At 39.1% G+C, this 124,758-nt stretch overlaps 2 protein-coding genes and 1 long non-coding RNA gene across 3 annotated transcripts; 1 reads left to right on the top strand and 2 right to left on the bottom strand.

The window, feature by feature from the left end:
- Positions 1-4,784: 4,784 nt before the first annotated feature.
- On the top strand, positions 4,785-104,034 carry hmcn2 (hemicentin 2). Its single transcript, XM_052094072.1, has 81 exons — positions 4,785-5,054; positions 9,017-9,087; positions 11,136-11,294; positions 12,298-12,420; positions 26,417-26,588; positions 26,732-26,838; positions 26,972-27,092; positions 27,273-27,536; positions 28,318-28,462; positions 31,490-31,611; positions 32,810-33,082; positions 34,634-34,775; positions 35,085-35,212; positions 37,052-37,165; positions 37,742-37,900; positions 40,049-40,243; positions 42,655-42,750; positions 42,860-42,987; positions 43,252-43,396; positions 43,802-43,914; positions 44,434-44,593; positions 44,761-44,920; positions 48,112-48,239; positions 48,685-48,930; positions 49,569-49,652; positions 57,049-57,246; positions 60,223-60,353; positions 60,653-60,800; positions 61,827-61,953; positions 62,031-62,188; positions 62,331-62,609; positions 63,247-63,389; positions 64,587-64,737; positions 65,031-65,264; positions 66,131-66,244; positions 66,408-66,595; positions 71,229-71,325; positions 71,489-71,650; positions 72,206-72,319; positions 72,916-73,112; positions 73,252-73,333; positions 73,497-73,628; positions 73,729-73,872; positions 73,967-74,126; positions 74,378-74,502; positions 75,501-75,684; positions 75,764-75,861; positions 76,456-76,734; positions 79,580-79,773; positions 79,926-80,007; positions 80,338-80,474; positions 80,578-80,719; positions 81,409-81,553; positions 81,648-81,775; positions 82,137-82,293; positions 82,721-82,842; positions 84,046-84,210; positions 84,321-84,428; positions 84,656-84,790; positions 85,439-85,573; positions 85,771-86,040; positions 86,692-86,882; positions 88,419-88,632; positions 88,755-88,889; positions 89,550-89,740; positions 89,830-89,911; positions 90,067-90,237; positions 92,966-93,118; positions 94,325-94,462; positions 94,754-94,875; positions 95,180-95,420; positions 95,535-95,594; positions 95,727-95,846; positions 96,144-96,278; positions 96,966-97,085; positions 97,337-97,462; positions 97,736-97,864; positions 98,213-98,524; positions 99,879-99,998; positions 101,711-101,837; positions 103,649-104,034. Exons 1-81 carry the CDS (start codon positions 4,796-4,798, stop codon positions 104,025-104,027), a joined length of 12,645 nt encoding a protein of 4,214 aa, XP_051950032.1. The 5' UTR covers positions 4,785-4,795; the 3' UTR covers positions 104,028-104,034.
- LOC127620820 (uncharacterized) lies at positions 93,010-96,113 on the bottom strand. The gene is made up of 3 exons (XR_007967815.1): positions 95,918-96,113; positions 95,722-95,838; positions 93,010-93,126 (listed from the first exon to the last, which is right to left on the bottom strand). It is a non-coding gene; the product is annotated as an uncharacterized LOC127620820 (long non-coding RNA).
- A 1,115-nt stretch (positions 104,035-105,149) lies between the features above and the next one.
- On the bottom strand, positions 105,150-119,928 carry LOC127620819 (beta-1,4-galactosyltransferase galt-1-like). The gene is made up of 4 exons (XM_052094073.1): positions 119,843-119,928; positions 118,641-119,555; positions 106,145-106,519; positions 105,150-105,283 (listed from the first exon to the last, which is right to left on the bottom strand). Exons 2-4 carry the CDS (start codon positions 119,539-119,541, stop codon positions 105,201-105,203), a joined length of 1,359 nt encoding a protein of 452 aa, XP_051950033.1. The 5' UTR covers positions 119,542-119,555; positions 119,843-119,928; the 3' UTR covers positions 105,150-105,200.
- Positions 119,929-124,758: the final 4,830 nt, after the last annotated feature.

Below are 124,758 nucleotides of genomic sequence, written 5' to 3'. Positions count from 1 at the left end.
TTTATCCAACATTGTTAGGAGTAAAGAGGTGATGAAAGGGCTGCTTGAAAAAATGAGAAGACAAACAATGTGTTTGAGAAATTCATTTTAACAGATGCATTGTATTTATAGGTAAACTGACATGAAAATATGTCAAACTTAAGCATTGCAAATGTAATTGTTTTAAAAATAAGTTTTTGATTTGAGTATAAATAGCACTTTAAATAAAACTCAAATGTCAGTGTTCCCAGATTCCTAATCAAATCCTTATATAAAACTAGGTTAAAAAAGGTCAAATTTGTTTTAAGAAATACATGCTCATGCACCCAGATGATGAAATCTTTCCCTGAACCTTGTATTTTACAAGGTAAACTGATATGAATATATGATAAACTTGAGCATTGAAAATGTACTTGTCTTAAAGTAACGTTTTTGCATTGGATATTGGGATGATTCCATTATCTGAAAGTATTGTAAATTAATCGAACCATAAAATTTGGTAAAAACTTTTGCATCTGCCAAATTGTTTTTGAAACATCATGCCCTAAACCTTATGAAGAAATCTTTCCATAAGTTCAATAAGTTTCAATGGCATTATGGCATTTGTCAAGGCTATTTGGGCGAGTCTCAGTTGACAAACCATGTGCTGACCTGAGTGCAAATTTCTTGTTGGTTTTAGTTTAAATTATCTAAAGAACAACATCTGTATACTCTCAAAAAATCCTATGCCATTTCTCTTTATTTTGGCTATAGAAAAACTAACGACGGCCACCATGCAGATAGGACCGGCTGCTGTTTTGGGGGTTACTGGGTCATTGACATCCTCAAAGAACCCCTTTCCTTCCTTTTTTGTGTAATGTTCTCTTATCAGTTTGACAGCATTTGCTGCCCTGCTATCAAATTAGAGCAACAATAAATGACATTATGACCAAAGTTCCAGGAGGTTTGATTGATGTATCTGTGTTACTGATAGAAGCATAATTTATCAGGATATACATGGAGGTCGCAGTGTATCCAGAGTTTTTCCTTCAAAAAGCATCTGGGATTCCTCTACTGTAGCCTTGTCATTTATGCCACTCATTAAACCATGTCCAGCAAATAGCATATGTATTATTAGATGCATGGCAGCTGAGTATAAACTCACTCTATTAATAAACCAAAAATAATTTAAACCTCATCCATGCCCTGAGACTAAATATTACTTCCACTAAGAAGAACACATATGTATATGGTTTGGTCAAACTTTACATAATTGTCCTTGTATACAATGTACAGTTTTACAGCTGGTTGTAATTAAACAATGTTCACTAATCAATAGATAGGTCAAGTTTGTCAAGACAAACTATGATGTTGCCTTGACAACGTCTTGTTTGAAATAGTTTTAAAAGTTTGAGGTTTAAACCTTAAATGCATGGGGGTTTCAACAAACATTATTATGTACTCGGTTCTTTAGAGACCCGGCACGTATATCTATACAAATAGATCTAAAAATAAAAAAGCAATGGAATAGAATATATTCTGATTCATTTTGATTCTTTATTTTTTCTAAATCAAAGAGATGATCCGTATAAATATTGAACAGGATTAATACTTTCACACTGAAAATCCACGAGACACCACTGGCTGTCAAACACATATTGAGCTACACATAACACATAATATACACATAAGGTAAACAAAAGCTATGCATAAGCTACACATATGTATTTTCTTAGGCACTTTTTGAGTCTAAATAGATGCACAACTTACATTTTTTCAGTAGAAAAAACTACTACTAACAATAGCCAAATCATTCTGTTGATGTCAAAAACAAAAACAAAATATTCCAAGGCACTCGATTTGTGTAGAAAAAAGTTAAAAAGCCTTTATTAAATCATGGCTTTTATCAGTGAAATTGGTGATAGATACACCTACGCGTTGCGGCTTAAGCCTTCGTCCACCCTGACGAATGCGGAATTATAGCCGCATTAGCGCTCAAACGTTAGCCGCCTGTCAATCAAACAACACGCAGCTACAGATGTCAGGAAATAAAAAGTAAATCTCATATAATTAATCTAGATCAACCAACCAGTGGTGCTCTTGCTATCGTCATCGTTGTAATGAACACCCCTGTTCTAGATGTACAGTATAACATAGGCTAAATATAGAAAACTACTCAAAAGTTTGATCGAGGTCATCTCTCTTTTTTCCGATAAACATCTAGATAATTTTATTGCCCAGCCCTATTGATAACATTGCATTAATCTCTCACATCAGCCCAATAATCTCAGTGAAACATAATTAAATTACAGGCTACATTATAGACACAGAATCTAGTAAGCAGAAATATGAAATTTACCTCGATATGTTTCTTCAAATTAGAAGCAGGATTAATGCTGATATCTGGCTTGAGCAAGTTAAACTCACATGACACGATCAAGTAATTGGTATTTTTCACTGTGAAAACCCCTTCCAGGTGCAGCCGTGATTTTCAGCTGTAAACTATGCTTGAGGAATTCTCCACATCCATAAGAGATGGCGCCAGATCTGCAGCTGCCATTCAAGTTTTTTACGTGTGATTTGATTTGACGGCAGTCACGAGACTCTCCCTAGCCAATCATGTTGATAGATACAAATAAAATCAGGACAGGGAAGTAGCGAACACAGACGGTTGTAAAATAGCGCAGTAAAAGTACAGTTACAGCACTTAACATATACTCAAGTAAAAGTATACAATTTTAAAACTACTTAAAAAAGTACAATTCTTGGGAAAAAAGTAGTTCATTACAGTAAAGTGAGTATTTGTAATTCGTTACTTTACACCCCTGATGACGTCACACCTGAGTTGACCACGTTCCAGTGCACAAGTCGGAAAACCAAGACGGACGCATCCAGGCAAACCTTTGTTGTGCTTGCTCTTTCGGAATACAAACGGGGTGGGGAAATAGCCATTGTCAGCAATACCAGTCGATAAAAACACATAAAAAAGCAGTATTTTGCACAGATAATGCTGAAGTTTCATGTCCACAGATAGAGGTTGGATAGTACTGTGTGCGCCACTGAGTTTATTGAGGCACAGACAAACAGAAGTGCTCATAAACAATATATTACTACTGTTTCACTTACTGTTGATGCACTGAGCAGCAATTTTGGATTCTGAAGTCTGGGATGTTGTGGTTCTCGAGTCAGAACTCCGACTTGAAGGGGCGTTCCAGTTAAAAGTTCCTACTGGGAACTCAGAATTTCAGAATTCCGAGTGCAAATAGAATGCCCTATTAGATCCTGTTTAGCCCTGTATTTAGGGCTGACCACATGTTATGGGATCATCATCTTAATACCAGGTGGAAACGGGGTCTTACACTGAGACCTAGCGGCTTGGATGTACAATCATTTAAAATCGATTGCTTTCAGTTTCAGGTGCCAGTTCACAGTCAAATTCACAGTCTGTCATGATTTCTTTAATCAATGAGTGAAACTGTCAAATAACAGGACGGTTACTGAGATTAAGCGTGTATTATTCAGCTGGTCATGTGATTCTAACATTGCAGCCCCCATGTGCGGACCCTCTCCTTGTAGAATAAAAAAATGTTACTTGACTGGAGTCTTAATTTTAATGTAAGTGGTCATGATTTTCTACATATATTGCAAAATTACAATTCCTGTCTTTAAGAGTTATTTAGATAAATATTACTGAGTGCACCTTAAATGCCCCTATAAACTTTTGTTAGTAGCAATACATTTTTTTTTTTATTATTTCTTTAGCAATTTTGCCATTTTGTTTTGTTTTTTTGTTAAACTATTCAGAAGAGAAAGTTTGAGGAATACTAAAGAGGTGTGAGGGAAACACAAAAAAATGGATGAGGTTTATGCACAGGTTCTTTATGTCTTGTGGCTATACTTTTGAAAAAGTTAGTATTTTAATGTAAAAACAAAATTGGCCCCAATCACTTCCATTGTAAGTGCCTCACTGGAACCAAGATTTTTGCTTTTGTTTTTAAAGAAAAGGAAGGAACAGGTCTAAATTAATTTATGTGGTAATCAACATTTGCTACAAATGCTTTCGATTGAGCTTGACTTTTATTGAACCTGGAATATTCCTTTAAAGTTCTAGATGCATTGAGTTTGCTGAGTTTAGTGGATTGCAGTTGAGAAATTTGGTCTTGGTTTAGGGATTTTAGAAAACCCCTAAACCAAATTCTGTAACATAACAGGATGCTGGCTTTGTCAAGTCATCATAATAATAAGAGCATGTAGGCTATTGTGTGTAACATGAACATTACAATGTAAAGTGTTACAATTTCTGACCCCTCTCATGGAAGTTGGCATGTGTTTCTTGAGTTGCTCGGAGAATCCCCTGTTAAACTGGAGCAAGCCATGTGGGATGGGGTTAACTTGGGAGTCACTGTCGGGTCAAGTTACACACAAAAAAATAAGGTTGTAAGGACTCATCACACCCCTCCCTGGTACTATTTTCAGTGTTCAGCGCTCCAGAGGGTGAATACACGCTGCAAGATTCTTCAAAGGTTTGCTCCGAAACTCAGCCAAGGATGTGACAAGACATAAAGAATTTATCGCAGATAACGTTTATCAAACTCGAGTAGGATTACTTACACCGGAACTCTCTAGGAAACCAGTGGTTGGACATTTTAGGGACAATTTACCTTTTTCCCCTTTGGAAATTAACTGATGAAATAATTTTCTCTAGCACTTTAACTAGGTTATAAAGTTTTAAACATACTATAATTATTATTTGTTGCTGTGATTTATGAGACTAGTTCTTCATACTTTTTGACTGACTTTTTTTTTTAAATCAGTGGTCAAATGCATTAAATTAAGAATGAAGACGTTTTCCGTTCAAATCCTCATTTTGGCGCTGAGTATCACAGCGCGCTCCGTTTCATCCATACCGCCGGTGAAGAGAACCTCCGGCACGGATGACAGCGCTTCAACACTGGCCTTTGTCTTCGATGTTACCGGCTCCATGTACGACGATCTCAAACAGGTGATAGATGGTGCGTCTCGAATATTGGAGAGGACCCTGAGCCGCAGAACAAGACCCATCAAGAATTTTGTGCTGGTTCCTTTCCATGATCCAGGTAGAATCAAAATGTTATGGTTTCATTACAAATGTAAAAGCCAGAAGGGCATGCTCACGGGTCTGTCCGTTCTTGGAGATACAAGCCTCCATAACATTGGATTATGTCCCAAACTAGCCTATAAATCAGTGTGTCAATTAATTTATGTCTTATAAAACTGATTTCATAAAGTGAATAACTGTATGATGATGGAATATAGACCTATAATACACATGATGTAGTTCTTAAGTTATTGTGGCCAAGCAATGTCAATGAACTAATATTGGAACAAAGGTGTTTGGATTACAAGGGACATTTTGACCACCAGGGACCGCTGATAGGTAGGTGTTCATGCCTTGGAGATGTATGCTCAGCTAGTCATAACAGAGATAGAGATGTTTCAAACATAAATGAATTTAACTAAAATTAAAAAGATGATTGAGATCAATTCAAGTCATGGCTTCAACTAAACTATGGTTACTTTTTAAGTGTTACAAATACATATTACTTAGCCAAAATGTAATCAGAAACATAATCCAATTATACACAATAATAAAGTAATGTAATCAGATTGCATTTTAAATTACTGTGGTGATGGGGCCGTGGCCGAGCGACGTTTGCAGAGAGTGAGGCCAGGAGAGATTGACACCTGTGGGAAATCACCTTTAACAGCTGTTTTGAGTTTGCAGTGAGAGTGGAGAGGGATTAAAGGGCAATCCAGACTGCCGGGGTGTGACGCACGCAGCAGTCCTGTGTGTTCATTGGTGTGCTGAAAAGAAAGAAAAGTGTAAAATAAAGATGTACGTGGACCATTTACCTGGCCCCCTGCTTTCTCCTTCAAGACTAAGCAAGAAACATTGTCACAGTGGCTGACTTGTTGCAGGCTGGTAATTCTCAAGTCTTCATACACCAGAAGGTTGGCTGCAGGAAGTTGTTGAGGCACAAGCCGGGCTTCCCTGGACAACAGCGGCAGTAGGCGGATCGCCCACTGGATACTCAGCCACTTCCACGCGAAGAGCTCGATAAAAGCCTCCGGGTCATCCCGTGGTCCCATTGTGGTCATCGTGACATGCTGCATGGCCATGGGTTGGTCCAAGGTCACGGCCGAAGACCACTTCTGGTGAACAAAGCTCACTGCCTGGAACAGCACCTGGAACCGCTGCTCCTGTTCCACGCATGTTGGGCATGATGTTGGGCTCGGTGGATGTCGTAGAGGGTTTTGATTACTTCGGCCAGTGGCGAGGACTCCATGACGGCATTTCTTCCTCCTAATTCTTGGGTTTCGGCACCACTGTGACAATGTCTCTTGCTTAGTCTTGAAGGAGGAAGCAGGGGCCAGGTAAACTGCCCACGTAAATCTTTATTTAACACACTTTTCTTTCTAACACACAAAAGATTGCTTTTCAGAACACCAATGAACACACACTGGACTGCTGTGTGCATCTCTCTCTCCCCCCTCCGATGGTCTGGATTTCCCTTATATCCCTATCCACTCTCACAAAACAGCTGTTTGAGGTGATTTCCCACAGGTGTCAATCCTTAACAGCCTGTCTCTCCCGGCCTCGCTCTCTGCAAACGTTGTGAAGAAGTGAAATGCATAAAATCATGCAGATACAGGTCAGGAGCTTCAGTTAATGTTCACATCAACCATCAGAATGGGTAAACAAATCTGATCCCAGTGATTTAGATGGTGGCATGATTGTTGGTGCCAGATGGGCTGGTTTGAGTATTTCGGTAATTGCTGGTCTCCTGGGATTTTCATACACAACAGTCTCTAGAGTTTCCTCAGAGTTGTATTATTTTGTTCTAAATTTAAAAATTGTATCCTGCTTGTAATCCCAATTTTTTCATGTAACTGTAATGGATTAGAGTTACACAATGTTTTATTAAATAATGCTGTTACAAGTATTCCGTTACTCCCCAAGTTTGAATATAAACTATGAATAATTACTGCATGTTTGTCACACTCGTTAAATACAGTATGTCTTTAAATTCCACATCTGGAGACTGCAAGAGAGTAGTATATTCTCAGTTAAACTTCCACAATCTTTTCTGGTTCAGACCAACTATCCATTCACCTAGCGGGGTAGGGTGCCCATGGAGCTGATGAGAAGCACATGTTGTCTGGTAGAATGTAATTAACACAATCACCCCCAGTTCTCCATCCAACTCTCCGGAAGAGCCAACCCAGCCCCCCGGTTAGAGGAGAGACGTAAGTCCTAGACTGGTAGGGGGATGGTGCCAGTCCTTCCCACACCTTTTAATGTGACATTCCCTTGGGGACCTTGTAAAACTGCTGAGATTATAAAGACAGCCAGTGACAAACAGAAAGATGTGATTGCACTATACAGCTTGATGCCCTTTCACCGTTTAGAGAGGGAAAGAGAAAGTACAAAAAAAAAAAGGAATGCGAAGATAATTGCATTGCTGTTGCATGAGATTTAAATTCATTATGTAGATGCACGTATTGTTGTTTAGAGTCATTTGATGTAACGGGTTCCTATTCAAGTTTGATAAGGTATTTTAAGTGTGCTTTTGTCAGACTAAAATATTTTAGGGATATAATGTGGTAAAAGGATTAGTTCACACAGAAATATTTTTCCACCCTCATATTGTTTCAAACTTACAAAATGAGATGTTAAGCAATGTATGGAAAAAGATGCAGTGAATGGTGACTGAGACATTCTTTGTTACACAGGAGTCATATTTGTTTGGATCAGTGTTAGAAATGTTGAAATGTTATTAGATCGCAGTGTGCCATCTCAAGCTAAATTAAAAATGTTTAATCAATTGTGGGACATCATTATGCCTTCATCAAGGTATAGACAGTTTCATAAACATGTTTATATCAACACAAATATTAGTAAAAGTCTATTTTTTTTATTAACATTAAAATATTAGCAATCAACAATCATCAACAATTCATCATTAAAGTAATATTTTTACACATACTGTAGGCATATATGGGACACAAATGAAAGTGAAATATAAGTTCATGTTGATGAATGAAAGAAGCTGGATTTTGTTTGGTGTCTGTGCTCTATTGTTTCAAAGATATAATTGAATTCAGTACAAACTTTTGCTGGCATCCAAGGCTGAAGATCATAACTTCAATTGTTTTTATTATTTAATTGTGTATTGATCAATCTTTCCCAGTCACTCTCAGAAAAGGATAGATTTCCCCCTCAAAAGTGAGCCAAATATTCCTCTTCTGTCCATTCTCCCGAAGCACTGTCAAAATTATAATCCTCCTGTTTGTCTTCCATTTTTTTAATAACTATTAAAATTATAGTTTTTGTCAGAGTAATAAAAAAAACCATCTGGGATACCCAGACCAAAAACAATGGATCTTTCATATGCCGGTTCATCCGTGTGTTGTATATTCAGCGCTGTAATCAATCAGCTTTTGAGAGAGTCCAAATAAGTGCCAAATTCAAGGTGGACCCAATTCATCCTGAGACATCCTAAGAAAAGAGAAACAGAGACAAGAGAGATAGTATGGAGAGGTAAGCTTGGTGGATGATGGCAGTCCTAAACAATAATGAGATCAGGTTATACACCCTGCAGTCACATTTACATGAGCACTGCTGGAATCGGGTCCTTCATTTATTGTCTCAGCTGTCAAAAGTTTCAGGATAGTCTTTTGTAACCACTGAGACAAACATGTTTCATGAATTGATGTTGGCTTAGATTATAGCCCGTTTGTCAGTCTGGTCTAGAAACGAGCGAGAGATAGTCATTATTGGGGCAGTATCTGTGGAAGAGGCTTTGTACCCAGGCCTAATCCTCACTGTTTAAAATCCATTAATGAGGGTGAAGAAGGTTAATCATTTCAAAACACCCACTCCCCAAGGATTTGTTTGTTGAATTAAAGTGTTGTGATAGACTTTCTTAACACTCAATGAAGGGTTCAGAGTCAGACTGAATGTAGAGACAGATAGATGTTTCTTGATGGTTACTGATTCTTTGTTTTTCCTCATCAGATATTGGCCCCGTTTCCATCACTACTGACCCCAAAAAGTTCCAGAAGGATCTTCAGGAGCTGTTTGTTCAGGTGGTCACCAGTCTGCAAAAGAGCTAATTTTTCTGAATAGAAATAATCAGTGTTTGATAAATTTTTAATTGATTAACAATGACTGGTTATTTGATTAATATCTCATTGGTTGGATGACATCAAATGATCTTTATTTGCATATTCGTGTCATCTTCAAACAATTTGTGCTCAATAGAAATAATAGTTTGATTTTGTCCAAAATGTTTGAGGTTTCAACAATTGAGTTTGTAGTTTTGATTTTGTGGGTATAGTTTTAGTTTTGAGAAATGTATTATAGGTTTCACGAAATGTGTCTTAGCCATTAAGAAAAAAATCATGGACATTTTTATAGTGAATTTATGTTATGGTTAATTTTTTGGTAGAGATCGCTCTTTGTACGTGCAATGGGTTTTATTCAAGAAACATAAGCAGAATAAATTGTGTAAATTGATGTCTCTCCCGTCTGGCGTTCCGAAGTTGTAGTATTTGGAACCGTCATATCCTGCCGGAGATAGGAGGCTGGGACGAGGAGCCTACTCCTATGCAGGACGGGACTGAACTGGTGGTGGTGGAGTGGTGGAGGTTGCCGCATTAGCACACTGAAACAGCAATGTGATGGATTGTGAGCAGACTTTTAAAGCAATGGCTTACATGTAATTGGCTGGGAATTATCCAGCTAATGGTACGATGATGTACAGCTGCTAGTCTTCCCGCTAGAACTACGTGGCGCTTACATTTCTTGCATAATTACCCATTGACTCAGACAATTTAGGTAAGGCTTGTTTTACTAACAATTAACACAACCATTTCTTCTACCCATGTTTTCATTAATTAATAATGACTGGAAACATCTTGAAAAAGTCATTAAAAATCATTGGTCAAAAGGTGTGGGAAGCCTGTATTATTGTTAATGCAAATGTGATGTCAACATTTATGCAATATATCCTTCTGCGACCCCACCTACACATACGTGTACGTTTTATTTCGGCCTAGCTATACACAATGCATAATTTAAATTCAGTTAACCTGACTGATCTCAGTTCAGGAGAATCTGTGTTGTCAGTAAAGGGTTACATTTTCGACATACGGAGACATGTGACAAAACAACATGGCGCCGACCACAGAGTTTTTCTTTGGGAGAAACACCAACAAAACTACATTTGGTAAGAAAATTAATTAGGTTTTTACATTGAAACTTGATTTAGTCAAAAGATAAGAGTCTCTAGTTTCGTCCAACATGCCATTTTTAAAATTGGAGGGATTTATTGCTGCGAAACGCCATGCTGCTGTCTGTAACGTCTCAAAAGCATGAATAACCAACACTCCTGGAAGCATAATAAACAAGTCTTTCTATAGCTTGGTGTTATTTAAAATTCCACAACTTACAGTATATTACCATCAATTTATAGGAAACATTTTTGCTCTAGAATGTATTATTATTTTTTTTTTTTGGCATGTTTTTTAGGTGCTACAAGTTACAAATCAAAAGGGAAATGGAAAATTCACACAGCAGTCACTTTTGGGTCTCAGCAGGTTATAGGGAAAAACAGCCCCTGTCTTGACCTCTGTTCCACCCACGTCCTTGCCCAGACATTGTTTATGCCACAACTTGTTTCTTACAACTCATTTCTATTGTTTTGCCTGACACACACCTCCTCAAACACATCAAAAATGTTCCTGCTCCACCCATGCACCTTTATTCAAGTGTCTACACTTATATTCTTTAACAACCACAGGCACATTTTTTTTTTGGCAGACTAATAAGCCAGTGGCATCTCTCTTTATTAGCTACCAGTATCAAATTCTTAGCTACCATTATCAAATCATATTCTGTACTCTGTGTTCTTATTTTCACTCTGTGGCTTCATCTGATTCTCTTGGCTCATCTTAACACTTGATATGTCTCCAGCACTACAATTTTATTAGTACTGTGTTCCTATTGTCCTTTTGGGGTTTGGAGTAAATACTATAAAAACACAATATGTCCTTTTTTATACTTTGGATAGCAAGAGTTTGTCTAGTGCATACATGTAGATGTTAATGCTGAATACCATGTTTTTCTCTCTCAGGGTGGAGGGGATTGCCCAGAGATGAGCATTGGGGCCATCAAGAAGGCTCTGGAGGTTTCTCTGCCTGGATCTTTTATATATGTCTTTACAGATGCCCGAGCTAAAGATTATCGCCTGAAAAGAGATGTTCTTCAGCTAGTACAACTCCGACAGTCTCAAGTAAGCAAGTCCATGCAATAGTGATTCATAAATACATATTTTTGTAATTTTACATGTCCTACAGCAAACTGATAGTTCCACCCAAAATTCAATAGCCACTTTTTCCACAATCAGGCCAGTGTGAGCCAGGACTATCAATTGGCCAGCCAGGGCCAATAGCCTCAGACCTCAAGCCGCCAAACCAAAATCAATTTGCATTCCCACCATCGGGCCAATAACCCAGCAGCGTTGCCCTAAAACCCACCTTTTACACTCCGCCCTGATGCCAATGTCACACCCCCCGCCCATATCACAAATAAGAGGGAAGCTCAAGCTGAGGTTTTCTAGTTTTCTAGAATATCGAGTTTATGTCATTTGTATACATTAGCAAGCTAGCAAGATAAGTTAGCATTGACAACTCACTAACTGTTACTTCCATGCATCCCGAGTGGTCTCTCCACTAACAGCGGGATGATGTCCCAGTTTGTGCAGTGCTTTGTCCATTGTGTGTTTCATTTTTCCCAAATCTGTACACTGGATACACAACCTGGCAAGTTCGGTGAAACTCCGACACTGACACCGCCTTACTCCCCAGTTGGTCTTGTTTGACCTAAGGGTAATCGGTGGGCCAAAGGTCATTGGCTGTTGGCCCTTTGAAAGCCCTGAGGCAGCACGATGAAGCATATTACATAAACCTGGGGAAAGAAGAACACATTTTAAAATGTAAAAAATGTGGACACTTCATCTTTAAGTTTGTACAAAGAAAGAGGATATTTAAATCTATACCATATCATTTTTTTATATTAAGCCATGCTTCTCAAAGTGCAAGTGGTCAGTCAAACCCTAAGCCTGTGAAGTTGTAAACCATAAATCGAAATATCTCAGCCCATTTAAAAAATCCATCTGCTTTTCATGGAATTTACCCCACTGTTGACGTTTATCCCCAACACCCAACCCCCTATACAAACACTCACACACTCATAAACATCTCTTGCGATGTTTTCCCCACCCCCTCTAAATTCAGGTTGTGTTTGTGTTGACGGGGGACTGCGGGGATCGGTCCCAGCCAGGATACAGAGCTTATGAAGAGATCGCTGCCACCAGCTCCGGTCAAATTTTTCACCTAGACAAGCAGCAAGTCAATGAGGTGAGACGCATGAACCCACATGACATTCACATAAAAAAATTGGAGACACACTCAAACCGTGTTGAAAAAACACACGTTGGAAACGCACTTTTAAAGGAAGCAGAAAAATAGAGAATGTTTTCAGCTGTGTGTCCCAACTCTCAGCAATAATCATTTTTCAGTTACTATAATGTGTTGCAGTTTGTGCACTATGCGAAATAAGGGGAAAAAAGGAGTAACACTTTAGAATAAGGTTCTCTTACATTAGTAAATCCTTTTTTATATCATTAGGTATCATGAACTAACATTTAACTATATTTTTACAGTATTTAATGTACATTTTTAGCAGCTTTGACTTCTTGATAATAACTCCTTTTGTGTTCAACGGGAGAACATTTTTGAGCTACTACTTGTGGGTCGATGATGACATAATTTCCAGTTTAAAGAAAATTATCTGAAAAAGGTGTGACTTGAGTAGACTGATCAAATTTTCACATGTGAATGTGTGATAATTTCTGCCTCAGAGTAAGCTATACAACTTAAATATTAATAATACAAATAATATTTTTACTGGAAGTTGCTTTCAAAACCCATTTGTCTCAAAAAACTGAGGGGAAACGTGCACGCTTCTGTCTGTGCTCCATAGTACGTAAGCTAAAATCATGCATGCTCAGTCATAGCCAGACATGAAAAAGAGCAGACCTTCCTCTATGTGAGACACTGGTATCATGCATGTCAACACAGGACATGAAGGAGTCTGAGTCATCAAAAACAACCAAAGAAAAAGTAATCCACAAGAAAGCAAGATGTATAAAAAAAATCTGCCTTCTACTACATGAGTCCTAAAATGTGAAGACAAGCATGTCTGAATATTCGTATTTGTAACCGGATATGTGTGTGTTATTGATTTATGGTTGGATTGGGTGGGTAGTTGATGGTAGTCATGGTTGAGAGCTTTACCACATGTACCTGTTGGTGAGAGTGTGAGTGAGTGTGTCTGCATTGGGATGACTGAGCAACCTTAAGCTGTTAACACTCTCCATCAGCCCTGTCACTCTGTGAGAATTGTCTCAAGGTCAGGGTCACACAGTTGCTCTTACAGCTGACATTTTCAGTCTTCTTCCCCCTGACATTCATTCTAACACAGTCATCCAAAAACCACATAGCAGAATGTACTTCATCCCTAGTTTAAGCCTGTTGCTACATTTCACACTCATTCCATTATCAGGATCTCCATCCTTTCAGGTCCAAGTATGAAAAAACAACCCCGTGGCAAATGCATTTTCCGGTTGGGTGGCATTTTTAACATTCAAGTTCTGTTTGCAGTCTGAGAGACAACAAGGCCCTTTTAAAAAAACATAAAAGATATACTTAACCCTTGAATGCATGGGAATTTCACCAAACACTCATGCATATTCCGGTCTTTAGAGACCCGGCACTCATATCTATAGCAAATGGATTTACAAAATGCCCAGACAGTGTCAAATACTCAATTTTTTTTCAAGACAATTAGAAAATAGTATATTAAAATAATTTTTAATATATTTTGATGTTTTATTTTTCATATATCAAAGAGAAAATGCAACAAATCATGACAAATCTTGAACAGGATTCATTACTTTCGCACTGAAATTACATGAGATGCAATTGGCTGTCAAACACATATTGAGCAACACATAACAAAAGATACACATAAGTTACACATAAGTATTTTCTCAGGCACATACCGAGTCTAAATAGATAGACAATTACAGAATTTCAGTAGTACACCCAAATGACAATAGTCATTTTCATAATTTTCAATCATACATTTCATAATGTGTTACACCTGCTATAGTTTACATCCATGTTGTTTCTTCATCCTATAACAATGTCAAATGTAAATCAAGTCAATCACTGAAACATCAGTGCCACCTTGATTAAGTAATATGTATGTGTACACGCATATAGAATACTGCTAAACCACCGTTGTTGTTAATTCATTGTTGCACAGAAAATGTGATATAGTATTTATTTGTATGAATATAGTACTCATTCTGCTTGAAATAAACAAAGAAATAAATATCCTGTGATAGATATGAAAACATCATAAAAATAGACTTAATGGAAGTGCAACAAAACAAAAACAATAAAACACCCATACATTTCTAGGGTCTCTAATAACCCTATAAACTTTTTTCTAATGACCCTATACACTTTTATATATATATATACTGTATATGTATATCTGTGTTAAACAATTTATAAGAGAGAGATTGAGGAATACTAAAGAGGTGTGGGCACAACTCCATAAAATTACAGAGGGAGGTCCCTGGTCACTCAAGACCCAAGGTAGGTGTTTAAGGTTTAAAGGGATAGTTCATCCAAAAATGAAAATTCTGTCATCATGTGATCAACCTCATGTTGTTCCAAACCCATATATCATGGAATTCAAAAGGAAATGTTTTGCAAAGTCCAAAACGTTATCCTCAGTCACTATTCACTGTCATTGCATCTTTTTTCCATAAGAAGGAAGTGAATGGTGACTGATGTCTAACAGAAAGCTAACTCATATGAAATATCATACGGGTTTGGAAAAACAGGAGTAAATGCCATAATTTTCATCTTTGGGTGAACTATTCCTTTGACACAGAAATATCAGGTTGATATGATATGTTGTTTCCTAATCTTATATCTAATTAAAATCCAAAGTTCTTTAAAAGTTTGAACTTGATAATATATTTATACGTAAATGTATCCATCCATCCATCCATCCATCCATCGTCAACCGCTTATCCTGTGTACAGGGTCGCGGGGGGCTGGAGCCTATCCCAGCTAACATTGGGCGAAAGGCGGGGGACACCCTGGACAGGTCGCCAGTCCATCGCAGGGCCACACATAGACAGACATACACTCACACTCACCTCCACATCCACATCCACACCTAGGGCAATTTTTTTGGAGACACCAATTAACCTAGCCTGCATGTCTTTTGGATGGTGAGAGGAAGCCGGAGTACCCGGAGAGAACCCACGCAGACACGGGGAGAACATGCAAACTCCACACAGAAAGGCCGGGGCATGTAAATGTATCCTCCTTGAAAAATTTTAAACTATGTATTTCTGGGTCCTCAGAGACCCAGATATATAAACACAATTTTATATGATTATACATTGCTATTGTCTGATACAACTGAGGGTTAATGTTGTACATTTATCGTCAGATCAGCTAGGAATGACGACGCGAGACCTTGCTTCTTTTTAGACGTTTAATGAAAAGAAACGAAAGTAAATACAACGTGCTTGTTCAGCAAATCTTTCACCGGCCACCCGTTACCCAAAAAAATCACCAACAAAACCTACGTAAATCACGTACGCCTTTTTTCTCTATGCATCTTGGGAAATTAAGTCAATTCACCAATAATAATAACATATGTGCATCTGAAACATGAACTGTTAAATCTTAGTCTTGTGCATTAAATGTTAACTTATTAATTTTAACTTTCATGACTATTCTATAAGAAATAGTCTTCTATCAAATAAATTCTCAACATCCTCCCCCCCATAAACTACAGTTTATATAATTTCCAAAGGATACAGAAGCTGGATGGGTCTCCGCAGAACAGTCCCTGAACTCGTACGAACTGCACATGACCTAACAAGGCCATCTCGACCTGGAAACACTTCCTCAATTCTTCCTAGCCTCCAGCTCTGTCTTGGGGTGTTGTTTTCTTCGATGAGTGCAACATCTCCGACCTTCAGCAGAGAAGACTTTGGGGTGTCGCAGCAATGAGCAGACTTCAAATCCAGCAAATATTCTCTCCGCCATCGGTTCCAGATGTTGGTCATAAGTCTTTGTCTGTAGCGCCACCTCTTGTTCATCTCCTCCTTGTTTGCTGTTGGATGTTTAGTCTCAGCTGTATATGGCTTAGGAGGCAAACAGGTTAGTCTCTGTCCCACCAAGAAGTGAGCAGGTGATAGCGGCTCTGACACGTCCACATCATTGTGCACATAAGTGAGCGGTCTCGAGTTTATTATGGCTTCAGCTTTAGTCAAAATGGTACACATCTCTTCAAAGTTGAGTTTAGCTCTGCCTAACACCTTTCTAAGAATAATTTTGACTGACCTGACCATCCGCTCCCAGAATCCGCCCCACCAGGCTGCTCTTTCAGCGATGAACCGCCAGGTGATGCACTTTTCTGAGAAGAACTCCTGTAGCTGAGGAGTTTCAATACCTTTCCAGAGCTCCTTCAAATCTTGATCAGCTCTCTTGAACGTCTTAGCGTTATCTGAATAAATCACCTTGCATAATCCTCTTCTTGAGATGAATCTTTTCAACGCTAGCAGGAAGTTCTCTGTAGACATATCTGAGACCAGCTCTAAGTGCACCGCTCTGGTTACAGCGCAAGTGAACAGTGCTATATACGCATTTGTCATGCTGTACTGTGTCTTCACATAGAGTGGACCTGCAAAATCCACACCAGTGATCTCAAATGGTGGAGACTCTGTTATTCTATCTCTTGGCAGTGGCGCGGTAGTCTGCTGCCCGGCCTTTGCATTGAATTTTTTGCAGAATACACATCTGGACACAACTTTCTTCACTATCTGTCGTCCCCTCAAAACCCAATATTTCTCTCTTGTTTGCACTAAAGTGTCTCGTACACCCGCATGCATTATCTTCTCATGTTCATACTGCACTAACATTTCTGTGTATCTGTGGTTGTTGGGCAAAATCCATGGGTGCTTTTCTCTGTAAGAGACATCAGAATACTGGAGCCTTCCTCCCACACTGAGCAGCTCATCTTCATCCAGAAATGGTTTTAGCTCTCGGATTCTGGAGTCAGTGTTGGGACATTTCCCTGCTTTCAGCAGATCAATTTCGGAGCTGAAATTGTGATTCTGAATCATCTTTAGCCAGTTTTTCTCTGCTGCATTCAGCTCTTCTGCTGTCAGTTCACCACTGAATTTTGTGCTTGAGCGGGTGTTGGAGATAAACCTCGTTATCCAGGCTGTCACCCGGAGCACTGTTTTTAGTTTGCTGGACCTTTCCAGACATAAAACAGGGCTCAAGAAAGCTTGGTCTTGCTTAACAAACTGTACAGTAATCTGACATTTGGATCTGAGTTCAGACTTTACTTCATCTTCCTGAACTTCTTCCTGAGTGCTCTCTGACTGAACAGGTGACATCAAAACACAAGGACCATTCCACCACAATGTGCTATGCTTCAGGCCTTGTACAGTTAGTCCTCTGGTGGGGAGGTCAGCTGGATTCATTTCCTCTTTGCAGTGAGACCAGGACTGTGGGTCAGTTAGAGACTGGATTTCTGTGACTCTATTTGCTACGAACTGCTTCCACTTATGAGCAGAACCACAAATCCAATGCAGCACTATCATTGAGTCTGTCCATAGTCTGAGCTGTGTTTTGCCTAGCTGCAGTGCTTTCATGAGAGTGTTCCCCAGCCTGGCTGCTATTACAGCACCCATTAGCTCCAGACGTGGCAGTGTCATCCTTTTGAGCGGAGCCACTCTGGACTTGGATGCAACCAGGCTTATAGTTACTTCTCCTTCCCTTGTTTCTCCTTGAAGATAAGCAACTGCACTATACGCCCTTTCACTCGAGTCACAGAAAACATGTAACTTTAATTCTTGACTGTCCTGCTGCAGTAGGCGTGTTTGGTACCATCGGGGAATTGAGACCTGATGCAGTTGAGGGAGCTCTGAGCACCACTGCTGCCATTTCATCGTCAGATCAGGTGGCAGTTCCTCGTCCCACTTGAGCCCTCTCTCCCACATCTCTTGGAACAAACACTTAATCCTGATTGTGAAAGGAGTCAGGAATCCTAGAGGGTCAAAAATGCGAGCAGAAGACTGCAGAACACTTCATTTTGTGTTTTCTTTTTCTTTCAAAATATCAAGCAGCCCCCTGAGGTCAAACACAAAATCATCAGTGGCCGGTCTCCACACCATACCAAGCACCTTCAGCACAGACCCATGTGATTCTGCTTGCACAGCACAATCCATCAAGCCTTTCTGCCATTTTTCATTGAGCTCAGGAGAGTTTGTCATCCATTTACATAACTCCATGCCTGCATCAGACATAATGCTCCTGGCTGTCATTATCACTGTATGTGCCTCTGTCACCTCACTTGCACTTGAAATAAAATCATCGACATAGAGTGAGGAGCTGAGGACTTCTACCACTTGTGGATGTTCTAGCTCATACTGTCTTAAATGTTTCCTAATGGTGGCTGCGAGTAAGAAAGGGCTTGATGAAGCTCCAAACACCACTCTCGTCATTCTGAGCATACGCAGCGTCACATCCTTCTCTGTCGGTGGTCCTATGAACCACAGAAATCTTACAGCATCCCGATCTTTTTCTGCGAGTGAAATCTGCAAAAATGCTTTCTTGATATCTGCCATGTATGCAATTTCATGCAGTTTAAATTTTATCAAAATACTCATCAGAGCTGGATTCAGATTGGGTCCTGTTAAGAGACAGTCATTTAGTGAGGGATTTTTATCTTCTTGGGAGGACGCATCAAACACAATCTGCAGTTTCGTTGTCGCCTTATCCTCTCTTAATACCGCATGATGAGGTAAGTAATATGTCTGACTGCCTTGTGATGACGCATGTTCCCTTGGCACATCCTCAGCCATTCCTTGTTTTAAGTAGTCCTCCACAACTTCATTGTATCTGCTGTAGAGTGTGACATCCTTGCTTAGTTTCCTTTTCAAACTCTCAAGTCTCTTTTTTGCTATGCGGTAATTGTCTTGAAATGGAGGATGATGTTGTCGCCATGGCAACTCCACTTGGTAACGCCCATCCTTGAAGATGGAGGTTTCCTCAAACCGTTGCATCGCTTCTACATCCTCTTTGCTCTCAGATTTCTCACTTGTGATGCCCAGGGACTCAAGCTCCCAGAATGCATGCAGCTGTTTATCAATCTGTGCATCCTCATTGAGTTGAATATGCATACAGGTTGTCTCTGTTATGCTAGACACTGCTACTGGGCCTTGCAATGCCCATCCAAAAGTGCTCTCCAGTGCCACTAAGCCTTTTGTCAGTCTCTCTACTCTGCCTGATACTATCTGCCAGTAATAATCAGAGCCAATTAACACTGAAAGTTCAGGTTTATCATCTCCAGCACAGTCTGCTAATTGAAAACCTCTGCTTTTCATTTCTCTTTGTATATGTTCACCAGGCACTTTCATCAGCGCTGTGCACACTTTGGGGGTGACAACTGCCTCAATTTCAATTCCCTGATTATTATCCCATACATTCTCCAATCTGAGCTTCACTATATTGCGACTCACCGTTGTTGGAGCAGAGGAGCCAAATGTGTGAAGAGTAAGTGTCCCTTGCCTAGTAACAGGTAGCTTCAGCGCCGTCACCACCTTCTCATGCACAAAACTCCCCTGACTGCCTCCATCTAACAAACAGTGAACCATCTTCCTGCTTGTGGGTCCTACGACCCATGCCATGGCAGTTTGTAGCAGCACAGTGTTCTCACTGTCAGATTTTCTATTCTCTACTTTGGGAATTACTGAGGAAATAACAGTATCAATGTTGGCAGCTGCAGCAGGTGGGGGTGCCTCATTTTTCTCACAAATAGCTGCATTATGCCTACCTCCACATGTGACACATGACATGCCCTTTGATCTGCAAAACCTGGCTATGTGTTTGGACCCCAGACACACAAAACACCTGCCAAGCCTTTTCAGCTTTTCTTTGCGTGCTGACACTGAGTAGTCTGGACATTTTTCAGATTTGTGTTCAGTGCTATCACAGAACAAGCAGTTTTGCATTTTCTGGTCAGCAATGTGTAGTGCAGCTGCAGATGTCATGCTTGGTTTCTTTAATTTCACATCACTGGCTGGATATGATTTGCTGCAAGTTTTATTAGCAGACTGGTTTTTTCTCTGATTGTATGATTTCATCATTTGTAAAGCTCTCTCTCGGCTCTGAACCTCTTTCTGCAGGAACTTCAACACATTAGGCACATTCCACTCATCATCATCCCCTCTGTGGCGGCTGTATTCAAGAGCCATGTCGTCTGGCAACATCTGGAGTAATATTGGGCACAACATACCACCATAGGTGTCTGATACCACTCCCAATGACTCAAGGCTTCTGATTTGAATTTCACAGTCATCATATAACTGCCTTAATGCACTGACATCAGATGATTTCTTTACAGGAGTGAGATTAAGAAGCTTTGACATGTGAGCATTTACAATGAGATCTTTCCTTCCAAATCTGCTTTGGAGAATATGAACTGCAGCATCATAGTTACTGTCTGTCAATGTGAGACCTGCTACTGCCTTTGCAGCTGTTCCAATAAGGTAAGTTTTCAGGTAGGTAAACTTTTCTTTCTTGCAAAGTGCATTGTTGCTATGAATAGCAATCTCATACTGGCTCCAAAATTCCTGCCATACACTAACCTCTCCACTGAATTTATCAATTTGTAGCTTAGGCAGTCTCACTGTTGGTTTGTTTGCGCTACTATCACTTGACTGAGCAGGCCGTAGGTTACTCACAGTCTCATATTCTCTGATCACTCGGTGAGCCCGCGCTTTCATTTCGATGACGCGGTCTCTGTATTCCTCTGCGAGTTCAATCTCTGTTTCCACGTCCTCCAGTGAAGTGTGTTCCTCCACTATGCTGTCTAGCTCGCGCAAACTGTCCTCCTTTGTTGACAATACGGCTAACATATCCCGCACACGATCGATATCTCTTTCTTCCTTTATTAATTCAGCGTCTATCTGATTTAGCAGTCTCGTTGTAGAACTCCGTATCGTCCGACGCTTTCTTTTGGACCTTTCATGTTGTTCCATACCGACCGATCTCTCTTCGTCACTCATAGTTGTCTGTTCCCGGGGTTTCGGCACCAAAAATGTTGTACATTTATCGTCAGATCAGCTAGGAATGACGACGCGAGACCTTGCTTCTTTTTAGACGTTTAATGAAAAGAAACGAAAGTAAATACAACGTGCTTGTTCAGCAAATCTTTCACCGGCCACCCGTTACCCCAAAAAATCACCAACAAAACCTACGTAAATCACGTACGCCTTTTTTCTCTATGCATCTTGGGAAATTAAGTCAATTCACCAATAATAATAACATATGTGCATCTGAAACATGAACTGTTAAATCTTAGTCTTGTGCATTAAATGTTAACTTATTAATTTTAACTTTCATGACTATTCTATAAGAAATAGTCTTCTATCAAATAAATTCTCAACAGTTAATGCTTCAATAATAACTGTCAAATGGGTTTTTTTGGTCAGAGGAACATATTAAAAGTATTAGAAGAGAAAATAAGAGGTTCATTTTTAAATTACTACTAATATTTTTACACATAAATCATTAGTGTCTCTTGAACCGCTAACAACGGCAGTAAAGTCAAACTCAACAGGACATGAATGGTATAACTGAATAACGACAAATCCCTAAATCTGCAGTAAGCACATGATTGCTCTCCAAATCTAACCAGAACTCTACTTCACTGATAGGGGTTAAATAAGCTGCAGCCAAATCAAATACACACAGCACTTTGTAATTTCTTAGGAGGGGAAGAGGGCAAGGAGAGTTAGAAGGGCTTATTTTACTTTGTAATCCGGATATGATCTATCATGCCTGCCTTCTTCAGCACAGATGCCTGTCCAGGGCCGGCTCAAGGTTGGATGACTCCAACAGACAGCTCTTTGTGGAGTTGATGGAGTAGACACTCCTTAAACAAAGGACAGGTCTCGGCTTAATCACTGGAGTGATTTGCAGATAAAGCTTTATTAAAGAGAGTCGGGCGCTTTAAAGAGACTAATGCTTTGGCTGAAACCTCAGGCTGGCCAAACTCAAGGTAGTTGGAGATTTCAGCTGTGCTGGACAGAAGAGTTTAGTATTGATAGTAGAATACAGTATATAATGTATACTGAATATTATATCAACCTATCTAGCATATAATTAAAAAATTCCATCTAATTTTACACATTCACAGCTTTAACAATTGCAATTGAACCATTAAACAGACATCCATCAGATAGACATTAGAGCATTGTGCAAAGAGTGTCTGAGCTGTATTTAGCAAGTGTAACTAGACTCACTCTAGTATGGATCTCCATCTCTGTTTTGCCATAGGTGAACAAAGTCTAGTCTCTATGGAGAACCTTTATGAGCCACCTTTGAGAGAGAAAGGTGCATTAACCGCTTGCTTTGGTGTTATAGTAAAATACTGTGGCAGGTGTGTAGACTTTCTTTAGTGAAAAGATGAAGGGAAAACCATCTGAATTTAGTTAGGGACGTAATTGTTTTGGTTCCTATTGTGTCTTTTCTCCTTCCATTTGGGTCAAGTTAACCAGTCAACTGTCAGTGGTATTCAGTGAAGCATTAAAAGGATAGTTCCCATAAAAAGGAAAATTCTGTCAGCATTTACTCTGCATTTATTCTGTCTTGCCATTCAAAACCTCCAGGACTTTATTTCTTCCACTAAGCACAAAAAGGAGATTTTAGGCAGATTGACTAAATGTTTGGTCACTCTCTTCCATATACTAGAAGTGAATAGGGATTTGGGCTGTCAAGCATCAACTGAACTTTTTTGAGCTACAAAAAAGTTATTTAAATTTTGGTCTGTTTCTCAAACAAAGCTATCATATGGCTTCAGAAGATTTGAAATATAGTGCAAAAGTTGTACGGAACACTTTTATGATACTGTATGGTGCTTTTCTTGTCTTTTTGGAGCTCGACAGACCGAATTTCCACTCACGGTGATTCTTTTTTAAAAAGAGTCGCCAGTAAATTCTTCAACATTTCAACAAGAGAAGGTCATACAGGTTTGGAATGACACGAGAATGCGTAAATGATGACAAAACGTTCTTTTTTTACATTTACATTTAGTCATTTAGCAGATGCTTTTATCCAATGTGACTTACAAATAAGGAGCACAGCAAGCAATCTTTCGTACAAAATATCACCAATATCTGCAGTAAAGGCCTGCCAATTTCTCAAAGATATATGATAAATATTGTTAAATATTAAGTGCATTTAGTGTTGATTGGATTAGTACTCTCTAAACAAATGTGTTTTCAGCTTGTTCTTGAATATTGAGATGGTTTCAGCAGATCATTTGGAGGTTGTAATCTCATTCCACCACAGAGGAACAGAGAAAGTGAATGATCTTGAAATAGATTTTGTGCCTCTATGTGACGGGGCCACCAGGTGCCGCTCATTCATTGACTGCAGAGAGCGAGTTAGGACATAGAACTGAAGGAGTGAATTGAAGAAAGAGGGTTCTGTTCCATTGGCTGTCCTGAAGGCCAGAGTCAAAGCCTTGAATTTAATGCCGACAGCTACAGGTAACCAGTGAGTTAAATCAAGAGAAGGGTGATGTGAGCCCTCTGTGGCTGATTGAAGACCAGACGTGCTGCTGCGTTCTGGACCATCTGCAATGGCTTAATTGAGCTAGCTGGGCTAGCCAAAAGAGCATTACTGTAGTCCAGTCTTGAGATGTCCAGAGCTTGGGCTAGGAGCTTTGCAGCATATTCAGACAGGAACTCCTGATGCTGTAAAGAGCAAACCTGCAATACCGGGCAGTTGATGAGATGTGAGCAGTGAAGTTAATCTGGTCATCTACCACCACTCCCAGGTTCTGAGTTGTCCTGGTTGGTATTATCTGAACCAAGATGAATAGTGAGGTTGTGGTCAATAGACGGGTTGGCTGGGACCACGAAGAGTTCTGTTTTGGCCAGATTTTGGGTTAGGTTTACTGAGATTCAGTTATCGTAACAAAGTGTGGGTTTTAATTTGGAATTTTCCTCAGCTGACTTCTCACATCCTTTCCATCTCTGCCTTTTTTCTTCCCTACTATACTCCTCCACAGCTAATCTCTGAAACATGACAGTTCAACTCACAAAAGAAAGCCAGTCAGTTAAGGTTCATCATGCTGGATCCTTTTGGTTTGATGATCCTTTCAGTCCTTCAATCTTTAGATCAGGGGATACCTTTAAAAGATATAAGAGACACTCACAGGCCCTATATGTTCTTGGTTGACCACATATCACTCTGCTGTAGCCTCTTTGTCGATTATCTATCACAAGGCTAATCTCCCTGGCTCCCACGAGGCATTCACTGAAACAGACACTGGTTTGAGGCAGATGTAGGTCATTGGCGAGCACTTTGCTGCTTTGTGGGGGATAACTGCACATGTGGCACTAATTACAGCTGTTTCCAGTTGTAAACTCCAAAAGGAACCAGCTGCCGTCTGCAGCCAGAGAGAGAGACTGAGAGAGATAGAAAGAGAAAGAGTGAGAGAAATAGGGGAGAATGTGAGTAATGAAATTATCAAAGGCTATGTTTGCTCCAATTTTCTCTCTCATTCCTAAATGTATAAAGATGTGTTAAATAAGCATCATTCTCGAGGGCTTACTGAAGTGATGTTTTCGTTCATTGTTATGGACACAGTGCAGCCGTTATGTCTGTAATCAATATTAGGACGTCATAACAGATACACACAGCTGCCTCTTAAGGAGTTAATGGCTGAAATCTAGAAATACGAACTGTGAAATTTAACCTCACGAGTTAACACTCTTTGTTTCCTTAATTGTTGGGCTTACGTTCCTCTTGTGCTAATAAACTGCTGACCCTGCTTACAAAAAACATGTTAAATCAGCCCAAACTGGTTTGCTGGTTTTAGCCCAGCCTGGTCAGTGTGGTCTATTTCCTGGTTTTAGAGAGGTTTTGGGTACTTGTAAACTGGCCAGGCTGGAAGACCAGCTAAATAATCTTACAGTAAACCAGCTAAGACCAGTAAACCACCTTAATTTGATTTATGGTGGGGTTTTTTTCCTGCAGTGGAAAAAAAAACATGTTTATCTCCATTTTCTTTGTTATCTATTAAATTACCATAACCCTAATCAACCTAAACTGGTTTGTTGTCTTAGCTAGTCTCCCAGTCTGGCCAAGATAGCCTATTTGCTGATTTTAAAGGGGTTTTAGGCACTTGTCAACTGGTCTGGTAGGGAGACCGGCCAGCTGACCAGCTAAGCCAGCTGCACACCAGCTTGACTAGGCATTTAAATAACCTAAATAACAGCTTGGTCAGGCTAGGAGACCAGCTAGACCTGCTTAAACCAGCTAAGCCAATGATCCAACTTTTTTTTCTACAGTGAAAAAAAAAACAGGTGTATCTCTATTTCATTTGTTATCTCCAAAATGCTCCAAAGGATAGTGATCTTTAAATATTATTGTATATTGTAAAACCCCATCATGAATTATCTACTGAGGGGCGTAATCTTGATGTTGAAAATAACTGAGTTCTCTCAGGTCATTGAAGTATGTTCAGTCAGCCATTGGCACATTGTTGTTCATATAATTCACAATAAATGAGGTTAAGCCATCCATGTCCATCTTTGATGCTGCTTGTTTAATTTGCTAATCATCTGGAATACTTTTCAGAATGACTAAAGTGTTTAACATTTTACCATGTCAGTCTGTGTCTTCTAATCTGGTCTATGAGTTTCTAGAGGGAACAGCAGTCCTTTACTTTTTGAGCTGCTCTCTGAGAAATGTCTTGCTTGTAGCCCAGATATACTGTGCATTCTCCCTCTGACAGCTAATCTGATCTCATTTCCTCACTGTTTAATAAAGGGCCTGCTTGTGACACTGTACCTCTGTTATGAGGCAGTCTACATGAAAAGTTTACATGAACAGAGACACTGTCAGTGGGAGAGCCTGGCCTGCCTTTCACCTCTTTGAATGGGTTCTTGTCAAAGTGAATCTGAGCTCCAACAGGCTTACCTCTTTTAATATTTTCATCACAGTCTGGGTCATGCAGAACAACTGAAATTAAAGCTGAATTGTGTATTGTTTCAGTGTTAAAATAAATTATTGCAAATTAAGTTGAAGTGCTTACCTAATTATAGGTAAACCTGAACATGCTAATAGATATTCAAAGAAACTCAAAGGATTTATTTTGAAGTCTATAAATATTGTATTATCATGTTACATTAAGAACTTGTTAATCCATTAGACCTATCTATTTATTTAGGTCCTTAAATGGGTTGAGGAAACTGTCCAGGCCATGAAGGTCCAGCTTCTCTCATCCGACCATGAGAATGCCCAGGAGACCCAGTGGGAGGTGCCTTTTGATCCCAGCCTAAAAGAGGTCACTGTGTCATTGAGTGGTCCAGCACCACAAATTGAGCTCAAGGACCCTCTAGGTATGATCAAGTTCTCATTGCTTTTATTTTAAATGGTTGAATATGACTAATTTTCAATGAAATAATATTTTTAATTCTATTATTTTTGGGTTACAATATTTACAGTCGAGCAAACCTTTTTGATCTGCCCCCTGAAAAATAAGGTCGCACTGTTGGAGACAGGCAGGGTCTAACAGAACTGCTCAATATCCCAAACTCAGCACGGGTGGTCAGCCTGAAGAACCCTCGACCTGGACCATGGACACTAAAGGTACCTCCTAAGAGCATTGATCAGTGTCTACCGTGATAGTCATAACTAACATTTATTATTCAATATAATATCCTTAAGATCCTCTTGAAACATTTTAGCCTCAGTGATTGAGACATGCTTTTCCCTTATTCAGGTGGGCTGCATGGGGCGACACACACTCAGAGTAACAGGGGTTAGCAACCTGGACTTCAAGGCAGGTTTCTCTAGTGTACCGGTAACAGAGTTTAACAGGACCAGAGAGAGGCCTATTAAAGGTAAATTTTGCCAAACTATATGCACTACATGGTACTAATATCAATATTTTCAGATGTATATGACAGAATCAGATGTATATGAGATGTACATGACAGAACCTAATCCTACCATTGTGCACATGACTTCCAATAACTGTATTTCTGTAAGAAGTATAGATTCAACATCTCATTTTTCTCCAGGTATTCCAGCCCATGTGATTCTAAAGTGTTCAGGTCTTAAGCCTCCTGGACTTATTACCAATATGGAGTTAGTAACTCTAGGTGGCCGCTCTCTGCGTACCATTCCTGTGCCTTTGCCTTCTGATAGAGGCTCAGGAGGTATCTGGAGCATCCCAGAGTTTCGAACCCCCTCTCAAAGTTTCTTCATCAAAGTGTCTGGAAAAGATAGAGATGGCTACAACTTCCAGAGACTGTCTAGCGTCTCTTACACCAGCATCATCCCAGGTGAGAGTCCACCCACACTGGTCAAGTTTACATGCACCTAAGAAAACGCTTTATTCTTGGGTTTTTGCAGAAAGCGGCATTCTGAAACGTCACATAAAGGAGAATGCAGTCTTCCTCGGATGCCATGTTTGTTATTACTTTGAAATTACGTTGCTGTGGAGAAAGCTGCTTTCTGACCAAATTGCACATATATGGGAGTAAACATTACGCCATTTATACAGTGCATGTAATCCGGAATGCTGCTCTCTCGCAATAACCTGCTTTCTGGTGTCCATGTAAATGTTGTCACTGTCTATTTTACTGCTGTTTTTTGTTTTGTTTTATGTTATGTTATGCGTAAGGGGGTTAAGATGGGCAAGGAGGAGGAGAGAACCGGCTTGTCAATATAAATAATATTTTAATTAAACTCAAACCGAAAGCACAAACATAAACACACACATGACGGACATGCCCGTAATTATCTCTCTCTCGAACCGTCGTCACCGGCCACCTTTATCCCTCGCGCGCCCCATCAGGCCGATTGGGGACTGGCCGTGCGACATTCTAGCCACATATGTTATGTTATGTTTTGTTTTGTTTTATGTTATATTTGTTTTGTTTTACGTTATGTTATGCTATTTTTTTATGTTATGTTACAGTAATTGTAAATACGATGTGTTGACAGACTGTTCTATTTTCTTTAGTTTGTTAATATGATATTGTTTATGTTGTGTTGGATGTACCCCAGCTATGATCAAACAATTCCTTGTCCTTTAACCACTCACCTCCATGCCCTCCACAGAGCCTCCATTGGTTAGCATGCCTACTGTGGTAAGAGGGTTCTACATGCAGCCTGCACAGATTGACTGCTCTGTGGAGAGCGACCTACCCTATACACTAAGATTCACAAAAGGTGGAATCACAGTAGGAGAGGAAAGAACATTTGAGTGAGTCCTTCCTACAATATTTCCTTTTTTCATTTAATTTGATCTACTTTATTTAACCAGCCTGGTAAGAGATAATGTCCTTTTAAAAGAGGGCAGGTGAATAATTAGAAATAAATTAAATTAATACATTTAACCAATTACATCAAAAGGAAAAAAATAAACATAATAAAAGTGATAACATGCAATACAATCTACAAAGAGTAGAGGTTAATTAAGAACAGGCTAGCTAAATTAAAATAATGGACAAAGAATATACAGCTGCCAAAACTGTTTACACACAACTGTTACCCATTTTGTCCAAAGAATTTGCTATTCTATGCAGTCCCTCTTCTCTACATCTCTCTAGATCTACTTTTGTGCCTTCTGCCCTGCCACTCTTCCATTCTATGCATTTCTTCCCCTCTCCCTTTCTTCTCTCTTTAATGCTTCTTTCTTCTTTGTCTCCAAACCCAAACATGTACAAACACTTTTGCAGGCATTCTCTCCAGTGATGTGGCCTTAAGTAAACATAATGGAGCAGATGTTAAAGTGAACATCTGCTGGACAATTTTTTGCTCCGTTTGATGCAGTGTGCTGACACGGGGCATTCATTTACAGACAAAACTCAAACCTTAACCCAAAAAGGATCTGTGGGCTTTCACGAACATATCAATCATAGTATGGATATGAACAGCAGGGATTGTGTGCATTGCACAGAAGAAAGAGCTATCATGAAAAATGAATACAAGGCGTAGTTGTGTTTTCTGAGAGCCCTGTGTTTTGAATTACTAACATGAAATAATGTTGACTTATAGTGAAAGTTATTCTGTGCAAGCTAGTTGCTAATGACTTAAGACTATCTTTTTCCTTTTCTTCCTTTTAGCTGATGCCATGTGTGTGTACATGTGTGTGTGTGTGTGTGTACATGTGTGTGTGTTTGTGTGTGTGTGTGTGTGCTTGAATATGTACATATATCATTTGTGAAGTGTAACACTATATTTTCAGTCTAGAGGTGCGGTCGAGAAAGACTTTAATGTAAAATTACTTTGAACTCCACAGCAAGTATAGGTAACAGTATATGATGACAGATGATTCTATTTTTAATATAATATGATATGATACTGATACGATTACAATTAGTGCTGTCATTTGATTAATTTTTAATCGCATAATTTATTTGTAGTTTATCACAATTAATCACAGATTGTATAGTGCTAAAATGTGACACTAGATATACTTTTCTTGTAAAACATTTTTTATTTCCATCTTAGGAAAGAAAACAATATGTAGCAATATAATGCTTTATTAACATTTTCCAAACAAAGCCTTCCACAATATAAAGATAGAACTGCACTATAATATAACCACTCAAGTAGCATTAAATGTTTCTCAAAGTCTAAATGGGAGGTTGACTAATTGAAAGAATTAATCATAGGTTGCATATTCAATGCAATGGGCATTAAATCCCTTAAACTGTCATCCTCCACAATATTAATTTGCCATTAGACTGTGGCTATCTGCTAATTTACAGCAATCGTGAAGCTGCTATTATGATTCAGCTTTGAACTCACCATGAAAAGCTCTTGCAAACAAAAACGTCACAATCAGCGTTTTGGTGATAGTTAAGATTTTATGTGCATCTGTGGTAATAGAAACATGCCTTACATAGGCTGAAAAATACTTGATTTCTATTACAAGTCCCATCTGGGCTTGTTTTATAAATCAGAGCGCCTCTCACCATCATTTTATCACTGACAGGGAAACGTTAGTGAAATGACTCCGGGCGGATACATTACAAGGCGCCGCCCTTCAGACCAGTGTTTATGCTGTATTATTGGTGCTATATGTAAGATTGACAACAAGCCTTTGAAATGGGTACTGCAGTCCAAATTCAAAATATTGGAGAGTTGCCTGCCCCGCCCCAGACATGAAGCTCATGCGGGTTGCCAGAATATTGACATGCAAATTAGCCAACTCAGCATCCGTTTTAAAAGATTTCTGAGCTTTAAGCTGTCTCCATCTTCCAAAGGCATCAACAACATTTATCCTTGTTTTACTACGCCTCTGGTCTTGGTGGTTTTTAGATGGATGGAGAGGATTTTTAGGTCGGGTGGAATCTGTTATCTCTGATTCAGTTCGTTTGTTGGCTTCCATGGGTGCAGTAGGCAGTGTTGTTTGCCTACAAACTTGCTCAAATTTAGCAACCCGGTGGTCGAAATACTATTGGTGAGTGGGCAGTGGATGGGATCACACAGGCTAAAACATAAACAGAATTTCCGGCCCGGAATGGAAACTTCGAAGTAGAATACACTGGCTGTAGCATTGTTATTGGAGAAGCCAGTATTTCAACTTAGCAGTTTCCTAATTCTCTAATGACTTATTATGGTCATTTTTATGATTTAATATAGTACAAATATTACAAATAGCACCATTAACGGTGCATTTAAGAAAAATGTACACATTAAACTTTTTTAATTAATTGTATGCGTTAACTCGTTAATTCTGACAGATCTAAATATAATATAATATTATATAACATAATATAAAGGAGGAGCTCTCCTGCATTCTCATGCATATAAATGAAACTTAATTAATAGACCACAACATCTAGTATGAGTGCACCTTAAAGGGATATTTGACATAAAAATTTGTTATAATTTACTCACCCTTATGTAGTTCCAAACCCATAAGACTTTTTTCTTTCATGCAACACAAAGTGGTATGACAGCCTCAGTCACCATTCAGAAAGACAGCCTCAGTCAACATTCACTTTTATTACATATTTTATCCATGCAATGAATCCGTAGCATTCTGCCTGCAATCTCCTTTAGTTTTCTAAGGAAACTTGTCCAAGTCAACACAAGGGTGAATAAATGATGACAGAATTAAAATTTTTGGGTGTACTATCCCTTTAATCTTGCTTTTTCTTGACCTCACTTTTCTGCATAAAGTAATTATATGTGTAGGCTAATAAGGCGTACATGTCTGTGATCAAAGACTGCCGATTTTGACTCATCACTTATACCTTCTAATTTTTTGTAATTAAAGGTCTTCCGCTGAAGCATCATGGAAAATTCCCCATGCCTCAGGCAATGATGAGGGAGCATATGAATGTGTGGCCCAGAGCACTGCAGGCACAGGACGAGCTCTCACACAACTCACTGTCAGAGGTATTAAACAAACATAGATACACACTCGACATAGTTTTATTTCCACACCATTCACACTGTTGCATTTATAGTACACCCACACCCTCATGTTCCTAAGTAGGTTGTAATCTCCAGAATGAAAGGAAATTTTAAATGTGAAAAACATTTGGCAAAGTAATTATAAATTGTAGCTGGAAAGCTTGTATTTGACTGCTATAACAACATCACACTTATAGATTTGCTATATTACACACACTGCAGGTTTATGTCTCTTTAAAAGTACAGAGGGGTTCGAAATTGGGAAAATGCTTCTATTTTATAATTGAATACAGATTTTCATTACAGATGATATTATCAATACAACAATTTGAATGAAAAGTTTTTCATTTAAATGTACATGAGTTTTAGAATGTTATAGTACAGTATTTGATATGCACTGTTTTTGCTTTAATGACAACTTACACTCGAGCTTGCATGGACATAATTCATCCATTTTATCCAAGCATTATTTGAGAATGTTCCAAAGAACATCTTGTGTGCTTCAATGGAAGCAAGGAAACCTGACCTATTGCACAAAGGAGTTAACAAGGTTATCATGTCAAAAATGTGCTTATTTGATTAGTGAACTAGAAATAGTGCAGAATCTTGAAGGGATAGTTCTCTCATCATTTACTCACCCTCATACCATCCCAGTATTTTTTCTGCTGAACACAAACAAAGATTTTTAGAGAAATATTTCAGCTCTGTAGGTCCATACAATGTAAGTAAATGGTGATCAGACCTTTGAAGTTCCAAAAATCACATAAAGACAGCATAAAAGTAATCCATAAGACTCCAGTGGTTAAATATGTGTCTTCAGAAGCGATATGATAGGTGTGGGTGAGAAACAGATCAATATTTAAGTCCTTTTTTACTGTAAATATCCAATTTCACTTTCACATTCTTTCCCATTTTGAAAGTGAAAGTGAAAATGGAGATTTATGGCATGAGGGTGAGTAAATGATGAGATAATTATCATTTTTGGGTGAACAATCCCTTTAAAGATTTCATATTTATGTAATTTTATCTGTCTTTTTTTTACATGTCAAAAACCTCTATTTTTAACATCCTGTTTATTTACAAGTTAAAATGAGATCCCAGATTTTCAGTTTGAACTCAGTGTGACTTTTGAGCTCCACTGTATTTCATCATCATTATATGTTAATTCCTCTTCATATAGAGCCCCCTCCTATTCTGCAGCCCCCAGTGAATGTGACATTGTCCCCGGGAGCAGTAGCAGTGCTGTCATGCCAGGTTCAAGGCTCTGTGCGGCACAATCTGACCTGGTACCGTTCAGGCTCTGTCTTATCATCTCGCTTGGGGAGGGTGAAAGTACTGACCAATTCGTCTCTGGAGATCAGCTGGGTTCGCATTCAGGATGCGGGACCCTACCAGTGCAGAGCCACTAATGCCCATGGAGAGAGTCAGTCTGTCGTATGGCTGGTGGTCTTAGGTACTGTACACCACCTGGTCAAACACTCAGTCCCGGGCCTCATGAGTCCTGCAGTCATGTGTTTTCTATTACAAGACTCCAAAAGCCACAGCACTTCTACACAGCCAGCAAGATGGAGGCCAGCATGTTTCAAATAAGCAAGATTAATGAGAGCTTAGATTGACAGTTCCTTTTTGAGTCACAATTTCATCATGCTGTACAAATAGCGGAACAAATTGGAGATGTGTTTGTCATCAATGTGAGCAATGCACATGCATTCTAACACTATCATTATAACATCTTTCATGTTATAAGACAATAAGCCTGGAAAGGCTGTGCATTACATTGATTTGACAACAAATAAGAGATATACTTATACCCCTATACCCTCTTAAAAACCCCTTTCACATGGTAAAAACAGAGTAACGCACATACTTTAGTGACTTATTTCTTTTATATAATGTTGGCAACTGCAATATGTGCCTTAAAAAGCCAAAAGACAGTAATTAAGACAACAAATAAATATGGTTACAGCATCGTATTATTGTTCAGCCAAATGTGGATTATAAAATATTTTCATAACTTTTCTGCCAAATTTGACCTTTGTTGACACAAACACATCTGTCACAGGATGGTTTTAACACTATTTGGATATTATGCATATTTGTTGAATTTTGCCTTTGCTGGAAAGTATGATAAAAGACTCATAGTTCATTCAAAAGTGAAAATTCTCTAATCAATTGCTCACTTTCATGTCATCCCAGATGTGTATGACTTTCTTTCTTCTGAAGAACAGCAATTAAGCTCTGTAGGTTCATACAATGCAAGTGAATGGTGGCCAGAACTCTGAAGCTCCAAAAATCACATAAAGGCAGCATAAAAGTAATCCACACGGCTCCAGTATTTTAATATATTTCTTCTGAAGCGATGCAATCACTTTGGGTGAAAAACAGATCAATATTTCAATCATTTTTACAATAAATCTCCACTTTTACTTTTGGAATGCGAAAGTGAAAGTAGAGACTATTAATTACCCATGCCTATTATATAACTTCTGAACACAATATGATTTAATTACTCGCATCCTTTACTTTTATGCTGCCTTTATTTGATTATTGGAGCTTGAAAGGTCTGGTCACCATTCAATTCCATTGTATGGACCTACAGAGCTGAAAAGTGCTTCTTAAAAATCTTTGTTTGTGTTCTGAAGAAGAAAGAAAGTCATACACATCTGGGATGGCATGAGGGTGAGTAAATGATGAGAGAATTTACATTTTTGGGTGAACTTTCTTTTTAAATGCATTATTACTAATTATCAGAATAAACTGATGAAGCTTGTGCGGTCACATGTGTGCAATTGCAGTTCATTTACAATGGTTTTGATCCCGCTCATCCAAACCGAATTAAGAGTTGAAATGATTCATTTTTTTAATTCTTGCTTTGGTGTGGCAGAGTTTCTATTTTCCATTTGTGTTCTCTGAAATTGGAAATGTTCTTTGACAATGAAATGAAATGCAAAATCTAAAGGAGCTACAGGATGATTAACCATGTATTTCCATATTTCCTTTACAGAGGCCCCATTTGTGGTTGTATCTCCTCAGACTCAAAGCTTCTCTAGGGGGGCAGGGGTCCACATCTCCTGTTCGGTGTCTGGATCCCCTCCTCCTAAGCTTTTCTGGAGCCATGACAACATCTTTCTCTCCAACCATGATCGGTAGGCGACCAGCTCCCCCTCCCTTCTCAAACTATACTTCTGTCTCTTTAACATCCACAAAGAATTTGAGATGATTATCTTTTTATACATTTCTGTTTGAAAATACTGCCCGCAAACCATCAGCAGTCTGAGATGTGGTCAACACATTAGAATTAATCTGGCATTGACGCTGTATTTTATTCAATTAGATGTCAGTTTGATGTAAATAAAAAACGTTGAAAATCATCCCACGCAAAGTTTGCTGTAATGTAATCATTATATCAACACTCAAAATCTTGTGGCTAATATAACTCTTTTGTGTGGTTTCAGAATCAGTATATCTGAGTCAGGCACTCTTACAATCAGAGGAGCTGTTCCTGAGGATGCTGGAAACTATACGTGCCTGGCCACCAACGAGGCGGGCACTGCCTCCCAGTCTGTCACTCTTAGTTATGCAGGTGGGTGCAGGAATAATTGGTTCCGTTTGATGAAAATGCTTTTATATTGTAAACCAGGCTTCCGCAATGTTGCCATTTTTTAGATATAGTTTTGAATATAAAACTGAAAATAGCTCTTAGAGTGACTTGACAGCATACGTTGTAAAGAATTGTGATTAAGGTGCTCTAAATCTAGGCTTTAAGGGTTTTGTCAGACTTGTCAAATGGAATATGCCAGAGCTTTAATATACCAGATTATGGTTGCTTTTGCCACTAAAACATTTGCAGCTGGCATCTTTTAGTGAAAATTCCTCTGAATGTCATACTACTGTAAGTCCAACAGATAGAAGAGCAAAAGAGAAGCAAAACTGCACAAGACAATAAGAACATTTTCAAAGACTATAGCTATTGTTTTTTTCTCTCTCTCTGCCCATTGGCTATTTTTTATAGTTTTAAGCATAAATCAAGATTACTTTACTATCGTTTATGCATACAACTAGAAAAAACATATTTGCTTATGGGATTCATTTGTGCATGTACTTAAATTGTAACTCTAAAATGTACACTGTTGATTTTCTACAACCAGAACAAATCAGAAATTGTTTTAATATACAATAGTTAAGATATTATAAAATGCCAAAAGTTATTGGAATAAATGTAAATTGAGACATCCTTGGCCAATGTTTGGCAAGTTTTTCAACTTTTTTTAATATATATATTTAAAAAGAAATCTTTAAAAATGATGTTACTCTATTAAAATTCAGTATATATAATTTTTTATCAATCATTATACTTACACTTTGGGACCACAATAAAAAACTGATTTTCGTTAAAGGTGCACTCAGTGATTCCTGAGAAACACTGTTGATATTCAACCTCATCTCTGCCCCCATATTCATGCACGCAAGACGGTTTTACCCACACCAGCTCCAGACACTCACATCTCTCCTGCTACTAAATCTAACATCACAACAACAACATATATGGGTTTTGTGAAACATAGCAAAATGTATGTTACCCACCTATCAAGAAGAAAAAGAGCAACTTGTTTGACTTGTTTTGTATTGTAAAGTGTTTTGGATTAGAATTACTGAGTGCACCTTTAAGGTGGGCCTTTAGTTCCATTGTACATTAATCCAAAATGTATGCATTTTCAAGTGTTTTCAATGTGGGTCAAAAATGACCAGAAGGACAAATGGAGGGTTAAGAAAATTACATAACCTATACAATCTGTCACATATTAGGTTAAATTCACTTGACAAAATAGTTCTTAAAGGTACTTTAAGCCATTTCAGCCATTTTTCTAATGTCCACTAGTTAACTGAACAACACAGAGAATTTTTTAGGAAATCTATTTCAACAATAGGCCACGTATGTCAGGTAGTAGGTTGGGGTGTAGTGGGGACGAAAGAGGTGGCAATACATATATATATATATATATATATATATATATATATATATATATATATATATAGAATGGGAAAAATGTGATCTCAGTGATTTTAACCATGACATGATTGTTGGTGCCAGACTGGTTTGAGTACCGGTATTTATGTAATTGTTGATGTCCTGGGATTTTCACGCACAACCGAAAAGCATTCAGTGTGTGGCAGTTCTGTGAATGGAAACACATTGTTGATGAGAGAGATCAACGGAGAATGGCCAGACTGGTTCGAGCTGACAGAAAGGCTACAGTAACTCAGATAACCACCCTGTAAAATTGTAGTGAGCAGAATATCATCTCAGAATGCACAACACGTCTAATTACACTAATACTTGAGGGCCTCTACAGGCATTCTAATGCTGAACAATAATGTTGAGTTGTAGATTTATTTCCTTTCTCTCTTGTTGCTGTCTCAGAGTCTCCGAGAATCTCATTGGCACAGCAGGTGGTGATGGTTGTTTCTGGTGGAGATGCCACTCTTGAATGTCATGCCTCTGGCACTCCCCTTCCATTAGTAACATGGCATAAAGGTAAATACTGTCTCAAAGGATACTACTTGGGCCTTTAAGACACATAACTTTGATTCTTTATGTTCTTGATTAGTATTTCTTATGCAGCCAAACAGTATTAGATTATGATAAGAATGCAGATGTGAGATTACTCCCTTCAACAGAATGTTTCTCATGAAGTGAGAATATGAAATAAAAATAAAAAATAAAATTTGGAAGATTTTTGTTTAAAAAAATATTAAGATAATTTATACAAATATACAAGTTGTAGAAAAACTGACATAAGTAAATCACAAAGCCACATGAGAATGGGTGTTCACTGGTGAGTCACTAGTTACGTTTCTATAGTAACAGTGACTTCTCTGAATATTTGGATAGTGTAGTTCTTCACTGGGATTTCAGCATTTAATGAAATCACACTGACTTATTATTTTCTGTCTTATTTATTGTTATATTATTGGAAGGCATATAGTAGGTCTGTCTTGAAATGTCTTTTACATTATTGTTAAAAATCTATTTCTCTATGGAGAAAATGGAAGGGATTTTTACTTCTAGAACCTCTGTTTATCTGTTGATTCTGTCACCATCCCTATTCAGGGGATCTGGATCTTGGCACAGTGCCATTTGCAGAGCTGGATGTCCATCGTGGAACACTGCAGATCCGTGGAGTTCAGGAACTGGATGCTGGAGAGTATACCTGTGTGGCCACAAATACTGCTGGCTCCACCTCTGCAGTGGTCACGCTACAGGTGGGAGGTGAGAACATAAGACCACAACTGATTTATATGTTACATCACTGTACGTTTTAAATGGAACTGTTTGTTTTACATGGGGGTTTATTTATTGAGTTTAATGTCTTTGTATTTCTATAAACATTCCAGAACTTTGAACCACATTTAGTTCATAGCATAAATAACAAAATATTATCAAAATGGTTTGATTTTAAGTAGAACACACCCATAAGCCCATGAGATTCCAAAACACAAGTGGTTCCTGTATCCAATGATACCCCGCATTGTTGCAGTGTATGAAATTTGGTTTCAATAACTTTGGAAAGGTTTCTTTAACACATCCGAACAGCATTCTCAGACTCTCATGGCCAGTTTATGAGCTGGCTTGAAAGACCCAGAGCCAGATCATGATATTTATAACGAGCTTTCCTTAAGTAATAATGGCCACCCAACATAATGTGTAGTGTAATCCTGAATGTGTAGCTTTCACACATTTTGATATATATGTTTACAGGAAAGTGTAGCCTATATCTCATGCACTTCCAATAACTGGTAACCATTTCTTAGGTTTCTCACTGGCTCATTTTAAATAGTCCAGCAGTGTGCGTTTTTGTTTTATTTATTAATTTAAGTACAGATATTCCATTTATTCTCACAATTAATATGTAGACATAAAAACTACAGGGAGCCTATAATAGTAATAGAATTAAAAAAAAGGTAAAATAACTTTAGAATAGTTATATTGCATTATAAAGCAAATGGCTTTACATTTCATGTCAATCATATAGTAAATTAAACCATCACAGCACACATCCACAAATGCACGTGCAGACTATAGTTGCAGGAATATTGTGCGATTGGGTTGCGGAAGTAAAAATCCAATATATTTTTACCAAAAGGGAATTGATTGTTAATGATAACTTAGACTTACCTACCATGAGCTCCGATGTTGATAATGCTCCTGTAAAAGCCATCAGTCCAAGTTATTTCACCTTAACTTAAAAAAAAATCATTTTTAAAAGCAGAATTTCTGGCGAAGAACTACACTGCCCATGAATCCTGAAGAGAACGATATATGAATCAAAGAATCATTGCCAACAAATGAGCTGTGTAGATACTGCCCACTCCCATGAAGCATTGTAAATAACACAATTGAGTCGGTTCCCCTTCACTTTCGAAGTACTTATCCAAATATATTGCAGTAAATTTAAAAGTATTGTTTATATTCTTATAATTAACAATTTTAAATCAATAGTTTTATATATTTCCATGGTTTTAATTTGATTTCGTCATTTGCAAGATTTCATAGGATTGTAGTTCATCCCCTCATTAAAAACATTAAGTTCACAGTCTTTTACCTTCATCTTTTTGACTGATTTACAAATACTTTTTTGCTTCAAACTATATCTTAATCCACCTCAGTGCTGGTTGATTTGATTCATGGCCTGTATCTCTTTTATGAAGAATTTTATGAAAACCCCATGGAAGAAAAGAACAAGAAAAAACCTCAAAGTGGGTGGGCTATGTTGCACTCCATTACAAAATTCAAAATTTGTTTCAGTCCGCATGTCTGTGTTTGCGGTTTTCAGTATAGTGGTGGGGATTTTGATGCATCTTCATTTTGATCACTGCAGGTTCAGAGACCGTTTCTGCAGATTACATATTTATGCCAGCAGGTGCAGACAAATGAATGTATTTTATGGTATGAGTGCGTCATTGAATCATTGACTCAATGGGTTCATTAAAAAACACAGTCCTTCACAACTGAAACAATGGAAGTAAACGAGAATGATTCATTTGAAATTATTCTGATTAATTCAAAAACACTGATTTGTTAACTAACGGCACTAGTTTGAAAGCAGATTAGCATCTCAAAGACAGTTGAGCATGACGCCATGGCTTCTTTTGGGACTATTTTTACTGGTGAGAAATGAGGGGGCTAACTGGCAATATTTTATCTGAGAAGTTATTCAAAATCTTTTAATTGAACTGTTGTTTAAAACATGCAATCATGTTGTTTTTAAGAGCAGCATGTGATATTCAGAACAGCAGCACTCTTGCTCATGTTATATAAATGTCTCGCCCCTCAGAATAGTAAAAGAATGCATGAAAAAGCTCATTATCTTTGTGAAACATTTGATGACTATTGTGCAACCCTCTCTATTTTTTGCAGCTGCTCCAGGGTTCTCAGAGTTCCCTGATGACATATTGGCCAGCGTAGGTGATAACATTACTCTGCCGTGCATCGCCCATGGTTTCCCCACACCTTCTCTTACATGGCGACGCCAGGATGGGCGGCCCATTTTTGGCAAGTTGTCTGGCCACATAGGCAACTCACAACTGCCTTCTGGTGCCCTACAGATCCAGAGTGAGTCACCATATCTGTCTTTTGAAAAATATGTTTTGTGAGGTCAACCGTTAGTATAACCCCTTCCAGAGATTTAACTCCTAGTTAACAAATATACGTATGTTTTTAAAGTGTTTCCCTTTTAAAGTGTTAGTAACAATGTCTGTGGGAACGTGAAAATGTCCAGTTTTCTTAACATGAGTTGAATGCTATTTTTATATATTGAGTACTAATAACATCAAAAGGATGTCCGTTGACTGTATTTTTATGTTTGTTTTGTAGCATTCACATAATGTTAGCCAAAGTTGAACTGTTAGGTGGGCTGAAACAGACCACCACGCAGGCCCTGTTCCATCCACATGAGAATATTAAAGATGTTATTTTAGGTGTTGATATGCAGGGGAGTTGGTTCTGTATGGTGGTTCTGAGATAGAGGATATAGAAACTGATAGCTTCTTCTCTTAGAGAGTGGGATGCGAGACCCTGATCTCTTCACCCTAGGCCCACTCAGGGGTTGGGTGGGGTAAGATGTCAAACCGCAGGCCACTCGGGCTAGCACCAGAGCTTCTGGCAAAACAAGGAGCTACATATGGACAAAGTAGACTTCTAAATGTTTAGAGGCTACAATGTATTTATTGGACGGCAGTTACAGTATTAATGTTGAGCTGCATGTGTGCTGTTGGCTGACTTGGCTACTAAAAGCATAAGGAGCATATGGCTCTGTTCCTACATGCCAATGAGTGTGTGTGTGTGTGTGTGTGTGTGTGTGTGTGTGTGTGTGTGTGTGTGTGTTTATACTGTATAGTCTGTATGTGTGAAAATACATTTAGAGATGGAGACATTTTGGCTAATGCTTTAAATTTTCACAGACACAATGGATGCACAATTACAATTAAAGTGATTATTCCTTCACATATAGCCATAGGAAAGAAAAATCTCAAATTAAATCTCTTGAATATCACAGCTGTTTCTCATCAAATAGCCATGTGCTATATGTTAGCGAGTAATATGTCTTTGACAATTAAGTTTCATGTAAACAGGTATTGCTTATTTGCCATGTTTTAGCTTATAACTTCACGAAAAATAAACAGACCAGAAAATATCACATACCCTTACTTATAGGAGGCGATTATCTTTAAAACGAGCCCACATACAAGGTAATCGGATGCATAGATCATTAGATAATCCACACAAAGCACATTGTTAAATATGGCCAACAGGAGATGCCACCAAGTAAATTACACAGACTCAATGATGCAGAATCATTGAGTCAAAAGGCACTCATTCTGTGAAATATCATTACTAAAATCGTGTCTGCATGCTATCCAAACCTTTAGTCATTGTTGTGTTTGCATGTGCAATTAGTTCTTATGTACAATTATTATGTTTTATTTGTTTGGAGAGGCTTTTGGGTACTTGGAGATGTTTTAGTACACTAGACTATTAGTTTTGTAATGACTTTTGATTGCTTTGTCATATCAACACAAAATTTTTCTAAGTGACAATTGACATGATTGTGGAAATTAGGTTAGTTTTCGGAGCCCACTTATTTACACAGAGATATATATTATCAAATCAGAAAAATAAGAAAAAAGTAGGGCTGTCGATTCAACGCGTTCATTCAGTGCGATTAATTTGACTAAAAATAACTTGTTAAAAAATGTACGTAATTAATCGGAATGTCCCCGGACCGTCATATGGAAGATTCCTGAGAAATGCTAGCTTGTAGTACCACCTGTTTACCCCAGAGGGCAGAAAGTGAAACTTCACCTGTGTGGCAATGCGCAGTTTATACAGTGAAGAAAAACACCCTTGAGCAGCAGAACAACACAAACATGCGTTACATTCTTGCGTTCAAAACACTTGATGGAGCGCAAATTCGAACTAATGGATCTCAATATGTGTTCTAAGTATTAAAATATATTTAACTTGACACAGTGACCTAATAAAATGATTTTTATTACGCACGCACTCGAGATGCTACACAAGCATGTCTGACGCAGGTTTAAATTGACAATTGACGGGTCCTTAAACAAGCCCTCATAATAAATCTCGAACTGATTGACAAATTCACTTGTGAAATGGATTGCTGTGAACTGTATGCCAATGATTGACTTATGATCAATAATATGGTAGTAAACAATACATTGTATTCTAAAGCTGCTTTTTGTATTGTCTTATCAATGATTAACTCTTCTGCTTATTTGTTACTGCTTAATTATTATAATTTTTTTTTCTTCTCTTTACTCATTGTGTGTATTAATGCAGACAGCCTTGCCAATAAAGTACTTTAAAATTGGAATTGAATGGAATTATTAAGCTTAATACTATGTTAATGACTTATGTGTGAAATTCTATGGCATGTTTATGAGTGTCATAACACAAGAGTCCTGTACATTATAAACAGCATGTCCCTGATTTTCCCTCTCCAGGTGTTTGGGTTGATGATGAGGGCGTGTATGTTTGTGAAGCCAAAAACCAGTTTGGATCCCTCAAGGCACACACCAGGGTCACTGTTACTGGCTTAGGTACATATATGTTTTGTTCTCCTCACAGATTTGACAAATATTGTCACCATAAATTCCAGAAACATGGACTTTGTTGTGATTTCACTTTAACACATTTTTATTTAAACAGAACCACCATTATTAGCTGAAGGTGCACCAATTGTCACAACTACAACCGGTCAGCCTTTGGACATTCCCTGTATGTTATTAGACGGAATTCCTCTTCCTGAAAGAGTCTGGACACACAATGGAAAACAAGTGAGTGACAAAGGAAACAAACAGAATCTGTAACAAATGCAGGTGTCATTAAAGGAGCACTCAGTATTTTTTTCATATTAAAGGTTTTTCCCCTTAAAAAAATAAGTAGTCCTTTTGAAAATATATGTATTAAAATCACATACACTCACATCATGAGATGAAAATTCCTGTCATATCAGTATAGTAAAATCAGTTTTATTTTACATGGACCTGGGGCTGCCATGTTGTTTATTGTGTTTATTGTCTTCTTAATCTTGTCTTTAGGTGCGTATGGGTGGGAGAATCTTTCTAAGGAGTGACGGCAGTCTACATGTGGATAGAGCCGTACCAGAAGATGCTGGGACATACGTTTGCACTGCTATAAATGTAGCAGGATCTGCCAATATTACAGTCAAAGTGGAAATTCATGGTTTGTGGACAGGATCTAATTATGACTGAGAATAACTGAAAATCATGTTTGTCATGCTATGGTAAGCTGCACTGTGAGAACTGGTCAATAGTGAGATAATAGAGGAAGAATGATGGACAGCTTTATGCTTGCACCATTATTTATCCTATAGCTGATCTCAAAATACACAGTAAAACAGTTTCAAACAATCCCTAGAGATTTTTATGTTTAGTTACTCAATGTTTATCTACTCATATAGCTCAAAATAAAGTCGGCTCATCTAGTCCGCAATGCAGCTAATATTAGAGTTATATTTAGGAGTGGTACATTTCTGGATTCCTTGAGAAGTATCTTTGGCAAAGATCTAATTGTGAACTGCAGGTTGTTAAGGAAGTGAGCAGCTGTTATTTTGACCTACTTTTGCAGCCCCTCCCAATATCAAGACTGGTCCACTGCATTACATAGCCAATGAGGGCACGTCCATCTCCATGTCCTGTGAAGCAAGTGGGGTGCCCACACCCACCATTGCCTGGTCTAAGGTACATTATCCTGATTCCCTTACTTTACTCCCTCTTTTACATAACAGTGCTTTTGGCTGTCACCATACAGGTAGTGAAAGATAGCAGTAGCACTGTGTTAAACTGGAATAATTTAGGATAATGGAGTTTAAGTGATGTGCTGAAGCAGCCCATTTATTTTATGATGCATCACAAATGCAAGCTCACATCTGCCTGCCCCTGTAACGGCAAGTAAATTTTTCCACCACCTTGTTTCAGAACATGATAGATTGTTGGTGTATTGTCTGCAGAATCCACTTGAACCATGTACATTGCTATTCTGGTCACATGAAACAAGGTCTGCTAAAGCCATCTTGTTTTCACCTAAACGAGGTGGGCGATACGCATAGGAAATTTCTGATTCCTGGTAACTTGAGAAGCATCTTCAGAGATTTTGCTGCTCTGTTGAGATTTGCATGGATATGCATTCCAGTCTCCCCCTCCAAACAACATGCTTGTTTCAGGGCTTTTAGGTTGTTTGCCATCTCCTTTTCTCCCCAGGGTCGAGATCCCTCAACCAGGACTGTGTCAGCACCTCTTGCAGAAGCTGATGGAAGTCTATACATCCCCAGTCCAACAGCTAAAGATGCGGGGATCTACGTCTGCACTGCTACAAGTGCAGTGGGCTACACTAGCAGAGAGATGCATCTAAGTGTTAACAGTAAGGAATGCCACAAATGACTTTAAACTTTCCACTCAACTCACATCTACAAGAGTGATGCTTATAATGTTCCTTAAATGTAAATAGAGAAATAATTTTTTATAATTTAAAACGCAATAGTATTACATATTTTCTACCTGTATTCCTAAAATCACTAATTTCAATAGCCAAACCAAAAATTGTTGGTGCCAATGGGACACAGACGATGGTTAAAATAGCAGCTGAGGTTGGATCTGAGGTCATCCTTCCATGTGAAGTTCATGGAAGTCCTACCCCTCTGGTGACTTGGAGCAGAAATGGGCAACCCATCCATTCTGTCACAGCTTGGTAAGAAATTTGTTATCAATCCTTTCGACAAGCCATTGATTACATACATTCAATAAGACAACTATAAAACATACCTTACTCATTTACACTACCATTCGGACACACTATAATATAGTTCAGTCATCAAAACTATGAAATAGAAGTATGGGAATTGAATGTAATGTAAATGTAGTGACCAAAATGTTGAACAAATCAAACCTATCTTATTTTTTTGCTATTTCAGAGTAGTATCCTTTTGCCTATATTACAGCTGTGCACACTTTGAGCATTCTCTCAACCAATTTCATGAGTTGCCACCTGGGATGCTTTTGAAACAGTATTGTTCCCATCTAGCTTCGCACTTGTTGGCTGCTTTTCTTTTACTATCCAGCCTAACTTGTCCACCCACCTGTCCATCCATCCGAGCTAGCTAGTTACTAAGTGAGCTAGCTAGCTAGCTTGTTAGAAAATGAGCGAGATAGCTTGCTAGCTTGTTAGAATGTGAATGACATAGCTAGCTAGCTAGTTAATAAGTTCAGTCAAGTGCACTTTAAAATGTTTTTTGATGTAACCTAAAAATATTGGCTTGCTATGGTAACATCTACAGTAAATTAACTGGGTTTATTCCGTTAGAAAGCATTATTTAATATGACATTAATCTACATTTACCCAACAAAGGAGTCCAAACTTCACGATAATTGTTGAAACATGATAGAGAAGGATGCTATTCTTCTTTGTCTAAATATTTAAAATCGTTTGCACAGCCTTTGTTTGTAGAATGATTTTAATATAGTACATAATAGATTGCACAAATATGTTCTTGATGAGTGATGAAGTTTTCTTGCTGTGAAGGAATGGGCCCTGATGACGTTATATAGTCATCTATAAAAGGCTTCAGCTGTGTTAAAATTCACCCCAGTTGACTTGCCTTACCTCATACCAACTCTGACTCTGTCCACAACAGTGCCATTAGTGCACTGATATGAAGCATTCACATTAAATTCAGAAGTACAGTGATGTAACATGGCAACGTATCTGGAGCTGAGACTTCCTCAAACTACAATTGTGTTACCATTAATCCACCCTCATGTCGTTCCATTTTGTTGAGGCATAGCATAATGTTTTTTAACCCCAGTCATTATGAAAGTATTTTTGAGTCATGCCTACCTGTACTAATCACTTGAGGTGCAACATTTAGAATCACATCTGGTTGAGTGGAAAAGATATGTTGAGTTCATTATATTGCGGTTGACACATTTGCTAAGCTTGGTTGGCTCTAGATACTTTCACTCTTACTTACAGTCCTGGTCAGGGTGAAGTCACAATACACTGGTAAACGGATGATGGTGGTTGGAGAGGAGGTGAGGATCAGAGCAAGCATACTGGGTTTTTGTAGATGCCGGAACACTGATGGAATTAGTCAGAGGGATGCAGTAATTAAGTATTGCAGGGATGTAAGGATGACAGCTGTAGGATTAGGTAATGTGGGTTGTCTGTAAAAGTGGAGAATTACTGGAATGGTGAGGCAGTATTTTTCCTAATAAGTCAAGGACTTATGCGAGAACTGTGAAAGTGTGTGCATGTCTGTGACTGCGTCCGAAACCGAAAGCAGCTGCTTGCTCACTCAAAAAAATATTATAAAAATGTAGGCATTTACAATTGATTAAGCTTTACGCAAATGTCATTGTGTAATCTTTAATAAAATACATTTTTAAAAATTTACAGATCTGAAGTTTTATTAATTTAATTTGGTTAAAGAATACACAATTTAATTTGCTGGAAAAAAAATTATGAAGTTGAAATGTGTAAATCTTTAAAATAGGCTAATATATACTATATAAATCATTATTGCCTTGTTGCAGTATTCTTCAAATACTGCCTGTGAAAGAAGCATTTAACAGCTTTCGGACAGACTTTGTGTATGTGTTTTGAGTGATAGTCACAGAGGAAGAAGTGTAGCCTGTGTAATGTTTACATCTCAAGGAGCTTCCTGTCTCATAAAACAGCATGTCGACATCTCTGTCGTCTTGCCTGACGAGAATAACACACCACAGCAGAGACATCTGCTGCACAGGAAATTAGATTGTGTGTGGAAAGTGTGTATAATCTAGATAAAGAATGGCTTTACAGATGTTGGGGGGCACCAATGCTTCCTATAACCTTCATATGTTTTGAGATTTAACAAAGCATGAAAAATTTTGTTGTACATGACAGAGTTTCTTGCTGAGGCTAAATAAATGCATGTAAAGTGGGGTCCATAAGTCTAAGACCACTTTTGAAAAGGCTTCTATTTTGCATTTTTCTAATTAAATAGATTTGTTTTATTATTTATTACAAATTATTGTATTACCATAACAATGTTAGTGAAAAGAATTTCAGAAATTCTTATTTGCTGTGTCACCCTTTTGCTTTCAAGCTGGCACGGAATCCACATGATTTAAGAATGTTCCAAGTAAATTCAAATAAATTTGCTTATTTGATTTGTGACCTTGGAATTATTTATTATTGCTCTTCCTTCTTTCTTTCTTTCTTTCTTTCTTTCTTTCTTTCTTTCTTTCTTTCTTTCCCTCTAATCACCTAATTATCCAAACTCCAAACATGTAGGTTCTCTTCCCAGCAAAGGTGCAAACAATCAGGTCTTACCCTGTTTAGTAGCCAGTATGATATATAGCAAATACAGGTATGCTGCTTCAGATGCATATGCTGCTCAGCTTCCTTTGAAGATGGTTTAGCTTTTTCCATGCGCAGAAAAAACCCCAGCATGTTTTTATTTTTATAATTTATTTTAGCCCATGTGCAAACCACTATTGGGTCCTGATCTGGATATTGGACAGCTAATTGGTGACCTCTGGGATAAGCCACATGAGACTTATAAGGGTTATCTATGGTTGGTAGAGGTTGAGTCCCAAATGGGGTCTGGTGAATACAGTAACTTTTGTAGCTACTATCTGTTTCCCCTTAGATTTATTAGTTTTATTTGTGTTTCTGATTAGTTTTCATAATAATGTTGCTAAGGAAATATTCCAGATAGAATTAATCTAACAGGAATTTATCAAGTGGAAGTTAGAAACCTGTTTGCTAAGACTACAGGGTGGATATTATCCACACTATTTAATCTTATTTCTTAAAGTAACACAACTCAAAACATATACTCATTTGAAATCATGCACTTATTGACTTCACAGCCTAACCTTTGACCTTTTCCTGCACAGGTTCACCGTTCTACCGTCTGGTTCTCTGAAGATGAGCAATGTAAGAGTGATAGACAGTGTATTCTACACCTGTTCTGCTGCTAACCCAGCTGGCAATGTCTCGCTCACCTACAATTTGCAAGTACAAGGTACAATTTAAACACTGTGCAAAAATGTGCAAAAACTCCCCAGTAGAAATAATGAATGGAATGTGTTTATGAGCATTCTTTCTCTTTGTTTCAAATTATTTTATAAAAAGGAAATGTAAAAATTTGAATAAAAAATTTGAATCAAATTATTTGAATTAAAAATTGTAATGCAATCTGCCCTTACAAAATAGTACTGTGGTGGTACCAGATACATTGATCATATCAGATAGTTATACCATGGTACTAAAGATTACTCTAATTATATACCATGGTACTCTCATGGTACATGCCCAAAAACCATGGTACTTTTATGTACTTTTTCATTTAGTGTGCCATTTGTAAACATTAAATTTTTTTAATCTAAGTAGTGACTTCAGTACCCTGTAACAAACAAATGATTAAGCAATAAAGAAACCAAACTACTATTTCTAACCTATTTGAACAGCTAAACCAAGAATTCAGCCCGCACCTACATCTCTTAAGGCTCTGATTGGCCAGACGGTGGTGTTGCCGTGTGTGGTGCAAGGAGAACCAACCCCTCAGATTGACTGGCTTCACAATGGACTTCTTGTGAGCAATGAACAAATGTTGAAGATCCAAGCAGTCCAGCACTCAGACAGCGGCAGTTACAGTTGTGTGGCCAGAAATAGTGCTGGAGAAGATACCAAAGAGATTGTTCTGGAAGTGTTAGGTAGAGTATGTCTGTTGTGTATAGAAGTTTGAAAATACTGCATGGTATTTTGTATTTTGGTATTTTGTTCATCCTTGATCAATTTGTTTTTGCACAAAGGACTTTTTACAAACCACCTCTTTGCAAAATCAAATAAGTATTAGGAAGGCAACGAAGTATTATTCTCAGCCCATTTTAAATTCCAAGGCATTTGGAACATAATTTGTCACACTTGTGGTAGACATTAGCGTCTGACTGCTTCCACGACAACACATCAACCACTGCTTTACCTTATCATGTCCGTAGCCCCACCAGCAGGGGTGAGCAGTGAGATGGCAAGTAGAGAGCAGGTCAGTCAAGAGAAGAGAGCCAATCATAACAGTAGGCGTAGCAGCACAAAAAATTATAATTTACAGAGGGTCCGAATGAGGGTGGAAAATGATCATGTTTTACAAATTAATGACTGTTTACTTTACTTATATAATACGTTAATCTCAAAGAACATATTAAAATAATAAAAAGGCATGTCATGTCCCCTTTAAACACCTCCGGTGGAAATGGTCACAAATCACACCACTCTCTACTCTGGCCCGAGAACTGACCTTCAGCCTTGGACCTTTAATTTGAACCCTGTGATCTTTCTGTATGTGTGTTTGCAGAGGCCCCCTACTTTGAGACAAATGGAGAGACCATCATTGAGAGTGTGGCTAACAACAGAGTGGTCATTCCTTGCCCTGCACGAGGTAGGTCACTGAGGGATGGGTGAAGAGAAGTGCCCTGGTGTAAAGGCCAGCATACTGTAGCTGGTCACCAGCATATGTTGTGTTTTGAATGGGTACTGGTGTGCTGGTATCCCCACCAGACTTATAAACTTGTTTAAAGGAGTAGTTTACCTAAAAGTGAAAATGTTGTCATTAATTACTCTCCTTTTTGAATAATCTTAACATAGCTCTTCTGTTCAATGACAGTTCTAAGTGAACATAGCTCCCCTGCTCCAAAAAGATTCAAAATATAACATAAAAGTATCAAAATGTATCATTATGCAAGACGTCCTTTGTCAACCAGCTCAGCACTAGCAAAGTTTTTCTGGTAAACAGTATGACTATGCTTGTCTACCAGCAATACCAGTACCAAACCAGTACTAACCAGCATAAACCATCTTCAACCAACAAGGAAATTCATGCTAGGCTTTCAGCAGGCTGATTAAAATGAAAATGTTCCCTAAAATTTCTCTAAAATGTAAGGGAAAAAATATACATAGTCATCCAATCATTATTGCAAAATATTCGGCGATCAGGTCTTTATTTTGTCTTGGGATTTATTTTGTCTTTTATCATCAAATAAGTGAATAAATGGACTTTGAACATCTTTCACATAGCACTTAAATAGACAAGTCATATATATATATATATATATATATATATATATATATATATATATATATATATATATATATATATATCTCATGAATGTGACTGTAGAGTTTTTTTTCACCCTTACACCACAGTTCAAATGATTATCAAAAGATTCACAAAATGAAATATGATCTCTGAAAAGACAGCATACATAAATGTCTCATGTTTGCTATTATCACTGCTTCTGTAAGCCCCAAGTCCTTAGCAGCATTTACCTTAGGTTGTTCTCTTTAAAATGAGCCACATTGTATTGTCTCTGAGCTGCCTTAGTAAAATAAACCAGTGTGATATCCTGGAAAACATTTCATTCCAGCAAAAAAAGCATTATAAACAAATCATTGGCAAAATATGTTATCAACTATTGATAATAAAATGAGGATCTCAGCTTTAGACCCCAATCAGACAGCAATCAGACCCCAAGATTGAGCTTCTAGTCCATTCAGAGGTCGAGATATATGACGAAACAATGGGAAACATGCATGTGATTCAAAACTGACTGGATGTCTATGGTGTGAGTGCTCAGCTGCGTTAGAGCGCCACCTACATTTCAGATCTGTATATTGTGATGGAAGGTAATAAATGAAAATGTATTTTTCCTAGTACTTGCTGCCATCTAGTGGAATGAAAAAATATTTTTAGCAAACAGAACCAGCATTGCATGCTTATGCAGTTAGGGAAAAAAATGAATAAAAATAAAATTTAAATTAAAAAATAAAAGTAAAAAGTAAATGATGTTCATCATAAGATTGTAAACATATACAATATTATTTACGAATGACTGGAATATTTTCTGAAAATTTGGCGGGTTGTCTGTAAAAAGAGAAACATTTTGTGCAATTACTGTCCACTGTATTTGTGTATGGTGAACTTTTAAATTTGGGTGTTAAAAAATGCACCAGAGTTGAAGAGGTTAATCAAAAATATTTTACCACAGAATGTTGTGATTGACCAATCACAATCAAGTATTCCAGATTGCATGTAATAAACTGCTAAATGAGATTATAATTTGTTCAGACAAATACAGTTCCAACACCTTTATGAATAATGTTGCTCATCCTCCCATGAAAAGAATTCCAACTGTGCATCTGTGTTTTATATTTGTGTGTGTGTGTGTGTGTGTGTGTGTGTGTGTGAGTGAGAGAGAGAGAGAGAGTGTGTACAAGTGCTGTGATAAAAGCAGTACAGAAAGTGTCTTTTGGGATCCCTGTTTTCTGTTTCTTGGCATCTTTCACCAGATGGTCTCTTTTCTCATCCCAATCTGATCCTGGTGACTGTATTTGCCTGATTCTCTACAGGTTATGTAACACTTTGCTCAGGTTGAATCAACAGCTTATGTCACAGAAACCACAAAATCCCCTCACTTGCCAGCAGGGAAAGGTGTTTAGTGTGATTTAGTGTGAATGTGCTGGTGTCTGTTTATGAAATACTGATGTAATGCTGCCAATGTGTACCAACATGGGTAGTTGACAGATTGACATGAACTTTTGGAATTGAAGATTTTAGGTTAAAATGTATATATCTTTATAAGGGGTGTACAGTATGTAGTTAGATGCTGTAACTGGTCCCCATTTCTTTTTAAGTTGTTTTTCATCACTTTCAGTCAACTTGGCTTGGTCCCAAGTCAAATTTGAACATATTTTTCTTCATTACAAATTTCAAAAATTCCTTTTAACTATTTGAACATCTCTTTTATGAAGGCACAGTGACAACATGTCACATAAACTACCAACTCCAAATCGTACTATTTATACTCATCTCTCTTCTCCTACACACTGTAGCACAAGGTGCTGTTTTGATGGAAACATGCCATGGCAACCCTGCATGTGTTGAGGATATAAAAATATGTGTGTGTTTCATGAGTGTGTGTATGTGTAAACTGCTATGCTGTAGCTGGTAGATTACTCTTCTCCTGTGTCTCTGAGGTCCACATCTGCTTTCCTGCACAAGAGGGCCCCACTGGGACAGGAATCCTATTTAGAGACTGCTCGAGGTGAAGATGAGGAGGCTAAGAGTGAGAGTAAAGGGAAGAAAGTGTTTGATGGGTCTTTTTTCGGTGCAAGTAAAGACATAGTCATCAGTCTGTTTTGAATCAGAGATAAGGAAGAGAGTGTCAAGTCATCTTTACTATTAAGATGAATTTGTGCTGAATTGATGAATTTCTTTTTCGGTTGTTGACTTAGACTGCTTCAGTCTGGCTAAGACATCTGTGCTGCACTTAATGAGAGGTATTTAAATTGGATGTGACAGTAAATGAAGTTGAAGTCTGAAGTTTACATACAAATTAGCCAAATACATATAAACTCAGTTTTTCACAATTCCTGACATTTAATCGTAGAAAACATTCCCTGTCTTAGGTCAGTTAGGATCACTACTTTATTTTAAGAGTGGGAAATATCTGAATAATAGTAGAGAAAATTATTTATTTCAGCTTTTATTCCTTTCATCACATTCCCAGTGGGTCTGAAGTTTACATACTCTTTGTTAGTATTTGGTAGCATTGCCTTTAAATAGTTTAACTTGGGTCAAACATTTTGGGTAGCCTTCCACAAGATTCTCACAATAAATTGCTGGAATGTTGGCCCATTCCTCCAGACAGAACTGGTGTAACCGAGTCAGGTTTGTAGGCCTCCTTGCTCGTACATGCTTTTTCAATTCTGAACCCAACATTTTTATATTGGATTGAGGTCAGGGCTTTGTGATGGCCACTCCAGTACCTTAACTTTGTTGTCCCCTTCATTAATTTTGCCAAATATTTGGAGGTAAGCTTGGGGTCATTGTCCATTAGAAAGACCCATTTGCAACCAAGCTTTAACTACCTGGCTGAAATTTGTTGCTTCAATATATCTACGTATTTTTTCTTCCTCATGATGCCATCTATTTTTTGAAGTGCACCAGTCCCTCCTGCAGCAAAGCATCCTCGTTACATGATGCTGCCACCCCCATGCTTCACGGTTGGGATGGTGTTCTTCGGCTTGCAAGCCCCACCCTTTTTCCTCAAAACATAACGATGGTCATATGGCCAAATAGTTACATTCTTGTTTCATTAGACCAGAGGGCATTTCTCCAGAAAGTAAGATCTTTGTCCTTATGTGCACTTGCAATCTGTAATCTGTTTTTTATGGCAGTTTTGGAGCATTGGCTTCTTCCTTGCTTAACAGCCTTTCGGGTTATGTCGATATATGAATATTTATACATTATACAGATACAGTGTCTACCTTTTTCCTCCAGCATCTTCACAATGTGCTTTGCTGTTGTTCTGGGATTGATTTGCACTTTTCTCACCAAACTGCGGTCATCTCTAGGAGACAGAACGCATCTCATGGTGTTCCCATGATGTTTATACTTGCATACTATTGTGTGTGCAGATGAACGTGGTACCTTCAGGTGTTTGAAAATTGCTCCCAAGGATGAACCAGACTTGTGGAGGTCCACAATTTATTTTCTGAGGTCTTGGATGATTTCTTTTGATTTTCCCATGTCAAGCAAAGAGGAACTTAAAATACATCCACAGGTACACCTCCAATTCAGTACTCACCTCCTATCAGAAGCTAATTGGCTAATTGTCTATAGGCTTGACATCATTTTCTGGACTTTTCCAAGCTGATTAAAGGGACAGTTAAATTCTGACCCACTGGAATTGTGATATAGTCAATTAAAAGTGATACAATCTGTATCTAAACAATTGTTTGAAAAATTACTCGTGTCATTACAGTAGATGTCCTAAATGACTTGCCAAAACTAGTTTGGTAATATTAAATCTGTGGACTGATTAAAAAATGAATTTTAATGACTTCAACCTAAGTGCATGCAAACTTCTGACTTCGACTGTAAGTGCAAATACATTTTATGTTTTGTTTTGGTGGAGGTGATATTAATGATTAGGCTTAAGAGAAAGTGCTTGTCTGTAAAATAAGAAGAAAAAAATTATTATAGGATTACATTGAAGAAGGAACCTGAGGAGTATCTAGAGACCACAATATCATAGGGACTTGGAATGGACTATTTCAATTTGAGCCATTAAGCAACCACCTAGCAACCACCCAGAACATTATAGCAACTGCACAGCAATAAGCTTAAAACTAATAAGAACACTGTAGCAGCCTCCCACAAACCCTAGCATTGTGGTGGCGAGTTTAAACACTGTGGCTCTGTGGCACTTTTGAAAACATTGCACTTTGTTTGAGCTATCTGACGTGTCAACTTCTGGCTCAACCAGTGGCGTGAGTTTGTGGTGGAACTACCTGTGAACTGATGGTAGAAGGTTTGTTCTAAACAGTGACATCTTTGCCTAGCAGACAAAAAGCAACAACATCGACGTAAAAAACAGGTGAAGAAATTTCATAGATGTACATTTAATGAGGGACCCGAGTCATATCTACAGACCAAAATATCACAAAGACTTGGGAATAGACTTTTTTTTTACTTGGGCCACTAAGCATCCTAGCAACCACATTTCAATTGCCTTGCAACCACTCACTTTTCTTCATAAAATGTAAAAATCTAGTTATTTTTGCTATTGCATTTGGGGTCGTTAGTGGCACACAAAGGACACACTTTTAACTTTAAGCATCTGTATGCAACACACAGCTACTGCTCCTCCTATACCAGTGTTCCTTTAGCTGCATTCACACTGCCAGTTACTTTGTCACTGCATGTCGCCAGTGGCTGGCGGTTAGGTCGCTAGTGGTGTGTATGGAGAGTATAAACAGCACTGTTTCTTTACAATTAATATTATTATTAAAATATTAGGATCACGTGAGCTCTACCATCATCTCTCATATTGGCTGTCACTCCCAAAAGTTGCTCTTCATTTGCATAAAGTTAAACATTTCTCAACTTAACATCCGGTCTCCAACGGTCGCCGTCACTTGTGTTGCCGGAAGTCGCCAGCTCTCATTGAAAATGAATGAGATGAGGTTGTTTTGTCGCTGCGTGTCTCTGGCAGTGTGAACGCAGCTTTAGTCCTACTTCTTGAGACATCCCAGCACTTCACATTTAAGACACTTCATCTGACACATTCAATCCGGTTTATGTACCACTCTAGTAATGAACTGATTTGTTAAATCAGGAGACATCCAAAATGTGCAGTGTTAGGGAGGCCCCCAGGAGCAGAATTGAGAAACACTCTTCTTAAAAGCAATCCATTTTAATAACCCTCACTTACATTGGCCCCACTCAAGAAAGTTATAATGCTTATAAACAGTGAATTCCTGTGCTTTATGCATCATATGAAGGATTGTTAGTAGGATCAGTTGATTTCTGTCAAATAAACTACTCCTAATATAAATCCTCTTATGTCAACATTGGCAGCTGTGCACATCGTTCTTTAGGTCACAAAAGCAATACATCCAAACATTATGACTGTAAACATCTGTGCTAAGAGTTCTCTTCTCTCTAATTCTCACTATCATGTGATTTTAAATTAGCAGATAAAAAGCCTACTTAAAGATACAGTTTACCCAATAATGAAAATTCTCTCATCACTCACCCTCATGCCATCCCAGATATCTATGACTTTCTTTCTTCTGCAGAACACAAACAACGAGAATTTTGTTAGAAGAATATCTCAGCTCTGTGATTCTTACAATGCAAGTGGCCAGAACTTTGAAGCTCAAAAAAACATATAAATGCTGCATAAAAGTAATCCATAAGACTCCAGTGGTTAAGTGCATATCTTCAGAAGCTATATGTTAGGTGTGAGTGAGAAACAATATTTAAGTCCTTTGTTATTATAAATAACCACTTTCACTTCAACATTCTTTTTTTTTTTTTTTTTTTTGGACTATTCGCATTCTTTGTGCATATCACCACCTACTGGGCAGGGAGGAGAATCTACTGTTACATATTTAAAGACAATATGGAAATTCTGCCAACATTTACAAGCCCTGTGTTGTTCCAAAAACCTTGCGACTTGTGGAACACAGAAGGAGGTGTTAGCCAGAATGTTAGTCACAGTCACCATTTACCTTCATTTCACATTTATCTCCCTGTTTCTAGACAATTAATGTGAATGGTGACTCAGGCTATCATCGCTCCTGTTTTATACAACATGAGGGTGATTAAATGATGACAGAATTTAAATTTTTGTGTAAACTATCACTTTAAGCATTGTTTGTGTCTTTTTTCTGTGTTATACCCCTTCCTCCTTTATTCAGATTGGAGAGTAGTTTCATCCACAGTGCTTTTGGTGAAACCGAAGACAAATAAACACTTCTCAACATCCGTCCCTTTGAGGAGGTTTGAGAGTTGTAAAACATGTAAAAGGTTGCCCCCCGCCCCCATCATTTAAAGCTAACCTGACCTAGTAAAGTTCATAAGACATCTGCTAAAGAGGTCAGCAGGTGGCAGATAGGAAAAGTCCCCTGTTTGAAAAGTCCCCTTATTGCTACTCTGAAGTCTCTAGACTCTCAGCTTTGTCTCTGCACTATAAATCTAGAACTCTGTTTCTGCAGTGGATCAGCATTTTTATTCAGTGTGTTTCACCTTGAAGTATTGTTTAATTTACACTGGTTGATCCATTTCTGAGATGAGACTTTTGCTGGCATCCTCTTTGTTGTCTCGCTGTCGGATGGATAGATGTCTGGTCTGCTCTTAAATCCCTGCCGAGCTTTGTATTCAGTGTAAACTGGGAATTCTGATTGTGTCAGGTCTGATTGATGTTTGCTCTTTCACACATTCTTTTGCTCTCTCTTTCTTTCTTGTTCTATTTTCGTCTCCTGACAAGGATCTCCTCCACCTTGGGTGCGATGGTTCAAAAATGGCCTGGAGATCCATATGGAGCGATCAGAGCATGGGGTGTCTGCAACTGAGGATGGCTCTCTAGTGATTGGCACAGCTTCAGCCAGTCACAGTGGAGACTTTAAGTGTGTGGCCACCAATGAAGCAGGCTCAGTGGAAAGGAAGACCAGGCTAAAGGTCAATGGTGAGACATTTGTATAATTTCTAAGTGGCTAAAAACTTTAGAATAATAAAGCATTCTGATAAAGTTTAAATTCATGTCAAATCAAACGTGTCTAGAGCAGTATTTCCCAACCCGGGTTATTTGGTACTTTGCGTTTGCGTTGTTAAACAGAGAATTTATAAATACAAATAAATCTGTTTTATTTCTTAAAGGAATAGATCACCCACAAATTCTGTCTTATTTACTGACCCTCATGTCATTCCATCCAAACCCATATAATTTACCAAAGTTCAGCTATGCAACTCTGTGGCGCAAGCTGATAGGTTCTTTTACTTGTTATTGTTAGCCAGTTGGCTCGCTCACATGTGACATGTTAAGCCAGTCGGCTCACATGTTGTAAGCTAATTGGTCACCAATCAACTCTTTGTCTAACATTTAAATGGCTCAATTTTGAAGATAAGCTGATTTCTCTGCAGCGCTCTGCAAGAGATTTGAAAAGTTGTCATGACTGAACTCTCTTTCTTATGTGGAATACAAAAGGAGATGTTTTAATGAATATCTCGGTCCATCTAATCAACACATTGATTACATTTACATGGACACTAGAAAACGGCTTATCGCGAGAAAGCAGCATTACCGTTTACATGCTCTGTTTAAGCGGTGTACTACTTAATCCCTTACACATGTGACTCTGTCAGTAAGCAGCTTTTTCCACAATAATATAATTTCCCAGGGACAGTTGTGTAAATAACAAACATGGTATCCGAGGAAGACTTCACTATTTTATTTTCTGTTGCTTCGCTTTATTTCCAGTGTAAAGGGATTTAATGGAAAAGGAGGAGGCGAGAACTGGCTTGACAATATAAATAATAATTTAATATAAAGCTTAAACAAAAAGACAAACACACAAAGGTGTCATACAGCTGTCCGTATATCTCTGTCCTACTGCAGTCTCCAGTCGGCCTTAATAACACACTGAGGCTTGATTAGCCTGATTAGGGGCCGGGTGTGTGGAATCACATCCAGATATTCCAGAGTTGTTGCAGTGTTTGCTTTCTTAACTTTCCATCAACAGTGTAAATTCACTTCAACAGGGAGGCTTCCCTCTTCCCTCTTTGGGAATCCCCCACTGTACCAGGAGGGATGTGCTTTTCACACTGTACTCCCAGAAATGTTTTGTTGACTTGTTGTTGGGATCCATAGTAAAACTGCCATTTGTTATCCGGTCTGTTCACGCAAATGCACACTCCTCAAAGACATGTTAGAATGTTGCTTATGTGTTTACATGGCCAGTGCCACACTAAGCCGTGTTCTTCAGGAGAAACCTGGATATGGTTAAACTGATTTCTCTTTATCACTTAAAAGGTAGTCCATTTGGCTTGCGCATCATATTTATTAGTGTTCTGAAGGCATACGTTTTGGTGAGAAACAACAGGAAATATAAGTAATTTTTCAGTGAAAAACTTGACATCCATTGGACGAGAACTTGCTTTGTTTTTAGTTGCAACACTTTTAACATATATGGGCTGTATATATATAATATCATATTTGCATACTGGTGAGTCTGTCTTTTACTCACAGTATCAATGTTTTTTTTTTTAATTGACTTTTACAGTATTTAATAAAAATGCTAAATGTTTTCAACTATTACGAGAGTGTGGCAGGGCGGAGGGCGGGGGCCGGGTCGTGATCCTACACACCCGGTCCCGTATTAGGCTAATTATGCCTCCGTGAAGGTTAAAGGTCGACTTCAGAGGATCGTGCGGGAGGGAGAGATTAAGAGATTTACGGACATGTCTGTCATGTGTGTGTTTATGTTGTCTTTTAAGTTTATCATTAAACTATTATTTATATCGTAAAGCCGGTTCTCCGATACGTCGCAACTTGTTCCTCGGCCACTCCTCCACCCTCTATCGGACGACAGCCGCGCCTCTCCGGGCGGATCGGAGGCAGTCCGGAACACCCCGCAGCGTTCTCGGGGAACAGAAGGGGTCTCCCTCGCCCCTGGCAGCGGTTCTCCAGCTCCAGGCGATCGCCAGTGAGCCCCTCCCCGCTCGCGGTCGGCGGTCTTAAACCCCGGCGCATTTCAGGGGCCGGTAGGCGACTCATACTCCCCTGGCAGCGGCCCTGACTGCTCCAGGTGGTCAGTTAGGAGCCCCTTCTCCCCTTGCGGTTGGTGGCCATCGTCCTCTTTCAGACGGCTGGGCTCCTCGTCCCCCGGCAGATGGCCGCGGCTGCTCCATTGGGGTGGACGGTAGTGGCGAGAACTCTACTACGGCGTATCCCTCCTCCTTCCCGGGCTTCGGCACCAGTGTAACGGTTCAATGGAAAGGACGAGGCGAGAACCGGCTTTACGATATAAATAATAGTTTAATGATAAACTTAAAAGACAACATAAACACACATGACGGATATATCCGTAAACGATCTCTCTCTCCCTTACGATCCTCTGCAGTCGACCTTTAACCCTCATGGATGCATAATTAGCCTAATACGGGACCGGGTGTGTAGGATCACGACCCAGCCCCCGCCCTCCGGCCTGCCACAGAGAGTTAATAAGCAGAGGCGTAGCTTCAGTGAGGGCAGCTGCCCTAGGGCCCGGGGTGAGAGGGGGCCCACAACAGTTGTCCAAAAGGAACCATGAAAATGTCCGTGGGCCTGACTTGATGACTATGAACAACACAGGCTCCCCAAGGAATGGGCCTGGAACCTGTAAGATCCAAGTTACGCCACAAGTTAATAGGAACACATTTCTGGTTTGGTGTCAATGAAGGGGTACTTGAGCCTTATTCATGAGACTGTTGGGGTACAGGTTGGGAAACGTTGATCTAGAACAATATTTTTAAGGCAGACATTTAATTTATTTGAAGACCATTCATTGCTTGTTTGCATGCCTTTAATTAAGGAAACCTCTGATTTACAATCAGAACCCAACATAATAAACCTGGAAAGCATAATGAATTATGCTGAATGATTTCTGTGTCTTCACAAATTTAGTTCCACCAGAAATCCAGGATGATGGGCAGCCTTTGAATCTGACTGTTACCCTGAAACAGCCCCTCACACTGGGATGTGATGCTTTCGGCACCCCAACCCCTACCATTACCTGGTCTAAAGACAACAGACCTGTATGTTGCCTCAAGTTTTTCTACTAAGCATTTTGATATTGTGGTCACGTAGCTTTTAAGAATGTATTCAACAACATCTAAAAATGACCTATATGAAAAGCTGTCAAACATGTTTATGTATCAAAGGTTTATTTAGGGTTATTATTATATTTTTATACAAATGAACAATAGGCTTACATTTTAGACCTGAATGCAACTCCTCCATAGTATTGGTAACATAGTGCTCCCTAGTGGCCATGAAATTTACCACAAGTGTTGGCAAGTACTCCTGTAAATCAATTATCCTTCTTTGCTTCTAGGTAGTGGAGACCCCAGGGGTTTATCTACAAAATGGAAAGAGGCTTTTAAAGATTTACCGTGTTCAGAATCATCACGCTGGCCATTTTTCCTGCACTGCTCAGAACTCTGCAGGGGAAGCCATTAGGGAGTATACTATTGAAGTGCAAGGTGAAATATAAGCTGACAAGCTTTGTCATTTAAAGTAGCCTTTGGGTATACAGACCAAAGTGTATTAAACGTACTGTGGTGGTACTATGTTACCACCACATCAAATTGGGATACCATGGTACTGAAAAATTACATGATATTTACATGGTACTCAAAGAACACTATGGTACTACCATGTCCAAAAATCATTGGTTAAAACATGGTGCTTTTTTTTTGTGGGAAATGAAAATATTAGCTTTTGGAGTCATTCACACAGACATGTTCTTGTGTTCCGCGGCACTATTTTTCAATTGTTGTCCATGTGCTAGATGTCTCCTAGCTGGATGTCTTTGACCTTTGCGATGCATCTCACTGCTTTTCAACATCTTATACCATTTTAATGATGCTGTGCCATGCTAAATTGGACCTATTATGCAAAATTCACTTTTACATGGTGTTTGAACATAAATGTGTGTTGGCAGTGTGTGTACACAACCACCCTATCATGATAAAAATCCACCCAGTCTTTTTTTTTAAATCCCCATTAATCATAATTTGTGTCTCAGAACAAGCCGTTTGCAGGTTTTGTACAAAGTGACATCACTTTGTCAGTCATTTTGTTTATGATGTCAAGTTATCTGAAGCACAGATGTCAAAACTCCGCCTTATTCTGTACATGGGGCAGGGAACACCAGCTCATTTGCATTGAAAGACACACACACAAAAACGGATTGTTTACATTCCCACCAAAAAAATTGCCATTTTCAACATGGTATATGAAATTATCTGTAGGGTATTTTGAGCTGAAACTACACAGACACATTCTAGGGACACCAAAGGTTTAAATTAGATCTTGTGAAAAGGGGCATAATAGGTGCCCTTTAAAAATAGTTCAAAATGAGACCTCTGTATTCTGTTCCATTCCACTGTGCCGTGTATAGCTGTTTTTGAACCCAAGAACATATTCTGTGTGAACGGACCTTAATCTATCCTAAGGTTTCTTTCTCAAGTATTTATTTCAGTTTTCTGGTATGTATTTTTGTGTAGCTCCACCAGTGATTTCAGGCTCCTCAGGAGTGCAAGAACTGACTGTCATGGCAGGACAGGAAGTGGATATGCAGTGTAGAGTTAGCGGCCGTCCAGTGCCTGAAGTAGAATGGAGTCATGATGGAAAGTGAGTAAATGACACACACAAGCAAATGATTCATCTTTTCTGCATATGCGTGCCCTTCATTCCCTCTCCTCTCTTAGGGCTTTATCTCATAACGGAGATCCTCATGTGGAGTTTTTAGAGAAGGGGCAGGTGTTGAGAGTGAAGTCCGTCATGTTGAGGGATCAGGGCCTGTATCGGTGTGTGGCCAGTAACAATGCTGGCACTCAGACACGCCAATTTAGGCTCATTGTGCAAGGTAAACTGTTCTCAAAACAGCCACTTTGACTAGAACGGTCATTAGCCATAATATATATACAAAAACTTACTTCTAATCTGCTTTATCTATCACCTAAATTTTCTTTGTCCATGTTTTCATCCTGCTCTCTGTCTTTGCACAGCTGCCCCCATCATTCGTGATTCCAGTGGGACATCTGAGGTGACTGTGGTTCTTGGGTTCCCTGTTGTTCTGTACTGTGATGTAGAGGGGATCCCACTTCCCACAATCACCTGGCTAAAGGACAACCAGCCCATTGTGTCCAGTCCACAGCTCACATACACACAAGGTGGACAGGCTTTGCGTGTGTCTGCGGCACATGGGGAAGATGCAGGTACCTACACCTGCCGAGCAACCAACCCGGCTGGAACAGCATACAGGCACAACACGCTAAGAATTCTAGGTAAGCGACTCTGGGATAAAAGCTGAATGTACTACAGGACTTGAAAGAAAGCACTGTAGTAATATTCCTAAAATATTTGGGTATTAAACATCTAAAATTAATTCAGCTCAAATAATTTAATGTACAGATAACACAATTCTTGTGCTTGGTAGCCTGAAACGAAGCATTCTAAGTGTCATGACATCTGCAAAGTGGCTCTGATGCAACATTTTATTTATGCTGAACCAAAGCCTAAAACCTAATTTACTTACAACTACTGGATAACACTATTCTTACAACTATAACACTTTATGAGGTTGTGGGTCCTATTTTATGGAATAGTTTTCTATCAGTATCAGATTGTCACCTTCATTATCTGTCTTTAAATCTTCTCTTAAAACTCATCTCTTTTCACTGGCTTTTAATAGCATGTAATGTCCTGGTCTTAAATTGTTGTGTGTTTTTATAATTTGTATTGTACAGCACTTTGGTCAGCCTTGATGCTGTTTTTAAATATGCTATATAAAAAAAAGAACTTGAACATGAACTTTATTCACTATGTGCTGCTTGGAAGCATTGGTATCTTTTGGAAATGCAAATCTCGATTGTTAGTTTTTGTGAAATGTTAGATTTCTTTTAAGCTATACCATTTGCTCAGTTCCTCCACAGATAGAAGGGGATTCTACAACTCTCAACTTTGGCAGAAAAGAAGAGAAAGTAAGAATTAACGGGACATTGACATTGTCATGCCTGGCTAAAGGCTTTCCAGAACCTCTCACACAGTGGTTTAAAGATGGACAGGTCAGTTTTTTGTCAGTTAAAGGGATATTTCACACAAAAAGAAAAATTCTCTCATTTACTCACCTTCATGCCATCTTGATGTGTATGACTTTCTTCTGCTGAACACAAACAAAGATTTATATAAGAAAATCTCTGCTCTTTAAGTCCATACAATGCAAGTGAATGGTGGACACATTTACATTTACATTTACATTTATGCATTTGGCAGACGCTTTTATCCAAAACGACTTACATAGCCCTTATTACAGGGACAATCCCCCCGGAGCAACCTGGAGTTAAGTGTCTTGCTCAAGGACACAATGGTGGTGGCTGTGGGGATCGAACCAGCGACCTTCTGATTACCAGATTGGACCTTTACAGAACTGTGAAGGTCCAAAAGCATATAATGGCTGCATATAAGTTATCCATAATACTCCAGTGGTTAAATCCATATCTTCAGGAGCGACATGATAAATGTGTGGGTGAGAAATGGATCAATATTTAAGTTCTCATGTACCATACATTTTCCTCCCAGCCCAGTAGATGGCGAAATGCACAAAGAATGCAAATCAGCCAAAACAAAAGTAGAAGAATGTGGAAGTGAAAGTGGAGATTTATAGTAAATTTAAATTTAGACTTAAATATTGATCTGTTTCTCACCCACACCTATCATATCACTTGTGAAGACATGGATTTAGCCACTGGAGTAGTATGGATTACTTTTATGCTGTCTGTATGTGCTTTTAGGATTTTCAAAGTTCTGGTCACCATTCACTTGAATTGCATGGACCAATAGAGCTGAGATATCTAAAAAATAAATTGTGTTTAGCAGAAGAAAACATGTTTCGGTAACACTATACAATAAGATTCTATTAGTTAACATTTGTTAATGCATTAGCTATCATGAACAAACAATTAACAATGTATTTTTTTCAGCATTTATTCATATTTTTTAATGTGTGATAATAAAAATGCAATTGTTTATTGTTAGATAATGTTAGTTCATAATGCATTAACAAATATATATTTTTGTCAGTTCATGTTAACTAAAGTTGTTAACTAATGTTTACGAATGGAACATTATTGTTAAGTGTTACCAAATTTAAATGACAATTTTTGAGGAAACTATCTGTTTAAATTTCCCAGGCTCTTCTAATCAGCTTATCTAGAGTGATTAATGAAATGCTTATATTAAAAAAACATTTGCATGTTTTACAGTTGTTAAATGGGAATACACACACTGGTCTGAGAGTGGAAACCCACATGCTCCATATCGAGAATGCTATGCTGTCTCATGAGGGCCAATACACATGTTTGGTTTCCAACACTGCTGGAGAAGATAAAAGAGACTTTCACCTCATTATACAAGGTCAGTTCAAATCATACATGCCATAAACCATAAACTTTATGTTCACAACTTTTTTAAGTAATCAATCAATAGTATCTGTTTATTATATATATTTGAACAAAAATAAATGTCATTGTTTAAATATATTCATTTAAGGCACATGGCATACAAATGGAAGTCGCTCACCAATTGCTAGAATATTTTTTTAAAAAAAGCCTTATGTGGTAAACATGAATGACTGAAATAGTCATTGAAATTAATTCATTTAATAATTAAGATTTTTATGTTTTCTTGAATTTCATCTCATTCCTCAGTTCCTCCAATCTTCCACCGAGTGGTAAATGGTGCTGCTGGTTTTACACTGGGAGAGAGAGATAGTGATGAAGAGGACCCTGACAGCAATGAAGGAATGATTGAAAGAAGAGAGGTGGTACTGGGACACTCCATCAGTTTGTCCTGTGAGAGCAATGCCATTCCTCCTCCTCGACTGAGCTGGTACAGACAGGGCAGACTACTCACCAGCTCAGATGGAGTTGTGCTCTTACCTGGTGAGTGGAGATAAAGCTTTCTGTTTAGTACCATAAGTCAGTAGTGTGGAATGAAAGATATTTGTTTTTATTTGAGCCAGAGAGGACATGTTTAGATTATTATTTTAATTAATACTTTATTTTATAAAGTATGAATAAAACTCTTGCTGAGTCTTACTTTCACAAAAATGTACATTGGTGGCATCTTGGATTGTATCAGAAGGTATTACCATTGTATTTTGATTATATATATATATATATATATATATATATATACCATAGTACTGAAGGATTACTACTATATTTATGTACACTGGGATTGTCACAGTACTCAAATGTACAAATAAATGTATTTCATTTTATACTAGTACAAAAACAAAACATGGTAATACTTTGATACGTGTTTAAAAAACTCTTTAAGTGCTTTTTGTTTGTGACGAGGCAGGCGAGGAATAAGGAACTAAACGCAGCTTTTATTAACAAAGAATAAACAAACTAACTCTGAATATAATGGAAACAAAAACACAGGGAACCAAGCACAGAGCACCCAACAATACATGCAAAGACTGACAAACTAACCAGGGGAAACAAAGGCTTAAATACAAAAGGGAAAACAGGAAACACCTGGGTAAACAATCAGGGAACGAGGAACACAATCAAGGGAAAACAATCATAAAATGAAGCTACAAAAGAACTACAAAAATTAACAGGAAACAAAACAAGAATTACAACTTAAAAGACAAGACCAAAAACAACAGGGAATATGACAGTGTAGTTAGAGCCAAAGGATCATACACAACATGGGGAATATAAACTGTTGCAAGTGCAAAAATGTATGCACAGGATATACATTATAATATTTTTATTGAATTTTTTTCATTTGTAAGGAGGGCAAGTCCTGCAGATCCCACGGGTACAGCTGGAGGATGGAGGGAAATACACATGCCAGGCTGTGAATGAAGCTGGGGAAGACAGAATGCACTTTGACCTGGAGGTGCTTGGTAAGAAAGCCAAAATAACAATTAAGAAGGCATTAAAGGCATTAATTCAAATTAATATAATTATTTGTCAGATTTTATGAGCCATGCAATTTATAAGCCATCTAAATATACTGCTGGTGTTTAAAGTAAAAAGGAGTGTGAGCACTATTTGTGTCTTATGCAGTTCCTCCGGTGATTGATGGCCAGACTGATGAGTTCATGGAGGATGTTTCTTCTGTGGTCAATTCCACTGTATCACTGCGCTGTGATATCACAGGACACCCTGCCCCATCTGTATCTTGGCTTAAGGATGGTCTGCCCCTTTACAGTGGTCCTCACCATCAGATACTGGAGGATGGCAAATTGCTGGAGGTGATGCTTATGCTTTTTGCTGTCCATGAGTCCAGCAACATAAAACAATTTGGCCATTGCAAAACACTTTTCACACAAATTAATCACACAATATATCATTGAATTATATTGGTATATTTGATATTTGATCGATTTATATCAGGGGAGTTTTCACCAAAGAGGTGAAAGAGAAACGTTCTCAAGAACATTTAGATAGGTAATTGATAGTACAAAATTTAAACAAAGCAACATTACAAAATAAAATAATGTGTGAAATAAACTCAACTTCATTTAATCTCATTGAGGTCATATTGCACAGCTTGAAAGTGAGGGGTTAACGTCTAGGTTACGGATGTAACCTCCATTCCCTGATGGAGGGAACGAGACGTTGTGTCGAAGAAGCGACACTAGGGGTCTCTCTTGAGCGATGTGGCCGGGAGGACACAACATCTCGTTCCCTCCATCAGGGAACAGAGGTTACATTTGTAACCTAGATGTTCCCCATCTGTCGCTCACTTCGATGTTGTGTCGAAGAAGCGGCACTAGGGGTCCAATTTAAATCACGCTATGCGCAGAGCCGTGTACGTGTACTGCTAACACAGGAGCGGGCAGGTATTTTACATGCCAAAGCGACCAGCTGTGCCAGGCTGCACGTACCCTTCCCCAATGCCCCATAAAATCGTCAAAGACTTCTGGTTCTTTACCTCCGACGGGGGTGGGGGGGCAAGGCAATGTGCCAAGCATGGGTGTAGGCCGCGCCAGCTGCGCCTTGTCTCTCTCTATGTTTCTCGCATAGAGTTAAAGCGGCTGGGGCCATCTTAACGCTATCATACACACTCGGGCAAGGCGATCTTTCCCAGTTTTCCTATTCTTTCAGGGGGGAAAGACCCTGCGGAGACCACACCTGCCCAGACTGGGGGAGGTAAAGAGTGGTGAAATACATCACATGGGCTTTTAGGTCACATGTGGAGAATGGCATGGTGGTAGATCCTACCTCATTGGGAGGGAGGAGTTGCTACAAACACGGCGACCGAGGGTCCGTGAGAACTGCCCAAGGGAGACGCGTCATCCAGGTTAATGGCCGAGTTTGTGGGATCTCCTGGGGTAAAGGCGCACTGTATTTCCTCAGCGGAGGGAAAGGGCACTATGTGTGAGCGGTCCATCTGGTCAGTTTGTCAGAGTGTACAGAGTTCTACAGGCTCGGACCTGAGAAAACAGGACGAAACTGACTCAATCCTGAGATAATAAAATCTCGCAAAGGTATTGGCCATCTTCAAGGAGAGGGCCCTGAGTCCGACTGATTCTAGCGGCTCAAAGGGGTTCTCTGAAGGCCCGAGAGGACCACTGAGAGATCCCAGGAGGGGAACAGGCTTGGCCGGGATGGATTTAACCTCCGGGCGCCTCTTAGGAACCTGATAACTATGTCGTGCTTACCCAAAGACTTGCGGTCTATTGTGTTGTGGTAGGCTGCGATAGCAGCTACATACACCTTCAAGGTGGAAGGGGACAGCCTCCCCTCCAACCTCTCCTGCAGGAATGAAAGCACTGACCTAACTGCGCACCTCTGTGGGTCTTCAGCCTGGGAAGAACACCAATTTGCGAACAAGTGTCATTTCAGGGCGTAAAGTTGCCTGGTAGAAGGGGCTCTGGCTTGGTTGATCGTGTCTACGACAGCAGGTGGTAAATCAGCTAGATCTCCCACATCCTGTCCAGGGGCCAGACATGGAGGTTCCAGAGGTCTGTGTGCGGATGCCAGAGTGTGCGCCGTCCCTGAGAAAGGTCCTTCCTCAGGGGGATTAGCCAGGGAGGGGCTGTCGTGAGGAGAACGAGATCCGAGAACCAAGTGCGAGTGGGCCAATAGGGAGCCACTAGAATGACTTGTTCCCCGTCCTCCCTGACCTTGCACAGCACCTGTGCAAGTAGGCTCACTGGGGGGGAAATGCGTACTTGCGCAAGTACGTTTGGCAGCAGGCGGGGGTGATGAACACACGTTGCGTGCTGTGGCACCATGCTCATCTCGGGACACGAGACTGGAGCCAGTGCTGAAGCGGTCTCATATGCATCAACCCCGCGGAGGATGCCATATGCCCCAGGAACCTCTGGAATTGTTATATGGTGACCGCCGTGCCCTGCCTGAACACTGTGAGGCATTTCAGCACTGACTGCGTGCACTCGTTGTTGAGGCGTGCTAACATTGAGACTGAGTCTAACTCCATGCAGATAAAAGAGATGCTCTGAACTGGGGTGAGCTTGCTCTTTTCCCAGTTGACCTGAAGCCCTAAACGGCTGAGGTGCCTGAGCACCTGGTACCTGTGGGCGCATAGTAACTCTCGGGAGTGGGCCAGAATGAGCCAGTCGTCGAGGTAGTTGAGAATGCGGATGCATGCTTCCTGAAGCGTGCAAGGGCTGCCTCTGCAACCTTCGTGAAGACACGAGGGGACAGGGACATGCCGAAGGGGAGTAACTGGTACTGATACGCTTGGCCGTCGAACGCGAACCGTAGAGAGGGTCGATGTCGAGGCAATATTGAGACGTAGAAGTATGCGTCCTTCAGGTCTACCACTGCGAAACCAATCTAGATGCTAGACGCAAGTTAGAATGTGTCTTTGCATGAGCATTTTGAACGGGAGTTTGTGCAAAGCCTGGTTGAAAACTTGCAAGTCCAAGATCGATCGTAAGCCACCGCCTTTCTTTGGTACGATGAAGTAAGGGCTGTAGAAACCCTTCATCATCTTGGTTGGAGGGACAGGCTCTATCGCATTCTTGAGTAAGAGAGTAGCGAATTCCACACGCAGGGATTTGCATATTCGTCGTGTACTGTGGTAAAGCGGACGCCCCCGAAGGGGGGTGGGGGGGCTGGCAAACTAAATTGCATAACCGAGTCGAATAGTCCTGGCCAGCCAGCATGAAGGATTGGGAAGCGAGAACCATGCGTCCAATCTCCGTGCTAGGGGCACTAAGGGGACGATTACCCGGTGGGGCTTCGCAGCGGGGTGGAGTAGGTAATGCGGCGTTGGGGGCACGGAGTGGTCTACTTACCAGCTCCGGAGCAAAGATCTTGGTCCCTGGGTCGTCCGTCTCAGGAACGCTTGGGAGCCTTCCGGGTCCTCGAAGGGGTTCGTGAGACAGGCGGCGTGCTCGATGCTGGGGCTGAGAGCTGGGCCTGGGTTGAGGCAGAGCTGTGTTCTTAGGTGCCACAGGGAGACGCCCTCGGCGGGCAGATGGGGCACGGCCCGCGCTGGAGGTGCGGCGGGGCATGATGTGTGATTTGGCCTCTGTCTGCTTTTTCACCACTGAGAACTGCTGGGTGAAGTCCTCTACAGTGTCGCCGATAAGGCCAAACTGGGAGACGGGTGCGTCAAGGAAGCGTGTCTTGTCCACTTTGCGCATCTCGACCATGTTCCACAGATGTCGTTCCTGAACCACGAGAGTGGCCATCGCCTGCCCGAGTGACCGCGCTGTGACCTTCGTGGCCCTGAGGGCGAGGTCGGTCGCTGAGCACAGTTCCTGCAGCACGTCGGGACTACCCAAGTGCAGATCTTTAAGAGCCATGGCCTGGTGGACTTGCAGGAGGGCCATGGCATGCAGGGCGGAAGTGGCCTCTCCGGTGGCGCTGTAGGCTTTGGAGGCACGGCTGTGAGTGGCGCGCAGACCCGAGGAACCAATCATCCATCCGCGAAGGCTGTGGGGAGGCTGGAGTGGTGGCTGGAGGGGCGTTCCTTCTGAGGATGGAAAGCCGCGACCGCAACGTTGCCATGGACATGTTCTTGCAGTGAGAACATGAGCCATCCACATACGCTGCTTCGGTGTGATCGCTGCCCAGACACATGAGACATGACACATGGCCGTCAGGAGCGGAGAGCACTCTACCGCATCCAGGAACTACACAGGGGCGGAAGGGCATCTTTCTAAAGATGCATCCTGAAAAGGACGTTCAACGCTGCTGTTTATTTGCTCTTTTAGAGAAAATAACTCTTAAGAGAAATAACTCTTTTAACTGCGCTGTCGAAGCTCCCAGGTGCAAAGATGCACTGCCGTGCAAAGAATGAGAAAGCCACTGATATGCGCCGTAGATCCAACAGCTATCGCACTCAGAGATTGAAGGAACATTGTGTGACTCGCAGCTTGCTGCATACACAACCGATCGACTCCGAAGAAAATTTCTGAATGAAACAGACGCATTTCCCTCCCTTTATACCTGTATGTCCGGGACGGGACATGCAAATTCTGTCTGACAATTTCTCATTGGCCTTTTCTCATAGATCAGAGATGCAAAAGGTGCTCAAGAGAGACCCCTAGTGTCGCTTCTTCGACACAACGTCGTAGTGAGCGACAGACGGGGAACAGTGAAATACAGAACAAAATCATATGAGCACTATGATTGTGCTGGTTATTATGTTCACAACCAGTGGACAAATCATCCTGGATGGGTCAAACTGGTGGACTGCCAACATCAGTATACCTAATATTTTTTAACTTATAGTCAGAAAAGAATGTGACCCTTAATAATAACAGTCCTCCACTCACAAATGATTTATATGGAACCTAAATTAATTTTACGAAATTGATACAAAGGACCTTTTTCTTTTTTTTTTCCTCTCAGAGAGAAAATGAAAAGTTTAACAGCTTATATATCCTATGTGGTTCTCTGTAGATCCTGAATGTACAGGTGTCTGACACTGCCAATTATCAGTGTGTTGCTGAGAATAAGGCTGGAGCTGTCGAGAGACTCTACAGCTTGTCTGTTCAAGGTAAGAGCAACTGAAAAAATGTTTGCTTTATAAATGATTACATTTTTTATTTTTACAATTGATTTGCTGTTTGACTAACACCTAAAAAGACCATAGTACTGCATCATTACAATCTATGTTTAAAATATTAATAAAGATATATTTTTTTCTTCATTTATCTTAGTTCCACCAAGGATTATGGGTCAACGGGAGGAGGATGTGAGTGTTCTAGAGGGTCACATGATCTCTCTGCTCTGTGATGTGCAGGCATATCCCCCTGCTGACATAATTTGGACAAAAGATGGACAAGTGCTAGAGTTTTCCACTGGTATCCATTTACTGCCAGGTGATTTGCAGTTTAAATATAACTCATCTTAATGTTTTTAAATAATGCTTCATGAAACATGTATGTACAGTACTGTGCAAAATTTTTAGGCATATGAAATCTTTCACAAAAAAAACATTTGTATTAAGTTGGTTATTTATATCTTCAGCTTTAGTGTGTCAATAGGAAATATACATTTTAGACTCCCACTCATTCCTTTTGCAAATGAAATAGAATAGAAGAACAGGGAGCCCTGCAACAGATGGCATGACCCCCACAGAGCCCCCCACTGAACAACGAGTCAGTCTGGGATTACATGAAGAGACAGAAGCAATGTCTAGGTGTACTTAGGATAATTGGTGCTTTTTTGAAGGCAAAGGTGGTCACACCAAATATTGATTTAGCTTTTTTTAATGGACTTTTTACTGGACTTTGTATGATGTTAATTGATAAATGAAAAATATTTATGGCATTATTTTTGAAAACATCCTCACTATGCAACATTTTTCACAAGTGCCTACAAGTTTTGCACTGTACTCTTTGTATGGTTGTAAGTTTGCTATCATCCTTCAAAAGGTGGTCAGATGGTGCAGATGCACAGGGCTGGACAGCAGGATGCCGGCCAGTATGTCTGTACAGCCACGAACTCAGCTGGTCAGGACCAGAAGAGCATTATCCTTACTGTCTATGGTCAGTGTTCTATGGGCTCTAAGCAGCTCTCATATTTTGGCCATTACTTTGATGGTGACAATAATTTTATTCTAAAAGTAACTGTTATTGTATTCTAGTATTAGTTTTAGTCTGGTCTAGTCTAGGAGTAGTTTTATGATTTGAGATTGGTAGTTTTATTTTATATTGTTGTAATAAAACACAATTTTAGTTCATTATCAATTAGAGTCTATTGATGGATAACTTTTTTGTTAAATGTTTCTATTAGTTGAAGACACCACCACTCATCTGAGCAAGTTAATCATCATCATTAACATTTTCATGAACCTATGAAGCCACTCAAATGAGTAGCAAAAATGTAGCTGCATATGAATAAACTCCAACTGAAATGTGTCATATTTTTTTTTTATTTGTTAATTGATTAAATAGATAAATTTCGCAAATAACATTTTTATATAATTTAGAAAGTAACACTTTGTTCCTGTAGCTCAATAGGTCAGAGGATCAATTCCAGAGAAAATACATATAGATAAGATATATAACTTGAATTCACTGACTTGTTTGGAAAAAACCAGCTCCCAAATGCAAAAAATATAATGACTTTTGCCACCTTCTAGCACTGCCTACACTGGTGCCACGTCTTGACTCAGAGTCAGAGGTCATGACACCTCAGGTTGGGTCATCACTTATTCTGCGTTGTGAGGCCCATGGCATCCCTGAACCAGAGGTCACATGGTATCGTAATGGACTACAGCTGGCAGCTGGGAATGGTTTGAGGATAGACCGCCAGCAACTGGAGATAGTTGGGGTGCAGGTAAGAAAGTACTTGCTTTTAAACTCATGATGTTCTTGGTGATCTGCCTTAGCAAAAATGTAAACACCTTTACAATTTACTTAGTTTTTACATGGTATCTCATTATGTGCATTGGCCAAGTTTTGGATTTCTCCCTTAGGTGGCTGATGCTGGGGTGTATACCTGCAAGGTGTCCAATATTGCAGGCCAAGTGGATCGCACATTTAGAGTAACAGTCCATGGTGAGGATTTTCTAGCTCTAAAGACACATAACTGCAACATTTATACAACTGACTATCCATTTTTAAGAGTCCAAAAATGGTAATGAAAGTGCATTGGTCAAAGGGTACGGGAACCAGTTCATTAACTGCACATGATTTATATGAGTATTCTGTATCTTTTTAGTGCCTCCCTTGATGGAGGGGCCTCTTCATGATACCCTCACTCAGAACCTGGGCTCCCACATCACCCTCATCTGTGAGGCTTCTGGTGTACCTGTTCCCAGCATTGCTTGGCTGAAAGATGGCTCTCCTGTTGGTCAGTAAAACACTGAACACTGTCCTGAACCTCCGGTTGCTAGTGTGTATATTGTCTTTTGTGTTTAGGAGTCCCTGATTGTTGTACTTTTTATGTGTAGAAGGCAGTTTGCATTGGAACTGGTCAGTGAAAGGAAACAGACTGGAATTAGGCCCTCTACAGCTCTCTCATGCGGGTACTTATACCTGCATAGCCAAAAACAATGAAGGGCAGACCCAGAAAGACTACTTGCTTATTATACATGGTAAAACTGCCTTAATTACTCAGTTCTTAAATCTCTGTTTACTCACTGTGTGGTTTGTGGAGTCCTAATAACTAAATGTGTATGGTGCCATTAGCATCTCCCACTATTTTGGACTCTGGCCACCCATCAGAGGTCAGCTCACCTGTGGGGGAGGAGGTCACTCTTGAATGTCGGGTGATGGGCACACCCACGCCCAAAGTGAGCTGGCTGAAGAATGGAATGACTCTAGAGAATGGCATCACAGAGCATATTAAGTAAGACTCTCTCACACAGAATAATTCGTACTTTATTGTTTTTTATTATAAATCAAATATATAAAAATATACTAAAATATAAATATCATATTTTCATGAATAATATAATGTATAAAATATTATTTTTAACTAATTATAATTTTTCCCAGTTCTTAAAAGATTTTCTTCATTTTGTGCTTGACAGAAAAAAGCTTGTTTTTAGTTCACAGTTTCACTAAGTGATAGTGTATACATTTATGGGTGTGTTACAGTATCTCTCCAGATGGGAGTAGTCTAACCATTCTAAATATAAGACCTGAGGACTCCGGCACATACACCTGTCTGGCTGTCAGCTCAGCTGGCCAAGAGAGCAAGATCTATACCTTGTTTGTATTGGGTAAGTTAAGCTTTCTTATTTTTTTTACATAAAGCACAATACAAATTCATTTTATTATCATGTTTTTTTTTAATGTTTTCATGGCTATGATAACAGTTGAAAAGGCCAATATTGTTGTTTCTTGCATATGTTATGTTTTGGAGACTGTTGTCCCTATAAGACTTAATAATTACATCTCAGATATGTATGACTTTCAGGAGAACATTAAGTTAAGATTTTTAGAAGAAAATCTCACCTCCGTAGGTCCATACAATGCAAGAAAATGGTGACCAAATTTTTGAAGCTCCAAAAAGCACATAAAGGTAGCATAAAGTAATCAATTTGACTACAATGTTTAAATCCATGTCTTCTGAAGTGATCCAATTGGTTTTGGATGAGAACAGACCAAAATATATCTCCCTTTCCATTATAAATCTTGACATTAGCAGTCTCCTTGGTGATCATAAATTTCAAGCTCACTTACACTTCCTATAGAGTCATCAAGCGCTCTACTTGAAATCCTGATCATGCCTAGAGACTGTAATGGCAAGATGTATAGTGAAAAATTTTGTATTTTGGTCTGTTCTTACCCAAATTCGATAAGAGAGCTTAAAAAGACATGGATTAAACCACTGGAGTCACATCAATTACTTTTATGTTGCCTTTATTTGTTTTTTGGAGTTTCAAAGTTCTGGTCACCATTTACTTGCATTGTATGGATCTACAGAGCTGAGATCATCTTTCAAAAATCTTAATTTGTGTACTGCAGAAGAAAGAAAGTCAAACACATCTGGGATGGCGTGAAGGTGAGTAAATTATGAAATTATTTTCATTTTTGGGTGAACTATTCCTTTAATTAGACCACCATGGTAATTTCTTGCTGGTGAACAAAAGCATGGAAATTCAGCTCAATATGCTGGTCTTTTCAGCAAGGATAGATTCAATTGTCAATTTTAAAAAAAACATTGCATAACTTCTGTTGGCACCTAGTTAAAATTTTAAAATGTATGACCCTACAGTTCCTCCCTCCATCAGTGGGGAGACCAACGTTCCCCGTGAGGTGTACACCACTCAGCACAGTGTGGTCACACTGGAGTGCAAAGTGACTGGAAACCCCCAGCCTCAAATCAGCTGGCTGAGGGATGGCCATCCTTTGCTCCTGTCGCCCCGCCTCCGCCTACTTTCTGCAGATTCTTTTCTCAGGTCAGTTGCACACAGAACAAACAAAAGTCTGATATTATAGATTTAATAGATTAATGGTATCCTGTTTGTGTTCATTCAGGATCTCACCAGTACAGCTGTCTGATTCTGGGATTTACACCTGTGTGGCACGTAGCCGAGCTGGATTAGCCAAACTCAACTTTGACCTCCAAGTGCAATGTACAGCAGAAACCATATCAATCTCATTTAACTCATTTAAAAGTTGATTTCATCATTCTCTCACACTCATGTCACTCCAAACCTGTATGATTTTCTAATGTGGAAAACAAAAGAAGTTTAGCAGAATGTCTGAGCTGCTCTTTTTCATAACATGAAAGTGGTTGGGGACCAGAGGCTGTCAAGCTCAAGTAGGACATAAAAAAAAAAACACCATAAAAATCTAATTAAAAAAAATCCAAATTTAATAATAATAATAATAAAAAATAATAACAATAACATAAAAAATAATAATAAAAGAATATATATATTATTATTATTTTTACTCAATTAACTGGAGAATCTTGCTTGACATTCATAGTCACAATTGGCTTTCAGTATACAGAAAAGATATATTTTATATCCTGCTTTAAATTACACCTTTTGTTTTCCACGGAACAAATAGACTATGGGTTTCTAAACACATGAGGTTGAGTAAATAATGGCAGAATTTCCATTTTTGAATGAACTATTAATTTACTATAATAAAAGAATAATCCCAAAAATAGCGTGTGATAAATTGCAATTTTTGATCATTTCTGTTTGCCCCATCATCAGCTCCCCCTGCTGTGGAGCGCACAGAACCGACAGAGCAGGTGACTGTGGTCCAGGGCTCTTCGGTGACACTCTCCTGTGAAGCCCGTGGCATGCCTCCTCCCACCCTCTCTTGGCTGAAAGATGGTCAGCCGCTCTCACTGCACCGGAATCTGCTGCTGGATGGACAGGAAACACGTTTTCTGCTCTCTGATGTGGGTACCAGCGATGGAGGTCTCTATAGCTGTGTGGCAAGTAACCAAGCAGGAAGCAGTACCAAGACCTTCAACCTGACCATCCTAGGTATTTCAGTTTATAGGATTTAAAGTTTATTTTGCTTATGGCAGCAAGCAAAGTACATATAACCACTACAGATGACCAGATGAAAGCTAATGAACTTAATGACTTTTACCTCAGATTTCAAACTCAGGATTTTAGCAATGAATGCATTAGTATCCTAAACTCCATCAGCACGGACTTGAACATAGGGCATGAGATAGACTGGTTACAGATACAGTCACTGTTCAGGCATCAGTGTACTAGGAAGGCTAAGGGTCCAGATGGAATCTCTGCCCGCTTACTGAAAACATGTGCGGATGAGCTTGTTCCAGCATGGTGCCCTATCTTTCAGCGATCACTTGACTCCCACAACATTCCAGCTCTATGGAAAAAGACTGTTATCATTCCAGTCCCAAAGAAACCTTGTCCCAAGGAGAACAATGATTTTAGACCAGTAGCTTTGACATCCATTGTAATGAAATGTTTTGAGAAATATATGGGGTCTCTTTTAAAAACTGAGGTCAATAAGAGGTTAGATCCCTGGCAGTTTGCCTATAAACGGGGTAGGAGTACAGATGACGCTATAAGTAGCATCACCCATTTAGTCCTAAAGCATTTGGAGGACCCGAAGGCCTACGCACGCGTACTTTTTATAGATTTTAGTTCGGCCTTCAACACGATTCAGCCAGTTATTTTACTAGAGACACTTAAAAATATGGGTGTAAGCTCTTTTATCGTTGAATGGTATTACTCATTTTTAACTAATAGGACACAATATGTTAAAGTACACCAGGCAGTCTCAGACCCCAAATCCATCAGCACAGGGGCACCACAGGGTTGTGTGAGCTCCCCTGTCCTTTTTAATATTTATACCAATCAATGTGTGAGTAAATATCCACACAATTACATTGTCAAATGCTCTGATGATACTGCTATCCTTAACTTATTGTATCGAGACCAAGACACAGTCTCCTACCATTCAGAAATAAAACAGTTTGTGGACTGGTGTGATGCTCACCATTTGATGGTTAACATCACTAAAACAGAGGAGATGATATTTGACCCAAGATCAATCAGTGAACATAATCCTGTACTTATTCACAATACACCAATACATCAGGTTACGTCATATAAGTATCTGGGTGTTTTTATTGATTGTTCCCTTACCTGGCACATTCATGTTGAAAATCTTTGCGCCAGGTTGCAACAAAGGATGTACTTTTTAAGAAGGCTAAGATTGTAATGTGTCAATAGCAAACTCCTGTTTCTGTTTTTTAAAATGATTTTAGAGAGTGTGATACGTTATAGCATGCAGACCTGGTATGGTAATCTTTCAGTTCAGTTTAAATCCAAGTTGGGGCGTCTGATCAGTACAGCTTTTAGAATTGTAGGTTACCAAGAACAGTGCTACCTACAGTCATTGTACGAAAAATCTGTGCTCAGGGAGGCACATAAGATTCTGGATGACCCAACCCACATTCTCAATAAGGAACTAGAGTTGTTACCCTCAGGTAAACGATATAGGATGCCGAAATGCAGGTTAAAGAGGTATAAAATCTCATTCATGCCAGCTGCCATTAAGATGCTAAACAGTAACAAATAACTGCTACCTACTAGTACACTTTTTATTCCCACTGTGTGTTTTCACGGTACAGTGTAATGAAGCATGTTTGTATTGTCTATACTCAGTGTATATTTTATGTGGTTTGTTGTAAGTGTGTGTCGCAGTGACTGTAGCCCAAGACAAATTCCCCCCCCCCACCCCGGGGGACATTAAAGTATATTGTATCTTATCTTATCTTATGGCTTAGTAGAATAGTAGTTAAAATAAAATATGTTTATAATATTGTACACTCACCTGAGATGAAGACCCTAGTTATATCAGTATATTATTCACCATATGGTGCTGGGTGGGTGCACATTCATAAGCACTGCCATGTTGAGATCAAATGACCAGCTGCATCTCAATAATCCTTTTGTAATTGGATGCTTTCACTTGCAGAATTCATTAATTATGACTACATTTTTACAATGACATTGTAAACTGAGAACTTCTATTTTTACATGATACTGCATCAATGCTGCTAGATGTCTGCACAACATTAACATAAATATTACTGAATGCACCTTTAAAGGGATAGTTCACCCAAAAATTCTCTCATAATTTACTCACCCACATGCCATTCCAAAATGTGTGTGACATTTTTATCTTCTGCAGAACACAAACACAGAACCTCAGATTAATTTTGAAGCCCCACAAATCACAAAAAGGCCACATAAAAGTAATCCAAATGACTCCAGTGGTTTAATCCATGTCTTTAGAAGTGATATGATAGGTGTGAGTTAGAAATAGATCAGCATTTAAGTCCTTTTTTATGTAAATCTCTACTTTCACTTTCACATTTTGAAAGTGAAATTGAGTGATATTAAGATTTTTATAGTAAAATAATGACTTACATATTGATCTGTTTCTCACTCACATCGAACTTCTGAAGATATGGATTTAAACACTGGAGTCTTCTGGATTACCTTTATGTGGCCTTTTTGTGATTTTTGGAGCTTCAAATGTCTGGTCACCATTCACTTTCATTGTATGAACCAACAGAGCTGAGATATTCTTATAAAATTCTTAATTTATGTTCTGCTGAAGAAAGAAAGTCACACACATTTGGGATGCATGAGGGTGAGTAAATGATGAGATCATTTTCATTTGTGGGTGAACTCTCCATTTAAGGCAGATGTATCAATGTAAAAATGCCAGGAGCTTAGTGTGTTGTGTGGGTTTCATCCTGGGCCTTCATGGAAATTGATGCTTTTTAAGCAGGGAGATCTTGTTACTCAAATCTGATGATGCATTTCCCTATGTCAGAGCCCCCCAAAATCTCTGGCTCTTCATCCCCTGAGGAGCTGCTGGTTGCTGTGGACAGTGTCATAGAGTTAGAGTGCATTACTACGGGTTTCCCCCCTCCTACTCTCAGCTGGCTAAAAGATGGGCGCCCCCTACAGGACAGCACTGCAATAATACAGAAAGATGGACAGCTTCTCAGTATCAATAAAGTTCAGGTGGTTAGAATTCTTAATATAAAACAATGCAACAAAGTCCAAAAAGACATTGCAAACCATTCTTATCCAATTTAACTTTTGTCTTTTTGAGATGTATATAAGTTTTCCATTTGTGTGAAACTTTGTTATTGTGCCAATGTGCTGTTATGAAGGTGGAGGATGCAGGTCTTTATACCTGTCTTGCCAGTAGTCCAGCAGGAGAAGATGGTAGGAACCACTGGGTGCGCGTTCAACGTGAGTAAACCTAGAGCCATTCGTCCTGTTACAAAGACCAACATATCAGGTCACCAGTATATGTGGTGTTTTGAATGCTAGTGTTCTCGTGTCCCGACTACTTTTTTTATACCTCAACAAGCAGACGTATTTTGTTCAATCATCTTGCTCAATTAATTTTGCTGGTCCATGGGCTAGACCAGCTCCAGACCAGCACTCACCAGTATAAACCAGTATGGTTTCTAAATTGGTTACCAAATTGGTTACCAAATTCATGCTGATCTTTTTAGCAGAATAATTTTAACCCACAGTTTTAATAGTTGTGTCTGCTTTTTTTCTTATCCCTTTTAGTTCCACCCACTTTGCTTGGCTCCAGCGACATCAGAACTTTGTCAGTGCCTGCCAAAGGTCACTTGACACTGGAGTGTCAAACCGACAGTGACCCTCTACCAGATATTGAGTGGTACAAGGATGATGTCAAAATACAGGTGAAGACAGGTTCATGTACTTCAGGACAAAACAAAGAATATTAAAACCATCATGCCACTTTTACATTAAATTAATCTTGTTTTTCTGTTTGCTCTCCCTTAGCTGGATGGTCGAATTCAGACAGTTGCTGGTGGACAGTACCTGGAAATTGAAGATGTCAGGACCCATGATCGTGGACAATACAGCTGTGTGGCCACCAATATTGCTGGCAGCAATAGTCTATTCTTTTCTGTAGAGATTCTCTGTAAGTTTGTGTATATAACAGAATCAGTGGCTTTAAAATGAAAATTCTGTTATTATTTACTCACCCTTGTGTTGTTCCAAACCTTTATGAATTTAGTTGCATCCATACAAAAGGAGATGTCTTAAATAATGTTCATGTTGCTCTTTCCACAAAACAAAAGCAAATAAGGATCCAAAATGGACCATAAGGCACAAAAAAGGACCATAAATGTACCATAAAAATAGTCCTTATGACTCTTGCACAATATTCCATGTTTTTTAAAGCCATTTGATAGCTTTATATGAGGAACAGACTGAAATTAAGTAGTTAATTGCTGAAAATCTTGCCAGTTTAAACATTTGTGCATGTGCATATTAAAATTTGGCATGTGAAGATGCATTATGCTAGATTTTACATAAATGATGCCAAATAACATTGGTTCTTGCATGTCTTATGGTGCTTTTTTTATCCTTTTCGGAGCTTGACTGCCCCTGGTCACTATATGCTTTTTGTTGTATGGAAAAGAATTGTGTGAACATTCTCCAAAAGATTTTTGTGTCCCACTGAAAAAAATATTGTATTTTTTGGTGAACTGTCCCTTAAATTCATATGATTTTTTGTAAGCTAAGCATACAGTAATGTTGTCAGTTCTTAAACAAAGACTTTAACCTCTTACGTAGAAAAAACAGCTTATTGTTATGTTCACCCAGTACCGCCAGTCATCAGAGAGGGCAGCTCACTGATCGTAGCGCATGTCAATCAGGATGCAGTGCTGCCATGTGAGGTGGAAGGAGGGCCTTCCTCATCTGTCTTATGGAGGAAAGATGGTGGCCCAATCCCACTTCACAATAAAAGGTAAGCTTCAAACCTCAAGCAAATATTCTCAGCTGGCTCAATTGATTTTTCTTTAAAGGTGCTCACCAACTGAATTCAATCTCTCTGCATGCAGATTCACTTTGATGTCAGAGGGCTCTTTGCATATAGAGGCAGTGCAGTTGTTTGATGCTGGACGTTACTTTTGCAGTGTATCTAACCAAGCAGGATCAGACCATCGTGGCATGGACTTGAGAGTCTATGGTACTGCAAAACACTAAAGGCGAGTTCGAAATGGCATACTACCCATACTACGCCTACTACTTATTCCATGTCTGTCTATGGGAGAAATAGGATGAGTAGTATGGTAGTATGCCATTCCTAACTTGGCTTAACACTTTTTATCTCTGTACTAAAGAGGAATGATGCCATTTTGACTAACCTCATTACTGAGTTATTTAGGCAGCAACTTTTCTTTTTATCATGCATAAAAGATAAGAGTGTATTTGTAATGTTGCTATTAATCCAAAAACATTTAAAAACAATCAATGAAATGAAGATGTCTTATACTGGCAGTATCACCAGGGCTAATTTGTGTCTTTACTGTTTTCATTTAACCTTCCAGTGGGACCCTCGATCAGACCCGGCCCATTTAATGTAACAGTAGTCACAGGTCAGAGAGCAGTGTTAAGTTGTGAGAGCACAGGCATACCTGCCCCTCAGGTAAGCTGGAAGAGGAATGGCACACCCCTCAATGTGGATCTTCAGTCTGGCACTTACAGGTGTGCACTGCTACAGTACAACACTGATTTTACAGTTGATTTGATTCCTTAATAGATGTAGTGTTTTGGCTAATTACATTTATTAAAAATGTCAGTAATCTAGATGTTATGCCTTCCTTGGTGTTGCCGGTTATAATTTGTACAAACAGGATTTATTTGAATAAATACCCATCTGCCAAGCATATTTATTTCATTATTACAGTGAATGCAAAAACATACTTTGCATGCAGTAACAATGTTTGGAATTATTCTAGAGGAATCTGTGCCAGACTTACTTTTACAGTTTTTATATACACATACATGTACCACTAAGAGATGTTCCATTATTTGTGTATGGTTTGATCTGAACACAACAGACTTTAAAATACAATTATATTTTTTACTATTGTAAGGTTGACAAATCTTTCCAAATGGTTTTGTTTTGAAGATTAATGTCCTCTGGCTCTCTGGTCATCCCCACCCCATCTAAAGAAGATGAGGGTTACTTTGAGTGCACAGTGACCAATGAAGTTGGAGAAGAGCGAAGGGTCATTGAGGTCATTCTTCAAGGTTTGAGTTGGAGATTTCAATCCTGTCTTTTCATTTATTGTGTAACATATTTAATGATGATTGTGTTTATTGATGTAAAATACATACTCATAAGCAGTGTTGGGGAGTAACGGAATACATGTAATGGGATTATGTATTTAAAATACAAAATATAAGTAACTGTATTCCACTACAGTTACAATTTAAATAATTGTTAATTAGAATAGCTACATTCAAAAAGTATTTTGATTACTGAAGAGATTACTTTGCATTTAATTGTCATTTGTTTCATTTAATATTTAGTCCTTTCAGATGGAAAACATTTATCCATATAAATGATGAAACACTTTCTTATGATGTGTAGAAGAAATTGAAATAAACCTTGTGTAAATTCTCAGTTTTATGCTAAGCTAAAATGCTATGTCTAGCCATTTTACATGCACGTTACCAGGCACGTTCATATTTATTTTATTTTTTAAGAAAATTCACGTTGGATCATAATTTCTTTTTTACTAGTAAGACCTTTGATATTAGGGCACAAATCATATTCTTGATAATCATTTTTGTATTGTTTTCCTGTAAAAATATCGAAATCATTAAAACAAGGTCAGTTTGATTTATCTTGTTTTAGGAACAACACTGCTTAAGATAATTAGGTTTTTCAGTGAATGTATTTTTATCATGTGTATTTTGTCTTACTGTACTGCAGAGTTTTTATAGTCAAAACAAATGAAAAAACAAGTGCTGAAGAAGTAATTTCAAAAGTAACCCTCCCAACCCTGCTCATAAGTCGCTTCAACAAGTATTTGGACAATGAAGCCACACTTAATGCATTAAACCAAAATATCAATCCAAGTGCAATTTATTTGAAATAAATATGACAAAAACACACTTTCCAGTGTAGTATTAGTTTGTAATTTTCAACATGAAAACAAAACATATTTTGTACTTTCGGGTTGTCAGACATAAGTGGAATATGTCCATAGTTAATGTGATAAACTAATCCTGTTGTTATTCTGCTAGAATACCTGTGTATCCTTGAGGGGAACTGACTTCAGACATACACTAAAAATTCCCTTGACTGCACTTGGTAAATTAATTGCAATCCTGGCTCATAAAATTTAGTTCTGAGAAAAGCTCTACCGTCATTTTTATGCAGATTACGCTTGACTGAATATTTTGAAGCATATAGTGAACTCGTATTGTTTTCTCCATATTTTTCAGTTCCTCCTGTAATTAAAGATGATGTTAGCAGTGTTACAGCTGTTAAAATGTCCCCTGTCGTGTTGCCATGTCATGCTACGGGGCGGCCAGAGCCAGTTATAAGCTGGAACAAGAACTGGATGCAGCTGGGCGCTCGAGGGGGCAGTTACAGAGTACTGCCCACAGGTGAATCTTAAACAAACACTGTCTGCATACTTTTTAAGACTTCCAGTTGTCATTTGGGTATTTCTATATTCTTATGCTGTGGTAATCATAGTTTTTCCATTGTGATGTAGGTGCTCTTGAGATCCTGGCTGTAACACCTAGCCATGCAGGCAAATATACCTGCTCAGCCCGCAACTCAGTTGGAGTGGCTTACAAACACATTACTCTTACTGTGCAGGGTAAGATCCACATGATATAGTAACATAGTTAACCTAGGCTTTAAAAGTGATTATTCAATAAATTGAAAACTTCTTCATAATGAAAAGCAACCTTCCCTGTTGAAAATACCAGCATATTTTGAATGGAAATCCATGCTTGTGTAAACTGGTCTTTTCTGTAGGTAATTCAGGTTTTAATTACTAAAAATATCTGTTTACTTTTGTTGTTTGTGCATTTGTGTTTTTAGAGCCTCCAGAGATTAGGCCCATGCCAGAGGATGTTCAGGTTGTGTTACACCACTCTGTGGTTTTACCCTGTGAAGTACATGGATTCCCTAGGCCCACCATTACATGGCAACGAGAAGGTGTTCCTATTACAGCAGGTTGGTTTGGTGGTAGCTTAGTGTTTAAAAGTACTGGACAGGTGACACAAAGATTGCTGGTCTGAAATGATCATGGGAAACCTGGAGATGTGACATTTTTTAAATGTTTTCCAGGCCCGGAAAAGTCATGGAAGCTAGAATGCTCTTTAAAGTTATGGAAAAGCCAGGGAGATTTCAATGTTGAATATATATTTCTGTAGTTATGCTCTGCTTTAAAATATTCCATAGGCTACATATTGCTCTTTAGTAGAGTAAACTTTACTTGCAAGCAATTGTAGTGTCTGATTTGTGAGCAAATCGTTCTCATGGATCAGTTCATTTCAATGAATCAGCCAAACTGGTTCACAGATCTGAACACTCACAAATTGAATGCTTCATTAGCAAATCAATATGTATTTGAATGATTTTTAAAAATCCTTATTCAGTAATTGTTCTAGTTTGGAATGTTAGCACTCTCTTGCATCTATACAATGAAAATGTCATCTAGCATTATAAAACAGGAAAAATGTATGAACGTTCTGGAACATTCAATCTTTAAATTCAATATACACCTTTTAAATTCAGCTTTGTGTTTACACTGTTAAATGTGCCAAGCATCATAATTGTCCAGCATACAGTATTTACCATGGAAATGGGTACTTTTTTCAGGTCATAGACTCACATTACTCTCCAATGGAGCTTTGAAGTTCTCACGGGTAACTCTTGGAGATGCTGGAACATACCAGTGCCTGGCACAGAATGAAGCAGGCACTGCTTTGGGACGGACTCATCTAGTTTTGCAAGGTATGTCATGTTTAGTGTACTAAGTCTGCCTTTATGCAACCGTTCAATTGTATGTTTTTTGTCATAAAAGAATGTAATCAAATAAGACAATCTAAGCTCAGTAATCTGAATAGTGATCTGAAAAGTGACTTCAAACAATCAACAAAATAAAATGACTACTGAGTGATCACTGAGTTATCTCACTGTTTTAATGACAGTTCCTCCAGTGCTGTCTGTGCCTCGTCTGGAGTACACCGCAGTTCTTGGCCAGCCAGTCAGCCTGGAGTGCACTGCAGATGGCCAGCCAAAGCCAGAGGTGACCTGGCACAGGGAGCGTAGGCCTGTGGTGGAGGGTACACACCAGAGATTGTTCTCCAACGGCACCATACACATTACCGCCACTCAACGTAGCGATGCAGGAATCTATACCTGCTCAGCCCAAAATAATGTTGGAAAAGCTAGCCAAGACGTTAGACTGTTTCTGCAAAGTGAGTTCTATTCAAAACATAGAGAACAACTGTTTTATGTTTGTTATAAATCTTTGTGAGCATCATCTGATGTTCATGATAGTTTTGAGGATTTTATTAACTTTTATTTTGCTCACTGGGAGTATCAAGTGAACTTTTTTCTGTAAAGCTGCTATAAAACATGTGTAGGTAGCCGACATGAACTACTTTTGAGAAGTAGACATGTCCTACAGGATACTCCATCTAAATATTTTGCTAATTTATAGTTATTACACACAGTTTTTATTACCATATTAATTGAGAGACTACTTTGAATAGTTGTATTTTTGTCCCACCGCAGGACATTTAAAATGAACTAGTGAAGAAAAAAGACGAAAATGCTGAAAAACTTAAAAGAAATGGTGACAAGATACAGCACTAAAAATGTACACTTTCCCAAATACATTCTCATACATTTAAACGAAAAACCTTGAAATTGATTTACAAAATGTTTGGACATTTCAAGGATTGTAAAAAGTGCCATTCAAATAAAACTGACTTCACAGGACTTATCCATAGCATTCAGTTTGTACATAAAGGAAACTGTGGTTTTGAGGATAAGCAATATTAGTACCTATTAACGGAATCGACATAGAATTTTACCTACATTTTGTATTTGTTTCTCCTCCTTAGTCCCACCCCAGATTTCTGTTGGCCAGACAGAGATGTCAGTTATCCAGGGTTTTCAAGCACTGTTGCCATGTGCAGCTCAGGGGCTTCCAGAGCCCAGAGTTAGCTGGGAGAAACAAGGAGTCCCAGTGCCAAACCTGTCAGGCAAATTCACTCTACTGAGGTCAGGAGAACTGATTATCGAAAGGGCAGAGGTCAGTATGTGCATGTGTGTATACTTTATATGTCCTTAGGGCTGTGCACAAACTGTTATTTAACATTATGCAGTTAAATTCCATAGTTACTTAATTGTTGTTATCACTGGCTTAACTGTAATCTATATATATAGGACTGACATAGGCTTTATATATGCATATACAGTATACTTTAATACACTGTTAATTATTGCAGACAGAATGCTTCATACTGGATTTTCAGTTCAGCAACAGTTCAATGGCTCACTTTATCTTTATCATTTATATGATTACTTCATGATTTAGCTCTGCAGCAATTGCAGTAATTGGTCAGCCCACATTTACATTTAAATAACAACAAAATTAAAGAAAACTATTAGCCTAATTTTTAGAGACATATGTTAGCTCTGCGATCTGATCATTCATCTTATCAACTAATGCATGTATTAAATGCATTTGGGCCCACTCAAGAAATGTCATTACTAATTAATGCATATCAAGCGTTAAGTGGACACCACTTTCCTCCTCCCGCTGTCTCTCCTGATCCACTGCCTGCAAAACAGAGATGTGATGTAACAGCCGAAGACGTCCGTTTAACGCATGCTTACATAAAAAGTGTGTGTGTGTGTGTGTGTGTGTGTGTGTGTGTGTGTGTGTGTGTGTGTGTGTTTTACTTTATAGAATATATTTGATACATATAACGGTACATAAAATAAGATACATTTAAATTCAAATATTATGCGTTTCATAATATTCTATTCTAGGCCTGATCTAGTGCGTTATGTATAGCTAATTTTATATTTGGTGTTGATTTGATTTTATGAGTAATAACCATAATTCCTCAGATAAATAATAAAAAAAAATATATATATTTCAACTGAAATATTTGACATAAATGGGTATCATGTTGCGTGTTTTTATATAGCTTAAAAAAAAGTGTCCACATAATCTTAAAAAATGCAAATAATTACCTCTTAATAATTGCCTCAAAGTTAATTTTTAATACTTACACGCAGTAAGTACACTTACTAAGCACTTTATTAGGAACACTATGGTCCTTATAAAGTGCCCGACATGGTCTTCTGCTGTTGTAGACCATCTGCCTCAAGATTCAACATTTTGTGCATTCTGAGATGCTATTCTGCTCACTAAAATTGTACAGAGTGATTATCTGAGTTGCCGTAGCTTTTCTGTTAGCTCAAACCAGTCTAGCCAATCTCCGTTGAACTGTTGTGTGTGAAAATCCCAGAAGATCAGCAGTTACAGAAATACTCAAACCAGCCTGTCTGGCACCAACAATCATGCCACGGTCAAAATCACTGAGATAAAAAATGTTCCCCATTCTGATGGTTGTTGTTAACATTAACTGATGCTCCTGACCCATATCTGCATGTTTTATGCACCGTACTGCTGCCACACGATTGGCTGATTAGATAATTGCATGAATAAGTAGGTGTACACGTGTTTCTAATGAAGTGCTAAGTAAGTGTATTAGTTAAAATAATCTGTTAAAATAACCTGTGTATGCTTTTATGATGTTATTTTGTCTATCTGCAGGCTGGTGATGCAGGTCTGTTCACCTGTGTAGCTACCAACACTGCTGGAACAACTCGAAGGGACATTCGCCTGTCAGTCAACATGAGACCTGCTTTTAAAGAGTTACCTGGTGATGTGACTGTGAATAAAGGTCACAGTCTCACTCTTTCCTGCCATGCCCAGGGTACTCCAACCCCCACAATAACCTGGACAGCCAACAACAGGCCCTATACAGGTATGAGAGCATCTATCTTGGATTATTTTGTTTACCTTGATTTCTGCTGAGAGCTGGCAGCTGTATGACTTCATATTGTCATCAGAGCCACAACAATGCTCTTTTTTTGTGTTTACCTGCAGGTGCAGGTGTTGATGGATCTGGTAGAAGCTCAGTAATTATTGAGAATGTCACTTTAAGTGATGGCGGCACCTATGTCTGCAATGCAGAGAACACTGTTGGCTCTATACGGGCTCTCTCATTTGTACGTGTCAGAGGTAAGCGTTCTTTGACTTTTTGGAAAGTCTATAAACAAGTATCCATAATGTATAATAGTGGTTGATATCAGTTATTCAATGGCTGATGCCAATAACTTTGGAGCAAAGTATCCAATTGCCAATATAATGGCAAGATGTGATATAGGCAACAAAAATGAAATTATAACAGTTAAGATGCTGAAATTTAGACAAGAAACTTTTTAAGCAATATTTACTTACACAAAGATACTTGAAAAGTATTGAAATTTTTTTCAAAAAATGGTTTTTGCTTCTGTTAATCAGCCAATAATGCCATCATTTCAAAATGGCCAAATATCAGCCAATTTAACAGCCTACCCGATATATTGGTGTACCACTTTATACTGCCCTAACGCTTAAAGCCAAAACACTGTAATTATGCCAACATACAAACTGTGTTAAATGGCTTAAGTTTTAAGATTGCCAAGCCAGTTATCAAATAGTCTCATTCTACATGTCACATGACATGCATTTTACATTTTGACATAACAGTTTGAACTTTTTCAGTGCAGTAAAATAATGTCTTCAAAACTGGCTGAACTGTCCAAGTAGTAGTTTTTGCTATGTTCTATATGATGTTGTGGCATCAATATTATTGCTATTGATGTACCATCAACAGTATAACCGCACCTGTCTTTGCAGTACCTCCAGTGTTGAGAGGGGAGGCTCACACCACTCAGACTGTAGTGCAGGGTAAAGTAGCCAGGCTGGACTGTGCTGTTAGTGGAGACCCAGTCCCTTCCCTACACTGGCACAAAGATGGCCAGCCCGTACTTGGCTCTCTTCGGTTTCATACCCTCCGCAATGGCTCTCTTGCTCTCTATAGTGCCACGGTAAACACTTCATCATTAGGTTTATTAGTGTAAGTTGCAGTATTTAGTACTTTTAGTTTGCTGGAAAAAGATTTTTGCATGTTCTCCAGATTGGGGACTCAGGAGAGTACAGATGTGTTGCAGAAAGTGAGGCAGGTGTTGCAGAAAGAACCATATCTCTAAAAGTACAAGGTAAATTATTAAATCAGTGCTTTTATCAGATCTCAGTCATTTGTCACCAGAATTTCCATTTCATTGGTTTTATTAAAGCCATTTTATACCTTTTTGTATTCCCAATTGTATGTGTAAACTAATTGTTACTTTCTCTTTATATACTGTGGTTGTAGTCCCAGGGGGCTACTCAAACTGGGAAGCATGGGGCCCATGTAGTGCCACCTGTGGGCAAGGTATCCACGAACGAATAAGATTTTGTAACAACCCACCACCAGCCAATGGGGGCCCATTGTGTGAGGGTCCAAATGTGGATTCAAGGAAATGTCAGGCCTCACTGTGTCCAGGTACATCTCCATTTATTCAAATATAGTTTTCTTAAAAACAAAAACAAATCATGCCGTTTAAAATCTTAATTGAACACCATTTCATTTCTGACCTCTAGAGTGAGAACGCTAGTCTCAAAGAGACAGACATTTGAGTGTCAGCAGTCTGTTCCCTATCAAAAGCTACACTTTGATGCTGTGCTGATTTAGCGCTTTGGGAACATCTTTTAGGAGTGACCAGCTGTGAATATGTGTGCTACACGTCAATTAAATTGACTAGAATTTATAACCTCTACCGGTGACATCATCAGGATGCGCTGGTACCAGGGGCTATAAATAGATGCGCCACAGGTGCATTGTCAGGTCTTTTGTCTTCAGACCATTCTGTGTGTGTTGTGCTTCTCAACCCTGTCAAAACTTTCTACTTTCCTCTGTTAGGAGTTAGAATTGAGCTGAGGAGCGAGAGACGGGTCCGTCCCTTTCGCTCGCTCGCTCTCTCTTCAGATCCAGCTGCACCTTCTCGTGATCTTGAAGGGTGCCCCGGCGCCTCTTTGTTTCATGAGGGGGACGTTGAATCTCTTTAGTCTGCGGACTTCAAGCTACCCAACTCTGAGCATTCCTCGCACGATAGTAAAGCGGCTGAGGAATTGCTTAAGGTGGTTACTCGAGCGGTGGACAGACTACAGTTAGACCAGACTACAGTTAGACTCTCAAGATGGTTTTTCTTATGGCAATTACTTCTTTAAAAAGAATTTGGGATTTGCAGGCTCTGTCTGTCCTGCCATCCTGCTTAGATTTTGCCCCAGTAATGGCTAAAGCAATTTTGCACCTGCCTAAGTTTCCTTTCTCGGCTGTTCATCTGGTCACTCTTCTGTTCCCCGCCATTTACAACGCCGGATCAGGAGAAACTTCACGGACTGTGTCCAGTCCTTTCCCTTCAGGCTTACGTCCACCACACTAGCCAGTCGCTTAAGTCAGGGCAACTATTCGTTTGCCATTGCGGTCGCCACCAAACAAACAATGTCACATTGGGTGAGGGATGCTATTGCCCTGGCCTATGAGGTGCTCGGTCAAGCTTCGCCAGTTGGTGTCAGGGCTCATTCTACGAGGGGGTTGCTTCCTCTAAAGCTTTGGCTAGAGGTGTCCCTCTGCAGCATGTTTGTAATGCGGCTGGCTGGTCCTAACTACATACATTCATAAGATTTTATAGTTTGGATGTTCATGCCACACCGGGCTCTTATACGTACATCCTTGAGTCAACATCACAAGCTCATGTCTGAGACCTCTCACACTCTTGTGAGCACAACTACACAACCGTAAGGGGTCCAGATATCCACAGTGCGGCGGCGTGGGTATTCTCGTTCCCAAAGCGCTAAATCAGCACAGCATCAAAGTGTAACTTTTGATAGGGAACTTTTCGGGTTATTTAACTGTAACCCCTGTTCCCTGAAAAAGCGGAACCCTGGTACCGGCGCATCCTGATGATGTCATCGGCAGAGGCTATAAATTCTAGTTAATTTCATTGACGTGTTGCACACATTCACAGCTGGTCACTCCTAAAAGATGTTCCCAAAGCGCTAAATCAGCGCAGCATCTCGTTCCGCTTTTTCGGGGAACAGGTGTTACAGTTAAGTAACCCGAGACGTTACTCTTTGTAACTTATTTTGGCCAAGAACACCAAAATTAGACAGGAAGGGCTGATAAAATGGTAAACCACAGTTTGTTTGTTTTTATCTGAAATCAAAGATACCAGAGTAATAGACTTTTTAATAGACAACATTATTGTGACTTTATGGTCACAATTTCCTTCCGTCCTAATGTACCAACTATTTCAAGAGCTAACTCCTCAAAAAAGGGTCATTTTGCTCATCTACACACCACTGTTGTGGGCTAACTGTATGTCTCATGATGTCACATGACACGTGCTTGAAGAAATGCACTATTATATATTGAAAAACTGATGGAAGAAAAGCCATCGATGTGGGTTTTTATTCACTGTTTGTTGAAAGGTGTGCAGTCTCGTGGAACACAAGCATGTAAAGAGTTCTCACTCTTTTTGTTTCAGTCGTCTAAAAACTGTTTGCAAGTATAGTGTCTATGAGAATGCTGCAAATTACCTCAGACCATCTCAGGAGGTGCTCAAACTTTAGTTTTCTTTATTTAGATGGAGCAGTTCTCTCTTGACATGCAAGGTGAACACAACTATGCAGGTTCACCTATAGCCTATACATGTGTATACCACCTAAACAAGCTCACCTTGAACCTAAAATTGTTTTTTATTTGTTTAATGTGCAATTTGAATTTAGTAATATCTTTGGTTTAAGTTTTTCATATTTAACATTTTTTATTTCATTTTAAAAACAAGAATATTCACCAATCCCTTGGCCGTGGGGTTGACGATGTATTGCGAACATTTATTCATTAAAATATTTCTTGCACTTTGCCCAGCCATAGTGTGCTCAAGATGTCTTGATTACTTGCTACAGATTGCCTTAGTCAAAACTCTTATCAGAACCTCAGGAGCTTTGAAAAATCCAGCAACTACTTAATATTCAAAAGCACTCATTGTTGTAGCCTAACAAACAGAATTCGGAAACTTTTCTGACTCTCTAAAGTTGCATAACCACCAGGCAATTACTATAGATTTGAACTCTTAATCTAAAAAAATTTGCATCATACAGTTTGTGATGGTACAGACTACAAGAACCCTGACATAATGTCTCTTTCTTGCTTATTGTCTGTTGTGTAGGGGAGTCTCCACGGCGTGCTCGAGGCAGTCTGATAGGCATGATTAATGAGAAGGAGTTTGGAGTGGCCTTTCTGGAGGCCAATATCACAGAGAATGCAGAGGAGGGCACCAGCACACTGGAGGCCCATGTTGACAACATTCCACCAAGTGTTGGTAAGTGCCTACAGGAAAAACATAAAATATATAATGCATTTGCTTACACAGGGTTATTTATTTCACCATGTGCCAGAGTTTACTCAACCATTATGTCACACCACTGTCTAATCAGAACAGTACTTACAAGAACAGAAGAAGTGATCATTCAAGCTTAGAGGTGAAAAGTAAAAACATTATATTGTCATTGTTGTAACAGATCCTAGGGGGTCAAGAAAATAAATAATTAGCCCTAGTTAATAGATTAATTTCCTGAACAAAGCCACTGTGTTTGCCCAAGCAAATATTGTTCCTTGTTAACATGAATATGTGCTGTTTGTCATCTGACATTCCCATTTCCCAAGTGTATCTGACAGCATCAAGGAACACCCATTCCATGAAGTAACACCTCCTTGGATCACAGTGATTCTATTGGCTGAAAGAATCCTGTGCAATCTCTGTGTAATTCATACTGTCTCAACAATGTGACTATGAGAAATAATAACTTAATATATAATAACCAAATATATAAATGGTGAAATTAATTGTTTTTCTGTTCTCTCCGGTTAGCCTGTTAGCTTAGCATAGCATTCTCCTCTTCATTTTCATAACATTTCGCATCACTGTCGCAACCTATTGATTCAGCTGTATGATTCTTTTAATATAACTTTTAAATTGCTGTATAGTTAATTTTACAAACTTTACATTTTTTAATCTTTGTGGTTAGGATTTGTGTAAGGGTAGGGATAGGTGTAGGTGTAAGGAAGCGACCGTGGCTTCCCAGTCTGATATACCGGCATCATCCGCTCGAGTACCACCAGGACTACCATCGACCTGAGTTTGTGGCTGATCTGACCTCGCTCGGCCGAGTTATGCATCGATATGTGTCCTTGTTGGACGTTTGGCCATGGGGGGGGCACGCCCGCGGCTCCCCTGCCTTATGTACCACCATCTTCCGCTAGGGTACCACTAGGCCTACCATCGACCTGAGTTTGGGGCCGATTCGACCTCGGTCGGCCGAGAATGCATCAATACGTGTCCGTTTTGGACCCTTTTTCATGTGTTCAGTATGTACCATATAAATCTGGGAAACCTAGGACCTTGGGAACATAGGACACTGGGAACATAGATACGTACCCTTTAAACATACTCATATTGCATTGATTCAATTAAGCACTTTTGTTTGGATTTTGATGTACTGAAGTGTGAATCTTGCTTGCTTTACAGGTCCTTTGTTGCGAGTGCTTGTGTCTGTATTTGCCCCAATTTACTGGACAACTGTGTATCAATCACCGGAGACACAAAATGGCTTCTCCCTTACACAGGGACAGTTCAGACAGGAATCTCAACTGGAGTTTGAGACAGGTAAGAGCCTTTCATGGATTGTAAATTAGAGCATGCCCAATTGAAGAGCTACAGTAAATTGATTGGTATTATTGCAGCAAAGGAATTAACAGTTTTGAAGTACACAGGACAGAAATAACTTCCCTGTGAATAAAAACCCTTTTCATTTCCTGGGGAGAAACCCAAACTCAAATATTCAGTTGTATATATTTAAATGTAGATAGTCTTTGTTCAAAATGGTTTAAACTCATGAAGTGCATGCTCTGAGGGTCAGTTTTCCAGCTGAATGTGTCTTTTGTGTTGTAATCACAGGAGAGATCTTGAAGCTGACTCATGTGGCCAGAGGTCTCGATACGGAGGGAGCTCTGCTGGTGGACGTTGTGATCAACGGCTTTGTTCCTCCTAGGCTTTTGTCATCTACTCTCAATTTACTGGTTAGTGTTTTAAACTCAAACTTAAAACTAAAGTGTGTAATTTCTGCACCACTAGCCTCACCAAACAGATTGCAGAATTATTTATATACACAGACCATTGATCAGGTCAACAAATAGTCCGTCTCCAAACTCACAGAATAGGTTGAGCCAATGTTGCTATGTATGGCTGTTTGGGATGCTCAAACAAACACTAGTACTACAGAGCCACAGTGTTAGAACATTTGGGGAAATCAAACTACAATTGTAGCAAACAGTGCAGGATGGATGTGGTATCAACATTTTCCTTTATTTGCTTATTTCTCAGGAGTTTGACGAGTCGTATGTGCAGACAGGCTCCGGACAGCTTTATTCCTGGGCCTCACAGAATCACATGTGGGATGGGGCTCCTATGACACTGCGCTGCAATCATTCTGTGGTGTTTGAGGGGCCAGAGAGTCGTCAGGGGCCCCTGCTGCAACTCCTCAGACTGACAGGAATAACCAGCACCTATAGCCTTTTCACTCTCAGCTTAGATTTCAGGATGACTGCAAGCTTACTCATACCAGGTCAGTTATTACTTTAATTTAGTTTCTTCATTTACAAAAATATACAGCGTTAATATGTTTCACAAATGATATCTCAAATCAAACGTGCTTAATCAGTGTTCCATTTCTGTCTAGAGGGGGATGGGGAAACATGTCCAAAAGGTTTTGTCTTGGACACAGCATCTTACTGTGCTGGTATGTCAGTAATCTTTAAAACAGTTAAGATTAGTTAATTAGCTATAAAAGACCTCAATATATTATTAAATATGAAAATCTTTTTATAGAATGTATTGTTGTGAATTATTTTGATTTTGTTTGATACCTTAGATGAGGATGAATGTGCAGTCAGTTCTCCTTGCTCCCACTCATGTAATAATATCATGGGTGGTTTCTCCTGTGTGTGTCCATCTGGATTCACTATCTCCACTGAGTCAAACACCTGCCAAGGTCAGAACTAAATCAGTCATTAATCCTACCCTTCTATATTTTGTGTCAGAGGTTTAATAAAATTCACCTACCTGTATTACTTTTTGTGCAGTAAATTATATCTTTAAAAGATTTTGGCTTGATCCATAATAGAGGTTGAGTATAAGGTCCCAAGAAGATATCAGCACAATAAATTGAAAAACAAAAGGAAAAAAGTAAACTCACTTTGTTGGCAAAAGATCACTTTTGCAGTTCTAAATGTCTTTTGCTTGGAAATGAAACAGATCTGTTCTAAACTTTGATTTTGTTGTGTCACAGATATTGACGAGTGCACCCAAGGTTCACATTTGTGTCATCCCAACCAGCTGTGTGTGAACACTGTGGGGACGTATCGTTGTCAAGCCAAGTGTGGCTCAGGCTTCAAACCCAGTGTGGTGGGCACCAGCTGTGAAGGTTAATTTGACCACTATACAAGAAAAATTAAGATTTTCTTATTGTCATGCCATCTCAGATGTGTATGTCTTTCTTTCATCTGCTGAACACAAACAAAGATCTTTACAAGAATATCTCTGTTGTTTGTCCTTTGTGAATGGGTACCAAAATGTAATGCTCAGCCCACTAGGTGGGGATATGCATGAAGCATGTGAATTGTTAGAATGATAAAGTGGGTATTGATAGAAAAAAGCTTACATATTGATCTGTTTCACACCAAAACTTATTTAGCTTCTAAAGATATGGATTTAACCATTGGAGTCTTATGGATTACTTTTACACTGCCATTATGTGATTTTTGGAGCTTGAATGGTCTGTTCACCATTCACTTGCATTGCATGATCCTACAGAGCTGAGATATTTTTCAAAATCTTTGTTTGTCTTCTGCAGAAGAAAGAAAGTTATACACATCAGGCATGGCATGATGGTGAGTAAATGAAGAGAGAATTTTTACTTTTGGTGAACTATCCCGTTAATATTGCACCATTCATACAGTACAGTAGATTAAAGTTAGGTGGATATCTTACTCTATATTTAGACCATTTTGAAAACCTGCAAGGGATTATTCAGAATAAAGAAACCTACTAGAACATTCACAATCTAAATTAGAACAAAGAGGCAATTAAACTGTCAGATATTGTCTTTCAGATGTGGATGAATGTCAAGAATCAGCAATCTCTCCATGCCAGCAGCAGTGTTTCAATACTCTGGGTTCCTACCGCTGCACGTGCCACCCAGGATACCAGCTGGTGGGGCATCGCTGCCTAGGTCAGTGTCACTTTATAATATTGCATCAAACTTCAGAGGTTAATGGCTACATTTTGTACAATGTAATATGTCTGTGGCTGTTATCAAACCAGTTAGGAATGACCAAAGCCACATACTTTATGGAATCTAGGAATGATCCATGTATTGCCTTCATTTAGCACACAGGCAATATTAAGCTACTATAAATAAAATCAACACTTCACTCAAGCTTGAAGTATTACCTAACATAATTTATATTTGTGTGTAATCAGATGTCAATGAGTGTTTGAGGAACGTCTGTCCAGCTCATCAGCAGTGCAGAAACATGGATGGAGGGTATCAGTGTTTCGACAGCTGCCCAGCAGGCATGACCACAGCAGAAAATGGAGTATGTGTAGGTAAGGTGTCATACATTCATTGAATTTGTATGTGTTTTAGGTGGAACAAATTATACTCCAAGGAACGTTTGCTTGTATAAATGTTAAAAAGCCTTTGTTAGTTTGGCTCGAGAACTATAGGATGAGGTCCTTCTAGCAAGTAGCGCTTTCAAATCTATTTTTCCATATATATGTTTCCATTAGAAGCTGTTATCTATAGTGCATGATTTATTTTTCCTTAGAAATAACAAATAATTGTATTTGACATGAGACTTGTCTTTCTGTCACTTGCAGACATAGATGAATGCCAGGATGGCAGTCACATGTGTCGCTACAGTCAAATCTGCCAGAACACTATTGGTGGTTATGGATGTGTTTGTCCTCGAGGATACCGCTCTCAAGGCATGGGTCGACCTTGCTTAGGTGAGATTCATCAACACAGTCAAGCAATGCCACTCATATATAAAAGGTGCTGTATGCTATTTTTATATTCTGAATATGATGCATTACATTTCCTTACTATCTGGCAGATATGATTAAAATAGTTGTCCTGACAAATCACACCTGTCTCTGTATCTGTCACCTGTAATTGGGTGGTTGACTGACCAAGGGCATGGTGAAAATGTAATATGTACTACCAAATTAAATATATAAAACTGTATAACTTTCTGTTTAAGTATAAGTTTTCAGAATAACTGTATAAGTATAAGTTTTCAGAATAACTGTATAAGTTCAGCTTCGGTCAAGTAAAATACATTTTTTACATTGCAGATATTGACGAGTGTGCGCAAGTGCCCAGCCCTTGTGCTTTTCAGTGCCGTAATGTTCCGGGCAGTTTTCGCTGCATGTGCCCACCTGGAACTGTCCTCCTGGGTGACGGTCGCTCTTGTGCTGGGCTTGAGAAAGGGCAAATCTTTACCAATACTACCCGGATACAAGCGAGGCTGCGCCCCCAGCTTGTCTCTACCTTAGAGCGACCCTACCTCACTCGCCTCTCAGTTCATCCAGAGCACTTAGGATCTTCACGTCGTCCCAGGCATGAATGCCCAGTTGGGTATACTAGCAAGGATGGCACTTGCGTAGGTGTGTAACATTAAACTGTCTTGTAGCTTCATACCATTAAGTCTGCATGTGCTGTTGTAATATTTGCTGGTGAAAAGATAATTATATATAATTTTGTACAGTGTATATATACTGTATATATACACTCACCTAGAACTTTATTAGGAACAGTATGGTCCTAAAAATAGTTCCCAATATGGTCTTCTGCTGTCGTAGCCCATTCGCCTCAAGGTTCAATGTGTTTGCATTCTTAGATGCTATTCTGCACACTACAAATGTACAGAGTGGTTGTCTGAGTTACTGTAGCCTTTCTGTCAGCTCAAACCTGTCTGGCCATTCTCCGTTGACCTTTTTCATCAACAATGTGTTTCTGTCCACAGAACTGCCGCTGACTGTATGTTTTTTGTTTTTGGCACCATTCTGAGTAAACTCTAGAGACTATAGTGTCTGTTGTGCATGAAAATCCAAGGAGATCAGCAGTTATACCAGTCAAACCAGCCTGTCTGGCACCAACAATCATGCCACCAATTTTCCCTATTGTGATGGTTGATGTGAACATTAACTGAAGCTCCTGACCCATATTTTCATGATTTTATGCAGTGCATTGCTGCCACATGATTGGCTGATTAGATAATCAAATGAATAAGTAGGTGTACAGGTGTTCCTAATAAAGTTCTAGGTGAGTGTATATATATATATATATATATATATATATATATATATATATAAAATGTATTAACTAGAGTGGTTAAAATTAACACGATCATTTAGTACAATGAATGATAAAAAGAATATAGAGCATTTAATCATGCCAGCTGACCCATACGTACATTCGGTAATGATACATTTTGTTTCTAACCATCGGAGCAATACAACTTTGAATCAGCTAAATGCAAAGCATGTTTTTCTAGGTCTCCAAAAATAGCTCACACCTAAACCACAACAGCAAGCAAAGAATAAACAAGAACCCACTTATACAGGATGCTGATGAAACAACAAAGTGACACAACAGCAAAGCAGCTTCTGCATGTCAACAGATAACAATTATAAAAATAGTGCAGATGGAATGCAAGAATGCATTCAGTGTGAATGCACTTACGTGTACCCCAGAGAGATTGACAAACTCAATTGTAAAATGAATTGCTAAGGACTGCAGACCAGTGATAAGCTTATGTTCAATGATATTGAAATAATATGAATAAAACATTGACATCTAAAGTCACTTTTTTGTAATGTCTATTCAATGCTGCCACAATAAGTAGTATCATCATTTGGGGGCATTTTTATATGGACTGAAAGCCCAAAGAATTACATTCAAATCTGTTGTTTAAGCTTAACTAACATTTAAACAAAACATTATTTTTCTTCTTCAAAGATATCGACGAGTGTGCATTTAGAAAGCCTTGCCAACATGAGTGCAAAAACACTATAGGAAGCTACCACTGCACCTGTCCTCCAGGTTACCAACTATCATCCAACGGCCGAACCTGCAAAGGTGAATCTTCTCTCCATTTTATACTACAGTTATTGATAAACAGATGGTCACACTAGTCACTAGTAACACACTAGTAACACACAATGTTTTCAGACAACGCAAAGGACAAGAATATGTTGTCACGTGGGAGGGCTTCTGGTTTAACACAAATAAAAATATTATATATATATATATATATATATATATATATATATATACACACACAGAGTATACACACACTGGTGAGCCAAAACATCATGAGCCTAATATGCTGTTGGTAATGTGCGTGCCGACCCGCCAAGGCATGGACTCTACAAAACCCCTGAAGGTGTCCTGTGGTATCTGGCACCAAGACATTAGCAGCAGATCCTTCAAATCCTGTAAGTTGCAAGGTGGAGCCACAGTGGATCAGACTTGTTGGTCCAGCACATCCCACAAATGCTCAATCGGATTGAGATCTGGGGAATTTGGAAGCCAGGGCTACACCATGAACTCATCATGTTCCTCAAACCATTCACAAAACAGTGTGGCAGGGTGCATTATCCTGTTGAAAGAGGCCACTGCCATTAGGGAATAACATTGCCATGAAAGGGTCTACAGGGTCTCCAACGATTGATCTTTAGGTAGGTGCCACGTGTCAAATTGACGTCCACGTGAATGGCTTGACCCAGGGTTTCCTTGCAAAACATTGCCAGAGAATCACACTCCCTCCACCAGCTTGTTGTCTTCCCACAGTGCATCCTGATGCCATCACTTCCCCAGGTAAACGGTGCACACATACAGGGCCATCCACATGATGTAAAAGAAAATGACAAATCGGACCAGGTGAACTTCTTCCATTGCTCCAAGGACTAGTTCCGTCTTTCGGTGGTGGACAGTGGTCATCATGGGCACTCTGACCAGTCTGCAGCTACGCAGCCCCATACGCAGTAGGGTGCGATGCACTGTGTGTTGTGACACATTCCTCCCGTAACCGTCATTCAAATATTCTATGACTTTTGGCACAATAGACCTTCTGTCAGTTCGGACCAGACGGTATAGCCTTCGTAGCCATCACTGATCCTTGTGTGCCCAACACCCTGTCACTGGTTTGTGGTTTGTATCTCTCCTCAGACCACTGTCAGTAGGTACTCACCACTGCAATTTCAGAGATGCTCTGTCCCAGTCATCTTGCCATAATAATTTGGCCCTTTTCAAAGTCACTCACGTCTTTAGCCCATTTCTCCTGCATTCAACACGTTGACTATGAGAACTGATTGTTAGCTTACATCTTTGTCTAACCAGACCTTGACATGTGGCCTTGTTAGGAGATTATCAACATTATTCACGTCACCTGTGAGTGATCATAATGTGTTGCTCATCAGTGTAAATATATTGTATAAATGCGGATATTGTCTGCTTGCTTTCCTGGATCAATAAAAAAAATTCATCTTTGAAATATATTTCTTTGTATTAAGCCAAGAGGCCAGTGTGTGTTTTGATCTTCTATTGATCACGTGCCCTAGTCATCTGGATTCGCAGGTCAGAATTCACCAAACTTGAACTTTCGCCCACTGGGGACCATGGTATTTATTTTCTTTTCCGGTCTCCCTTGTTCGGATTTGTTTTAATAGGAATGAATTAAGCACAAAGTCTAGTGTGACTGGGACTTGCTGCCAAAAGCTCAGATACGTACTCATGTTGATAAATACTTTTTCATTTAAAAAAATTCTGAAAATCTAATTTTCTTGTAGACATTGATGAGTGTACTGTACAAGGAGTCCAGTGTGGATCAAATCAAATGTGCTTTAACACACGAGGGGGATACCAGTGTCTTGACACACCCTGCCCAGTCAGCTACCACAGAGGACGAAGCCCAGGGTAAGATCCATTTATAATGTAGAGAAAGATGGGGGAAGATGGCCCCTTTAAGAACAATGTCCATTTATTTAAAAATTGCAACATATGTAGATATAGGTTTCGCATGAACAGGATGATAATGCATCACCCAATATATTATCACTGGAAATACACCAATCAGTCACAAAATTAAAACCACCTGCCTAATAATGTGTAGGTCCCCCTTGTGCCGTTAAAACAGTGCCAACCCACATCTTAGAATAGCATTCTGAGATGATATTCTTTTCAGCAAAATTAGACAGTGTGGTTATTTGAGTTACCATAGACTTTGTCAGTTTTAACAATCTGTCCATTCTCCATTGACCTCTCTCATCAACAAGACGTTTCAATTTCAATTTACTCAGAATGGTGCCAAAAACAAAAAACATCCAGTGAGGGGGTAGTTCTGTGGACAAAAATGCCTTGTTGATGAGAGAGATCAACAGAGAATGGCCAGACTGGTTCAAACTGACAAAATATACAGTAACTCGGAGAACTGCTTTGTGCAATTTTGGTGAGTTGGCGCTGTTTTGGCGGCACGAGGGGGACCTACATAATATTAGGCAGGTGGTTTTAATGTTGTGGCTGATCGGTGTAAATATGATTTAGTTGTCATAAAAAAATATCCTGAAAAGGGGCAATCTTAGAAGATGAGCCTTGATCCCAATTTTTACAGAATTTATAACATACTCGCGATTAATGCATTTACCAATTTTTACATTCGATTCTGACATTTTATTCAGCTCCATGTGAGTGCTGAACACTGGTTGGAATAGGGTGGAACCTTTGCAGTGTTTTTCTAGTGTGTCATTAAACTGTACACACTAGAAAAACACAACAGTGATTCTGTTTCAATGATCAAGAGATGGAGAAAGGACCTTTACAAAATAAACCCAGATGGAAAAAATAAAAGTACTTTTGTCCTTTGTATGTCGTAATTTTACCACAGAAGCACGTAAAATCTTAACTATCATCTACAAGCTGAACTTGTACTGTGTATTTGGCACTGATGAGTGAGCTTGTTGGAGTTCTCCCATAGAGGGTCTGTCGATGCTCCATTTTAAATGTTCATATAATTTGTACTTCGTACCCGTTGCCGCTTAGCTTTCAACCATCAGCTAATGATTAACAGACAATTTGTATGAAGTATCATTATGTGGGCACTGGGCCGTGCCAGCGCTAAAAGCAAAACAATATGTTGGTCGTTTCAAGAATTGCATACACCCATACTAGTCTGTTCTACATAGATATGACAGAAGCAGTAATAGTATGAGTAGCATGCTATTCCGGACACATTCACTGTCTGCAGTGCTTTTCATGTGAAGTAGAAAGTGGCACTTTACACCCTGAATCCTGCCGGCCAATTATTTTTGTGTAGAGGATAAGGGTTTAAGAGATTTAATGCACATTGCAATGAATATGCAACCTATGGGGACCAGTTCTTTAAATGAGTCAACCTCCCACTTAGACTTTGGGAAATGTTTAATGTTACTTGCATTGGTGCTATTTTAGAGCATTTCTATCTTTATACTGTGTAAGACTTTGGAAAATATTAATAAAACATTGTTAAATTTTGTTTTGTTTCCTAAGAAAGAAAGAAATACCTTTTGACCTGAAAACAAAGTATATATATATATTGAGTCAAAGGTCAGCACTTTCAAAATCTGTGATTAATCACAATTAACTAAAAGTGAGCAATCATGATTACAAATTGAAATCAACTGACAGCACTAATTTATATTAAACAGCCAAAATGTATACACATCTGTAATATATATCTGCTCTCACCACAGTACCTGCTACAGACCTTGCACTCCCAGACTGGACTGCGCCACCATTAGCTCTCCTCCTCTTCTCCAGTACAAGCTCCTTACTCTTCCGCTAGGCATACCTGCTCACCACAATGTGGCGCGTTTGTCAGCTTTCTCTGAGTCAGGCGTTCTCCAAGGCCACACATCCTTCACTGTCCTGGAGCAAGGAGGAGACACTGGAGAGAGGCCATTTGGGATCAAAGATGAAGCAGGAAGAGGCATTATCTTCACTGTAATGCCTTTAGATCTGCCTGGCCTGGTGCAGCTTCGGGTACAAGCCACTACTCTGTCAGGCCAGGGGCGCATTACCTACCAGAGTATCTTTATAATCTATATCTCCATTTCCAAATACCCCTACTGAGTCATTTAAGACTGCAAAGGGGCCACAAACATCGGAGAACAGCCCTGTATGTACTGTTGCTTTTTGGGCCATAGGAGAAGCATTAGTAAATTAACTTAATTGCCACCTATTTATGTGCCCTCTTGTAGTTGGACAGACAACACTAGCTATGAATGTTAACTATGACAGAGTGCAACATCAACGTGTGTGTGTTTGGACAAACATTCAAAGCCAAGACCTATCAAGGGCATTGTATCATGTCCAAACCATAAAGTCTTTGGATTACAATCCTGTCACATATTTTTTCAGAATGTTGTTTTATTGAATTATCATTAAGGTAATAAATACACTGCACCTTTTAATCTTTGAAAGTATTGTAGTATTTTTTAAACCAGTCTTGCCTGGGCTGTTTAATTTTTAACTATTTTTGGTGCTTTAATAGAAAATTTCAGGATCCACCCAGTATTACATCTTTTGGAAAAACAATGAGCCCTAAAAAAAACAAAAAACACACTCAAAACCCGGAAACAGATGGTTCATAACATGCTGCCAGACAACTTTTTTCTCTTTGCTTTTTGATCAGGCTTCAGTTTTACAGCGTTTCAGCATGAAGTGATCACCAGCAAATTCTACCTTAATTTAAAATTAAGGACATGTAATTTTTGCAAAATTCTAATGTTGTATTGATATATTCATGTATTTTAATGAGTGTACTCTCAGTGTGTGTGTGTGTGTGTGCCACTGCAAGCATGTGTATGTGAACAAAAGATAGTTGTGCATTGTCTGTTTATGACTTCTTGAAAATGAAATGTAGATTATTACAAATGTCTTAATATTTTTTTCATATTTAATCTAGCACACACCTTTTGCTTTGCAAATTCTGTTGTCATTTACTCACCCACATGTTGCTTCAAACCTGTAAGACTTTCTTTTTATGAACACAAAAAATGTTATCTTCAGTCACCATTCACTTTCATTGTATGGCAAAATGATGCAATTAATGTGATTTGTGACAAAATTTAACTGAAAGAATGTCATCAGGGTCTGAAAGAGTTCATGAGGAAGTGATGTAACATAGAAACTAGTGCAGTGCGTGCGGTTGTGTGGATTATTTTCTGTATGCCTGTGATAATATCTCAGTACATGGGGCCTGGGTAGCTCAGCAAGCAAAGATAATGACTACCACACCTGGAGTCACAAGTTTGAATCCAGGGCGTGCTGAATGACTCCAGTCAGGCTTCCTGAGCAACCAATTTTGTGAAGCCTTAGAATCCAAGCTGTGGATCATAATAACAGCATGGGAAAAAAAACCCATTATTTTGGTCTTAAAGTGTGGTATTTGGACTTTTTATTATTGCACTAATGCATGAAAAAATTACAATTCAAGATACAGTTTTTATCGATTGATTTTACACATTTCTCCAAGCTTCGATCACTGCTCTAAAAACAATTAACATAGCCATCTGAACACTTTGTAATGGTGCTAAACAGATTGCAAATGTTATTTTTGATTTTCATCATTTTCTTAAAACACTTCACACAAATATCTTTGCTCCAAGATTCATGCTTTCACAACAGTCAACTTAGACGACTAAATTAAAGTCCTATTTTCAAATGCATGTCATGTTGCCAAATTCATTCATATTGATATCTGTGTTAGTAATGCAAACATGCAATTTACTAAATTTCTCACACAACTATCTTGACTTCCATCTATAAATGTTGTCAAGTATGAAAATTCATAGCAAAAAAACAATGAAGAAGTACAATATTAAGAGGTGACAACTGAGAAGAGGTAGAATGGGTAAAGGAAACAAAAAGGTAAAAAGGTCTTTATTGTTGATTTGTATATGATAAATGTGTTATTTCAGTAGTAGATTAGAAAAAAAACATCTATAGTTTGATTTTGTTTTAATAAATGCATTATCAGACAAGGATAAATTGCTTCATTATGCAGCGAAGCAGAATTGTTCAGCAAAATTGAGTGTCTGTTTCGTCGGCTGTGTGCATTGTTTTGAGAGCAGTGACTATAGTTAGAACAAATGTATAAATTAGATCAATAATTTTTTTTATTCATTCTTAAAAAATTGCATTATAAAAATGTCAACAAACATGTCAACTGTGAGGTCTTAACACACCTGAAAGTTTCAAAGTCTGGTCAATATTTGGTACCAGTTCTTGCTCGAAGTCCCACACTCTTGTGTCCACAGTCAGTTCCTTTTTTGTAAGATGCCCCTGCAGAGGAACTCTTACATGTACAATTCTACACACATGAAAAGGTACATGGTAATTACCTCCAATGCTTTTCAAAGGGACATGCACTGAGGTTTGCTCCACCTTCCTTGGGTCAACAATCATCTTTGTGGGATTGTAAACATTCTTTCGATCAGGTTCTCTGTAAATGTGCTCCATGATATTAATTCCAGGCACATCTTTCCATTCTGGCCGTTTGTACTTTCCACTGTCCTCAAACTGTGTTTTGGGGAATATGTGGTTCTCAATAAGGAACACACCTACATTGGGATGTGCAGACTGAAGGTCCTCCATAAGAGAAGGCAAATCGGCATGCTTGTAAGGCATGATGATCTCATCAATGTCATTCAGGAGAACATACTTGGATTGATACATGTGCCTGTATATGCACTCATTGAGTGTTGTCAACTGGCCGTAATAGTGGAGATCACCCTTGTGTTCTTTGAAGTTCCAACCTGAGGATGGGTTAAGGAATTTGTCGATAGGCCATGAAACAATCTCCAGTATTCCCTCTCTTTCATAGTGCTGTAGGAGCTTTTCCAGGTCTGGTCCACAACTAGTGTTATAGATTACCACTGCTGTATGCCCAGAAGCTTATACATCTCAATCGTTTGTGCAAACTGCAGTACATTATTGTAGTCCCCAAAAAGGTTGGAGATGCAAACTGTGAAGTTAAATTTAAAGGTCTCACTTATCACTCGATTTTTTATTGGCAGATAGTCCTTTTAAGATTGGCTGAATCTTTATCAGTTGAGATGAGAACATGTGTTGCATTTTGCAAGTGCTTATCTTCACAAATCACATCTGAGACATGAAAAGGGAAACCAAAATCATCACTGTGTATTTGGACATCTGTGCTAACAATTTTACAGGTATTTTCAATGTTGCAGTAGACACAGTAAAGTGGCTGAATGTTGTCTCTGTTGATTATGCTGATGACTCGAATTGTCCTGTCCAATCTGTGGTCGATAAAGGCAGACACCATAAAGTGCTTTGAGTCTTTGATGGGCGTTATTGAACATGAAGCCTCCGCAAACTTCTGTGAATTATTGAATGCTGCTGTAATTTTGTAATAATGATGTCTGCCCATATAAGCCCATATCGTCGATATGACAATAATAGTAACAATATATAATATTGCTTGACATTTCTTTTCCATCTGCCTTTTTATGCCTGTAGAGAAAAGAACAGAGAAATTTCAGAAAATGTGCCAAAACAATCATTCTTTTTAACCTGACATGACCTCTAAAAACGCGGCGCTCCAGCACGAGATACTGAAAACCAAAAAGAGAAACGCTGCGTAACGCTCAAAGGCGCAAAACGCGTTGGATGTCAACGGACCCTTATGACAGTGATTATTCAAATAAATAAATACTAAAATAGCATAATATATAGTATCCTATGAGCATATTTAGTTATATTAAGCTACCAAAAACAAACAAACAGCAGCAGCCTACCTTTGGAACTGATAGGATATATGAGAAGCTGGATGTTTGAATGAGACTGGTTTGTAGATCGGAAACGCTGTCCTTTATAAAGGCAACTAACAAAATGTCCTCTTGTCTTGGAGCAGCCCCCTTAGTTTCGTTATCAACAGTGATGTAGTCGGGGCCATTTTTTCCACCAGGATTGTTTGCTAAGCCTTTTCACCCTTTTATCTAAAAGCAGGGCATGTAGTCACATAAGGCTGTCACAATGGGACCTGCCATTAGTGGCATAGGTTTTATGTGGTTAAAACAAATGAAATACATTGCAAGAGAAAACCCAAATTTGTGTTCATATTTATAAAAATATACTCTTATATGTGTCTAGATAGGGTATCGTTCTTTTTAACCTGACAGCAGATTTTTGAATGAGACTGGTTTGTAGATCGGAAATGCTGTCCTTTATAAAGGCAACTAACAAAATGTCGGCTTATATTTGATCAGCCCCCTTAGTTTCGTTATCGACAGTGATGTAGTCGGGGCCGTTTTTTCCCACCTGGTTTGTTTGCATATAACCCCTAAACCTTTTCACCCTTTTATCTAAAAGCAGGACATGTCACATACGGGCTAGGCTGTCACAATGGAACCTGCCATAAAACCAACGGCGTAGGTTTTATATGGTTAAAACAAATTAAATAGGCCTACATTGCAAGAGAAAACACACATTTGTGTTCATATTTATGTAAATATACTCTTAAATGTCTAGCTTGCATTTACTGAACCTCTTTGGTGGCTGAGAAATATAAAGAAATTGATCAGTATGGATCCGAGAATATAAAAGACTAATCAATATAAATTTTTTAATTTAAAGGTGGGTTCTTTTATATGAAATTATCATACCATGTTGTATGCATCCGAAGTGTTATTTTGGATGCACCTTACCATATAAGCTAGAGCAGGCAACCTGTGGAGGCTAATCACTGGTGCTAGCAAATGCAAGAGAGTTGACTATTTTATTTATATAAATTCTGTACCTGCATTCCAATCTACATCTTGATGTAATCCTTCATCATATTAATGCAGCATGTTTTTATGAGCTGAATGGTAGGCTTAACAAAAAGTTAAAATGTGACAAGAATGCAGTTTACCCAACAGACTCGTGGAGCACGTGCAACAATTCACGCATCACCAGCCGGCAGCACTTCTCTTTCCATTAATCATGTCAGTAAACAGCCCACTTTGCTTCAGTCAGTTCACACAGATGACAGCCTACATTCTGTGTTTCGTTTGTTTCTTTTTGCTTTCAGAACAACGCATGATGTAATAATGGAAACACCACTATTAATCCTTGAGATTTCCAACCCAGCATACAGGTACACTGTCCTTAAACCACAGTCACACTCACTATAATATTAAAATATTAAAAGAAAAAACATTAACCCACATCGTACAGTTCAAAAATCTGAGTCTGTTCAAACTATAAAGTAAACCTGGTAATAAAGTTTTAGGATTTTGCAGATGCGATTCACCGAAAAGGGCAAAATATTTGATCAGCTTGTGATGTGCGAATTGCTTGCATGCTGCACGAGTCTTGTGCTAATCACATTCAAAGGAACCTTCGAGCACTCTCAACTGCAGATCAGGGCAAACAAATGCCCGTGGGTCGATTTATCATGAACGTTTTTTATTAGATCTTCCATTTATCTGGATTTGGGACCCATCACGCACCCACAAGCTGTTACTGTAATATGCTCAGGGTTGCCAAATAATCGATTTAACATCACAATCAGATGTGTATAATTGCACAAATTGGAAATATTTTGCCTTATGTCATTCTTCTTAATTCAGGTAATCTGTGAAAACAATGCATTTGAGTGCACACGTTCTCTCTCTCTTCTCAATAGTGCAATATTATGCTCAAAGAAAAGTGTGATGCAGCCACTGTCTGTGGCAAAGTCTGTGAGCAGGGACATGCACAGACATTTTGTGGGGCAGGGGCTCAAGTGCAGTACATTAGCCTGTATGGCCATGATATATTGCACTAGCTAAACTTTAGCTAACTTATTACATTAGCTAGTAGCTCATGAGTCATGAATGTTAGCAAAACGCAAGTTATATGTTTGTCTTTTGGCTAATTAGCTGTAAATTCAAGGCACTGGTAGCTTATAGCTTAGCACATAAGCCGAGATAAACACAACTGGGATAGAGGCTGGGAGTGGCTGCTGCCTGCTTGTCTGTGTGTCTGATGTGCCAATGTGTGCTGCACTGCTGCAGAGAGAGAGAGAGAGGGAGGGAGGGCATCCGAACTCGTCAAAGTCTCATCTTCCGACCTGATATTTAGATTTTTTATTCAATAAATATATTTGTTTAACAGGGAAGCTGTGCAAACAGGAATATATATATATATATATATATATATATATATATATATATATATATATATATATATATATGTAAGGAATAATTGACGACGGGCCGTTGAATTATTAGAAAAATAATGCACACCGGGGTGGTAATGCGGTCACGACGCGAGCGGAGTGGTCGTTACACTCGGTGTGCATTATTTTTCTAATAATTCAACGACCCGAGTCAATTATTCCGCTTATACTACAGTTACCACACCTCGAAACATTGTTCAGATGATGTGATTCTAGACGTTTGTCAAGTTTTTGTCATTAAAACGCTCTTGTATGTAGGACTAATTTCTTACGCATCTAATCCCATGCCTCCGTTGCTAATTCCAAAACGTCATTTTAGAGTTAGTAACGGAGGTTTGAGCCACTGACAGCAGACTAATGCAGTTATTAGTGTAGTTATTAGAGAGACAGAGGTTGCAATAATGAGACAGAAAATCATGTGCGTCATATTATTTAATTTATTTATTAATTCATAAGTTATAATTCATTCGTTAATTCGAACGAATTTATTTATTAAAATTAAACTGCACGTTAAACACATTGACAGCCCAAGCTGTTGTTTTTTTGGTGTTTTCTTCATGTTTTTCGCCCTCGAGTCGGTCTAGCTGTTCTTCGCTGATTGTTTTATGTCTTTTGTTGTTGCCGGCTGCCTTTGATGTCCCCTTCCGTTTATTTGTTTTTTCATTTGAGCTATCCAATACTGCGGTCGCCCAGTTGTTAAAATGTTTATGTTCACCATAAATATTAAAATTTACTTCCGGAAAATCAAAATAGTCTGTCATTTTTTTTCCTCTTGAAGTTGAAGTGGATTTGTCACTGTCACTTCTTGTTATGAATTGTATCCTATTTTCCGTTATTACGGTTGACTACGCGAAGTGATATGGAACTGTAATGCGGTCAAGACCTGCCTGGAACTACTTTATCCGTGCGTTTCCCTGAAAATAATTGCACACCTTAGAACGTTCTCAACCAATCAGAATCAAGCATTCAACAGCCCTGTAGTATAAATATATATATATACACTGTAAAAAAGCCAACTTACAAAAAGTCCTCCCAATAAACATAAAACAGTAAACTGAACTTAGATATTTTGATTGTAAGTGTTCATGCATGATACTAAGTTCATTCAACAAATTAGTTCCTTGAATGTTAAAAATGTGCAATGTTTTGTTGATCTTACTAAGTTGTTTTTGTTTTCATTGAATCTCGCGATTCTTGTCAGCGCGTGCGAAGTTTGTACATTGAACGCATGCGCAGTTTGAGACATAAGCTACTTCAACAAGGAGTTTCAAAAAGTTGATGCAGGAGGTGAGAAGACGACGACGACAAAAAATCTTCATGGATCTTGGTGGCATCTGCTCTGCAAGTGTGCAGTCACTGAAGTCTAAACTTTGCTAAATGGACAAATGCATCTGAATGACGTTCTTCCAGTGGCCATTGTTTATTTTATACTTTCATAGTTAATGACTAAAAAACAGTACTGTTTTCTTTCAATGCATTCATTAATGTTAAGTATTCACTTGTTACAACCTTTGCCTTAAAGAGATAGTTCACACAAAATGAAAGTTCTTTCATCATTTACTCACCCCCAAATTCACACAGGTTTAGAACAATTTGGGGGTGAGTAAATGATAAAATAACTTTCATTTTTGTGTGAACTATCTCTTTAAGGCAAAGGTTGTAACAAGTGAATGCTTAACATTAATGAATGCATTGAAAGAAAATAGTATTGTTTTTTTAGTCGTTTTTGTGGGAACTATCCCTTGAGGCTGGAGTTTCTCCTAGTTTTTTTTTTTTTTTTTGGGTCGAATTAATTGTGTTTGATTTCTATGTAGACACTGGTACGTCCAAGGATCTAGGTCAGTGGATTACAGGCATATCATTGCAATTTTCAATGTTGTTCTGACAAAAAAGTGCTGTGCATTTATAACAGCTGAGTAATGTTTGTGGTTTACTCAGATGCTTTCAATTGTTTTGGGTTCTTGGACACAATAGTAACTTGGTTTTGAGGAACTCTTAGGTTGATGTTAAATTATGCAATACAGTAGTTTTCACATAATTGTTCCTTTAAAAATCAACCAAAAATGTTAAATACATGTGAAAATGTGCCTCATGCCACAAGACAGCTAACGTATTATGGTGTACTTAACACTGTGGATTTCTCTAACATGCATTTGTACCATGCATGGAGTTAAGTGTAAAATGCATAGAGTAAAGAATTTAAAATGCAAAGTCTGCCATACAGACTTGGTACTGTAATGTTTTTGTTGTGCATTGACAGAAAGTGTTTAAATAATAAAAAGTTATTTGACCCGTGTTATGGTCTGTCTTTAATTAGACTACTTAAGTAATTAATCCGTCTATATGCCTATAGATAATAGGCCTATTTGTGTTCAGTAAACCAAAAACATTTAGTTCTGTTATTTATTAGGTAAACATGACTATTTAAAGATCCAAGATGGCGGCGCGGTAGCACGCAGCGGCCACTCCGGATCCACAATGGTGCTATTTTTGTTAAAAAAGCCCGACTTTTGCAACACATGGACATCGGAGCAACCAGTGTTCGTGTCTACCATCGCCAGACACTACTCAAATATAAGACTCATGCAAAAACCAAGCTGCATGATGACCTGCAGGAGGCGCTACGCGTACTCGGCTTGCTGCGGAGACCAGGCCTCCAGCCCTCGGCGTCGCCTGATGCCGGTGGCCGGGGGAGAGGACGTCGTAAGCGGTGTGCGAGAAAGCGGAAGCGCGGAAAGAGGGCGGGGGTCCATGCTAGGCTAAAAACAAACCCTAGCCGGCCGGCTCTCCCGTCTATCCTGCTCTCAAATGTTTGCTCCCTGGACAATAAACTGGACTATATCCGACTCCAGCAGGCTACGCAGCGTGAGTTTAGAGACTGCTGCGTCTTTGTTTTCACGGAGACGTGGCTCAGCGACAGAGTTCCGGATGCCGCCATTCAGCTAGACGGGCTCGCCTCGTTTCGTGCCGACAGAAATACAGCTCTCTGCGGTAAGACTCGCGGTGGTGGCTTGTGTGTTTACATCAACACGGAATGGTGCAAGAACTCTATGCTAGTCTCTAGTTACTGTTCATCGCTGTTGGAGCTTGTGACTGTTAGATGCAGACCTTTTTATCTACCACGGGAATTCACCACTGTTTGCATAACCGGAGTTTACATTCCCCACAGCGCTAACGCTAAGGAAGCGCTCTGTTAACTGTATGGGGCTATGAGCGAACTGCAGAACGCTCACCCCGACGGACTGTTTATTGTCGCCGGAGATTTCAACCATGCAAATCTCAAGACAGTGCTCCCTAAATTCCATCAGTATGTGGACTTTGCAACGAGAGGGGCGAACGCGCTTGATCTTGTTTACACAAACATCCCAGGCGCGTACCGGGCGGAGCCCCGCCCCCACCTCGGCTACTCAGACCACATCTCTGTTATGTTAATTCCAGCATACAGACCGCTCGTCAGACGCACAAAACCGCTTCAGAAGCAGGTGAAAACCTGGCCAGCAGGAGCCATCTCTGCTCTTCAGGACTGTTTTGAGTGTACTGACTGGCACATGTTCAGGGAGGCTGCAACATATGGCGATTCTACCAACTTGGAGGAATACACAGCATCAGTGACCAGCTACATCAGCAAGTGCATTGATGATGTCACTTTCTCCAAGACCATCACCACACGCTCCAACCAGAAGCCGTGGATGACTGCGGAGGTGCGCACGCTGCTGAGGTCCCGAGACTCCGCCTTCAGAGCAGGCGATAAGGCAGCCCTAAGAACAGCTAGGGCCAAACTGTCACGGGCAATCAGAGAGGCAAAGCGCGCACACGCCCAGAGAATCCACAGTCACTTCCAGGACAGCGGTGACACGCGGCGCATGTGGCAGGGCATCCAGGCCATCACCAACTACAGGACAACATCAGTTGCCTGTGACAAAGATGCCTCCCTTCCAGATGCGCTGAACGACTTCTACGCTCGGTTTGAAGTGCAGAACGACGTGATGGCGAGGAAGTCCACCCCTCCTCCCAACGACCAGGTGCTCTGTCTTACCACGGCAGATGTGAGGAAAACTCTACGTAGAGTCAACCCACGGAAGGCTGCTGGACCAGACAACATTCCTGGCAGAGTGCTCAGAGGATGTGCAGACCAGCTAGCAGATGTTCTTACCGACATCTTCAACATCTCTCTGAGCAGCGCCGTTGTTCCAACGTGCTTCAAGGCCACCACCATCATCCCCATGCCAAAGAAGTCTTCAGTGTCCTGCCTCAACGACTACCGTCCCGTCGCACTTACACCCATCATCATGAAGTGCTTCGAGAGGCTCGTCATGAGGCAGATTAAGACCCAGCTGCCCCCCTCACTAGACCCACTGCAGTTTGCGTATCGTTCAAACCGTTCAACGGACGATGCCATCACCACAACCCTCCATCTGGCCCTCACCCACCTAGACAATAAGGACTCATACGTTCGAATGCTGTTCAGTAGATTTCAGCTCAGCATTCAACACAATCATTCCCCAGCACCTGATTGGAAAGCTGAACCTGCTGGGCCTGGACACCTCCCTCTGCAACTGGATCCTGGACTTCCTGACTGGGAGACCTCAGTCAGTCCGGATCGGGAACAGCATCTCCACCACCACCACACTGAGCACTGGGGCCCCCAGGGCTGTGTGCTCAGTCCACTGCTGTTCACTCTGCTGACTCACGACTGTGCAGCAATGCACAGCTCGAATCACATCGTCAAGTTCGCCGATGACACGACCGTGGTGGGTCTCATCGGCAAGAACGACGAGTCAGCATACAGAGAGGAGGTGCAGCGGCTGACGAACTGGTGTAGAGCCAACAACCTGTCCCTGAATGTCGACAAAACAAAAGAGATGGTTGTTGACTTTAGGAGAGCACAAGGTGAACACACTCCGCTGAACATCGACGGCTCCTCTGTGGAGATCGTCAAGAGCACCAAATTCCTTGGTGTTCACCTGGCGGAGAACCTCACCTGGTCCCTCAACACCAGCTCTATCACCAAGAAAGCCCAGCAGCGTCTCTACTTTCTTCGAAGGCTGAGGAAAGCACATCTCCCAACCCCCATCTTCACTACATTCTATAGAGGGACTATTGAGAGCATCCTGAGCAGCTGCATCACTGCCTGGTTTGGGACTTGCACCGTTTCGGACCGCAAAGCCCTGCAGAGGATAGTGAGGACAGCTGAGAAGATCATTGGGGTCTCTCTTCCCTCCATCAAAGACATTTACAAAAAACACTGTATCCATAAAGCAACCAGCATTGTGGACCGACCCCACACACCCCTCACACAAACTCTTTACCCTCCTCCCGTCTGGCAAGAGGTACCGAAGCATTCGGGCCCTCACGGCCAGACTGTGTAACAGCTTCTTCCCCAAGCCATCAGACTTCTCAATACTCAGAGACTGGTTTGACACACACGTGTCCTGAGTTGCACTTTAATAACTGTCACTTTATAACTGTCTGCTACCTCAATAACTGCTATGTGCATAGAACACTATCTCATAGTATGTTATGTTTACATTTTTAGAAACTGTCATCTTTTTGCACTACTGAGTACTGGTCGGCGCTGCACTGTCTATTGTCCTGTTCATTGTCAGTAATTTGTTGTACTGTCCTGTACTTTTTGCACATGTTTGCACGTGCACTTTATATAGGTATATATAGGTAGTTTATATAGGTATTATTTCGTTGTGTAGTCTCATGTGGTCCTATGTTGGTCCTTTGTTGTTTTTATGTAGCACCATGGTCCTGGAGGAACGTTGTCTCATTTTGCTGTGTACTGTACTAACTGTATATGGTTGAAACGACAATAAAAACCACTTGACTTGACTTGACTTATGTTGTGACACCTTGCGATGTTAATGTAATATTTTAAGTTGGGTGGACTTTAGTCCCTGATTGTCAAGTTTACTCAAAAAAGCGCTTGCGATAAGTTGCCTTATAATTTAAAGTTGAATCAACTTTTTTTTTTTTACAGTGTATATATATATATTTTCATTTATTTAAAAAACAAAATGGGCACTTTCTCTTGAGGAACAAAAGGGGCAGTTGCTCAAGCCCTCTTTGATGTCTATGTGTGCACATGCCTGTCTGTGATTAAACCTTTTCAGTGATGAACTTCCCAATAGATCTTCGCATCATTCGCATACAGAGGGTCACACGAGCAAAACCAACTGAGAGAGGAAAATGTTTGTTCTTTGTGTTATTTGTGAAATTCTGAAGTCCCTTACACCTATATGCAAATGTTACTCTGGCAGTAATCATTCATCAGAGTCATGCAGCCTGTTTTATTCAGTTGAGATGCCAAAAGAACCATTGACGAGACTTACATTATGACCCATGACCTTGGTTTATAATGTTCTGAGAGTAAAACAACTTTGTTCACTTTGCGGAAAACATTAAAATAAGCTTTTACAATCTATAATTTCAGAATATTTTATTTTACTATTAAACCAGACTCCTGATTTAGTGTTAAATTTCATACTAAATTGCCACTGCATTGAAGTATGGTAAAATAAAAAATATTTATACTCTGCCTTTATTCAGTTTCACTAACACATGATTGAAAAGTAGCAGCCAAACTTCAAGCAATCGCAGAATGGTCCCATCAGTCTGTATCCACTTCCGTCCAGGGCGTGCTGAGTGACTCCAGTCAGGCTTCTTGAGCAACCAATTTTGTGAAGCCTTAGAATCCAAGCTGTGGATCATAATAACAGCATGGGAAAAAACCCCCACTATTTTGGTCTTAAAGTGTGGTATTTGGACTTTTTATTATTGCACTAATGCATGAAAAAATTACAATTCAAGATACAGTTTTTATCGATTGATTTTACACATTTCTCCAAACTTCGATCACTGCTCTAAAAACAAGTAACATAGCCATCTGAACACTTTGTAATGGTGCTAAACAGATTGCAAATGTTATTTTTGATTTTCATCATTTTCTTAAAACACTTCACACAAATATCTTTGCTCCAAGATTCATGCTTTCACAACAGTCAACTTAGACGACTAAATTAAAGTCCTATTTTCAAATGCATGTCATGTTGCCAAATTCATTCATATTGATATCTGTGTTAGTAATGCAAACATGCAATTTACTAAATTTCTCACACAACTATCTTGACTTCCATCTATAAATGTTGTCAAGTATGAAAATTCATAGCAAAAAAACAATGAAGAAGTACAATATTAACCCTCCAAGGTCTAAGGGGTCTTAAGAGGTGACAACTGAGAAGAGGTAGAATGGGTAAAGGAAACAAAAAAGTAAGAATTGTTGAGAAAAGGGGAAGAGGAAAGACCAAACTGAGATGGTGCAATGATGGTGAGCAGAGAGAAAGAGGACAGCAGATAAACAGATGTACAGTGACTTCAATCTTAACAAAAAAAAAGAGGAGGGCGTGGCCTGGTCGTGAGAGTGCCGGTCTGGCTGGTGGAGAGAGAGATAAAGGGGAGCTGGAGATGCCTGTTCAAGAGAGAGCGAGAGAGACACACACGTGGCCGGTGTTTGTGTGTGTGTGTGTGTGTGTTTGTTTGTGTGTGTGTGTGTGTTTGTTTTATGTTGTTTTAAGTTCAGATCCATCATTAAAGTAATCTTCTGCCGGTTCCCGCCTCCTCCTTGCCCATCCAGAACCCTTAACAGTCTGGATGCCACAATCAATGTCCTCAGTACTACTGTACTATGTGTGCTCACAGTGCTGTCTTACATAGGTTCATACAATATTGCAAGACTGCTATATTTTATTTGTTTAGTAATTTTTTACAGTAAACTTCCTCTTTCCAGAAGGAGGAACAACTAGACATTTTTCAAAAACAAATGGCAAAAAGGTCTTTATTGTTGATTTGTATATGATAAATGTGTTATTTCAGTAGTAGATTAGAAAAAAACATCTATAGTTTGATTTTGTTTTAATAAATGCATTATCAGACAAGGATAAATTGCTTCATTATGCAGCGAAGCAGAATTGTTCAGCAAAATTGAGTGTCTGTTTCGTCGGCTGTGTGCATTGTTTTGAGAGCACTGACTATAGTTAGAACAAATGTATAAAATAGATCAATAATTTTTTTTATTCATTCTTAAAAAATTGCATTATAAAAATGTCAACAAACATGTCAACTGTGAGGTCTTAACACACCTGAAAGTTTCAAAGTCTGGTCAATATTTGGTACCAGTTCTTGCTCGAAGTCCCACACTCTTGTGTCCACAGTCAGTTCCTTTTTTGTAAGATGCCCCTGCAGAGGAACTCTTACATGTACAATTCTACACACATGAAAAGGTACATGGTAATTACCTCCAATGCTTTTCAAAGGGACATGCACTGAGGTTTGCTCCACCTTCCTTGGGTCAACAATCATCTTTGTGGGATTGTAAACATTCTTTCGATCAGGTTCTCTGTAAATGTGCTCCATGATATTGATTCCAGGGACATCATTCCATTCTGGCCGTTTGTACTTTCCACTGTCCTCAAACTGTGTTTTGGGGAATATGTGGTTCTCAATAAGGAACACACCTACATCGGGATGTGCAGACTGAAGGTCCTCCATAAGAGAAGGCAAATCGGCATGCTTGTAAGGCATGATGATCTCATCAATGTCATTCAGGAGAACATACTTGGATTGATACATGTGCCTGTATATGCACTCATTGAGTGTTGTCAACTGGCCGTAATAGTGGAGATCACCCTTGTGTTCTTTGAAGTTCCAACCTGAGGATGGGTTAAGGAATTTGTCGATAGGCCATGAAACAATCTCCAGTATTCCCTCTCTTTCATAGTGCTGTAGGAGCTTTTCCAGGTCTGGTCCACAACTAGTGTTATAGATTACCACTCGCTGTATGCCCAGAAGCTTATACATCTCAATCGTTTGTGCAAACTGCAGTACATTATTGTAGTCCCCAAAAAGGTTGGAGATGCAAACTGTGAAGTTAAATTTAAAGGTCTCACTTATCACTCGATTTTTTATTGGCAGATAGTCCTTTTTAAGATTGGCTGAATCTTTATCAGTTGAGATGAGAACATGTGTTGCATTTTGCAAGTGCTTATCTTCACAAATCACATCTGAGACATGAAAAGGGAAACCAAAATCATCACTGTGTATTTGGACATCTGTGCTAACAATTTTACAGTTATTTTCAATGTTGCAGTAGACACAGTAAAGTGGCTGAATGTTGTCTCTGTTGATTATGCTGATGACTCGAATTGTCCTGTCCAATCTGTGGTCGATAAAGGCAGACACCATAAAGTGCTTTGAGTCTTTGATGGGCGTTATTGAACATGAAGCCTCCGCAAACTTCTGTGAATTATTGAATGCTGCTGTAATTTTGTAATAATGATGTCTGCCCATATAAGCCCATATCGTCGATATGACAATAATAGTAACAATATATAATATTGCTTGACATTTCTTTTCCATCTGCCTTTTTATGCCTGTAGAGAAAAGAACAGAGAAATTTCAGAAAATGTGCCAAAACAATCATTCTTTTTAACCTGACATGACCTCTAAAAAACGCGGCGCTCCAGCACGAGATACTGAAAACCAAAAAAGAGAAACGCTGCGTAACGCTCAAAGGCGCAAAAACGCGTTGGATGTCAACGGACCCTTATGACAGTGATTATTCAAATAAATAAATACTAAAATAGCATAATATATAGTATCCTATGAGCATATTTAGTTATATTAAGCTACCAAAAACAAACAAACAGCAGCAGCCTACCTTTGGAACTGATAGGATATATGAGAAGCTGGATTTTTGAATGAGACTGGTTTGTAGATCGGAAACGCTGTCCTTTATAAAGGCAACTAACAAAATGTCCTCTTGTCTTGGAGCAGCCCCCTTAGTTTCGTTATCAACAGTGATGTAATCGGGGCCATTTTTTCCACCAGGATTGTTTGCTAAGCCTTTTCACCCTTTTATCTAAAAGCAGGGCATGTAGTCACATAAGGCTGTCACAATGGGACCTGCCATTAGTGGCATAGGTTTTATGTGGTTAAAACAAATGAAATACATTGCAAGAGAAAACCCAAATTTGTTTTCATATTTATAAAAATATACTCTTATATGTGTCTAGATAGGGTATCGTTCTTTTTAACCTGACATAGCCTCTAAAAAACGCGGCGCTCCAGCACGAGAGGCCTACTGAAAATCAAATAACAGACGCTGCGTAACGCTCAAAGGTGCAAAAACGCGTTGGATGTCAACGGACCCTTATGACAGTGAAAATACAATTAAATGTACTTGTTAATTAAGGATAAAATGCAACAATAAATACAGAAATAACTTAAAAAATAATGCATATAATTAGGCCTACATTATGTATCATTAGGCATATTAGTAGTTCAAGTAGGCTATTGTATGTTTGCTTGATCATTTTTCAAACTGTGTCCAAACAATTTCAATGACATAGTATCCTATGAGCATATTTAGTTATGCTATCAAAAACAAACAAACAAACAAACAAACAAACAGCAGCAGCCTACCTTTGGAACTGATAGGATATATGAGAAGCTGGATTTTTGAATGAGACTGGTTTGTAGATCGGAAACGCTGTCCTTTATAAAGGCAACTAACAAAATGTTGGCTTATATTTGAACAGCCCCCTTAGTTTCGTTATCGACAGTGATGTAGTCGGGGCCGTTTTTTCCCACCTGGTTTGTTTGCATAGGCTATAACCCCTAAACCTTTTCACCCTTTTATCTAAAAGCAGGACATGTCACATACGGGCTAGGCTGTCACAATGGAACCTGCCATAAAACCAGCGGCGTAGGTTTTATATGGTTAAAACAAATTAAATAGGCCTACATTGCAAGAGAAAACACACATTTGTGTTCATATTTATGTAAATATACTCTTAAATGTCTAGCTTGCATTTACTGAACCTCTTTGGTGGCTGAGAAATATAAAGAAATTGATCAGTATGGATCCGAGAATATAAAAGACTAATCAATATAATTTTTTTTAATTTAAAGGTGGGTTCTTTTATATGAAATTATCATACCATGTTGTATGCATCCGAAGTGTTATTTTGGATGCACCTTACCATATAAGCTAGAGCAGGCAACCTGTGGAGGCTAATCACTGGTGCTAGCAAATGCAAGAGAGTTGACTATTTTATTTATATAAATTCTGTACCTGCATTCCAATCTACATCTTGATGTAATCCTTCATCATATTAATGCAGCATGTTTTTATGAGCTGAATGGTAGGCTTAACAAAAAGTTAAAATGTGACAAGAATGCAGTTTACCCAACAGACTCTGTGGAGCACGTGCAACAATTCACGCATCACCAGCCGGCAGCACTTCTCTTTCCATTAATCATGTCAGTAAACAGCCCACTTTGCTTCAGTCAGTTCACGCAGATGACAGCCTACATTCTGTGTTTCGTTTGTTTCTTTTTGCTTTCAGAACAACGCGTGATGTAATAATGGAAACACCACTTTTAATCCTTGAGATTTCCAACCCAGCATACAGGTACACTGTCCTTAAACCACAGTCACACTCACTATAATATTAAAATATTAAAAGAAAAAACATTAACCCACATCGTACAGTTCAAAAATCTGAGTCTGTTCAAACTATAAAGTAAACCTGGTAATAAAGTTTTAGGATTTTGCAGATGCGATTCACCGAAAAGGGCAAAATATTTGATCAGCTTGTGATGTGCGAATTGCTTGCATGCTGCACGAGTCTTGTGCTAATCACATTCAAAGGAACCTTCGAGCACTCTCAACTGCAGATCAGGGCAAACAAATGCCCGTGGGTCGATTTATCATGAACGTTTTTTATTAGATCTTCCATTTATCTGGATTTGGGACCCATCACGCACCCACAAGCTGTTACTGTAATATGCTCAGTGTTGCCAAATAATCGATTTAACATCACAATCAAATGTGTATAATTGCACAAATTGGAAATATTTTGCCTTATGTCATTCTTCTTAATTCACGTAATCTGTGAAAACAATGCATTTGAGTGCACACGTTCTCTCTCTCTTCTCAATACTGCAATATTATGCTCAAAGAAAAGTGTGATGCAGCCACTGTCTGTGGCAAAGTCTGTGAGCAGGGACATGCACAGACATTTTGTGGGGCAGGGGCTCAAGTGCAGTACATTAGCCTGTATGGCCATGATATATTGCACTAGCTAAACTTTAGCTAACTTATTACATTAGCTAGTAGCTCATGAATGTTAGCAAAACACAAGTTATATGTTTGTCTTTTGGCTGTAAATTCAAGGCACTGGTAGCTTATAGCTTAGCACACAAGCCGAGATAAACACAACTGGGATAGAGGCTGGGAGTGACTGCTGCCTGCTTGTCTGTGTGTCTGATGTGCCAATGTGTGCTGCACTGCTGCAGAGAGAGAGAGAGGGGAGGGAGGGCATCCGAACTCGTCAAAGTCTCATCTTCCGACCTGATATTTAGATTTTTTATTCAATAAATATATTTGTTTAACAGGGAAGCTGTGAAACAGGATATATATATATATATATATATATATATATATATATATATATATATATATATATTCATTTATTTAAAAAAATAAAATGGGCACTTTCTCTTGAGGAACAAAAGGGGCAGTTGCTCAAGCCCTCTTTGATGTCTATGTGTGCACATGCCTGTCTGTGATTAAACCTTTTCAGTGATGAACTTCCCAATAGATCTTCGCATCATTCGCATACGGAGAGCAAAACCAACTGAGAGAGGAAAATGTTTGTTCTTTGTGTTATTTGTGAAATTCTGAAGTCCCTTACACCTATATGCAAATGTTACTCTGGCAGTAATCATTCATCAGAGTCATGCAGCCTGTTTTATTCAGTTGAGATGCCAAAAGAACCATTGACGAGACTTACATTATGACCCATGACCTTGGTTTATAATGTTCTGAGAGTAAAACAACTTTGTTCACTTTGTGGAAAACATTAAAATAAGCTTTTACAATCTATAATTTCAGAATATTTTATTTTACTATTAAACCAGACTCCTGATTTAGTGTTAAATTTCATACTAAATTGCCACTGCATTGAAGTATGGTAAAATAAAAAATATTTATACTCTGCCTTTATTCAGTTTCACTAACACATGATTGAAAAGTAGCAGCCAAACTTCAAGCATTCGCAGAATGGTCCCATCAGTCTGTATCCACTTCTGAAAATTGTGCATTATTCATTGAGTGCTTGAGTGCACTACTACTTCTGAACTGTAAAAAAAAAGGGTAATATTCCAGCAGCCAGGGTACCAAAAAAATTCTGTGAAATAACGAAAAAATTACTAACTCGTAAAAATACAGTAATTTTCCATAACTAAAATACACTTTGTAGCTTTAATTTTACTTGAGATCTTTTTTTTAAGCTTTTTAATGTTTAATGAAGAATATTTACTTGTGTAAATACAATAAATTACCTATAAATATGGTCAAACTATAATAAAAATAATCAGCCTTAAAAGTGCAAAAGTGAGCTGTTATTTGGGTATTATTATATAATTTTATGAAAAAATCTTTTTAAAACTGGTAATGGAGTTTATAATTACAATAATATACTATTCATTTGAGATCATATCAAGTGTAATATAAGTTTTTCATGTATCTTTACATAAAAAAAATCTTGTATATTTAATAGATCTTTAATGCAAAAAAAGAATGGCTATTTTTAAAATTAATTAAGAAAAAAATTATTACGATCATTTTCACGCACCTAAAATACATGTACATTTTAACCTAACATCTGTATGTTGGGAAAAAAAAATTCTGATATGTTATTTGTCTAAATAATTTAAATAAAATAAAAACTAATAAAAACTCCTCTCATCACATTAACATTGGTTAGATATGTTTTCATTTTATGACAAATTTTGAACTGGTGGGTCCCGTTATCACGAATTAGTAGTCAATAGAAATTTCTTTTTTTTTTTCAACACAAAAATGTTAAATTGAGCTGGCAAATGAAATCAATGAGCCGGTGTGTTATGGTATGTTGTGTTGTGGGCCGGGTTTGGTGAGCTGCTCTGGGCCAGAAAGTCCAGGTCCAATTTTCAATCCCAGTGCACCCCTGATGACATAATTTATGAAAGATTTAAGATTCCATGCAATTTCATGATCAGTAATAAAATAAGCAAATATGTGACATTAACGTCTAGGTTACTGTTGTAACTGATGTAACCTGGTGGAGGGAATGAGACTTTGTGTCAGTGAAGTGACACTAGGGGTCTCAGTTGCCTCTGAGCTTTGAGAAAAGGCCAATGCGAATTGGTGAACAGAATTTGCATGTCCCTCCCCCAGACATACGGGTAGAAAAGGAGGGAATCGTGCATCTGTTTAGTCAGGTTTTACAATGAGGATCCGAGAATAAGGTTCAGCCGTTACAGTGGTTGGTACGGTGTTGTGGCAAGAGGGACACAATGTCTCGTTCCCTCCATCAGGGAACGGGGGTTACAACAGTAACCTAGATGTTCCCCTTCTGTCACTCACTCGATGTTGTGTCGGTGAATTGTGTTACGTGAACTGCTGATGCAGGTGCAAGCAAGCTGTTGCGTGCCAAAGGAGTAGCCCGCGCCAGGCTGCACGTAACCTTCCCCTATGCCCCATAAAAATGTCATATACTTTTTAGGTTCCCGACATCCCTCTTCTCT

The sequence above is a fragment of the Xyrauchen texanus genome, chromosome 27 (genome assembly GCF_025860055.1).
Source record: "Xyrauchen texanus isolate HMW12.3.18 chromosome 27, RBS_HiC_50CHRs, whole genome shotgun sequence".
NCBI classification, from domain to species: Eukaryota; Metazoa; Chordata; class Actinopteri; order Cypriniformes; family Catostomidae; genus Xyrauchen; species Xyrauchen texanus.
The sequence above is the reverse complement of the archived record's forward strand: the minus strand, read 5'-3'. Positions and strand labels throughout refer to the sequence as shown.

What these genes read in the sequence shown, in the direction of transcription:
- LOC127620819 (XM_052094073.1), bottom strand. Translation starts at nt 119,541, where the DNA reads ATGGAAAAGAAATGTCAAGCAATATTATATATTGTTACTATTATTGTC. An exon ending in GTCTGCACATCCCGATGTAG is followed by an intron (nt 106,520 to 118,640) that starts GTGTGTTCCTTA and finishes ATCCCAATGTAG; the next exon opens with GTGTGTTCCTTATTGAGAAC. An exon ending in CCAGACTTTGAAACTTTCAG is followed by an intron (nt 105,284 to 106,144) that starts GTGTGTTAAGAC and finishes TATGATCCACAG; the next exon opens with CTTGGATTCTAAGGCTTCAC.
- hmcn2 (XM_052094072.1), top strand. Translation starts at nt 4,796, where the DNA reads ATGAAGACGTTTTCCGTTCAAATCCTCATTTTGGCGCTGAGTATCACA. An exon ending in CTGGACCATGGACACTAAAG is followed by an intron (nt 26,839 to 26,971) that starts GTACCTCCTAAG and finishes TCCCTTATTCAG; the next exon opens with GTGGGCTGCATGGGGCGACA. An exon ending in CCACCATTGCCTGGTCTAAG is followed by an intron (nt 43,915 to 44,433) that starts GTACATTATCCT and finishes TTTTCTCCCCAG; the next exon opens with GGTCGAGATCCCTCAACCAG.